The 138,336-nt window shown below is 32.4% G+C and overlaps 4 protein-coding genes and 2 long non-coding RNA genes across 8 annotated transcripts; 5 read left to right on the top strand and 1 right to left on the bottom strand.

Annotated features, from left to right (window-relative positions):
• Nucleotides 1-7,620: 7,620 nt before the first annotated feature.
• LOC143062989 (uncharacterized) lies at nt 7,621-25,184 on the top strand. Its single transcript, XM_076234869.1, has 12 exons — nt 7,621-10,789; nt 11,569-11,656; nt 13,325-13,520; nt 14,847-14,990; nt 15,542-15,736; nt 16,797-17,055; nt 18,058-18,190; nt 19,884-20,443; nt 21,678-21,871; nt 22,591-22,699; nt 24,119-24,361; nt 25,003-25,184. Exons 1-12 carry the CDS (start codon nt 7,627-7,629, stop codon nt 25,059-25,061), a joined length of 5,343 nt encoding a protein of 1,780 aa, XP_076090984.1. The 5' UTR covers nt 7,621-7,626; the 3' UTR covers nt 25,062-25,184.
• A 15,766-nt stretch (nt 25,185-40,950) lies between these two features.
• Nucleotides 40,951-43,391, top strand: LOC143062988 (uncharacterized). The gene is made up of 2 exons (XR_012974902.1): nt 40,951-41,373; nt 42,418-43,391. It is a non-coding gene; the product is annotated as an uncharacterized LOC143062988 (long non-coding RNA).
• An 11,662-nt stretch (nt 43,392-55,053) lies between these two features.
• LOC143062986 (uncharacterized) lies at nt 55,054-95,893 on the top strand. 2 transcript variants are annotated; one of them, XM_076234868.1, is made up of 9 exons: nt 55,054-55,069; nt 57,579-57,742; nt 77,932-78,019; nt 79,671-79,831; nt 80,626-80,935; nt 85,091-85,177; nt 85,497-85,618; nt 94,019-94,854; nt 95,567-95,893. In XM_076234868.1, exons 2-9 carry the CDS (start codon nt 57,613-57,615, stop codon nt 95,723-95,725), a joined length of 1,893 nt encoding a protein of 630 aa, XP_076090983.1. In that variant the 5' UTR covers nt 55,054-55,069; nt 57,579-57,612; the 3' UTR covers nt 95,726-95,893. The 2 variants fall into 2 exon arrangements, with proteins under 2 accessions (XP_076090983.1, XP_076090982.1); XM_076234867.1 differs by lacking the exon at nt 55,054-55,069 and having other exon boundaries at nt 57,262-57,742.
• A 2,385-nt stretch (nt 95,894-98,278) lies between these two features.
• LOC143062985 (ciliary microtubule inner protein 2B-like) lies at nt 98,279-107,568 on the bottom strand. The gene is made up of 6 exons (XM_076234866.1): nt 107,400-107,568; nt 105,271-105,518; nt 103,330-103,508; nt 102,513-102,651; nt 100,085-100,315; nt 98,279-99,133 (listed from the first exon to the last, which is right to left on the bottom strand). The coding sequence occupies exons 1-6, from the start codon at nt 107,459-107,461 to the stop codon at nt 99,048-99,050; spliced, it is 945 nt and encodes a 314-aa protein (XP_076090981.1). The 5' UTR covers nt 107,462-107,568; the 3' UTR covers nt 98,279-99,047.
• An 8,531-nt stretch (nt 107,569-116,099) lies between these two features.
• Nucleotides 116,100-118,606, top strand: LOC143062984 (uncharacterized). The gene is made up of 2 exons (XR_012974901.1): nt 116,100-116,377; nt 117,904-118,606. It is a non-coding gene; the product is annotated as an uncharacterized LOC143062984 (long non-coding RNA).
• Nucleotides 118,607-120,328: 1,722 nt separating this feature from the next.
• Nucleotides 120,329-129,110, top strand: LOC143062982 (failed axon connections homolog). 2 transcript variants are annotated; one of them, XM_076234865.1, is made up of 7 exons: nt 120,329-120,370; nt 121,139-121,251; nt 125,121-125,244; nt 125,858-126,054; nt 126,690-126,886; nt 128,099-128,215; nt 128,939-129,110. In XM_076234865.1, the coding sequence occupies exons 2-7, from the start codon at nt 121,139-121,141 to the stop codon at nt 129,040-129,042; spliced, it is 852 nt and encodes a 283-aa protein (XP_076090980.1). In that variant the 5' UTR covers nt 120,329-120,370; the 3' UTR covers nt 129,043-129,110. The 2 variants fall into 2 exon arrangements, with proteins under 2 accessions (XP_076090980.1, XP_076090979.1); XM_076234864.1 differs by lacking the exon at nt 120,329-120,370 and having other exon boundaries at nt 121,104-121,251.
• Nucleotides 129,111-138,336: the final 9,226 nt, after the last annotated feature.

Here is a 138,336-nt window from a genome sequence, read left to right as displayed (position 1 = left end):
TTCTTTTCAATTTTTCCAGCAAGATATCTTAAACATATCTGTGAAAATACAAAATGTTATTCAGAAAATTTCTTGCGTTAACAGTTTTAATTAACAACTAAAATTGAAAAAAAGGAATGTTGCAGTTCAACTCTAGTTTGATATTATGTTTTAGATGAAATGAATATCATAAAGTTTAAGAGGAGGATATAGTACTGCGGGTTCATTTATTTTCGTGGGTATCAATTTTCAAAGATTGAGATCAACTTGCATTTTCGTGGATATTTGATTTCGTGGTTTTGCAATCTCTACATACAAAGCCTATAATAAATGTACCAACGAAACCCATGGAAATTGGTATCCAACGAACAATAATGAATCCACAGTATAAAAAAACCACATAAGGTAGCCCATTTCTGCAAGCATGTATCAGTTACTTGTCATTGTATTATAATATAAAATTTAAAATTATTCCTACGTGTAAGATTAGTCGCACCAAAAGACTCCTGATCGTTCGACAAATGAAAAAGAATCCAAAAGTTCATTATTTACAATTTGAAGCGACAAAAATTAATATTCATATGTCATCATGCAGATTCCGTGCCGCGTCATTTAAGTTCTTGTGTACATTTTCACATGATACTTTTGTTGCCATATGACCTTTTCCTAGTTAATGTAAAGGAAGTACGTAAAATTTAATCAGGGAAAACAAAACAGAATAATGATATAGATCTAAAGGCTTATGTGTGAAAAATATGCAAAATAAAGACTAAATATAAAAGTAGAAAATAGGTGAACCAAAAATCTTAGTTTTGCTTTCTTCCGATTTCCTTTTGGGGGATGTAATTTTATTAATAGAATAATGATAGAATCCTTCAATTTGAATAAAAGAAAAAATGAATAGTTTGATTAACTTATAAATGCGTCAGATCGACCGAATGTCTGTTTTTTACATTCAAATGCACAGTGATTATAAAGCAGGCTATAATAAGCTTAGACACATTATGTTTTTAACTTGATTAGGTTAAATTTTCCTAATTGTCTTTGATGTTAGGTTTGTATGCAGTGTTGAAAATATTTCTTCTTGTATGGATCCCGATTTCACGCATACATCATGGGGGATACTTTATTAAGGTTGAACTGTTTGAATGGATGGATTTTTTTGTACGTAACTAGTACAAATCTATACCTGTTTTAAATTAGTTTGATATCAAATGGGAATATTTTAGTACTAAAAAAACTAGATAAACCCTGCACTATAACTATTTGCGTGTTCAACTTAATAATTGTCTTCTTTGGTTTGGCTCTTTATATGCCGTCTCCGTGGTATTAATTGTCAATTTATTAAAATTATGGACTAAAAAAACTGTACGTCTGTATGTCATACGTGTGTTGTTTTAGACTTGACGTGTTTTCTGTATGTTATTTGGCATTTGTTATCCGGAACGATGCGGTCATTTTAACCTGATTTATACTTAATAAGAATGAACAATAAATTAATAATGCATTTTCAGATCTAATCACTGGTAAATACAGTTCTGTTCCGACAATTTGATTTTAGTCAAAAGATCAAAATGACGGTTGAGTACTAAACGTAATGTTCAAGCGTATGCTGACCTCTACTCTTAGATCTGCTATAATGGTCTATATAACTGTTTCCTCCATCGGTTTAAAAACCGGTTAACACATACATTTATCAGATCAAAATAGTTATGAAGCCAAAGAAGTACAAAGTTCAAAAAGCGCTTTTCTAGATTTAAATTCACCAGGAACGCCTAAGGCCAAAGATGTGAAAACCAAGGATGTTAACGAAATGAAAAAAAAAATTGAGACAGTATTTGAACAAACAATGACAAATCATATATTTACACATGCTCGTATGGAATTGTAACAATATACCCAAGTCATGTATTCATATGCAGTATTAAATTTGAACAGAACAAATCATCCATTCTGAGTACAATAAACTTTGAAAATCAATACGGATTTTAGGGTATCATGATTGTCAAATCGTCATTGCAGATAGATATTTTATCTATTTCGTTTAAAGTATTTGCATGATTTAAAAGTTCGTTGTATGTTGTAAGTATAATGTTAAAGTACGTCCCGGTGTTCAGCTAATTTATAATTGAAATAATCAGCGAATCAATGTATCATCCTCCGACGCATGGTTCTCACCACAAAAGAAAATCGAACGTTTTCTGCAGATACCGGATGTATCAACCCTTTAAAACCAGGTTCAATCCACCATTTTCTACATTTGAAAATGCCTGTACCAAGTCAGGAATATGACAGTTCTTGTCCATTTTTTTTTATGCGTTTTGTTATTTGATTTTGCCATGTGATTATGGACTTTCCGAATTGATTTTCCTCTGAGTTCAGTATTTTTGTGATTTTACTTTTTTCATGGTAACTTTTATCTGGTATATACTGTAAGTATGGATTGTTGTTTGGTTTATCTACCTGGTATCTATGATGAGTTTATTTACAGATGTTTGAAAAATGTTAACCCTTGTTGTCGTACAATTTTAATTTAAAGCGATAAATTCAACTTTCGTACTTGTGTCACAATTACATTTCTATAACTTAATTTTTTACTAAAACATAGTTTTACCGAAAGCAAAAGAAGAACTAACTACATGTATATAAATCTATTTTTGTTAGGTGTTAAGACTGTAATTTCTAACTCATATATTATTTTGTGCCAAGGTTATTCTGTCCTTTCGAATACAATATCTGTTATGTTATAGTAAAAGACAGTGTAAATTTTACTTGTACAGTATAATAAAAAAAAAATATTATTGATGATAGTTTTAGTGCTTGACCCCGATAAAGGTATTGGAATATATTTCTTTCCATTAATAACAAATGCAATCTTTCTCGATAACTTGATTGCTGATAATTGCAATGACAATGTACATGCTGTTTCCTATTCAATTTTCCAAGCGTGATATCTAAAACATATCTAGATCTGTGGAAATACAAAATGTTACTTAGTAAAATTCTTGCGTTAACAGTTTTAATTAACAACTGAAATTGAAAATAAAAATAGAAATGTGGCAGTTCAGCTCGAGTTTTAGATTAAGTTTTTGATGAAATACATATGACATAGTTTAATAGGAGAATATAGTAGAGTCTGACGTTTAACCCTCACAATAACCATTGTCAACCTAGGAGAACACAATTTTATATTTCATCCTCCAAGTCATGATGTATCCAATCTAGGTTTTTGTTCTATTTAGATCTATAAAATCGTAACGTATATCCCTTTATACGCAAAACTATAATGCTTTGTTTGGTAGTACTTTACATAGGTTCTTAAATAAATGTTTTAGGTTTTAGTCTTTGTTCTGAATGTTCTGTGCTTCTTGTATATCAATTATTTATTTTTTGTTTTGAGATATTTTTGGTAAATACGGATGGTAATATAAAATTATGTAACATTACCATTAGGTTGAAGAAGTTTTAACAACATTTATTGATTAAAGATAATTATATTCAAAGATTTAATAAAATAAGTACCGTGCCTTTTAACAATAAAAACAAACATTGATTTAAATAAAATTAGTGTATTCAATTTTGACAAGAACTACTAGGGTAATGTCTACCTGTTGCAGTAAATCCATAGTTTTTCTAAAAAATCAAAGTTTTGTCAACAGTTGATTAATAATAATGATTTATTCAGGGATAATCATGTCATCACAGAGGTTGTGACTACTAGTCTGGTAATAAACACAGGGAGGAGATCGCCACGAGTAGTACGAAGTTGAAGATCAATAAAGATCCAACATTCCGAGAGTTTTTTTTCAAAAACACCTAAGATAACCCATTTATGCAGGCCTGTATCAATTGCTTGGCATTGTAATCTAATAAAAGATTTTAAATGATTCCTACGTGTAAGATTAGTCACACCGAATGACTTTCCTGATCGTTAGACAAATGAAAAAGAATCAACAAGTTCATTATTTACAATTTGAAGTTAAAAAAAATATTCATCATGTAGATTTCGTGCAGCGTCATTTAAGTTCTTTTGTAAATATTCACTTGATACTTCAAGTCATCTAACACTTTCCTAGTTAATGCAAAGGAAGTACGTAAAATTCAATCAGGGAAAAAAAGGCGGAAGAATGATTTTGACCTAAAAGGATATGTGTGTAAAATATGCAAAATAAAGACTAAAATATAAAAGTAGAAAATAAGTGAACTTAAAATCTTAGTTTTTTTTCTTCCCGTTTCCTTTTTGGGGATGTATTTTTTTAATAGAATAATGATAGAATCCTTGCATTTGAATAAAAGAAGAAATGAATAGTTTGATTAACTTACAAATGCGTCAGATCGACCGAATGTCTATTTTTTACATTCAAATGCACAGTGATTATAAACCAGGCTATAATAAGCTTAGACATATTATGTTTTTAACTTGATTAGGTTAAATTTTCCTTTTAAACAGTCTTTGATGAAAGATTTGTTTGCAGTGTTGAAAATCTTTCTTCTTGTATAGATCACTATTTCATGCACACAGCAACAGGGGATGGTTTTAATAAGGATAAACTGTTTGAATGGCTGGATTTCATTGTACGTAACTAGTACAAAACTATTGTGGTTCCTTAGTATGATATCAAATGGGAATATGTTAGAGTCCTTTGTAGACGAAACACGCGTCTGGTGTAAATATAAAAATTAATCCTGGTATCTATAATGAGTTTATTTATTACTAACAATACTAGATAAACCATGCAATATAAATATTTGCGTGTTCAACTTAAGAATTGTCTACTTTGGTTTGGCTCATTATATGCCGTCTCCGTTGTATTCATTGTTAATTTGTTAAAATTATGGACTAAAAAAAACTGTACGTCTTTATGTCATACGTGTGTTGTTTAAGACCTGATGTGTTTTCTGTATGTTATTTGGCATTTGTTATCCGAATCTATGCGGTCATTTTAACCTGATGTATACTTAATAAGACTAAACAATAAAGTCTTAATGCATTTTCAGATCTAATCACTGTGGTAAATTCAGTTCTGTTCCGACAATTCGCTTGTTGTCAAAAGATCAAAATGACGGTTGAGTACTAAATGTAGTTTTCAAATGACGTATGTTGACATCTACTCTAACATATGCTATAAACGGTCTCTACAACTGTTTCCTCTATCGGTTTTAAAATCAGTTAACACTTACATTCATATTAGTAACATAAACTTCAGGAATTTATAATACCCATTGCTGAAAATGCCAAATACCAGGATTATAATTTAATACGCCAGACTCACGTTTCGTCTACATGAGACTCATCAGTGACACTCAGATTAAAATTAGTTGTGAAGCCGAAGAAGTACAAAGTTCAAAAAGTGCTTTTCTAGATTCAAATTCACCAGGAACGCGAAAAGCCGAATATGTATAAGCCAAGGATGTTAACGATCCGAAACAGTTTGAGACAGCATTTGACCAAACAATGACAAAGAATATATATTTACACATGCTCATTTTGAATTATAACAATAAACCCAAGTCATGTATTCATAAGCATAATTAAAGTTTTACAGAATAAATCATCCATTCTGCGTACAATAAATTTCGAAAATTAATACGGATTTTTTGGTATCATGATTGTTAAATACTCATCTGCTCATTGCAGATAATGTTTTCATTTTTTTCGTTAAGGTATTTGCACGATTTAAGTTCTTCGTTCGTTGTAAGCATAATGGAAAAGTACGTCCCGGTGTTCAGCTAATTTAAAGTTGAAATAATCTTTGAATCAATGTGTCATCCTCCGACGCATGGTTCTCATCACAAAAGAAAATCGAACGTTTTATGAAGAACCCGGATGTAACAATCCTTTTCGTGGTAACTTTTATCTGGTTTGTTTTTAAATTTTATCTATATACTGTTAGTATTGATTGTTGTTTGGTTTATCTACCTGGTATCTATGATGATTTTTTTTTAACAGATGTTTTGAAAACGGTAACTCTTGTGGTCGTACAATTCTAAGTAAAAGAGATAAATGCAGATTTCGTACTTAAATCTCAATTACCAGTTGCTACATTTTTAAAACTTAATTTTTTATTAAAACGTAGGTTTATCAAAAGAAGGACTAACTGTATAAATCTATTTTGTTCAATATTAAGACTGTTGTTGCTAGCTCACCTCGAATTTTGTGCCAAGATTTGTTATTCTGTCCTCGCGAATATAATATCTGTTATGTTAAAGTAAAAAAGAGTGTAATCAATTTTACTAGTACAGTATTATATATATATAGAAAAATAATCTTATTAATAATAGTTTTACGTGCTTGACCACAATAGAGGTATTGGAACTTATGTCTTTACATTAATAACAAATGCAAACTTTGTCGATAACTTGATTGTTTATAATTGCAATGACAATGTACATGCTATTTCCTTTTCAATTTTCAAGCACGATATCTTAAACATATCTGTGGAACTACAAAATGTTACTTAGAAAATTTCTTGCGTTAACAGTGTTAATTAACAACAAAAATTGAGAGAAAAAGCTGAAGAACGGGGTATTTCAACACGAGTTTGAGCTTGAGTTTTTAGATGAAATAAATACTAGTATAACATAGTTTAGAGGAGGATAGAGTGTATGTTAAACCCTTGTAAAATGATAACAAAGCGAACAAACCTCATCTTCTCCTTTACCCTCTCAGATATGAGACATCCAATTTAGGGTGTTGTTCTAAAACAATCTACAAAATGATTATACATTAAACGATAAGCTCTTTATGCATAAGTATAATTCTTTGTTTGATTGTTGTGCTAATGCGGCGTAAAGCAACCAACAATCAATCAATCAATTGTTTGATTGTTGTTTTTCTTTGGTATTTTGTTGTTTTTGGACTTTGTACTGAATGTTCTGCTGTTATCTTATTTCAAATAATTTACTTTTGCTTTTAGAAGTTTTTGGTAAATACGAAAAATTAGTACGAAGGCGATTAAACATAACCATTAAGATAATGAAATTCTAGTACAAAACTATTCTTGTTCCACAACAGTTTGATATAAAATGGGAATATCTTAGTACTAACAATACAAGATAAACACTGCAATATAACTATTTGCGTGTTCAATTTAAGACTTGTCTCATTTGGTTTCACTCTTTATATGCCGTCTCCAATGAATTCATTGTCGATTTTTTAAAATTATAGAATAAATAAAACTGTACGTTTTCGGTCATACGTGAGTTGTTTGGGACTTGATGTGTTCTCTGTATGTTATTTTTTATTCGATATCTGAAACGATGCTGTCATTTTTAACTGATCAGCACTTAATAAGACTGAACAACAAATTATAAGATCTAATCACTGCGGAAAATACACTTCTGTTCAGACAATTCGCTTGTAGTCAACCAAAATATGTTCGGTGTATGATCAGTAGTTGTTCTTTGCTTGGTTATACCAACATCACACGGAATTGCATGACACGCTACTAAACAGTACTGTATTGACTACAACCTTTTTCAGATCAGACTTTTCAGTTTTTATTAAGATCAAATTAAAATAACGGGTGAGTATTAAACAATAACCATAAACAAAACATGCAATCAACAGATTCTTACAACGTTATCTTTTGTTTGTTTTGTTTATTTCATTATGTTTGAATGTTTGTTTTTTAGATACAAGTGACAATGAATGACGTCCAAAGACTAGCGTTAGAAATTTGCAAAAATAGGACGGACTTGAGCGATGAGAAAAAAGAAAGAATCCGGAAGATGCTACTGGAGCCTGAAAGTATTGACAATATATCTTTACCGTCTACTTCTACTTCGAAGAACATTTATCCAGTCAGTCCGCAACGAGAAATGACAATGGGAGACACGCAATTGTCTAATCTTTCTATAGAATTAGAACAATGTCGATTGTCGAGACGCTTTTCAAAAACAAGAAAGATATTCGGGTCCGACATGTGCCAAAATACAGGAGAGTTAAAACGTGAAAAACGTTGGCCATCAGCAGCTGCTATTCTAGCGTCCAGAAAAAGCACACCTAAACTTAAAAGACAACTTTCCACAATAGTTGCATCCAAAGTTTCAAAAGAAAGCATACATGGACATGTTTTACATTCAAGTGCAAATGGGAATGATGAACGGCATTTTAGTGAAACGGTATTTCAAAGACGTCGGCGTACTGTTCCAACGGAAAATGGAATAACGCATCATTTCGCTCAAAACGGTCAGACCCTGAGTCTTCCAAAACATCTACCATACGCTGGTGTAAATGTATTTTCACCTTTAAAATATAAAAAGAAATACACTTTACATGACGTTTATAGAGATTTGACCATGATGCGCAGAGCTGTTTCTTCTTGTTTAATACCTAAAACAGACGAAATTCACAGTTTAAATGGCAACACTGTTGAAATAAATAATCATGTGTCTATAGATGACAATTTCATAAAAAGTGATGGTGAACCGAAAGTTGAAAACAATACGATAGCTCCCAATGCAGCTGGAGAATGTCAATTTCACAAAAAAGAAGAAAACGTCCATCAACGAAGCAATCAAAAATTATCGGAAGACCATTCAAGTAAAAAAGTTGAAAAACCTCAACCTTTAAATAAAGCGGATATTAATCAAATAACTTTTGATGATGATGCCAATGTTAAAAATGATCATCAAGAACAGGGAGAAAAAGTATTATCAGAATTTACTTTCGACCGTACTGTTACTGAACAAATATCAGAATTTTCAGAAAATGGAAAAGAATCCAGTTTGCTTGATAATATGAGCGACACAATCAAACGTACTGATGAACAAACTTCACTTGCTAATCAATCGATATGCAACCACAGCATATTAAAACAGGGTGACAACGAAACAGTAAAAGTAGAAAGTACAGCAAAAACATTTCACCGAGAAAATGACTCCAAAATTAATTATTCAAAAACTGAAGATGTTGACAAGCCAAATGATGATGAGTTCAAAAATTGTGAATTTTATTCTAATGTGAAAACATCCGCTTGTGCACATAGCCTCTATGAAAAAAGTTCAGAAAATACCGAATATGCTACCGATCGAAATGAAATAGCAGATGATGTCGATAGTGTGACAAATACACATAATTCTTGTGAATTGGAAAACCATAATGACAGTAATCAAGGAAGTTTAGAACCTGATGCAAGAGAAGACCGATTGCGGAAACAATATTTTGATAGCAAATCTACAACTGATAACAATTTGACACATGAATCAAAACATAAAAGCACATGTAGCATAAACAATGATAAGTTGTTAAATGCAAAAGGAGAATTTAAAAGCAGCAACAATTATTCAAGTAATGTGCGTTTACAATATGATCGCATTACTGCGACTAAAGACTCAAGGAGAACATTATCAATGTTATATTCATATAAGCTTCCTTATGATAATATTTATGATGACAGCCAAAAACCAAGTGAATTCGGTTACAAAACCGTTGATTTGGTGCATGGCTGTAGCTTAGATTCTGAATCGAAAGAAATAAATAAAGACACAAGGTCATTCGGAAAAGGTAACGCGAACAATTCTCATATGTGCAGTCAGAGTGATCTTAGTCGAAGTGATAATACTAAAAAGTACGAAACTATGGAAATCTTAGACAAACTATCTCATTATTCCTCTTATAGACTTGGCAAGGATGACAAGTGTTTAAACGCTTATGAAATTTCTACAGGAAACCATGTTAATTCAAATATCATTGCAACAAACGAAAAGGATAAAAAATGTTTAAGGAAAAGTACTAACAGAGAATTAAAAGAAGATATAACGCCAGTTAAATGTAAAGTCCTCAGAAAGAAAAATGAAAAGCACCTAAATGGTAAAACACCTCACGGTACTGTTGGTTATATTGCATATAGGACGGTTGTCGCTGACCATCAAAACGTTAACAATGTCGAACAATCAATCAGAAAGACGAAAAGTGTGCAACCTCGAACGAATAGTGACCACAAATTGAAACAAAACGGAACTAAACAGCATGAATATTCTTTGAAAAGATCTAACATAAAATTTAACACTGATAATAGCAATTTTAAAGATAACCAACTGCAATTAAAACCCAAAAGTTTGGCAAAACTTCGTGATGAACTATACAGTAACTGTAGATGTCACAAGCATCGAGGTCAAGATCAGAATGGCACTAGTCATCTACGAACGCGTAAAGTAAAAGCTCATTCAAAATCACGTGATATTCGAAATAAAGTTTTGTCAAAACAGTTGAATAATGTTAGAAATAATGTTAGAAATATTCCAAACGTCAAATTTTCCCAAGCTTCCACTGATAATAAATTATGCACAATAAATAACACAATAACAGAGGAAATGTATCAAATTCACCAAAAGAATGATAGTTATAATTCCTTTAATACTTGTTTTAAGACAATAATTAATGAGAACACGCAATGTTTGACTTGGTCTAAAAACAACATATTGGATCAGCATGGTAACACCACACGAGATAAATTTGGTAAATATACGTCGGAATTTAGAAAGGATGGACAAGCAAAAATGTCTTTACAAAATGAAGGAGTTAAATTTATAGACAGTAGACAGGACAAAGATTTCAGAAATGTAAATGTAGAAGAATCTAAAGATGAATTCCAAATTCCCGATGTTGATGACGATAGTAATTCAGATGAAGCTGAAAGCGATGATGAAGTTTTCAACGATGAAAAAGGAGTTGACGAAGGAGATGATAAACCAAAACCACGTAAATCTGTAATGTTATCGGGAAATTCACGGAGGACTGACTTTACTTTATCGAGTACTTTAAGCAATAGAACACCATTTAGTGAATATGAGTACACAGAAAGAGGTAAATGCATTTACCATATAGCCAAATACCTTACGTTTGGGAAATCTAACCATTCTTCTAAAATGTTAACAGTTTGAAAATCAAATATGAAAATATGATTTACAAAAGTGTTTATGTAAAATGTGTCAATAGAAGATAATTAATGTTTTAAAGTATCATCAATTACACATTTATCGTATATTTTATTGTCCATGACGTCTGGTATTTAGAGAAATAAATGACTATTGCCGATCAAAATTGATATCTGTTGAATGTTTCAAAAATGTAAATGCAAAGTTAACAAAATAAGTCAATATGAATTAAAGAATATTTTTTTTAAGTTTAGATATGGAAACACAAATAAAGTGTCATTTATATTAAATGCACTATAGAGACTCATTTTTGTCGATATCAATTTATAGCAATTACATGTTTAAATTTAAATGCAAAGTTTACAACATATGTCAATTTTAATTACAAAAAAACATTTTAATTTAGATATCGAAATATTAATAAAGTTTGATCATCATTAAATACACGATAGTGACACATTTGGTAGACTTAATTTTTCATTACTTTTATTAATCATTTTAATAATGAGACTGATGACATTTCAATCGTGTGTTTTTTATATCAGCTCGATGGCAAAACTCATTAATAAAACAATGAATATTAAAGGTATGAAATTTAAAATCGTTAAGGAAAACAACTGCAGTTTGCATATTATCAAATCAATTGCTCAAATATTCATTATCTATATTCCGATATCAAATTATTGAGTTCTTCAAATATCTTTACAGAAATTGCAAATGATGTTATTTCTACCATTCTCGATGACGTCATAGATCTCGTATGGCAGGCAAATGTATCTCGATTTAAAAATCACGTGTAAGTTGTTTTGTTTTCGTTTATATAGTTTATAAATAATTTTTTTCATAGAATTATGCCTTTACCATTGACGTTTATTCTCAAATAATCCCATCATTTTCCATTATTTTCATATAATCCCATCATTTTCCATTATTCTCATATAATCCCATCATTTTCCAAAGGAGAAACATACATGTGTTGTCGTTTTATTTGTACATATTTCGTTATATCCTTTACAAATAGGGAAGTTAATTAGAATTATATTTTTCGTGACTGTCGAGTCTGACAGGATATTTTTAGTTACTAGTTATTAGTGATGAGTTTTAAATCGAAATTGGTATATCCTTTTCCTGTAAATGTCCCCTATTCTTGATATTTTTACCTACTATGTCAATTTGTTTTGTTCACACATTGCTGTCAATATAATGGACTGTCATACAAATGAGAGGTTTAGCTAACTATTGATTCACCATTTTCTACATAAGAAAATGCTTCAAACAAGACCACAATATGATAGTTGTTATCCATTCGTTTGATGTGTTTGAGCTTTTGTTATTTGAGTAAGGACTTTCTGTTTTGAGTTTTCCTCGGAATCCGGTATTTTTGTTGTATACTTTTTCATAGAACTATTGCCCTTGAACTTACATATAAAGAAACTGGATTAAGTGCACAGATATCGACCTGATCTGTATTTACTCCTAAGACGATGTCTTGAAACCACACAAACAAGGAAAAGTTTAGCCATCGATCTTAAACATATACTAATAAACAGAGTAAACAGACCACTAGGGTGCCAGTTTCCAGTTATGTGATTGCGTTATCAGTATGTTTGTATGAAATTGCACAATTGAAGCAATTATAACTGGAAATCATCCTAAAGCTAATAGTGAAACCTCTTAATTCAGTATCAGAGTAAAAGTTAAATGTCTAAAAGGCAAATATAAATATGTTTTTGCAATGTGTATTATGTTTATGAAAAGTATTAAAAACAATTCTGTGATTTTGTGATTTTTCATTGTTAAAATGTTAAGTTTATCCATGAGTTATGGTACTTAAACTACTACACCGTTTATATTTTGAATAACGTTTCAACGGCAGAATATAAGGTTTAATCCTTTAGTCATGTGTCAGCGACTTTGATATTTTTATCTTTTCAAACAGTGCACGGGTACGAAGAGCATTCCGTCGGGCTTAACAATACAGAGTTCAGTACATAAACTATTTACACATGCATGCATACAAACCACACCTCGAATTGACATTGGTTCTAAAAGCCTGGGGGTATCTTGTGTGTTCAACTATCCAATTAAATATAAATGGTAGAACCTTGTTTGTGTAACTAAAATGATACGAAATATGTTTAATATAGCATCTCCTAATTCAATACCTCGACGAATTCTATACTGTCTAGGTTTTTTTTCTTTTCATTCATCGTGATAATTTTTGTATTTAATTTTGTAAATTTATAAATTGGTGTACTGCTATCTTTTATTCGTTCCCCTCAACTAGTACTCACTCTATCGTTGGAATCTTTAGCACTAATGCAGTGCGTGAAGATATTTTGAATAGTCTAAGATATATAATACTAATATACACAACTATAATAATTGTTTGCAGTATTTCCTGATTTCATGTACATCGCAGATGAAACTGTTAAACATATGTAAACTGTTTATTTAATTTTAGTTGCAAAGCAAATGACATTTTCGGTGATGAGACAGTAGGGTGTATTGTTTTAGTCGACGAAGAGAAGCAACCGTCTATTTCATTCGATTGCGAAATTCAAAAACCATCATCTTTTCCAAACACAGTCGAAACATATGAGATATTGATTGGAAATATTGTAAAAATTAAAGTCCATGGTGGACAGGCAGTAAGGGAGGTAAGTCATGTTTACTGTTAGCAAACGTCCAGTTCATTTCTTTAAAAATAAATGAAGAAAAAAAAACACTTTTTAAAATAATTTCATGTGTCCGAAGGTCGGGTTAACCTTCGTCGGAAACGCTCACAGCTTATATTTTGAATTTTTACGATGTATAAGCGCCGATTGTCATGTATAACAGAGATCGGAAAGTAAATCATAAAATTGTGTTTCTTTATCAAATATTTCTTATTCGATTGATGCTTTTTCACATTGTCCTTGTGTAGGGGTTAAGTATCATTCATGTGCTCGATGTGATTTTGAATTATTTTAAAGTTATTTCATGAACGAGATACATGTCTAGTATTTAAAACTAGTTTCTAAATATATCAGCACATCTCTGAATGTCGTATGGTATTATATTAATAGCGAAAATTTAATGACTACTAGATAAGTTGAGCCATTATCACCGTGTAGAACGTAACATGCGGGTTCGTCGGCTATGTTTGACACGGGATGGTGGTTTGAAGCGGAGAACAACAATCCAAGTAAGTTCAAGTAACAAATTACTTTTTGAGAATTGTCAGTACCGAACTAAAGTATTGCCCGGAAGGAGCCGAAACATCTCTCGCTAGGTTTCCGTGTTGCAGATTTTCAAGATTTATATGCAAGTTTGAAGATAAAAACTACGTTTGACGATTTTCTCCTGTATAATTTATATAGAAATGAATTCTTATCAAGGAATTAAACCAAGTGCCAGTTTTTTAGTACAAATTCAGTTTACATCAAATTACAATGTGTCGCTCGGGTGTTATATTTTGTGTCTGTCCGCTTTTAGAAAACAGAGCACTGTAAATGTCTGTTTCTGCCGTGCAATACCTTATTTGGTACTAACATTTCTCAAAAAAGATAATTTGATACTTGAACTTACCTGATCGTTTTATTTGTTTCAGAACCGCCACCATGCGTCACACTTAGACGACACCTCGCATATGGTGCTCTACACGATGAGTATGAACTGGTGTAGATTTATTTTTCATTTGATATTATCTTGGGAATTATTATGTAAATAAAATTGTTTCGTCCGGTCATGTGATTGATATTCACGCCAATAATCCTATGTTTTTGATGTCAATAAACACATGACTAAAACAATGCAAGTAACGACAACGGCATATAGTGTAATTGAAGATTATGAATATTATTCTATGGCAAAAGGAATAAAGCAATATTTTATGACATGCATGTTTATTTGATATACAATCGTTGCCTTTTCCTTTTCTTTCTTTTTTAAATCTTTTTCCATATTAGTTTATTTAAGCATGTTAATACCAATTTATACTACAGGGATACGTAAAAGTAGCAGTCCCGTTTAATAAATCTAACATGAGATTTTTCCACGAGCCAGTTCTACGGATTTTCAATTCAAAAAGCAACTCATGGATAAGCATTGATTCGTTTGAGAATATTTATTTTGACGAGAATGATTTGGTAAGTTTTATTTATAGATCTATATATATTATAAGATTTGATTTGTTTAGATATAGATTGATACGTATATTACGATATTTTATCGAAACATCTCTATCAATTAGAATCTTATTAATTATAGAAAAAACAAAGGATATGGGGTATCGTCAACTTGGAGCAAAAAAACCCTCTCACTTCACTGCAAGTTTAAAACGGCCCAAGCACCGGCTTAAAGCGGAATTGTTCAAGTACTCAATATGCTGGCTTTAAATTGAACGAATCAATTTGAAAAAAATAATGTTCAAATTCCCCAAAAATTTTACTCTTCCATTTTTCTTTATTATGGTTATCTTATATATCATCATAATTGAAAACACGCCCTGGAAGTAATTCCATTTGAACACCCTTGTCGAAGAACAATAATGTTTCCAAGAATAATAAGGTGATGAATTGGCACTTTTTTTAATTTCTGTTCAGTATTATTATCAAAAGGAGTTATTTGGTCATGGTTTAGACAGATTAAATCTTATTACTTCCACAAAATAAACATTCAACAGTATTGTAACTTGTAGGATTTGTCTGTCTTGGAGGCTAACCTTAGTAATGAAGAGGAAAGTGTTTATGTAGTTGTTGCCAGACCTGCTGCTGAGTATATCACATTTGATAAAAACTTTCAAGACTACGATTCGAGAATAGATAGTGATGTTACAGTATCAAGTCCTTTTGGATCACGAATCAAAACTGACACAGTTTCCATCAAATTTACGGTATTAAACCATATATATTAAACAATTATAGAATAAATGGGTGCAAAAACTGTCATCTTCCTTACCTAGTGCATGCATTTACAGAGGAATACCACCAATTATAGAAAAAATGGTTGCAAAACTGTCATCTTCCTTACCTAGTGCATGCATTTACAGAGGAGTGCCACCAATTTGTATGACAGTTCTTTATATTATTTTTTCCGTTAAATTGGCAAAACTGTAGCATAAAATATATATATATGGTTTACGTAGTGGCATTGTTAATACCCAAACTCTTTTGGTTTTTAATTACATAAATAATAGAAACATAATTACAAACTATGGTATCTTTTATTGGGTTTTCACTTTTTAACACATAAGGTATATGTAATATTAAGACGAAAAATATATCCATTGATGAAAAGAGCACATAATTCAATAAGCAACGAAAGGATTACCCAGACCACACACAGACAAAATTGAAACAACTGATGCTTATCTATAGTATTAACATGTGAGGGACAATAGTCTGTTTGCTAATACCCGCGTAAATGATCCTGTAGCTAGAGATTCCTTTTATAGTTGTCTACTTTAGGAGAAACATAAATTTTTATCTACAATGGAGAGCTAGCGGAAAGAGCAAACTTATATGTGCATAATGTGTGTGATATTTAAATGTTTTGATTGCATTTAGTTTATTGTTAAGCGAAAAAAAATACTTTTGATACCAGAAGTAAGATTTCACCAAAAAATGATAAACATGTTTCGCAATCGCAAATCTTTTATAGTCACCATAATTATCGCCTAATCGGTAAATTTATACGATTCTTCTAATTTCTGAAGTGACTTCTTTAATTGAGTCTGTTTTGACGGCTTGTTCACCTCGACGCACCCGGCATCGCTCTGTTATGGAGATTTGCGAAAAAAAATGTCATGATGAATTACCGTTTACTCTTATTTTTTGACTAAATTTTGGAAACCTTTACAAATTATGAAGAATTCACACAATTTATTGATTTGATTTATACAGAACTTTCCAACACATACGAGTATCATTAGATTTTATCAAATTTATCTCCAGGTTCTGCCAATAAGCGTTGACATCGTAGCAGAAACTCGAGATTCTTCAGAAAATGATTGCCAGGCATTGGTTGGAGCAAGTCCAGTTGTTATAATAGAACAAAGCTATCGGAATCCGCAGCCACTGTTCATTTGTCTTCCATGTGAACGACCAAATCTCAATGCTCTGAAAAACCGGCTATCAGGTGCTCCTTGTCCTCAAGACTCTGGGATAGTGACTATGTCAAGACTTTCAAAATGTGCAATGCACGATTTTGTAGGTATGGAATTATTTCAATACTAAGTAAATAGTTAAATATATTCAAGAGACCGCTCATATTTGTCTTTAAAAAGATGTTTTATTATAAGGGCATTTTTATGGTTTAAAAACTCTACATAAAAAAATAAGGTTAAATACTTTTTTCAAAATATAAATGAATGCCATACCTATAAGGTGTATCCTATTTCAAAAACACGAGAAAAATAACAATCAAAGACATTTCACTTTATAAATTGTGTTTAAAGATTTATATAGTAGATATTTTATGATTTCAAAATTCCTGAAACTTGCATTATATGAAACCTTTAACTAAGATATTGTCTGTCAGTAACCTTTTTTTCTAAAAAAAAACAAGTTTTATTCAACAAGATGAATATATTATCAAACGTAGCTGAAATGAAACCTCTTATAGAAAAACAACTTTTTAATGTGAATCAAATTTGCTGGAAAAAAACATATTTTTCGTTTTGTGAAGATAATGGATTCTCGTTTCTGTCCTTGTCTGATGATTGTCTGCTATGTGTTTATGTCATTTATAATTTAAAGTACATGCACTTTGTTAAAAAAAAAACGAAAGGTCAAATGGTTCATAGATCATTTACTGTTTATAAATCCACCAGGAAACATTAATAATTACAATACATATTAGTGTACATATGGAAAGTACGTGAACGAACAATTTCATAATATATTCGTCCATATTTGTTTACCATAACTTCTATTTCCGGATTAACACAATTTTGACAATTTTTAGAAATAATGAGCGTTTACTCTATATTTAATGAAAATATACTTTAAGTAAGCCTTTCTGATATTTTAAGAATCATTTTAAAAATAATAGGTATACTTTCCCTTACTAGGCGTAAAATACCGAGGTATTCAGAAAAATGAAACCTCGGTAAACTCTGGAAATTTTTCCGGAAATCGTTATTATGGGTAGGATACCGAAAATGTTAACGTCAGACATTACACTTTACCATTTTAAAATATTTTTCTCTGGCAGAAACATGGTCTGAAACAGAGAGTCACCTAATACGAATTGGTGGATGTGAACGAATAAAGTGTGAACTCATGACCTACAATGATGTTACGGAGGAAAATAAAGTATCTTTTTGTATACATGAACAAAAAACAACGTAAGTCCAAATCATATATAATTAGTCAATTCTCCCCTCATTTTCAGTCAAATTTAGCCATTCAGCTAAAACATTTATACATATTCACACACTACTGGCTTTCAAAAGAGAGGCGAAGGAAACCAAAAGGGCATTAAAACTCATAAGTTGAAAAACAAAAGTGCAATGCAATTATCGAAAATGGAAACACCAGAACAGAAGACAAATAGCAGTAATTTAAACACAACATAGAAAACTAAAGATAGAGTAAAACGAACCCCATTACAAACCTAAGGTGACGTCATGGGTTCCTGAAAAGTAGGCAGATCTTGTTTGACACGAGGCACTCATCGTGTTGCGTTAAATGTTTAAGATATACTCATTTTAGATGCCAGAATTAAAAGTTTTGGACGCAAGACGGAAAAAATCTTCAGTGACTGTCGAAGAAAAAAAGTCAAATAGGTCAAATGAAGAACGAAGTTAAAGATCACTGATGACCAAAATCGTTAGGTTTTGCCAAATACAGCTTAGGAAATATCTTCCTGTAGTAGAGCATTTCTAATAAAGATATCCACAAAAATTCTTCGGAAACACCAAGATATTGAAGTAGTATATATTTGTCTTTTTTTAATATACCGTATTACGTCACTAGCACACTATGTAACGAATTTATCTTACCGACTGTCTTAACGTGTCAATTTTAGACTAGTGACCTATCAAAAGTCTTCAATACTGTAAGCATTAAGAAACTACTTCCATTGATCCTACAAAAACAGATGACAATAATAACAACGACAATAATAACAACTTGTTAGGTTTAAATGTGTTTTCTGAATTTATTTCAATTTTAATCATCATTTTTTCTTCTGTTGAAACCTTTCAGAGTTTTTCTCAGTACCGTTTTGTTTTTATAAAGGGACGTATCACCACTACTAACCGTGTATGAAATAAACCCCGCCTCCCTTTTAACCTAATATGGAATATAAAGGGACGTAACACCACTACTAACCGTGTATGAAATATACACGGTCTCCACGCGGACGCTTTTAACCATTCATATTCCTAGAAATGTACAGGAGGTAAGATAAAATTGCCTCTTTGTTACCATAATATCAATCAAATTGAATTTGTCTAAGTAACAAAAATCAAGCTGCACACAAAAATATAAATGTTAGCTGTATTATTGATACAATAATACAATACTAAATATCTAATGTGTTCAATAAACATAAATAAATTTACCTGCCTTCTGTAAATCCCCCCAAAAAAATGGTTCAAACGCATGAATTCTATGTAGTTGTTTTGATTTGTTTCAAGGTTTAGTTAGATATTAAAAACCAAAGGACAAAATGAAAGCCTAAACATATAAAAAGTACCATAACGGGATCATGTACAAAAAAAAGTAAAATCGCAAAAATACTGAACTTAGAGGAAAATCAATTCGTAAAGTCCATAATCACATGGCAAAATCAAATAACAAAACGCATCAAAAACGAATGGACAAGAACTGTCATATTCCTGACTTGGTACAGGCATTTTCAAATGTAGAAAATGGTGGATTAAACCTGGTTTTATTGCGCTAACCCTCTCAGTTTGACATATCTTGGTGTTTCCAAAGACTTTCAAACCAGTAAGATGCAAAGTAGTTTCGAATGCCATATTACAATATATTATTTAACTAAAGGTACGTTATAAGAATTATATTTTGTTACAGATGCCTCATTGTAGAAACAAAGAAGGAAGCGACTAGACCAAATATTAAGTCAATAGCATTAAACATTCTAAAAATAATCAAATACCAACGAGTTGTTATTTCAGTAATGCAGAATAAGAATATGATACAGGATTTGACAGTCACGTGTGACTTGAGGTCAAGATACGCTACAAGATGGCGTCGGCGACAAGAACAAGATTACGATATTTCTTCAAAAAATGCTAGTTTGAAAGAAGGTGATATAATTTCACTAAATTTGAGAGGGAATTTGACATCAATAGGAAAACGTTTTCATATATTTAGATTTCATGGAGCACAAGGTACTCGGGTTAACTGGAATTTGCAAGTTGTTGATGGTTATTCTCAAAGGAGTTTAGATTTTTATTACGGGTTTGTGCAATTGCTCAGTTTAAAGACTGCTCCTTCAAGTTTTGAAGAGGTAAAAACTATTGACGGACACGATTGGAATGTTGTTCTAGAAATTCCTGTACGATTACCAAAGCACCAGATTGGTTCAATTCCTCTTCCAGTTAGAACGAACTTAAATGTTATTGAAGAAGGTACGTACTTCTATTATTATTATTATATGACGATGCACTTGGTTAGGTGTTTTTGTTAGTTGAAAACATAAAAGATATGATAAATAATAATCTATCAATTTTTAAAACAAATTAAGGTCACATACGATGCTGCAAGTACCGTATTTAAACAACAATACAGGCACTTGAAAGCAGATGTTTTATGTAAAGTTAGTGGTTTGGGAAAAAAGAGAGACACAGATGAAACGAATGACTGACTTACCAAAATATTGATTTGATTAGTATATAACGTCACTTTAAACACTATTGTCATATTTCGTGGCGGTCAGTTATTATTGGTGAAGGAAGCCGTAGTGCTCGGAGAGTATTACCGATCTTCGGTAGGAAAACTTACAATCATGGTCAATTAAAATGATGACCGAGGGCACAGGCCCAGTGCAGGGTTCGAACTCACAAATACAGATTAATGTTGTATATTTAGATGTTCTGGCTGTAGATTTTTAATATAAAGCATGCACCTTCGTTGTCAGAATCATGTACATTTTAGGGGTTGTATTTATAAATAAATATTGAAGCTGTCAATAACAGCAATTCTAAGGTACCATGCATTAATTGCAAATGTAAAACGTATGCACGAATACGCGAAATGTCAAGTATTGACGATTATCACGTATGTAAAGTATGCACACACATGGCAAAATGAAAGTTATACGACTGATATTGATTATTGTTTTTATTGTTGTGCAAGTACAATGCGATTTCGTTATCTCAAGGGGCAACTATATAGATTTTTGTTATTTAGAATTTTCATCTTAACCTGTTGCTATGATGGTTTAGCTATTTCGGGTGACAAAACTGTGCAGAAAAAAATATTTCAATTTTGTGTAAACACAATTATTTACAGTGTTTTGTTTGGCAGACTATTCATTTTCATCCTGTTTAATGCAAGACTAATTCAACGTCCCTTAAAATGGTCGTCATAAAAATTAGCGAAAGCTTTAAAAAAATCAAACTTTAAGTAATTGTTGCGCCTTTTGAGAGTCAAAAACAACCAGTAAATGTTGTACCAAGCTGCTGAATAAATTAATAGTTGACCAAGTACTGTATATGCTGTGTAACTTAAATAACTAGTTTTAATGAATATGTACGAAATTTAATGCACTTATTGGTAGTAGAAACATGCGGCTTTCTTCTAAAAATAATTTCCTTTCAAAAATGAAATAATAATGAATGATATAACTGTTGATATCAACAGGTCCAGTAACACTTCAATTTTTATCGTCCATTGCCGATGGTTTAGCAGGACATTGGATGAAAGTTGCTTCTTCTTTGCGAATAACAAATGCTAGGCTGCAATCACTACGAAGACAAAACAGAAACAGCGATAAACAGCTAGTGAAAGATTTATTGTTTACGTGGTTTAAAAACATGCCTCATGCCAAGGAAAAAGTAAGAAGTAGGACGTATTCATAAATTGGCCTCGTTGGGGTTTACTCAATATGAAATAGTTGGTAAAACGTGCAGACAACAAAATAAAGAACAGCGAAAAGCAGGCAAAAAAATGAAAAATGTCCTAAAATATACAAAATACAGACTTGTATATTAGTCACGTGTTAACCCATGAAACTTGTGCAGCAATGTATCTTTTTTTGGTGAGCCTCAGAGGAATGTCGTTCGGATAAAAATACGAATGCTTAAATTGGAATAGTTGACAGTTTTTTTTTTCCAATTTGTTCTTAAGTGCACCACGAAACAATGAAATTATGGAAGGTTATAGGAGATGATTTTTAAATAAATTGTTTTCAATGTATATCCGGCACACACTAATGGTATCTTTTAATCGATATATGCCGGTTAAACCTAATACATTTATATCACTTTTAAATATCAAAGTGCCGAGATGTTTGATTGTTTATTTTATACGTATCACCAAGCTGAAAATATTTCATGCATTCCTTGTAAGGACGACAATAAACTACGAATTAGATACAATAGGTAGTTTTATAGAGTATATAAGTTTCGGTTGGTCGGTATGATGAGCGGGAAAATTTAAATTGCCACTGAAAAATTAGAGTAGATTGAATACAGATAGAAAGTGTGCCTGGAAATCGGACAATAAACAGACCCTTCAGATGAAATAAATACTTATTTTGTTATATGTGTTTTAGGCATCAATGTTGATCAATGTTTTGCAAAATTGTGGAAAGCATGATATAGCAGAAACTTTGCGACAAGAAAACGAAAAATTCAATACAGAAAAAACAAAGATAGCCACAGGTAAAATACGTTGCAGTATTTACGTATATATATACATTGTTTAAGACCGTACCTTGACCTATAATTGTTTACGTTGATAAATTGTGACTTGGATTGCGAGTTGTCTCATTGGCACTCATACCACATCTTCCTTTATCTATTTAAAAAATATTTTTGAAGGTATTTATGGGTGGATTTTTAAAAACAAGGCGTTAAAAGATGTGAAAATTGTCTTAAGAATATTTGTTTCTTTGGACATAGTTTTGTTTTTCAGTTGTTTTTGTTTTCTCTTGATGTAAACACATTGTCAATTTAATTTGGTTGCAAATATATAGCATATTTCTGAACAGAAAATATGTTTATCTTGTGAGAAAATGAAAATGATCCACAATAAAAATTACAAGCAAATAAATAAATAGATCTAAATCTGTTACAAGTCTTCTTCTATTGGTACCAAGTTTTTTAAAATAAAACCAGAAATGACCCTCAAATATTTTTTTTAAATGTAGCTTTATATGAAATATATAGGGAAACCTTAAAGTGACGAATACTCATGGCCATATTCTGTATGTGTTTTTTTTTTTCATTTGTTATCCGTTTGAAACAAGACAAATTTTAGAAATGTAAGCATCACAAGCACACAATGGGTCCCAAAAAAAAAACCTGACAGGAGTAAGAATTTCTATAAATATGTATACGAACTTAACTTTGATCGTATATACAACATTTTATTTTCATATGGAATACACCGATTTCACAAATACAGTTATTGCGCTTTGATAGTTCTGCAACATTAGAGTATTTAAATATTTTGGTGTCCGATCAAACAGTGTCTTCTTATCTTTCATAATGGTTGACTTCTCTATCAATTGTTTTCTTCATTTTCTCAGCTTAACAGTTTGGATCTCCAAGAAATGCTTTGAATAAACATTTTTTTTTAATTCTCTCTCAAAATATCGTTTTAATTCTTACATGTAACATGTATCTACAGAATTTATCGTATGAATCGCAAACCTTTCGTGAAAATAAGTAAATCAACAATTAACGAATTCCGAGGAAATTTCAAAACGGAAAGTCCGTATTCAAAAGGCAAAATCAACTGGTTGATTGTAGTACTTGTATATTATAATATAGGAGATCGTACAATAAACGACGAGAAGGTACATGTACTTTACAGGAAACAGTGACTGGCCTGGTCGAGTTATCTGAAAACATATTTATGGCATAAATTCAATTTTCTCAAAACATATTTTTGTATCTGTACGTGTACGTTATATGTTCCTAACGTTTAGTTGTCAACGTACACAGCTAGAACAATTGATTCTTGACAGACCATTTGCAGAATGTGTATCTACATTTATTTTGTATATCCACATTAGTAAAAAACATACAAACATTGTTCATTTTTCAATTAATGATTTCATTATATATTTCCACCAGTACACAGCGTAGAGAAAACATTGAGTACTGTCATAAAAAGTCCTCATATAATAGCGAAATGGAAGGAGCTTGCTACAGAATTAGGATTTTCTTTGGAAGATATCAACGATTTTCATAATTCCGGTAACACTGAAGGAGAACGGTGTTTAAATATGTTAAGTCGATGGATTGATACAGGAAAACAGAACTGGTTGAGAATACTGGCAAGATGTGTACGAAGAATAGGATGCAAATATGTTGCAGGTAAACAAACTGAAAATATTCATTTAAGATCTGCTTAAAATGCGTGCAATAATTCTTGTCGACCTTTCTTTGTCATTTATGTCTATGCAATATGTTTTTAGTTGTTTCTTTTAATATCTTTTTGGAAAGTTAAAAACATTGATCATTCAATATCTAGTTTTTCATATTTTGACAAGTACAATAAATTCATCATAAAATCCAGACCTAAAACTGTGTACGCCAGACTCGCGTTTCGTCAACTAAAAAGACACTAATGACGCTTGGATAAAAAAGGCTAAATAAAGTTCATGGCGGACTCAAAATTTTTGCAAAAAACATCTATAGTGTTATTTTTCCCTGAGGTGGACAATTTTTATTATTTCGAAAAATTAAAAGTTTTGTAAACAGTTCCTTTTTTATTATGGCCATATCAATGATAATCCGTGTCAACATAGACGTGCTGACTACTAGACAATATCATTATCGTTGCACATTTGCAATAATACAGTAAAAATACTGAGGAATTAATAAACACAAATTTACATTACGACAGTGCAATTGCTTTAAAATGCTATGAAATTTCAGTGATCAATGGAAAAAGATAGAATAATGGTAGACATCGATTTTGTATCCTCATACTGCAGGTGTCTTTTTCTTTTCAGATCATTTATTGTCAACATTAGTAAAACAGAATCAGCTAACCTATAAAATGGACACATAACTTTATAGATTACTATATCATATGCACCAATCATGTTCATTAAAATTGCAGCGTATAAAATGTAATTGAAGTACTTCCAATAATATTTAGTCAAAACAATTAAAATAAAACATTTGAAACATGTGTTTTTCTGTTAGTTGTACGATTAGATATTTCTTTAGGAACTTTCATTGTTGACATCCCAGCTCCTTTGTTCTACCAGGGTTGATAAGAGCCTAAGATATCTTATCGCACCGCGAGTAAATTATCACGTTGTGATTGGCTTAAAGACGTCACGTTGTGACCCCCTATGAAACCGTAGGGGGTTCATGACGCGTTAATGGTGACGTCATCTATTGATGTTGTTGTGTTATATATTTTATTTTTCAACAAGATGCAGCAAAAAAAGTACAGCGTGCGATAAATTCGTTATACGGTAAACTACTTACCCCTATGGATCCATAGAAGGTGAATAAAATTCATAGGGGATTCGGCCTCCGGCCTCACGGGCCTATGGATTTTACTAACCCTCTATGGATCCGTAGGGGGTCAGTAGAGAACCATATAACTTATAATATCGTTTCGTTTAAACGCGTTTTAAATACGTTAAGTAGATAATCTATATTCTCAACTCGCTAACCCATTCTGAATAATTATGTCGATCAAGAAAACAAACTGATTAAATCTCCAACACAGATAAGATTCCAATTATACTTGCATCACCGACATAAGCTTGCAAACATTCAAAATATGACAAGACGAGTATTAGGAAACAGTTTGTATTTTTTAAATCGAACGATCATTCTAAACAGTCACTCGTCGGGTTACGGACATTGTCGCATAGTTTGTACTCCACGAATGGAATTACAGTCTACTGGCTTGGGGCAGGTACAGATGAAATTTGCATGTTAAAATGTATTGTAGCTGTCCCTAGCCGGTAACTTATAGTTCAGCAGTAGTCCATCGCCAATTTTATTGTATTTTTTGTTTTTGTTTAAAAGTTGTTTGTTTCGTCATTTACATTGTTTTACGTTATGGTATCGCAAAACCTACTGGTTTAAAGCAACACAGTGGCTTGTTATTGTTTATATCCCTCTTTGTTGTTCGTGAAATAACTCTCATTGGCAATCATTCTTTACTAAGAGGGAAACGATACCAATGTGAGAATCAACGTAACATTACTTAAGATAAGGGAGACCGATAAAATCATAGCAAAAACGAAAAATAAAGAAAAGACAAACAGCTGTTACAGTCTACAAAACACTACGCAAAATTTAACGACTGAGCAACACGACTCCTACAAGAACCCGGCGGTGATCTCATGTGATACGACAGGATAAGCAAATCCATCCTTAGATAAAGTCGACGACAATTTGAACATGTCTGTATTCACCTGTGACACAACTATTCCATAATGGTCAATTTAACCAACTCTTTATGATGCATGTAAATCTTTCGAAAGGTGTATTCAAAGTTGGTTCAACAGCTTCCTATATTTTAAAACAAGTAGCTTTGGCTTATTTAGAATGTTTGAAGATTGCATCTTGTAAAGTCGAAGTTATTTAGGTTTGGAAAACTTTTTCCTGAAGTTGTACATGTACATAAGAAGAAATACTCTTAGTCAATATAATCAAATAAACAATCACTTATTACTTACTTTATCTAACTGGAATTATTTCAATTATTATTTTCAATATTGCTTAGTAATTCGAGATTAATTTACAAAAGCGATGACTTTGATGGAACTATTTAATTCATTTGAACCAACATCGATTCAGGATATTTTCGAAATTTTTACCTTTGACCATAATAATGATAAACTATCATGGTAACAGTGTGGGTGTTGAAACTCAGATTTATTCTCTGATTGGACGAAAGTTTCGTTATCGATGTTCATCGAGAACACGTTTGTTAATACTTTGTTTTCACTTATGCAAAATAATTTTCAAACTCGCGGATTTTAAGTTCATTGTCCTTGCAATCACCAATTATATATGCCTATTAATACCATCTATCTATCTAGTAGATATTATTACCAATCGTGAAATGTGTTATTTATAATTTTCATTCGGCGTCCGTCCGTCCGTCAGTCCGTTAAACGCACCGATAAGGTTTCTGTCTTTAATTGATTAATGTATGTCAGTTACTATTATCATTGACATGTCTTCCTTGATCTAACACGGTTCTGTTTTCAATTTGTTTTATATTTCTGTTTAATATGATTTTAATTACATTAGATATATATATATATATATAGGTCTAGTGAAATAGTCTGTTACTATTATCATTGACATCCTTGATCTAACACGGTTCTGTTTTCAATTTGTTTTATATTTCTGTTTAATATGATTTTAATTACATTAGATATATATATATATATATATATAGATTGCCTAACAATGTAATTTTAACACACTATTTAGTATGTAAATATAAGAATGTTTAAAATATTTACAAAATGATGAAAATAAACGCAATATTTCGCTAGACCAACTAGCTTTATCAAGCGTGCATCTATCCAGGTGAAATCGGATGTAGATGATAAGAAACTTTTGCAGCTCAACGTCTGTGTTGCACTGAACTGCCTTCAAAATAAGAAAATTTTGCAGCTCAATGTATATGACCTCTTGCATTTAGCTGCTTTGAAAATAAGAAAATTTTGCAGCTCAATGTACATGTTGCACTTGGATTTAGCTACCTTAAAAATACATAATTGGTAGTTGAAGTTAGCAACGTCCATTGGCCAATATTACGGGATAAAAAGGACGATGCTTTGTTTTAAATTATTCTTTATCTTTCCTGTATCTTTTTTCGTCTTTTTCGTTAAGACCATCAGGTTCTAAAGTGTGGAGTTGGTGGATCCAAAAGTTTTCTCTTCTCCTTCTCGCCGTGGTGTCCCATTCGGTGTTGACTTCTATAATTTGGAAAGTGACATTATCAAAAGGATGTTTCGTTGAACGAAGATGTCTTGTGAGAGGACAGTTTTTGTTGGTTTTGTACGATGAACGATGGTTATTGAGCCGAATATTAAATTTGTCCATTGTTTCTCCCACATACTGAATGCCACAAGTGTCACATGTTAATATATAAATTGAGTTCTCCGTTTTACAGTTGGAATTAGAGTAGATGGTATAATTTTGTTTAGTAACGGAGCTGATGAAAGAACTGCTTGTATTGGCAGCTTTACAACACAAACAATTCCTTCGACCACATTGTTTGTAGCAACCGGGCGATGGATTAGGCTGCTTGGTTAATACAGATGTCACTAATTTGTCACGGATGTTTTTAGGTCTTCTGAAGGCCATGACTGGTGGTGAAGAAAATACTTTTTTTAGATTTAAATCATTTTCTATAATTTTCCAATGCTTCTGAACAATGGATGACACATTTTTAAAATCAGGATGGTAAGTGAGTACAAGGGGTGTTCTGTTAGCTGCATTATTCTTATCTTTGTACTCAAGAAGTTCTTGGCGACTAGTTTTGTTTGCTCTTTCGAAAGCGCTATCAATAATGTTGTTATTGTATCCTCGAACAACTAGATGTTTACGAAGTTGTCCAAGTCTAACATTTTTCGTATTTTCAGTAGAGCATATTCTCTTGATTCGCAATGCCTGGCTGAATGGGATACCACGGGAGCAGTGTTTAGGATGGCAACTTTTAGGAGAAAGGAATTGATGTTTGTCCGTTTGTTTGGTATGAAGGTCCGTTATAATGGTTCCGTTCTTGATGTAACTCGTAGTATCGAGGAAGTTTATTTTCTCCATAGATGATTCATATGTAAATTTTATTGAATGGTGGAAAGAGTTGCAGTGTTCTAGAAATTCATTATGATGTTCTTGTGAATCTGTCCATTTGAAATCAATATCGTCAATGAATCGGAACCATGATAAGGGCTGATATGGAGCACTAGCCAAGAGGCGTTTTTCAAGTTGGCCCATAAATATGTTGGCATATGACGGGGCCATTTTTGTGCCCATACTAGTACCGTCTATCTGGAGATAGAGTTTTTCATTGAAAGAGAAGTTGTTATTCTCCAGTACTGACGATTTAAAATATTTCCATTGTATATGGTCAATCGTCAAAATGATTTTCTCCGGAGGAAGAAGGAAGAATTATTCATAAACATTCTCAACCCGGGATTAAATGATAAATGATATTCTAATTTTAACGTAACATTTTAAAGTCTTAAAATGACATTAGTAGTCTCCCTTGTATTTGTTAACGTCATACTATTGTTAAGAGCCAATCTGCCAGAAAACCATGCAAAACCGTCCGAATGCCAATTTTGCCAAATGAGTTCATACTTGGCACATTGGTGCACCTTATTGATGTAATTAACCACACAAAATTTTTTTTGGAAATTTTGAACCGATCTTGATTTTTTTTAGGCGCCATCTTTAAACAGCTGAAATTGCTCGAAAACGTCAAAAATAAGCCTTTTTTGGCATATTTTGATGGTTTAAATAAAAAAACATGGCAATATTTATAACTTTTTGATAGTTGTTCCTAGTAATACATTACTTTAAGTGTAAGAATGCATAGAAATAACAATCCTGTCTATAAAGTGTATGTATAATCTAACCATTTCAATATGTTCTATTTAGCTTCAAGTCCAAAATGGCTGATTTTGGTCATCTTTAAGAGCCAAAATACTCCAAGACCCGTTTATTATTGTAAAACAACATATCTACTTGCAAAGTATAACTATATATACTCAATCAAAAAAAATATAAAGCTCGGCAAATAATGTTGGTGTCTAGTATATGCCACAACAAAATGGGGTAGCCTGCATATTCAAATTTTCTCAATTTTGCCGTCTAATTTTTAAAATCTGACATATTATAAGATCTGGATTTATAAATAAGTATAACAACAAAAGGAAAAGATTAATTAATGTTTCATTTAATACATTAAGAAAAAAATCATATACAAATACAAATTATTCATTACAAATCTAGAGGCTCCCAGGAGCTGAAATAGCTTGAATTGACAAATTGTGCACCTCAAAACGATAAAAAACACATAATTCATTAGCAATAAATTTAAAACAATTCAGAATAAGTTCAGACTGTAAAAATAAGTTTTTCTGACCACTTTTGCAATATTTTCTTATATCATATTGATATAGCTGTCAGATATTAGCACAAAACTCTGAAAATTTGTAAAGGAGAAGGTCCGGTAAGGACTCATTTTGGCCTCAAATTTCAGTTTCATCTGACGAAAGATTTTGACCACTTTTTAAACACTTAAGTGTCTATTTCACTTGATTCAATTAGTAAATGTGAAAGATTTTAACTGATTTAGTCATTTAAGACAATCAGATTCATGCTCAAATATGCAAAATCTCTCAAATATGCCAAAAAACGTCACTTTTTAGATGGTTTTGTCAAAAATGAAAGTGGTCGCATCTGTGTTCATCCACAACCTTTATATATGTTATGTATTATCATAAAATACAACTTACATATCAATATTAAGAATGAACACGAATGTGGCCACTTTCGTTTAACACAGAAACCGTCTAAAATTTAACTAAAATGATAGAATATTGAAGATTTCAGTAATTTAGCATGACTTAATGGTGCTACAACCCGATATATGTCAATTGTATTGTCAAAAACAGCCCATTTTTATGTAGCAGAAGCATTCAACTATCCAATAAATAACTTAAAGTTTACATTTTAACAATTTTGTAAAACTGTTATATTTTGGGGCCAAAAAGGGGTCTTACCGGACCTACTCCTTTACACACTTCAGGGACAATAGCTCATAGATGTTACGTCCCAATTTTACAGAAAAATTTTGGGTAGTAAAAGATCTTGACATTTTGATAGTTTTACAATATATATATATGCTGCAGTGCAGGCGATTTGGTGTCACGATATCACAGTAGCATTGGTCGAATCCCGGCGAGGGAAGAACATGTATGATACTTCTTCTAAAGTTTTTAAAATAATGGTTTAAAAGAGAAAACTGTAAACAGTTGCAATAAAGAGATGATTTTAACAGACACTAAGAGATGGCCTTTTTTATGGCCCTTTGAGCCTAGTATGCTAACAAGGTAATATTTGCCAGGTACCTATATATCTACGTTGCTGCAATGTGGTCAATAAAAACATGAAAATCATAAATGCATCTACTGTAATGTAGTCAATACAAAAATGATAATCATAAATGTATCTTAAACTAGATGTGTGAAAGCAACACGAAAGGCTACGTCTCAAAAATTTGAAAATCTGCAATTTCAATAACACATGTGGATACAAACATGATGGTTGTCTCACATATAAAAAAATCAGCTCTAAATCTGGAGGCATATACAAAAATGTCCATATAAATGTGAATTTTGAACAATTTTCAAAGTTTAAAACCCTTAATTCTGGAAAAAAATTACACAGCGGAACAAAACTTAAACTTGATATGTAACTCATCATGGTTAGCTCACATATCAAAAATCAGCCCAATATCTGAAAGCATTTTAATAGAAGAAAGGTCCATATAACTTTGATTTTCCAAAATTTTTCAAAGTCCAAAGCCCGAAATTACAGCAAATATTAGGGTAGCATGACGAAACTTTAACTTGATCTGTAACTCACATACCAAAAATCAGCCCAATATCTGAAAGCTTTTAGGAAAAAAGTGCATATAACTGTGCTTTTCAACAATTTATCAAAGTCCATAGCGGGTAATTTCAACAGAAATTAGGGGAGTGGAACAAAACTTATACTTGATCTGTAACTCATCATAGTCAACTTACATACCAAAAATCAGGCCAATATCTATGGCGTTTAGAAAAAAACACTGTATAATGGTTTGTTTCGGAATGACTGAATTATGGAATTACGGAAAATCGGTATTTTAGTACAAGGGTAAAACTTAAGGCACCGACTACTTTGTTACTGGCCATAAAAATCCCATAACTAGACGAAAAACAAATTACTTCAGTTTATATTTACTAGTGCCAAATTTTCAAAGAATTTTGAATGAAATTGAATAGCTGTTTAGATTACTGTCATGACTGTACCTCTACATGACATCCTGAGAAATAACAAAATTAAAACAAGTCATATGAATCTTCAAATTTCAATAAAGTTAAATATTTTTTTGATACCTGAACAGCAAGGTTTTACTATAAAAACAAGTGTACATTAACTTTCTTTAAAAGAAAATCCATAACATAAAAATCTTCATTAATGATGAACTGTTATTTTTTGGAACATCATCCCATGGAAGATGTAAGTAGTGTTTTAAAGATGCAAAGTTTCTGTTACTTGTTTGGTTGGTTGAAATTGTTTCTGTCAGAAGCATTATCAGTCTTCCAATCTGATGTTGACTGCTGTAAAGTTCAGTTAGTTGTGAGTCTAGATCGGAAAATCACAAAACATACATGTACATATAGATCAGGCTGTTAGCTTTCATATTTTTTCATTTTCCAATTTTTTGGCCTTTTATGGCTGAATAGATATGCAGTATTGGTCTTGTGCATTGTTGAAGGACATATGGCATATGAAGACCTATAGCTTACATATAAGTTGTATGTCATTTATTCTAATTGGCAATCATACCACTTTTTTTCATATTTTTCATTTACATGTTTACCACTGACAGGAAATAAAGATGACGACTTTTTTTTTGCCATCCTTAGTGGCCATCTTGAAAATGTAATAGTTGTTGAATGCAAAACATAGGACCGCCCTATATATGTACGAATGTACTACATGTATTCCTACTACAAATTGAATTAGTATAAAAGTGATTTTTCAATGGGAAAACCAAGTTAACAAAGACCTGTTCAATAAAACTGATGTATAATTATTATAAAGGTGATGACGTATATACTTTGTATGTCATTATAACCATATTTTCCAAACAGTTAAATTAATATATAGGTTAATAATATCTTATCAGTATCTTGTTCTTTACATGTATTTAGTTTGACCTGGCTATTGTCACATTCACAAAAATCATCAGCATTGCCTGCATCTATTATCATGATAATAGTCCTACAAATGAAAAGTGTTAAACTATAAAATAATTCTTCAATTTTGTATCACAGGAATTGTAGGGTAGTGTAGCATCACTGTGCATGTTTTTTTTGTTTCTTTTAAAAAGGGCTCTATAAATATAATTCATACATTTATACATACATGTACATCAATGTACATGTAAGGTCCCAAAATTGAACTTTATAAAAGTTTGCAATGCTTTTGATATTTTAGTCGCCATGGCCTACATTCATTAACATTGTATAATAGATCATTAAACAAGATTATTCTTTAGATAAAGTTATCTAGTGTTTCATGTACAGAATGTTGTATGTAAAACATGTTTTGGAATGAGGCTTTACCACCAGGTAGAAGCTTTTTTAATAAACAAAGACCTGAACATGTACAACTTCCATTAAAAACTTAAAATTAAACTTAGGGTAAGAGAATAAAAACATATTGTCCTGCTTAATGTTGAACATGTTGAAATAAATTTTGATTACTATCATGCTTATCATGCTTATGGTCTATAAATTGTTTTTTTAAGCAAAAAATTAATATACATGTACATGATGTATATTGTACCCTTGTTAATAGCTTAACAATTTAAATTCTGTCCTTAGCTGACAAGGATATTTTGACCATTCTAATCCTCCCCCTTTCTTTTTGGTAATTAAATGGTCCCAAGACTCACGCCATATATACATTTAATATATAACTGTTGCATGGGTTTATTAATGCGATTTTATAATTCAAGACTGAAATGTGATTTACATTTTGAGATAATCAGAAATATCCTGTTTGATTCATATAAAAAATACTCAAAATGTGAGTTTTAATTAAATTGCAATTACAAAAAAAAAATGTTTTACATGATTACCCTTTCACATTCTAGCTATAATAAAAACATTACAATAATTTCTCAATTTACAGTATATTATTTGTTTGCACTTGGCTATGGGAAATAGATAAGATGTCCTAGAACAGGTCAGGTGTAAAAGAATATTCACATGCCCTTTCAACTCCCTCCGTTCTTTTTTCATCTGGCTATTGTATCAAATGTTGGTCCCCTAATTTCAGATTGACTATATAGTGGGTCTCATTAGGGGGCTAGGATGAAATTTGAAAAAAATAGGCAGGACAGGAGTTTTGAGTAAAAAAAAAAAGGCAGGATGAGACACTTGCAAAAAAATAAGTCAGGACGACAATTTAGGTAAAAAAAATCAAGATTAACTAAAAAAAAAAGGAAGGCAGGACCAAACAGAGTGAAAAATAAAAAGGCAGCACAGAAATTACAGCTAAAAAAAAATACAGGACAAAAATTTTCATCCTAGCCCCCCCCCCCCCCCCCCCCCATAAAAATCAAATGGAAGCTCCCTTAAGTTCATAGTATAAGCGGGATACTGGAATCTAACAAAACAATAAGTGGTGTTCCGGGATCAGAACCCCACACCCCCCAATGAGATCCCCTTAAACAGCCTTTATACATGTATAAAGAACTAATAAAAATTGATTGTTAAGAAGTTGTACTACTACTTATGAAAATTGATTGTTAAGAGTTGTACAATGTACCTGATCCTAGTGGAATGACTCGTCCTGTATACACCCTGTCAGGAAATGATGAAGATCCTTGGTCAGCTTTCAAATTGGCTTTGCTGGAAGACGGTTGGACGGGATGTTGACATCTTGCTTGACTATGATGTCAATGAATTCCATAAAAATCCCTGTACTTCAAGCATATTCTAACATGTCTAAGACGAGATGATATAACAACCATAGGAAAATAAACCACTCCTCGTCTTATATAAAACAAGGACTCCTGTTGGAAATTCTACACCATAGTTTGCATCATGTTTATTCACTAAGTTATGATTATTGTCTGGTAAATTATTGTCATGATTGGCAGATTCTTGCATTGGCAGTAATTATTCTTTTGTTCTTTAGTGCATTCAGATATCTTAAATAGTTTGTAATATATAGATGCATAATGCTGGGATAGCCCAAATAGTCCTCCTAGATTATTAAAGTTGCAAACTTCGCTGTAAACTTTGTCTGCCAAGTCCATCACTGGGAGCTGACATGTTGCCCAAGGGAGATAAGTCAATGGAAGAGCATAAAAGATGTACTCCCTGGTTTCAGCCAATTTATTGATTTTTGCACTTGCAGTACAAAAACGTCTTATTTAAATTTTTAGACACATTTATTTTACTTTTTTAAATGATTTTATTAGCTATTTTATTACAATTGTATTTAGAATTAAATTAAAATCAAAATCAAAATGTGCCAATTTGGGACTAAAATCACCATTCTTCCAAGGCAAAAATTAACATGTAATAGTCATTTGCCAAGCTTAATATTTTAATCTATTATAAAAAATACACCATAATTAAAACTAATATAAGTTGCAAACATATATGGAATGGGTCTTGCAAGTTAGAAGCAAGTAAAAGTCATGTAAATTCATGTATGAAAAATCTAGCCTTTGCGTCCGTGCTCCTGGCAATGTGCCAAATAGTTTAAATTTTCATTTGTATTGACCAGAACATAGTAAAATGAATGGGTTCCAGCTGACATTACTCTAAAAACTCAACTCCCCCATTTAATATGCTTCTGGGTAGTTCTTAAAAGGCATTAAAAGTTGGATTTTTCCTTGGTTTTCGAATGAATTTACATAATTATGCAAATGAGGCTGTTACTAAAAATAGATATGATTCTGGCGAAAATTAAGTAGCCATTCTTTTTTATTTTATGTGAAGGATTTGTCAAGTTGTGATTGTCGATTTGGACGATTTTCTGAATATTGCATGGTTTTCTGGCGGATTGGCTCTTAACGTCAATCAATTGTTTTATTTATATACAAGTCACATTACCTGAAGATCTGCGGAAGCAGTGAAAGTACTAGTAAAAAAGTGATGCATTGAAACCGTTTTTATCTTTTAATAATTTTCTTATATGTTACCAGCATACGGACTTTACTTAACTTTTTCTTATCTACTTACGTATGTATTGGCATGATAATATTCGGGATTCGAACAATTGAGGATCTTAATATGGAGACTACAGCATTTAAAGAATTATCAAGTAAGTTGATATTAATTCATGAAGATTTAAGAGAGCTGATAAATATTTCAAAGACTCAAAAAATTGATGAAACTAAAATCATTGAAACTCTTAAACGAGAACTGAAAATATCTTTCAATATTGTGGATGAGCAGCAAGCCGTCAACTCACAAGAACTTTTGATTAATTCTTCACAAGATATTAACAATGTTAGAAAATCCATTATCTCATTATGGAAACGAAAATTAAATGAGAGAAAACAAAATTTCTGGAACTTTCTTAAAAGTCAAAATACTGTAATTATTTACGAAACATGGTTGGGAAAAGAAATGCCAGTAATTCCAAGAAAGTTAAGACCAAAAACCATTCCCGGAGAACACACTGATGACATTAATATTCGCCGCGAGAATGCCATTCGTAATTTTGAGGTTGAAATTAAACTTTTGAAAAATAAAGCTAACAGATATGAACATAACTACAAAAAAATAGATGAAGAAATGTTCGAAACTTTTGTTGCAAAATTTAACGCCGAAATCACAGAAAGTATTAACAATTTATGGAGATCTGATTGTGAAAAAGAAGAAATTAAATCTGTACAAATCTGGGAAAGGAAACAGCTATGGCTTGAAGAATACGAAGACCATTTTGGTGATTTATTCGTTACTGAAGAAAACACACAGGTTGATAACGCATATAAAAAGAAAACCTTTCCACGTAAAGAAAGGAAAGTACAAAGAAATTATCCCGGAACTTCACACAATACAGATGATAACTTAACAAATCAAGCAGTAGTACATGTATCACATACTCCGCACACAAATATCCAGCCCCGGAATAAACCAAAGTGTCATCAAAATCAAAACCGTTATTCTAAACAAACAACAAATGCGAATCAGAATAACTATAATTTGAGATTACGAAGAAATCCTGAACCACATAGAAGACAACAAAATTTTGTAAATGATAATGGTACTACATACATAGGACAAAACGTACAGAACCATTTTTTAGGACAACGCAGGATGAACGACAAAGGGGGAGGGACAACAGACCGCAGTATACGGAACCAAATTCAATCATCAGTCAACACGAATTACGAGGAGACATTCCCGAAGGAAATAGCCTAACAAACACGGAAAAAATTCACCCTAGAATCATAAACTTGTCGCATAGAAAATTACAATTAAGGGAAATAAATCTTTTAAAAAGAGGATTAAAATTTACACCAACACCTAATGAGGATAAAACACAACTTGGAGCCGACATTGATGAATTTGGCAGAAGATTGAGGATAAATTATATTTTTTGTAATGATAATGAAGAAAACGAAGAAGAAGAAAATAAACCACTGGTAAGAAATAAATCAGACTGGATTCCAAGACCAACAAACGATAAAGATTTAGAAGAAACTATTAAAACATTAAAAACAAATTCACTTACAAGCAATAAAAATGTCAAGGACAATTTAACCCGAGAGGAGAAAACAGCTTTAAAAAATTTAAAATCAGATAAATCAATAATAATAAAAGAAGCGGATAAAGGTAATGCAGTTGTAATCATGGACCGTGAGTACTACAGAGATAGTATTTTAAATATGTTACAAGATGAAATGTCTTATGAGGTGACAGATAAAAAATTGGACCGACAAACAAGTACAATGATTAAGAAATTACTAAAGAAACATGAAACGGAATTGTTTAAAGAAGAGATAGATTACATTTCAAATTCTAAATTTTCAGAAAGCTATTTCTATGGTTTACCAAAAATTCACAAAAGTGAGGAAATTTCAAATGCGATATCAGAACAAAACAGTAAATACATCGAACTTTTAACACCAAATGATTTAAAATTTCGACCAATTGTGGGTGGACCCAACAGTGTTACACAGAATTTAAGCCATTTTATAGACATTGTGCTTAAACCTTTATGTCGTGAAGTTCCAAGTTTTATACGAGACGATTTGGAATTTTTAAATCATCTACCTAAAACTGTAAACCCGAATCAGAACTCATTACTTTTGATATTGTCAGCCTATACACAAATATTCCTCATGACTTAGGAATTACAGCCGTAAAGTATTGGTTAGAAAATACGGAAAACGTCATTGAAAACAGATTAACAAAAGAATTTATCCTTGCATCTTTGAAACTTATACTAGAAAGAAATATTTTTTACTTTAACGGAACATACTATCATCAGAAAAAAGGAACAGCTATGGGTACTAAAATGGCGCCTTCATATGCCACTTTGGTACTTGGATATTTGGAACAATTATTATACGAAAAAATGAGTCACAAGTACGGAAATGAATTTGCCATTTACATACGTCAAAAGTGGAAACGATTTCTTGACGACTGTTTTATAATTTGGAATTCGGATATATCTGTCTCAGATTTTCATTCTGATTTAAATTCTTTAAATCCATATATTCATTTCACTATTAACAGAAATGTCAGGGAAATGCCGTTTTTGGATATTTTGGTTATTATAACGGAAGACAATGAAATTGTCACAGATATCTTCTCTAAAGACACTGATACACATATGTATTTAAATTTTTACTCAAACCATCCAAAACATGTTAAATTAAATATACCTTTTAATCTAGCGTCAAGAATAATCACTATTACAAGTACAGACATATTACGCAATAAAAGACTGGAAGAATTAAAAGCGTATTTAAAGAAGCAACACTACCCGGAACAAGTAATAAATTATGGAATTCAAAAGGCACTGACAAAAGGACCAATTGTTACAGAATCACGGCGATCCGAAACTACCGAGGAATCATCGAACAATTTAAACAAAATTATTCCGTTTGTCACAACTTATAATCCGCGAGATTATGACATTTTTAGTTTCATGCGACAAATTGAAACAAATTTACACAAAAGTGAAAGAATGGACAAGGTCTTACAGAAAAAGAAGATTATCAACAGCAAAAGACAGTCGAAAAGTCTGAAACGATATTTAACATCTTCAAAATTTGACTTTAATGAAACTGTGCCAATTGTAAAAAAATGTACCGATAAACGATGTATGACTTGTCCAAATTTAATAGAAGAAAGTTCAATTTATTTCAAAAATGGAAGGCATTTTACTGTGAGGCAAAATATGTCTTGTAAAAGTTCAAACGTCATCTATTCTCTCATATGTTCAAATTGTGAGGAATTCTATGTTGGAGAGACAAAAAATGAACTGCGGACTAGAATGACTTTACATAGACAGCAAACCAACCATGAAGATTTAACACTCATCACGGCAAACGACCATTTCCATCGTTGTTCTAATGGACGATTTAAAATATTTCCATTGTATATGGTCAATCGTCAAAATGATTTTCTCCGGAGGAAGAAGGAAGAATTATTCATAAACATTCTCAACCCGGGATTAAATGATAAATGATATTCTAATTTTAACGTAACATTTTAAAGTCTTAAAATGACATTAGTAGTCTCCCTTGTATTTGTTAACGTCATACTATTGTTAACGTCAATCAATTGTTTTATTTATATACAAGTCACATTACCTGAAGATCTGCGGAAGCAGTGAAAGTACTAGTAAAAAAGTGATGCATTGAAACCGTTTTTATCTTTTAATAATTTTCTTATATGTTACCAGCATACGGACTTTACTTAACTTTTTCTTATCTACTTACGTATGTATTGGCATGATAATATTCGGGATTCGAACAATTGAGGATCATTATTAATATGGAGACTACAGCATTTAAAGAATTATCAAGTAAGTTGATATTAATTCATGAAGATTTAAGAGAGCTGATAAATATTTCAAAGACTCAAAAAATTGATGAAACTAAAATCATTGAAACTCTTAAACGAGAACTGAAAATATCTTTCAATATTGTGGATGAGCAGCAAGCCGTCAACTCACAAGAACTTTTGATTAATTCTTCACAAGATATTAACAATGTTAGAAAATCCATTATCTCATTATGGAAACGAAAATTAAATGAGAGAAAACAAAATTTCTGAAACTTTCTTAAAAGTCAAAATACTGTAATTATTTACGAAACATGGTTGGGAAAAGAAATGCCAGTAATTCCAAGAAAGTTAAGACCAAAAACCATTCCCGGAGAACACACTGATGACATTAATATTCGCCGCGAGAATGCCATTCGTAATTTTGAGGTTGAAATTAAACTTTTGAAAAATAAAGCTAACAGATATGAACATAACTACAAAAAAATAGATGAAGAAATGTTTGAAACTTTTGTTGCAAAATTTAACGCCGAAATCACAGAAAGTATTAACAATTTATGGAGATCTGATTGTGAAAAAGAAGAAATTAAATCTGTACAAATCTGGGAAAGGAAACAGCTATGGCTTGAAGAATACGAAGACCATTTTGGTGATTTATTCGTTACTGAAGAAAACACACAGGTTGATAACGCATATAAAAAGAAAACCTTTCCACGTAAAGAAAGGAAAGTACAAAGAAATTATCCCGGAACTTCACACAATACCGATGATAACTTAACAAATCAAGCAGTAGTACATGTATCACATACTCCGCACACAAATATCCAGCCCCGGAATAAACCAAAGTGTCATCAAAATCAAAACCGTTATTCTAAACAAACAACAAATGCGAATCAGAATAACTATAATTTGAGATTACGAAGAAATCCTGAACCACATAGAAGACAACAAAATTTTGTAAATGATAATGGTACTACATACATAGGACAAAACGTACAGAACCATTTTTTAGGACAACGCAGGATGAACGACAAAGGGGGAGGGACAACAGACCGCAGTATACGGAACCAAATTCAATCATCAGTCAACACGAATTACGAGGAGACATTCCCGAAGGAAATAGCCTAACAAATACGGAAAAAATTCACCCTAGAATCATAAACTTGTCGCATAGAAAATTACAATTAAGGGAAATAAATCTTTTAAAAAGAGGATTAAAATTTACACCAACACCTAATGAGGATAAAACACAACTTGGAGCCGACATTGATGAATTTGGCAGAAGATTGAGGATAAATTATATTTTTTGTAATGATAATGAAGAAAACGAAGAAGAAGAAAATAAACCACTGGTAAGAAATAAATCAGACTGGATTCCAAGACCAACAAACGATAAAGATTTAGAAGAAACTATTAAAACATTAAAAACAAATTCACTTACAAGCAATAAAAATGTCAAGGACAATTTAACCCGAGAGGAGAAAACAGCTTTAAAAAATTTAAAATCAGATAAATCAATAATAATAAAAGAAGCGGATAAAGGTAATGCAGTTGTAATCATGGACCGTGAGTATTACAGAGATAGTATTTTAAATATGTTACAAGATGAAATGTCTTATGAGGTGACAGATAAAAAATTGGACCGACAAACAAGTACAATGATTAAGAAATTACTAAAGAAACATGAAACGGAATTGTTTAAAGAAGAGATAGATTACATTTCAAATTCTAAATTTTCAGAAAGCTATTTCTATGGTTTACCAAAAATTCACAAAAGTGAGGAAATTTCAAATGCGATATCAGAACAAAACAGTGAATACATCGAACTTTTAACACCAAATGATTTAAAATTTCGACCAATTGTGGGTGGACCCAACAGTGTTACACAGAATTTAAGCCATTTTATAGACATTGTGCTTAAACCTTTATGTCGTGAAGTTCCAAGTTTTATACGAGACGATTTGGAATTTTTAAATCATCTACCTAAAACTGTAAACCCGAATTCAGAACTCATTACTTTTGATATTGTCAGCCTATACACAAATATTCCTCATGACTTAGGAATTACAGCCGTAAAGTATTGGTTAGAAAATACGGAAAACGTCATTGAAAACAGATTAACAAAAGAATTTATCCTTGCATCTTTGAAACTTATACTAGAAAGAAATATTTTTTACTTTAACGGAACATACTATCATCAGAAAAAAGGAACAGCTATGGGTACTAAAATGGCGCCTTCATATGTCACTTTGGTACTTGGATATTTGGAACAATTATTATACGAAAAAATGAGTCACAAGTACGGAAATGAATTTGCCATTTACATACGTCAAAAGTGGAAACGATTTCTTGACGACTGTTTTATAATTTGGAATTCGGATATATCTGTCTCAGATTTTCATTCTGATTTAAATTCTTTAAATCCATATATTCATTTCACTATTAACAGAAATGTCAGGGAAATGCCGTTTTTGGATATTTTGGTTATTATAACGGAAGACAATGAAATTGTCACAGATATCTTCTCTAAAGACACTGATACACATATGTATTTAAATTTTTACTCAAACCATCCAAAACATGTTAAATTAAATATACCTTTTAATCTAGCGTCAAGAATAATCACTATTACAAGTACAGACATATTACGCAATAAAAGACTGGAAGAATTAAAAGCGTATTTAAAGAAGCAACACTACCCGGAACAAGTAATAAATTATGGAATTCAAAAGGCACTGACAAAAGGACCAATTGTTACAGAATCACGGCGATCCGAAACTACCGAGGAATCATCGAACAATTTAAACAAAATTATTCCGTTTGTCACAACTTATAATCCGCGAGATTATGACATTTTTAGTTTCATGCGACAAATTGAAACAAATTTACACAAAAGTGAAAGAATGGACAAGGTCTTACAGAAAAAGAAGATTATCAACAGCAAAAGACAGTCGAAAAGTCTGAAACGATATTTAACATCTTCAAAATTTGACTTTAATGAAACTGTGCCAATTGTAAAAAAATGTACCGATAAACGATGTATGACTTGTCCAAATTTAATAGAAGAAAGTTCAATTTATTTCAAAAATGGAAGGCATTTTACTGTGAGGCAAAATATGTCTTGTAAAAGTTCAAACGTCATCTATTCTCTCATATGTTCAAATTGTGAGGAATTCTATGTTGGAGAGACAAAAAATGAACTGCGGACTAGAATGACTTTACATAGACAGCAAACCAACCATGAAGATTTAACACTCATCAGGGCAAACGACCATTTCCATCGTTGTTCTAATGGACGATTTAAAATATTTCCATTGTATATGGTCAATCGTCAAAATGATTTTCTCCGGAGGAAGAAGGAAGAATTATTCATAAACATTCTCAACCCGGGATTAAATGATAAATGATATTCTAATTTTAACGTAACATTTTAAAGTCTTAAAATGACATTAGTAGTCTCCCTTGTATTTGTTAACGTCATACTATTGTTAACGTCAATCAATTGTTTTATTTATATACAAGTCACATTACCTGAAGATCTGCGGAAGCAGTGAAAGTACTAGTAAAAAAGTGATGCATTGAAACCGTTTTTATCTTTTAATAATTTTCTTATATATATATATATATATATATATATATATATATATATATATATATATATATATATATATATATATGAGTCTGAAAGATTGTGTAACAATACCGATAAATAGATGGAAAACAAAACACTAAAAAGTGTTGAATATCATTGCACAAAGATGGAAAAACTGAACAGATGATATAAATTATATAATAATTGCAAATATTTCGGCGCAACAAATGGCCTTCTTCGGTGACAAAAGTTTTAACAATAATGAGATATAATGTATAAGGTGTAAACATAGATCACTAATAATACAGGTAAGTTTTGGTCGATTGATTTTAATCCAAAATCCTGAATATAATAATATAAACACTAGACTGTAAATTTCAAGGAGAACACTATTTACAGACAAATGGCACTGCTATGGGTACAAAAATGGCTCCATCTTATGCCAATATATTCATGGGTAAATTTGAAAAGCAACTGCTGGAGTGCTCCATCGAAAAACCGCTTTCCTGGTATCGATTTATTGATGACGTTGACATGAAATGGGACAAGGGAGACCAAAAATTACAAACTTTTATAACAAATGCTAACAATCAACACCCTACCATCAAATTCACCCATGAAACATCTAATTCCACCATAAACTTCCTTGATACATCTAGCACCCTCTCTGTAGGTATAATAAACACAGATATATACTCTAAACCTACAGATACTCATCAATACTTGTCGCCTGAAAGTTGCCATCCTCCACACTGCACGAAGAGCATTCCATACAGCCAAGCTCTAAGAATAAGGCGAATCTGCTCCTCTGAAGACACTGCAAAACAACGTCTGGGGCAGCTTAAAGGACATTTGAAAAGAAGGGGATATAAACACAAAAACATCAAAAATAGTTTTCGAAAAGCGGAATCCATCCCCAGAAGCAGTCTGCTAACTTACAAAGATAAACAGAAAAGTAAAAGAATCCCATGTGTGCTCACCTACCATCCATGCCTGAGAAATAGTTTCAAGACCATTCGTGATCATTGGACAGCAATCGAGAAACATTCGAAGTTATCCAAAATCTTTCCTGAGCCTCCCATGATTGCCTTCAAACAACCTAACAGCCTGAGAAATATACTTGTCCGTGCTGACCTTTCCAAACCTAACCATACTGTAGGTAATTGTCAGCCTTGTGGGGATAAGCGCTGCAAATGTTGCAACCAATTGCAGCATTCATCAACATTTCACAGTAAGACCACAGAAAAGACATACAAGATCTTCTGCAATGTCAACTGCAAAAGCTCAAACGTGATTTACGTTCTTGAGTGTCCTAGATGTGGTCTCCAATATGTTGGTGAATCTATGCAGCCATTTCACAAACGCCTGAATGGCCACAGGAGTGACCTCACAAAAAAACCGTATATTCCTGTCAGCCAACATTTCAGGTTACCAGATCACAATCTGAAAGATTTTGATTACATGAAGATCCTTGTGATCGAACAGGATTGTACATGGCAACATAGGCAAAGAGAAAATCGGGAGAGGTTTTGGATAAAAACACTGGGTGTCCTCCATCCAGATGGAATCAATAGAAAGACATAATTAAATTTACAGTCTAGTGTTTATATTATTATATTCAGGATTTTGGATTAAAATCAATCGACCAAAACTTACCTGTATTATTAGTGATCTATGTTTACACCTTATACATTATATCTCATTATTGTTAAAACTTTTGTCACCGAAGAAGGCCATTTGTTGCGCCGAAATATTTGCAATTATTATATAATTTATATCATCTGTTCAGTTTTTCCATCTTTGTGCAATGATATTCAACACTTTTTAGTGTTTTGTTTTCCATCTATTTATCGGTATTGTTACACAATCTTTCAGACTCATATAATTTTTCCTGTTTGTGTAGTATTGTCAATTTTGATGATCCAATACCTATTAAGTTTACTGGTTGGTAGATTCGTATAGACTCTATATATATATATATATATATATATATATATATATATATATATATATATATATATATATATATATATATATATAACGTCTGTATAGTAGTCAACGATTTTCCCCACGAGGGCGCTGGATCGTTACGAGTAACGATACATGTACACAATAAATAAATTATATAAACGCCTAAAAAAGTGTACACAACAACTCCAAATACAAAAAAAGGTAACTATAAATGTAATTATTTATAAATATTTCGGATAACAGATATCCTTCGTCAGTCAGATTCTATGTCATGTTAACATTTTTTTAGAATGGTGCAAGCGTCTTTACTGATGTTCGGTTTGACTTTTTTTATTGTATAAAATTCAAGATTTAGTAAAAGTTTAATCTAACGAGACTCAAAGATGATTCATTTCACATCAGAATCTGACTGACGAAGGATATCTGTTATCCGAAATATTTATAAATAATTACATTTATAGTTACCTTTTTTTGTATTTGGAGTTGTTGTGTACACTTTTTTAGGCGTTTATATATATATTTATATATATATATATATATATATATATATATATATATATATATATACATTTTAAAAAATCTTATTTCACAGGCACTTGTCTCGGAGAAAAAACACTACTTACCTTTACATGTCAAAGGTATATACTTATATATATATTATCAGAATTGTCAGTCTAGTATTGACGTCATATGCGTACTTTTTAAAAAAATTTAAAATCATCAAAAAGAGTTTTCTCCCATCCCTAGATGTCGAATATCTTTTTTTAAAGATAATAATTGTTACATGCACTTGTTAAGAAAGTACTTTTAATTCAATCTAGATCTTACATCATAGACATAACTTGAAACCTTTTATAAGCTAGGCTGAATATGTTTATATTTGATTTTATTTAATCTGAATATAACGAGTCTTGAAAGTTCAAACAGAAACAAGTATGTATTACACACTTCTTTAGGGCGTCAAACTGAATGGGTGTATCTAATTCACACCAAGATATTATTGTCAATGCAAAATGATTGTTTTTATTAATTTATGAGGGTCCTTTCAGCGATTTGATTATAAATGCTATTAGAAAGCACGATAAATGCATGATATCCAATTTTATTTAACGGCATCTTGCCATTTTTGGTGTAGGTAAGGATAGAATAACGAATACATAACATTAATAAAATCCCTTAAATAGGTCTCGTGAAATCTTAATTTTCCTTTTTCCTAAAAGAGGGACGAAAGATACCAGAGGGACAGTCAAACTCATAGATTGAAAATAAACTGACAACGCCATTGCTAAAAAATAAATAGACAAACAGACAAGTAAGAGTACAGAAGACACAACCTAGAAAAATAAAGACTTAAGTCGTTTACAGACATGTGAGCGTTTTAACACATTAACTCAGAAACTAACATTGGTATATAATAAGATGTTGTGGTATTATTTGCATTTTAGACAACTTTTCCTCAGAGACGAAATGACGGAAATGTTGACAGCTATATTGTATTGTCGTCGTACTGTTTTTAAAATTGAACAAAACACAAACAGTAAACTGAGCTATAAACTAACCGGCATAACAAACTGAGATAACAAACGGTCTTATTTGGTTCAGTTTTCAACAACCCTCAGTAAAAATATCTACGGGTACCACATGTGGAGCAGAATCTGCTTACTTATTCAGCTTATATCATTCCGTTTTTATTCCGTTTTTACGGTGGAAATCGTGGTGTATAGTTTTCAATGTTGTGTTTAGATTGTTGTTGTTTATCTTTTGGTCTTTTTCTTTTGTTTGCTATGACGTTGTCAGTTTATTTTCGACTTTTTGAATGTATCTTTGGTATATTTCGTCTTTCTTCCAGATACCGATCAGACTTAATTGAATCTTAGTTATCCCCTTTTCAAGATCGATGGAATATTCGTCGTACAACTTAATCGCTTTATTACATGCATTTCCCTTTAAACAAAACAGTTTATTTCGAAATATAATATAACTTTTTCGACGAAAACGTCAAATGAATAGTTGAAGGATTAATGTGCTTTAACCATTTTGAACTCGTCGCATGCTTCTTTGAGTAGGCTCTCGATCATGTAACTTTACTTAATACTCAGAGTACAAAACTCGTGCTCGAAATACCAAATCTATCATTTTGATTGGTTAAATTCTTAGTATCAGTACGATAATCGTACTCCAAAGTTTTATGACCACCAGGCTGGTCCGAATCCTACAATTTTCAGAAAGAGAAAGCCAATTTAGGATCAAAATCAGCATTAAATGTTAACTACATTATAAGGATTTTTTTCACAAAACTATACTTTTGGCAGAACGTATAGTATATGTAAATAAAAATAAAAACGAATTTGACCTTACCTTCACATTTGCTTTTTATGCTGTTTCGGTGGTGCCTATATCCGGTGTCTTTGCTACACAGTGGTTAAGGTTTGTGTTAAATAATCACATTTGTATTTTACTTGAGATCTAGTTAACCTTTATTTATATTTCGTTTGAATGAATAATTAATAGAAATATGAAACAATAAAATGTAATCATAAAATATATAATCATTATTGAAATTTAATAAATATTTTATGAAACTAAGGATTTTCTTACGCCCAGGAGTAGATGACCTTAGCCGTATTTGGCACAACTTTTAGGAATTTTTGGGTCCTCAATGCTCTTCAACTTTGTATTTGTTTGGCATTTTAACTGTTTTGATCTGAGCGTCACTGATGAGTCTTATGTAGACGAAACGCGCGTCTGGCGTATTAAATTATAATCCTGGTACCTTTGATAACTATTTACACCACTGGGTCGATGCCACTGCTGGTGGACGTTTCGTCCCCGAGGGTATCACCAGCCCAGTAGTCAGCACTTCGGTGTTGACATGAATATCAATTATATGGTCATTTCTATAAATTTTCTGTTTACAAAACTTTAAATTTTTCGAAAAACTAAGGATTTTCTTACGCCCAGGAGTAGATGACCTTAGCCGTATTTGGCACAACTTTTAGGAATTTTTGGGTCCTCAATGCTCTTCAACTTTGTATTTGTTTGGCATTTTAACTATTTTGATCTGAGCGTCACTGATGAGTCTTATGTAGACGAAACGCGCGTCTGGCGTATTAAATTATAATCCTGGTACCTTTGATAACTATTTACACCACTGGGTCGATGCCACTGCTGGTGGACGTTTCGTCCCCGAGGGTATCACCAGCCCAGTAGTCAGCACTTCGGTGTTGACATGAATATCAATTATATGGTCATTTCTATAAATTTTCTGTTTACAAAACTTTAAATTTTTCGAAAAACTAAGGATTTTCTTACGCCCAGGAGTAGATGACCTTAGCCGTATTTGGCACAACTTTTAGGAATTTTTGGGTCCTCAATGCTCTTCAACTTTGTATTTGTTTGGCATTTTAACTGTTTTGATCTGAGCGTCACTGATGAGTCTTATGTAGACGAAACGCGCGTCTGGCGTATTAAATTATAATCCTGGTACCTTTGATAACTATTTACACCACTGGGTCGATGCCACTGCTGGTGGACGTTTCGTCCCCGAGGGTATCACCAGCCCAGTAGTCAGCACTTCGGTGTTGACATGAATATCAATTATATGGTCATTTCTATAAATTTTCTGTTTACAAAACTTTAAATTTTTCGAAAAACTAAGGATTTTCTTACGCCCAGGAGTAGATGACCTTAGCCGTATTTGGCACAACTTTTAGGAATTTTTGGGTCCTCAATGCTCTTCAACTTTGTATTTGTTTGGCATTTTAACTGTTTTGATCTGAGCGTCACTGATGAGTCTTATGTAGACGAAACGCGCGTCTGGCGTATTAAATTATAATCCTGGTACCTTTGATAACTATTTACACCACTGGGTCGATGCCACTGCTGGTGGACGTTTCGTCCCCGAGGGTATCACCAGCCCAGTAGTCAGCACTTCGGTGTTGACATGAATATCAATTATATGGTCATTTCTATAAATTTTCTGTTTACAAAACTTTAAATTTTTCGAAAAACTAAGGATTTTCTTACGCCCAGGAGTAGATGACCTTAGCCGTATTTGGCACAACTTTTAGGAATTTTTGGGTCCTCAATGCTCTTCAACTTTGTATTTGTTTGGCATTTTAACTGTTTTGATCTGAGCGTCACTGATGAGTCTTATGTAGACGAAACGCGCGTCTGGCGTATTAAATTATAATCCTGGTACCTTTGATAACTATTTACACCACTGGGTCGATGCCACTGCTGGTGGACGTTTCGTCCCCGAGGGTATCACCAGCCCAGTAGTCAGCACTTCGGTGTTGACATGAATATCAATTATATGGTCATTTCTATAAATTTTCTGTTTACAAAACTTTAAATTTTTCGAAAAACTAAGGATTTTCTTACGCCCAGGAGTAGATGACCTTAGCCGTATTTGGCACAACTTTTAGGAATTTTTGGGTCCTCAATGCTCTTCAACTTTGTATTTGTTTGGCATTTTAACTGTTTTGATCTGAGCGTCACTGATGAGTCTTATGTAGACGAAACGCGCGTCTGGCGTATTAAATTATAATCCTGGTACCTTTGATAACTATTTACACCACTGGGTCGATGCCACTGCTGGTGGACGTTTCGTCCCCGAGGGTATCACCAGCCCAGTAGTCAGCACTTCGGTGTTGACATGAATATCAATTATATGGTCATTTCTATAAATTTTCTGTTTACAAAACTTTAAATTTTTCGAAAAACTAAGGATTTTCTTACGCCCAGGAGTAGATGACCTTAGCCGTATTTGGCACAACTTTTAGGAATTTTTGGGTCCTCAATGCTCTTCAACTTTGTATTTGTTTGGCATTTTAACTGTTTTGATCTGAGCGTCACTGATGAGTCTTATGTAGACGAAACGCGCGTCTGGCGTATTAAATTATAATCCTGGTACCTTTGATAACTATATTATGAGCTATCTACTATGGAATCGACATAAACTTTGAAAACATTATGCCATTTCACATTTTCCAATTGATTTCACTATACTTTCATATCAGATACATATGTTTGCTGATGTTTTGTGTTAAATGTCTGACTGATGCTATTGCTAGAGGAAAGAAACTTAGATTGTATATTCTCCAACAAATCTTTTTTAGGTATCCACATCAAATTCTCTATGCGTCTACAGAAGTAGTTTAACAATAAATTTGAAGGATAACTTTCAATTGATTGCTGATAAAATATGTTAAGAGTTTAGACAGCGGTTTCCTGGAGGACATGGTGGATCCAGCAATATAAAATGTTTGAAAGTAAACCTATATCAAAGAGGGACGAAAGATACCAGAGGGACAGTAAAACTTATAAAACTTATAAATTGAAAATAAACTGACAACGCCACGGCTAAAACTGAAAAAGACAAACAGACAAACAATAGTACACATGACACAACATAGAAAACTAAAGAATAAACAACACAAACCCGACCTATTATACGGGTGACCTCAGATAATTCAGGTATTCAATACAGACAATACAGTGACAGAAGATCCATTTTTTATTGAAATTTCAAAGGATCATATAACTGATCTAAGGTTAATCAGGATTTCATGTGAATGTTTTGTGGAAAAAATAAGTTAAGTTTCCAGATAAAACGCAAATGCCTAAGTATCATATAGAATCAATGTATGTAATGTGATCTACAAACATCATCGATGTTCTTTGGTCTTTATCTGCGGGACCGATAACACATTTGTCATGGTGTTAAGACATTTGAGTCTTTAAAGGTTGATGTGGCATGTGCATATATTCATATATAATTCAGTTTGTTTTTATCAACGACCTCACAGCCTATCCCATTCCGAAATAGTATTTATGTCTTCTTCTCCATGCAGTTATGTCCAAGGTCTGGTATGATAATCGACTGAATCCATCCGAATTCTAAAATTGAATTTACAAAATAGTAAAATCACAAAAATACTGAACTCCGAGGAAAATTCAAAAAGGAAAGTCCCTTATCAACATAATCAAATGGCAACACCAAACGCTCAAACACATCAAACGGATGGATAATAACTGTCATACTCCTTACTTGGTGTCGCTTTAGGCTTTATATATTTCGCACTTTTCGATAACACTGTCACAGAGAAGTGCTATTGATAATATGCAGGTCGTGTGTAATAACGTGACAAGACTGATCATATTTGAATGGTTGAACTAGAATTGGTGCCGTTAGGAGATTTAGGTTGGGAGTTGTTAATACAAAACGTGTTTGTTTGTATTTTAATCAAGTACAATTGTACTCTCCAAGAAATGGTGAGTTTGGAACATATCGAAAACATTTGGGTATGTGTTAGGCAAACTAAATTCAGTTCGCTTATCAAGCCCCTGTGCATACTAGTAATCTGTCTTAGTCACAGAAACCATTATAAAAATATATACAGCAAGTTGGCATATAGTCTTTATAATTGATGAAAAACACATCGTAATAGTTATCCATGAAAGTTACCGGGAAAATGTGCAACTGTAACAATTAAAATATGGAAACAAACGGCCTGATTAAGTTTAGTTTTCATCTACCATTGTAGTTTCTAGATGTAATAAACTTGAGAATGGAAATGGGGAATGTTTCAAAGAGACAACAACCCGACTAAAATGCAGATAACAGCCGAAGGCCACCAATGGACCTTTAATGCAACGTGAAAATCCTGCACCCGGAGGCGTGCTTTTCAGCTGGTCCCTAAACAAAAATGTATACTACATTTTGTAGTTCAGTGATAAAGGACGTCATACTAAACTCCGAAATATATAAAAGAAACTAAAATTAAAAATCTAACAAAACTAACTAAGGCCAGAGGCTCCTGACTTTGGAGAGGCGAAAAAAATTTATGATATGTAGCAGTCCTAACTGTATACACTTGAGGTATCCTTTGTGTCAGGTTCGATGGGACGGACGGGTGCGTTCATCAAATTTACCACACATTATATATATTAGTAAATTACTTAACCAAGACATATAATATGGCAATTCATTAGAAACAGTTGCATTACGAATCGTCATCGTCGTGTTGCTTGATCGTTCTTCGGGAAATACAAATGTAGCGGTGATCTTTCATTGTCTTGTCTGATATGGTCTACGTTTTGATAATGTTGAAAGTTTTCGCTTTTCGCTTATTAGCCTTTTTGATCTCGCATTCCTCTGTAAAGCAGACAACTTTTTGGTGCATGAATTAATTAATTCAATCTTGTAAATGCCATTGAATGGTTGTTATGATTTTGCTATGAATAGAAAAAAAATCAATCAGTATCAAATTCTTCAAAACAAATAATTTCCATTTCCGTATTTCCCGGAATTTGCATGTTAAAGGTTACTTGATTAAGCTGAATTTCAAAAAAAATCTAACAATGACGAATGTTTTTAAAAATAGATATCGGATTCTAGGTTGTCATTTATCCAGAATGAAACTGTATTGACTTGTCAACTGAACTCACTTGCTCTTTTCGTGTTAACTTCTGTTATATTGACATTTCAGATTTAAGGATATTGTATTACATCCTTTTTTTGTAAAGATTCCTAGTACAGATCATATGAATCATGATATTTATTCTCTTCCAAAGCACGAATGAAAAATCTATTTTCTATAATATAATTTAATCTGGTTCCAAAATATTAATATTTGTTTGAGTTTATGATATTTTTGTAATCGTATCATTATTGATAACCAGATTTGAAAGAATAAAAATTGAAAATACCGTTTGGATTACATTTATTATTCTATATTGGTTAGCCCACACGTATATATGTATATAATACTAAATCCCTTGAATGTGTTTTGGTTGATTTTAGTCTCTGATGCATGATTTTTGTATTATTAATTGTTTTTATCTAACAAGCTAACTGGCTTCCCGTAACTGCATTTTAATTATTAATTTGCCCAGTTGATACAATTTGTAATGTTTTTTTTTATAGTTTAATGTCTTTTTACTTAGTGTTATAGCTCTCTATTTTTAATATATACCATATGTTTGCTACTTTGATAAGTGTTTGGTAAGGCTATAAATTTTCACTTCTGTTCTCGTACCACGAATAGTTTTGTATAAAATATTTCCGTAGTCCGCTACTGTATCATACCTTAAAACAAAATTGTTTTCATTTGCCTGTGTACATTTCTTTTATTTTTGCGGCATTTTGTCAAAGGTTATAGTTGTCTTTCTGATATTGATTCCGACTGTGTAACATCTAGCCCCTTATTTTATTGATTTTGTATTTAAATTTTGTCATAGAATAAATTTGTTCGTTCAGTGAAAGGTCACTTGTTAATATGTCTTTTGATTGAGTTAAGCCATTTCATTTGATATTTTATAGTGTGTCTTTATACGGTGTGATGTTACACTATTGTTTCAGGTAAGGCTGGAAATTGGTACCTATTAAAACGTTAAAACCCGCTACATTGGGTTGCACGTGTTCTAAGTCAGGAACCTGATGGTCAGTAGTTGTCGATTGTTGATGCCACGGTGGTTCATAAGTGTTTCTCGTTACTCGTTTTTTTTTTTATACAGATTAGACCTTTGGTTTTAATGTTTAAATGGTTTAACACTAGTAGTTTTGGGGGTCCATTATAGTTTGCTGTTCGGTGTGAGCAAAGCCTCCCAGTTGAAGACCGTACTTGATTCTTTTACATGTTTTAGGTATCATAATTTCTATACAATCCATAGCTTAGGAAATGATTATAAGCTGCGACCACCCAAAGAGGTTATATAATCTCCTTGGTCCTGGTCCATCCAAATAACCAACACTATTTTCCAAATGTACGCGTACTTGTGGCAATCGGTCATTTTCTTTTGAATTTTTTTTTTTACTTTTTGCCTTGACATGTAGTTGAACTTTATTTATTTATTGTTTTGATGAGCTATTAATAGAGATACTACTAGGAAACAATAAAATATAATCTTTTAATATAACATAATTATGTAAATGTAATAAATATTTTATGAGCTTTGAAATTGACGTTTATTCTTGTACATTATGCCAGTTTCATCTTTTTCAACTGATATAACTTGCTTTGCTTGAATTGGATAAAACTGCTTTCATATAATGCAACAATGTTTTATAATGCTAGGTTCTTATTGATTATATTATTGGTTCATGCTTGATCAATTTCGATGTATATATAAGGCGCTGCGTGCAAAATGTGATGAGCCACTTTTTCATTTCGAAAATAATAAGAAAAAAAATCAACATTTAATTCTATAGTAAATTAACAAAATCCATAAGAATATTTTCCATTTTATGTAAAATTTCTGGACTAATATTTGTAGCAGATAAAATTTACCACTGTATAATCGAAGAAAAAGATACAAAACGAGTATTTAAACTCTTATGTTCACACTGACATTACCATTGCAAAAAAAAAAAAAAAAACAAACAAAAAACGAAAAACAATAGTACACACAACACAAAATAGTAAAATAAAAACGTATCAACACCAACCCCCCACTAAACAGGGTATGATGTCAGGTGACATGTAAATTTAGCAAGTCCTGCTCAACATGTCACATCCTTATTTATTTGTTCAAAGGTTTATATTTATATAGATGTTTGTGTATTCATGTATTTATTCATTATTGGCTTTCAATATTATTGTTTTTGAGCGTTCCTGATAAAGGTTTTTTTCTATAGACATTTGGAAACACATGTTGTACGATAGCCTTGACAAAAGAGAAGCCGAATGTACACAGGTATATTATTAATCGAATATTTTTTAAGGATTTGTGATTCGTTAAAACTTGATCACATGAACATTTGTATTCACTCAGTTTGCACGCCAATACTGTTGTGTTTAGTTTTTCGTAGGTCAAAAACAGCATATTGCACAGGCATACAGCATGTTACTCAAAATACATTCTAGAAATCCCCATATTTACATTGTTCATGCAATAGTTGTTGGTTAATAATGTAACAATGTAGCCTTTGGTTGAGGTCAATACGATGTTATATCGACCTAGAGAAGCATATCGACCTCGGACTTCGTCCCCAGTCAATATGCTTCTCTTAGGTAGATATAACCTCGTATCGACCTCATACAAAGGCTATAATTGTATAACGGTCAACTTACTTGTGATGGCGTTTGTTATTTCAACTTTTGGTTTAATAGCTTCCTTGCAAGCAGCAACCCTCGAACTTAGGATAACGTAGCACATTGGAGATGTATACTCCTTACGCATGCAATCGGTTGGAATGTTTCTACATACAATTCAAAATTGGGAAGAAGAAGAGAAAACATCTCTTTTCTCGTAAAATTTTGTTCCCAACCAACCCATATTGTCAATTTCTATGTTTTAGTGAAGATATAAGGCAGACTTATCTGTTTCTTTACATGTATATCTTTCAATAATATTAGTATGTTCAATGGCATAGATGCGTTCAACAGTCACAAACTTTGAATCATTTATTGAGAGGAAATCATCTAAATAGTGTGTTATGACGTTAAAGGATAATGCTATAGCTTCTTTTTATTATTTCTAAGAAGCTGCTGTCTAAAGTCTGCCTCAATAAATTAAAGAACAAGTCGTCAAGAAGAGAAGGTTGGCTAGTTTTCGTGAGAATGTTAACTGTTTGTTATAAAAATAAGTCTTCCAAGCTTAACATTTATGTTGTCAAAAAATACATCAAAAGTCGGGATGATGTCAGTTTCAGATAATTGTTTGTTTAAATCCGAGTGGTTTTTGTCTTGTTACAACGTATGCTATATCCTTCACTAAAACAAGATATTTGTATCTACGTATTCCAATTTTTTTATGAAACAAAGTAGACTCAATTCTTTCAATTTATCTTTGACATTAGATTGGAGATGAAACGGATAGAATAGTAGGAGCTTTTAAGTATTAATATCTGATTCACTACGCCTCCAGAGAAGGAACTTTCACAACACAAGAACGGTTTTGGTTGTTGGTAAAATTAATATGAGAAAATTTTCCCGGTATTATTACGGTTTTTTTTTTGTAAGGACACTTTGTGTGATTTAGGTATACAATACGGCGAAGGAAGTTCTTCGTTCGGTTGAAACTTCAAAAGAGCATAGAACAGATCTGTGGTTATTCATGATTTCTTCTCTGGTAAGTGTTATGTTAGTTAGTAAATTATAGCTGAAAAAAAAACGAGAAACAATAGTGTGTATGACCATGTACTAACAGCCACGTGCACCTAAATAAGCAATGAATAAGAATCGTATTGATCTCTATAGAATAATTGAATTCAACCGAAAACGATGTGTCTGAATTATTGCAATAGGAAAGAAAATTAATATTTACAGTGGCGGATCCAGGGGGGGGGGGGGTTCCGGGGGTGCGCACCCCCCCTTTATTTTTGCCGATCAATGCATTTGTATCGGGACATATGTTTTGCACCCCCCCCCCCTTTGCCCTGGGTGCCCTGGGTTAGCACCCCCCTTTCGAAAATTCCTGCATCCGCCCCTGATTTACAAGTTTTAACCTTTTTACTTTAACGTTTTTAAAAGTACCAATGAACCATCTTGTGTTTAAATACACTTAGTATTACAACTTGATAGCGATGTAAACCATTTCGTCAACATTTCTCCACATAAACCTATTCTCAACATGAAGAGGTTAGTAAACATTCATTTTAAATTATTCGTAAATACAAGTCAATTATGGGTGACACCCGCTTAATGGGGTAAAATAACACGTTTCGATGATGGTGAAATAAAGATATAATTCTGTACTTAAAACTTTCGTTTGCTTTGAACCTTGTGTTTGGGTATGTTTACTGTATGTAATTTTGATTTTATGATTGTATTGAATATTGTCCACACGTTGTTTTATTGGTTTATGAAATATTTACTTTCGCCAAACATTTATAATACGTTGTTAAACCACTGTTTGTATTATAACATAGATTTCTTTCCAATTAGCTAGCTAAAGGTATCGTCAAAATACCATCATCGAACTAGCTTATGATAATTGCCGTAAAAATTGAAATTGTCGTAAAATCATTATGGTGTCATGCGCCACGGAATATTTGGATGTAAATAACGAATGACAATAATTCTTATCATGTATGCGAAAACACTTATACAATAATTAAAGTGGCTACCAAATAATAGTTGCATTTTGACAACTCTAGTGAAGTAGGCGTTTCCAACCGTATAACGACCTTTAATAAAATAGCGATTTATATCTTCGGATTAAAGTATTTATATGTGAAAAGGTATTTTCATCTTAACTTCAGTGATACACATCTTTTGCTTGTGGAATAGTGAAGAATGCCCAATTCACTGGATAAAGTTATACAAGTAATTTCCAAACCACCAAAACAAAGGCAAGATTTTGAAATACAGACACTGCTACCATGGCTGCGGAAAAAATCTCAGTTATTTTCAAGATTAAAAACAGGTACGTGATAATTTAGTTCTTTTTGGAAGAACTTTGTGATTTAATTTTGATTAATTTAAAGTGTATTGTATTCTTCTGTATTTCAAATAAAAGAATCTTTACAAATGTAAGTACTGATTCTAAAGGAAAAAATCGAGTTTTCTCGAAAATTGGTGGTATGAAGGTTTTGTACAACAAATTTATTCAAAGGGCCGATACAATTTTGATTTTGCATTTTTCAATAGAAATAATAGCAAGCACCAGCAGAATTTTTAAAAGTACAACCAGTGAAAAAATATTTCGAGAACTATGACAAAGATGCCAGTGGGCAAATGGGCACATTTTTTAGAGGCTTAGTTTGTTGTTACAGTTAGAATTGGTCATGTTTGCATGTTGATGGAACATCCTTTTGATGGAGCCGGTAAAAAATAAATATAGGGGATGTTACAGTCATTCCATAAAGAGTAGATTCTAAAGACCGAAATCTTGTGTTCTAAGTAATAAAACGACTGTTCCTTTTCTCATTTGTTCCATTTCTATTTCCCACCGCCTATAAAAGACTGTATTGAGTCATCTTAACCTTAACTTTATTACATAAATGCAGACATATAAATTATTATATATTCTGTACATCTAATATATTTCTATCTATAAACGTTATCATGTTAAACATTAAATTTTGTTCTGTATATTCACAAAATATTTCGCATCAATTAAATATGTTGAACTGTTGAACATGTCGTTTAAGCTTTGCTTCGTTTAATAGCTAAATCACTTGATGTTCCCTTTGTGGATGTTTTAATGGCGAATTAATAACACCTAATGCCAACGTGACAAATTAAAGGGATATAAAATATTTCACTTGGAAAATCCAGATTTTAAATGAAAGTTATTTCACTTGAAATTTTTTTTAATACTTAGGTTTCTCATACTATCACTCGAGACACGTGTACTTGTTATTGTCAGATAAAATTCATTCAGTCTCAAAAAACTGAAAAAAGTAGTTGTCTAGCAAAGCGATCCAGCATCAAAAGCAAAAGAATTGACCATAACTTGAAAGTGCAAACAGAATGTAAAATTATGTTTGTTGTTGTCCAAATTGCATTTAAAACAAAAATGAACGTACAATCTAAAGCAGTACCAGGTTGAAATACGAATATATGTACCAATCCAAATTAAAAAAAAAAAAAAAAAAGTAAATGATTTCCTACGAATGTAAGTTGCCCTCAAGAAATAGTCTTTTAAGCTAAAAAAAAATGTACTACATGTATGAAAAATCGTAATGAGAATGATTACCAGTGAACTAAGCTAGATTCGTAGTCAGAATTGTTCTATAGAGTGCGATAATGTTTAGTATAAGTATTGAATATTATACTCATGATATATTAAGGTTAAAACTTATTTTGTCCAAACAAATCAGACGCGGATGAAAATAGTACTGTATTATTTATAGTAGAAATAATTAAATCTATATATTACATGTATAACAAAACTTCTTGAGAAAATGTTGTCGGTGGTTTCATTTCTGATAGGAGGGACAATAACTTCAGTAAAAGATACTTCAACAAAGTATACACCTTTAGGTTAACTTAACTTAGGTGAGGCATAGATGGGTTTTACATCTATGGGTGAGGTTTTGGCATTTGTGAAATGTTCGGACTCTTCGGTGTTTATCCCTACAATACAAGGTAAAATATGTTTTCCCACAATACCCATTTATCGTTTCATACGAGATTTAATAGCTCATAAAAGTTCATTTTCATAGCAGAATATTGACTTTCTTTCTTTTGATTTGAGACTCTAACCATATCAATGCAAATATAAGGTAAAAGTCCGAGTCAGCCTTTTCCCGCCATATTTTGAATATCAAATATCTCGAAAAGGAGCTCCATGACCTATCAATATTTTTAGCTTATTTTGATTCATAACCAATGCTCTTCCGGCTTATAGTGTCAATTTTAGATTCTTAAGTTTTTTAATTTCACCTAGGTACATCCTTAAGTCTTGATTGGAACTACTAACCTATGCATATTGTCAGTCTAATAAGCCGACTTAAGATTGACACAAACTTTATAAATTTTTTCAAGTTGGATTAAACTAAATTCCATTAATCACCCTCAGTTCGACAATATATTTTTCTCGGATCTGGAAGAAATAATCTTTTTACTAAAGACCGCCATGCATAATATTTTGTCAATTTTGTTCTTAATTGTAATTATTATTATAGTAGTTTCTTAGAAGAAAACTTGATTTCCATATAACAAACTATCTGGGGTCATTATCATCAGTTGCTAATCCATCAACATGAATTAGAGGCATTGAAAATCGTCTCCTATACATTAATAATTACATTAGATGTATGTTTCATTATAATACTTTATTCTGATTGGCTAACTGCACATCACGTGTTATTCCGTAAGCAGTTGCATTGCTCAATACAACTTTTCATTCATAATAACACGTGGTCTAACAATAAAGTGCACAGGTGAGTTAAATAAAAAAATATATAAAATTCGTGTTGTCATGATCATAGCTAAAAATGTAATTATAAGTATTGAATGCTTCTTTTTGTAACTTTATAGGGTTGTAAAAGCGTTGACCGTGCGCACATTTTTAGAATGAAACGCGGAATGAAGCGCTTCCGCGCTTCATACAAAATGTACTTCGGTCAACGCTTTTACACCCCAGTAAATTTACAAAAAGAAGCATTCAATTCTTAAGAACATTTATTTAGCATGTTAGTTTCAGAGAAGAAATTGTAAAATAAGCTCTAACTGCCATTTTGTTTCAATGAAATAGAATGGCTTTATTTTTTAATCTTATAATGTACGACTTTGAATTAAATTATGTTAAAGGCATATATATAATTTCGCTATTTTTTAAATTTTTACATGCACCTATGATTTATAATCATAGTTTTGGATTGCCGTCTCAACATCTTCTGCCACGTAGTATGAAGGGAATTAATATAGAGATTTCAGCTTATATTTAACCAGATCATGTTCATTATGTGTCATAAATACGATTGTTTGCTTATAATATTTATAAGGGTTTTTAAATAATATTTACTCTAACTTTTATTGATTTTAACCTTAATAGTGAATCAACATTTTCACAAAAGGTATTTAATTTACAAATAAGCTTTATTTGTTTTGAAACCAATTCATTTAAAGTGAAATGAACATAGTGATTTTACATAAATAGATTTGTATTACTTATAAACATTGATATAAATTCGAACCCAAATTGATATCATATACAGTACATGTAGATGGGGGAAATAAATCATATTTCGCGACTCAATTTCAAAAGTTGTCTAAATCATTTACAGAACTTGCAACCTTGGAGAAAACGTGTCTGCTATCAACTGTAATACACTCACCAGATAACGATTCATAATGGCGAGAAATGCATTGCTTCTCATAAACGGAAAATATACAATAAGGAAACGTAAACCTTCTCGTTTATCATATTTTGAATTCGAACGTCCTTTGTTGTCTACTGATAAAAATGAGTTCAGATAAACGCAGATCTGTTTACGGTGATGGAATGAGGTTATCTTATCAAATAAAAATTATCATTAATGAAGAGAAATTAAGGACAAGGTTATCATGTTTTTATTTTTGTAATCATGATTACTGGATAAACATGGAGCGGGACAAAAATTAGTACTTATCGTTTGTAAGTTAATTTATCCACTGAATTCAACGGACAGTATCGATAAAAAAAATCCAGCGTTCTGACTATCTTCTTTTGAGTATACATACATTGTATGTCATTTGATTTGTGTCATAACTATTTCTATTAAGTTGATCTTATCAAATGAATCCGTCTATTCAATAACTTAAAGATGATTGGAACTCATTATAAAAAAAAACTCATTATAAAAGGAACACTGAAAATTTCAAGAGTAAAACTTGACAATTGTAAAAAGTACATGTAACCCGATCAATGTCATTAGTGTAAACAATTATATTTTATTATGAAAAATACAAGTATAATTATAGACATATTCACAATAAGGATTCAGAAACAAGCAATAATGTCATTCGCTATATCCCGCCGATATCCAACTGATAGAGATTGCTAGAATAACTAGTCTTTAGGCTGCTCGAGAGCGCAAAATTATTTGGAATATTTTATAACATGATATATTAAAACGATATTGTATTTTCATATAAGTTGAAGTACCGTACAATACCATATGCATTCGTTTATCAGCTTTTAGACGCCATTCGATAAACAACCAATTTGATTAGAAGAGAAATTATTACATGCATTTTTTCTCTTTGTCAATTATAGAATTTTGCATTTAACATTCCAAATTTATTTCATCGTCTTTATTATTCAGTAGTTTCTTTTTATTGTATAGCAATATAATATTTCCCACAGAAAGTAACCAAAAGTTAGCGTGCAATAAATTCTAATATTGCACTAGTGCAATAAATCGTAAAAATTCATGACGTCATCAACGACAAAATCTTAGTTTAAACCAATTTTTACTTTCAAATATTATATTGCTATACAATAAAAGGGTTATTGCATGAATATTGGGGAATATTGTCCCTCGTAGAACATATATTGCACTCACAAGCTCGTGCAATATAAAATGCTACTCGGGACAATATTCCCCAATATTCATGCAATAACCCTATAATACTAAAACAAATAGAACTAATAAGTTCCATATTAGAAGAGATGTAGTATTTTTTTATCATATAGTTCTTCGACTGTTCTTATATACACACGTAGCTTTCACATATTCGGCTCTAAATATTCCAGATGAATGTAAATCCAAAAAAGCCCTTCAGAAGCACGAACCTATAATGGGTTGTTTTTGATTTTTTTTTAATCTAATCGGATAAATACTAACATATCAAAGTAGCTATTTATTAATATAGATCAGTGGGAAATAGTGAAATTTTAAATGTAATCCATTTTCAAAAGTTCAATAGTACATGCTCTTCATCAGTAATATAGATAATATTATTATGATTAAGGCATATGGCCATGAATATCAAATACGCGATTAAAAAGTAACAATTCAAATGTGACATCAATAAAACAAATTCACACACTTTGATTTGCATTTAATACATTTATCTATATTGAAAAGATTTCCGATACCAATACATAAAAAAAACTCTCAAGCCGGAAATAAAGAAACAAAGTGAAATAAGACGTTAGTACTTAACTTATAAAGGGTTAAAGTGATCTGAAGAACTGGAGACTTGTTAATTTAATTCAAAACAAAACAAAATATTTACTTTACACGCTGATAGTCAGAATTGTCCATATTTGAATGTTAAATTATCCAGTGCTTTGATCTTGATTTTTTTGACAGCAGATTTTGGTTAATATATTCAATATTTAATGTTCGAGGCTATCAAAATACTCACGGATAAAATATGATGATATCAATTATTTTTCTCTAAAAATTGACAAATAATCCTTACAGATCAAATGAATTATTTTCTATATAGTGGTTAGAGTGTAATCAATATCAGAAAAACATGATAAGTAACTTGTAGGGGTAGTAAATGAGATAACAGTAACTCAATGGCATAAAACACCACACATCTAGAGGTCAAAGTATGACAACCTAACTGTTAATTTAAGTTCATGTCGTAGAACTTCCTTTTCACATCAGGAAGTTTAAACGATGTCTTGACTGTTAAATATTGCGTTGAAACTACAATTTCTGAATTATGACAAACGAAAAATATTTTTAAAGGCGACCAGAGAGGTTGTATGTGTTTTCATGTAGAATACAGAGTACAAAAATCTAGTCATATTCAGTCTAAAAGCTGTTGTAACTAGCACTACTTTTAAATGTTTTATTTCTGTAATTCTAGCCGTTCACAAATATGATACAGATTGCATAAAGGCGCGTTAAGGTTGTTTTTAAGCCGAAAAACTTGGCAAATATTTGAAGTGAATTTAGTTCAAATAAGTCTTCTTAATTATTTTTGATTTCAAGTCAAGGGTCAAATATGTGTATTGGTTAAACAGTCTTACATATTCAAGAAACATACCTACTTTAGATGAGTAGATACTTGACCAACGTGTTATTGCTCCCGGGGAAACCCTGAAGGCTTTGATAAAGATTTAATTGTTGGTGTGTTAAGAAAGATTCCTATTTCAATAAAACTTACAAAATTTAACCATAAACGTTAACAAGTAATATGTCGTTAAAAAGGAAATAAAAGTTTTCGAAGTACAATATAAACCTACATAAGTAAGCTTATGATAAAACCGTTGACAAACATTTACAATTACATTGCCTATTATATTACTTTTTGCATAAGAACGTTATGTAGCAATATATTTCTGCATATATTTATTTCTATATAGGTTTTTTTCTCAAAAACAATTACTATGTGAACAACATGTAAATCGTTGCTATAAACTTCAAGACGTTTTATTGCTTTTTTCAAATGCGAACTAATTTCTAAAGTTTTATTATATTTGAAGTGGAATTTCGTTTTGACATTATGCGGAAGTGCACTCAATGATTGGATTTGAATTATTGTTTTTAAACTTATTGCACTGAAGCGACATGGAGATTTTTCTTTTATCAATAAAAAGAAAAAAGAAAGGAAATGGTGCACAACTTCATGACACAATGACACAAAATCACTATATGTAATTGACAAATACTGACGCAATGGAACAATACTTTAATTTATGGTCTTCGTCTCGAAAGTCACACTGAAGCCTTTGACATGGAGCAAAATTTAAGTCTAGCAACGCTTTGAGTGAAATTATATCGATAACGCTATATATAGTTACATATACATGGGAAATAAATTATTAATCGGTGTTTTAGTATCCGTTTTTAATCATTCTTGGCGAATTTATACTTTCCCAAACAGGTTAAACATTTTTATTATCAGCAACGAGTGTACTTTTTATAATCGCAGTTCATGTTCTATTATAACTTCAAACTTTCTTGCTTTCAATTAAGCATGTGTGACGTCACGAAAATGGATGTTCAAGTATTGTCGTTTGTTGATGTGGTTCATAATCAAACACATCAAACGAATGGGTAACAACTCATATATTCCTGACTTGGTTTAACAATGCAAGAGTATTCGGAGTACGTGTTGTGACAATTAGGTAAAACCCCATTGAAAACACTTCCAGGAATACATTTATCTCTTGAATGAGGATATTTACCTTCTAAATTCTCACCTTTTTCTTTATAGATATATGCTTTCTATATACAGTTGGAGATGTTATGGTTTACTTTAGTGTTGGAACACACGGAGCTCTATTTATTTTTGTAATTAGTGTCTTGATTTCCTTTCAACAACTTCGAGTACTGTTTGGTCGGTACTTATTATAGTCTTTTTAGTTTTATTACTCTGTTAAGTTTTAGTTTTTGTATAGTGCCGATCACCTGTTCCACTGGGTTTTAGTTTTTGTATAGTACCGATCACCTGTTCCACTAGGTTTAGTTTTTGTATAGTACCGATCACCTGTTCCACTGGGTTTTAGTATTTGTATAGTACCGATCACCTGTTCCCCTGGGTTTTAGTTTATGTATAGAACCGATCACCTGTTCCACTGGGTTTTAGTTTTTGTATAGTACCGATCACCTGTTCCACTGGGTTTTAGTTTTTGTATAGTACCGATCACCTGTTCCACTGGGTTTTAGTTTTTGTATAGTACCGATCACCTGTTCCACTGGGTTTTAGTTTTTGTATAGTACCGATCACCTGTTCCACTGGGTTTTAGTTTTTGTATAGTACCGATCACCTGTGTCCTTTTTTCTCTTGTGAAGAGTTGTCTCATTGGCAATTACAATACTAGTTCATCTTCTTTTTTATATTAACCCTGCCTGATTTTCTTAGTGTCTGTCCCAAAACCTAAAGTATGTACATGTATGTCAGTCGTTATAGTTGGTTTCCCTCTGTCATAATTTACTAGTTTAATCATGGATTTTTACTTAAATCAGTCAATCAGTTTTCTTTTTAAAATGTTTATAGCTTACATTATGGATTTTACTCAACGTTGAAGGCACGTGGTTGAAGGCTGTATAGTACCATGTAGTTGATTTGTTTTATGTCCTTTGGTCTTTGATTGATAGTTTACTTATCTCATTGAAAAGCATACCACATCTTCATATATGCATTATGGAAATATTTTATAAGTCTTTTCTTTGACATGTATTTGGATAAGTTTGATGTATTTATTAAAACTCGTGTTTCGATGTTGGAAGTGCCTAACAAAAAGGATTCTCTGACATGCAATTGAACAAATTTGATGAATTATTAAGATTCGTGTTCCGATGTACTATAAATTCCTTCCACATACAAAACCATTACCGTTAATGAAAGTGCATGAAATTATGGAAAGGAATAAATTTCCTTCCTTTCTATATTAATAACGCAATATAAACATTGTATATATTGATAATTTGAATATTTCATGTGATTTCTCACCAAGTCAATAAATTGTCTTCCAGAACTAATGTTATAAATACTTGATATCTAAATTTATTAAATTTAAAACCGCGGAAAAATGCTGAAACAGATGATAGACATCAGCTTTCAATAATCGATTTATAACAAATCAAATCAAATCAAATATTTTATTGTCATATAAACTTTACAGTTTGTGACCAACATATATTAATACAATAAACACAATAAACATATATACATACATATTAAACATACAAAATATCAACAGCATTAAAATGTATAACAACAAACAAGTTGTTAAGAGTCCCCTGCCCTCAGTTCTAATGACTTTTTCAAGAAGGATCCTAACTTATTTGTTTGTAAAGGCGATGATGGATTTAGTAAATAATGAATTTTTTCTTCTTCATTTAAATTATTAAAGTTATTATTTTCTGTACATATGTGATGAAAAAATTCATTTCTTAGAGTTTTATTATACTCACAATATAGTAAAAAATGTTTCTCATCCTCTAGTATTTTACATTTATGGCAAAGACGTTCCTCTCTTGGGATTTTAAAATATCTCCCCTTTTCAATCAAGAGGGAGTGATCACTTATTCTAAATTTAGTGATTAATCTCCTTATCTGAAAATTAGATGTATTTAGATAATATTCTAGTTTGTAATCTTTTTAAGTTTTTTATAGAGAAAAAATTTACTTTTATCATCAATGTTTTCAAATTTAGTTTCAATTAAATCTTCATATCTATTTTTCATTTTTAACTTTATATCGTTTTTTATTTTATTTACATCTTTTATGTCCTTACAAGTAGAAAGAATATTAAGGTCAACGTTAGTCTCTTTGACAATATTTTTAGCATATGTATACCATGAGTAAGTTCCTGTCAAATCTAGAGACTGTGCTAGAGAAAAAGCTTCCTTTAATAATGGATTAATATTATTATTATATAGTCTAGCTAAATATAAAAGGGTTTGTGTTTTAATAAAACATTCTATAGGCAATCTCCCTAATTCAACTCTTGCTCCTAAATTGGATGCATTTTTTCTTATCCCTAGAGTAGATTTACAAAATTTAAGATGCATATTTTCTATGGGGGTTTTGTCTATAAAATCAAGTTGATTAATTTCTTTTCCTGAAGTTAAGGCTCTGCTTTTGGCTCGATGAAAAGAAATATATGTATCCAAATATGTTACTTCTGAATTATAGGTCATAATTGGTTTTACTAAAGAATCAAAAAGATTATTTGTTACTTTTATAGGTAGATTATTCAATGATTTAGTATATGATTTTATTGCAAAAAATACTTTTTTTGCTTTTTTTGTCAGCTCTATAACAAGTGGCTTTGAATAATCAGTCTTTATGGTAATATTATTTAGAAAGCTAACAAAGTGAGGAATTCTCATGTCAGTATTTCACCGAGAAAGGTCATAACTATACTGTAGTTGTTTAATCATTGATTTGTTTCAAGTATTTTTTCGGATGAAAAACAGTTTGAAAATTTATAGTTTGGCGCAGACTTAAATTGTTGCTTTTTAGTGCACTGACATTCTGTACGTCAAGTTTTTCTAAAGCATTGTACACGATCGTATCTTTTGAAGAACCTAACTTTTTTTTAATTTTTTTTTTTTGTTAATTATAGACAATATAATGAATTGAATATGCATTAAAAATAGACGTAAGCAAACACAAACCAAACAATTGATAATCAAGTACTTCGAAAATACATGTATTTGGTACCGGTTGTATCTATTTTCATGTTTTTCTCTGTTCAAATTTTAGTTGGTGACATATTAGACTAGTGATCGTCTCTGTTTACAATGTAATTTGTTTAAAAAAATTACTAGCCTTTCGCAAATTTTCGGTGGAGCTTTTGTCAGTTGTAAGCGCATTGTAAAAACTATTTGGAGATTTGAGTTTTTCTCCGGTTAATCAACCTGTCGTATATTACTTTTTTTACAGTAAAATAAACATGGTCCCAAAAATAACTTCTTCATTCTTTCAAGGAGCAAACGTCAGTACAACAACAACCAACACCTGTTTTATCAGGTTTTTCGGCAGTTTAGGAAGCTAATAGGTTACTAGTGAAAGGCTTTCTAGGATCTGAATGACTTTCCATAGATTGATGAAATTGGGGTGGGGGCGGGGCGAAAGTTTAAGCGGTTGTTTGATTTAAAAGCTGGGTTTTTTTGTAAATAAAAAGTTCATTCCAAAGCAGGTGGTGATGTTTTATTCTACTGTGTCCTCGAAACACTGCATACTCCAAGGTGGGAAAAATTACTACGCATAAACCGTAAAGAAAGGTGGAAAGTTCGTGTAGTTGTTGTTTTCTGTTTGCACTAGCTGTATTAAATTAACTCAAACGAACAATGGTCAAAATAACATTTCACATAAAGATTGGCATACTGATCTTTTTATGAGTAAAATGAAAACCACATATCTAACTTTTACAATAAAATTTGATGAAAGGATTACTTGTCTATATAGCAACAGGGTGTCTTAAACAACGATCTTCAATTTAAAGGAGAAAAAATCTCATCTTAAATCTTTTAGCAGCGTAAGCTTATGTATCAATATTCTTTTTAATCTGTCATCAATTTTGCTTGACATCTCAACATGAATCTTGACAATTTACAAGACGTTTATTATACAACTTGACAACCAATTTTCCTCTTCAGTGTAACTATAGTACACATCATCATCATAACATTACAACTTATCATGGTTTGAATTTAATTTCAAATATTGTTATTTTTAAAAGTGTCAAGATTTCATAAATAATATCTGTAATGCAACCAAAACTGTTTAGTATCAGGGTATCTACTTTCTATATAATATGTATAATGTGTAAATGTGCATGTGTTTACAAGAGTTTGAAATAAATTCTAATAACACTCAAGTAAGACCAATTGTGTTAATTTAAAATATCATAGTTAATATAATTGATTATACAAATTTGTAGAAACTGTTAGCAAATATAAAAATGCTATTTCTGATTAATTAATCAGAATATGACTTTTCGCGGCACTCAAAGTAAATACACAAAAAGTCCGTTTTAATCAAAATTTACGGAAACTCAACTTGACGTGTACCATGAAAACTACGTAAAATTATAATTTAATTAGAAAATCCATAACTAAGGCTAAATTATTTAACAGAAAAATATTTATTTATCCAAAGGTACATTAGGTGTTGATTACAATGCTTTGTAACATTCAATTCGCATCATTTTGTCCTACTAGTATTTCTTTCTACTAATATATTTTTATCTCCTTAAATCGATTAAACACTTCGTTAAGTTGATGTTTAATTGAGAAAGGTCAATCAATGATGGACCATGTTACGGATATCTAGGATGGAATGGGGTTTTTTATTATGCTGAATATACAAAACAAATATAGGTGTGGGTGGTTTGGACTTGGAGTGCACGTCAGTAAGACAGGAGACGTGGAGTGAACTTCAGTATGACAGGAGACGTAGAGTGAACTTCAGTAAGACAGGAGACATGGAGTGAACGTCGGTAAGATAGGAGACATGGAGTGAACGTCGGTAAGACAGGAGACGTGGAGTGCACGTCAGTAAGACAGGAGACGTGGAGTGAACTTCAGTATGACAGGAGACGTAGAGTGAACTTCAGTAAGACAGGAGACATGGAGTGAATGTCGGTAAGACAGGACACATGGAGTGAACATCGGTAAGATAGGAGACGTGGAGTGAACGTCAGTAAGACAGGAGACATGGAGTGAACGTCGGTAAGACATGAGACGTGGAGTGAACTTCAGTAAGACAGGAGACATGGAGTGAACGTCGGTAAGACAGGAGACGTGGAGTGAACTTCGGTAAGACAGGAGACGTGGAGTGAACTTCGGTAAGACAGGGGACATGGAGTGAACGTCAGTGAGACGGGAGACATAGAGTGAACGTCGGTAAGACAGGAGACGTGGAGTGAACGTCAGTAAGACAGGAGAAACTGAGTGAATGTCAGTAAGATGAAATAAGTTATATGGTTCGCTAATGACCCCTTACGGACATAGAGGGTAAGTAAAATCCATATATGGATTTAATTCACCCTCTATAACGAATTTATCGCACGCTCGACATTTTCTGCTGCGTTTTAATAAAATGACCAAATAAGCAATGAGACACAACAACACAACAACATTAATATATGACGTCACCATTAACGCGTCATGAACTCCCTACGGTCTCATAGGGGGTCACCACGTGACGGCGTTAAACCAATAATAACGTGATAATTTACCCGCGATGCGCTAAGTGGCGTGAAGTGAACGTCAGTAGGATAAGAGACTTGGAGTGACCGTCGGTAAGACAGGAGACATGGAGTGGACGTCGGTAAGACAGGAGACGTGTCTCGTCAGTAAGTCAGGAGACGTGGAGTGAACGTCATTAAGACAGGAGACGTGGAGTGAACGGCAGTAAGACAGGAGACGCGGAGTGAACGGCAGTAAGACAGGAGACGTGAAGTAAACGTCAGTAAGACAGGAGACGTGGAGTGAACGTCAGTAAGATAGGAGACGTGGAGTGCACGTCGGGAAGACAGGAGACGTGGAGTAAAAGTCAGTAAGACAGGGAACGTGAAGTAAACGTCGGTAAGACAGGAGACGTGGAGTGAACGTCAGTAAGACAGGAGACATCGAGTGAACGTCAGTAAGACAGGAGACGTGGAGTGAACGTCAGTTAGACAGGAGACGTGGAGTGAACGTCAGTTAGACAGGAGACGTGAAGTAAACGTCAGTGACAGCAGACGTGGAGGGAACGTCAGTAAGATAGGAGACGTGGAGTGCACGTCAGTAAGACAGGAGACGGGGAGTATACATTAGTAAGACAGGAGACGTGAAGTAAACGTCAGTAAGACAGGAGACGTGAAGTAAACGTCAGTAAGAATTGAGACTTGTTGAAATTTCATAAGGAGAGAGAAGACGAGTGAAGTCAGCAAGAAAGAAGAAGTGTACTGAACTTAGTGAGAAAGACGACGGGGAGGTAACGTTAACCAAAATGGAGACGTAGAGTGAACGTCAGTGAGCCTGGAAAGACACAAAGAGTGAACCTCAGTAAGAACAGCTATATACTAAATCTTTCTTCCACAGGCTAAATTGCTGAATAACAATAAAAATAAACATTCAATCAGTTGAACAAAATCATACAATATTTCAATATATACCACATCCTAAGACAACGAATTCGATCTGTTACATATCATTTCCGAATGGACAAATGAAACCTCGGTATTATAGGTCTTTTTAACTTTTAACGTCATAAATTAATTGAGTTTCATATTTTATCAAGATCTGTTGATTCTAGCATCAAGGTGGCTCTGATTAATGATACTATAATAAAAAACAAATGAGATTTAAATTTAAAGATCTATGAATTCATAAAACTAATAGTCCGAGGATTTAAGTACACCGAAGGCTAGAAAAATTAAATTTACTAAAGATAATCAAACAATTTTCAACTGCAATAACGTTGAAAAAAAATTATTCCAGAGATTTAATTTTGAATATGTTTCAAAACTGATTTATACATAATAATTATTATTATGAATGACAAAACTTAATATACAATATATCTATGAAAATTTAAATCATTTTTTTTAATCATCATTTAGTACATCTATAATAACTAAATTGTATGTATCTTTCGTCCTCGTTTTCGAATTATACCAAAATTCCTAGAAACTCAGTTTTAAGATCATAACAGAAAACAACACCAGGCTAAGAGATGACTGCAAGAGGAATTAAAGTCATAAATCGCGTACAACTGCATGTTGAATTGTTTTTAATTGTTTTCATAAATATTTGTGTGCAGTCATGGTTATGATAATTAGCAATAGATCTTCCGTGTCTCTCCCTTGTTCGTAATAGAAAACACTTAATGAGTACTCTTTGAGACATCTTCAGTGAATTTATTAGGCTTCACGTGTTTATTTTGACGTGACCTTTAACGCTTTAATATGCCAAATTCTGAAAGTTCAAAATATGTTCTCTCTAATTCGTAATAAATACCCAAACAAACCTCTTTACTACTCTAAAATTTTTAAACATTAAATTTTCGAGTACCAATAATTTAATAAAATCATTTTATTATTTATCTAAATTGGTTTATTGAAAACATTAAACGATTATTCCCGATCACGCTGACATAAAAACTGTATAAAGTGGTATGCAAGAGTTGTTGAAAAAAGAGGTCATATTCCTATGAAGTTGAAATTTTTAAAACAAATATTTGGGAACAAGTTATTAAGATATTTGTTATATTATCTAACTCTAGTCCAAACATGTACATGTAATAAAGATTAAGAACATAATGTTTGTCAACATCTTTATATCAAGAATAAGATTAAAGAAAACATTAAACATTATGGTTGTTAAGAAAACGCAACACTTAGGCATATAGACTAGACTCAAGCTGCTGCTGGAACAAAGTGGCTGCTATCTTGATTGGCTGCTAAAAGTGACTGCCAGCTTGAGTCTACTGACATATAAACATGAAATAACTTATTCTATCAGCACAATATATAACAAAAATAAAAATAAAATATATGAATGTTGCATCAGAAATAAGAATGGCATTTGGGCATGCGTCAAAGAGACAACAATCCGACAACAGAACAGCAAACAGCCATTAGTTTGGTGATTGTAGATGGTTAAATCATATCATGATTTAGAAGATGACAAAAATGAATATAGTACGTTTTGCAATAATATACCAATATTTTTTTCATTATCAAAAAGATACACAATGAACAAAATTCTATTTTCATAATCACCTATATTGACACCGGTTATATTGACTCCGGAGTGTAAAATTTTTCGACATTTAAGATGCTTTGTGGCGGGACACTACACACATCACTGTAGAATAAACACTTATAGCTGCTGAAAAAAAGACCAAGCATCCCTAATCCCATTAAGATGGACTCGGTTATCACAGATGGCTATGAGTGTTTTGCTGTACTGGGACCAGTTGTTCAAAAGTGTCGTTAAATTTTAAACTTTTGAACAACTGGGCCTTGGTGTCAAACATCATGATGTAAAAAACATCCAATTCTAAATAAATAATGAATCCGGAGTTGTCCAAAACATTCCATGATCATCCATAATACATGTTGATGGTCAAGCAATGAGGACTGTAAAAGGGCTACTAGTGGCATGTTAGCTTGTTGATGGTCAAGCAATGAGGACTGTAAAAGGGCTACTAGTGGCATGTTAGCTTGTTGATGGTCAAGCAATGAGGACTGTAAAAGGGCTACTAGTGGCATGTTAGCTTGTTGATGGTCAAGCAATGAGGACTGTAAAAGGGCTACTAGTGGCATGTTAGCTTGTTGATGGTCAAGCAACGAGGACTGTAAAAGGGCTACTAGTGGCATGTTAGCTTGTTGATGGTCAAGCAATGAGGACTGTAAAAGGGCTACTAGTGGCATGTTAGCTTGTTGATGGTCAAGCAATGAGGACTGTAAAAGGGCTACTAGTGGCATGTTAGCTTGTTGAAGATTGAAATACTGACAAATGTAATCAAGTTTACAAAACTCTGTGAATAAAGACTGTTGTCAAACTACTATAATATTATTCTCAGAACTTCTCGTATGTCGTGTGTTTATTTTTTTCTACATTTGCTACATTGTGTAGATGTATAATGGAGGGATGATATATGAAAAAACAAGTTAAACCCCGACGCATTTTTGCGAAGTTCCGACTGTCCCAAGTCAGGAGCCTCTGGTCCTTTTTTAGTCTTGTGTGATTTTTGATTATAATTTCTTTTATATATTTCGGACGTTCATTATCATTTTTAAAATTAGTAATGATTACTATACATATTTTTGTTGAGGGGCTATCTTCGGATGCGGGATTTGTCGCTGTATTGAAGGCCCATTTGTGGCATTCGGTTGTGTGTTCTGTTCTATGGTAGGGTTGTTGTATCTTTGACTCATTCCATATTTTCATTCTCAATTTTATTTGGTATTTATTTCGAATTGACCTTAAACTGTAATGGCGGCACCAGCTGAAAGTAAACAACGAGTGTGTTTGGTAGGAAGTAACTAAATCTTTGTATAGAGGTAGAAATGATAAGACTGCACTAAACCCCGTTTAATTGCATCAATAACTGTACTTGAAGTGAGATTTAATTTCAATTTCAAACGTAAGAAATGATGTTGTATTGACTTATTGATATTTAGTCTTTCATCTTTTAGGATCTTATACTATAAACCAATAATATTTTATGTATGAATGAATTATTTATCTTGAAAGTTCGGTAAAACCCTTTAAATTACGAATGTTTTTATTTTGTTATATCTAAAAACAGTCGATATCTAGATTTAATAATGGGAAGACATTGTTATAAGGATTACATGTGATAGATTCCTAATACGAAATTCAAATGTAAGACACGTCCCGATACCTATTGCACAATTTCATTAACGATTCATAGAAACAACAACAAACAGTGTCTCATCCGTTGACTGAAACTTGAATATTTGCAAAGATTTGTCTCTCGCTTCGACTCGGAAGAAAATTTAAGACGAATCTCTACAGTTTTGCATTTTATTATTACAGAAACTCCAGAAGTACTTTTAAATCAGTGCCATTGAATATATTTCGTCAGTGAGACTCTTCTGTGTTGAGACTGCAATCGGTTTTGTTTGTCGATTTATAGTTCTAAATCAGGGAATCTTTCTTGTTGACTTCGTACTCATTATAGATATTTTACTTTAGAAAATGGCCAAATGTGCAAAAAAAAAATGGAAGGCATTGTCATTTGGGGGCAACTATGATTACAACTCCAACAAGGAGTCAAGTGACGATTTTGCAACTATAATACATTTGTTTTATATCTTGTCTTACTCCACATTGTTTCGCTCTCTCTCTCTCTATTATAGTTTTAAAGATGAATATTTTGCAAAGCTTGAATTATTTAATAGATTAATTATAAGCACTTCTTTAAAAATCACGGAACTCTATGGGTAAAAATGCATTGAAGACCTATTGGTGACCTTCTGTTGTCTGTTCTGTGGTCGGGTTGTTGTCTCTTTGACACATTCCCCATTTCCATTCTCAATTTTATTATCTAATACTGATGCATAATATGAATAAGAAGATGTGATTCGAGTGCCAATGAGACAACTCTGCAACCAAGTCACAATGTATAAAAAGTTAACAATTATAGGTCAAAAGTACGGCCTTCAACCCAATCTTTGCCTCACACCGAAACGCGAACAGGAAAACTAACAGTCTAATCTGTATAAAAAAAAAACGAGAAACAAGAAACAATAATGAACCATATCAACAAACGGCAACCACTAAACAAGGGGCTCCTGACTTAGGACATGTTTTAAACAAATGCAGCAAGTTTAAACTTTTAAGGCGCCAACCTTCACCCTAACCTGAAACATAAGTTGAAACATTTCAAATTAAAAAGACACACTATAAATAACTGAAATGGCTTAACTCGATCAAAAAGTTGATGTATAGATTTTCAAGTTAAACCAATGTAGCAGTACAATCAATAGTGTTCAAAGGAAAACAATGGGAAAATGATAATTATAACTATCTGTTTTACGACTGCTTAAACACAGTCAAATTATATAAATCTAGTTAAAAATTCACTAGCAAAACGTGCATTAAGAATGTACTGAGGTGAAATAAAACAAAATCTAGAATACAAAATTGATACAGACTGAGTACTATAACTAAGAAGAACATTAGTTAAGCTAATAAATTGACACCATGTTATACGGCACAATATTTTACCCTGTATCGTAAGAACAAAACAAAGGAGTCCGTACATTTGGGAAAACATACTAAACGTCCTTGAATACAACCATTCGACAAAGTACGTGTTTTTGTCACAATTAACTTTGTTTGACGACAAAAACAGCTTAACGTGTATAGCACTTACTAATATTGAACACCATGTAACCGTTAAGGTAGACAGTTTGTTGACAAATCTATTAGAGATTTATGAGTACAAATACATTATAATGATGATATTTTGAAAATGTTTACATATTGATTTATAAGATGTATATTTAATGATACAACTGAAGAAAAGTTAGCTGAGGGTCTAATTTGATTAATTCTTGTTCATTAACGATGTATTCTTGTTTATTTGATAAATCCAATTAACTTGGGGGTGGTCTCTTTTCATTTATAAATATGGTATTAAAATGTGATTTGATTCATTTGAATTTCAAAATTTTTCTGTTATTTTACTGTGAAAGTCTACAGTTAGAATAACTTAATTCAAATATATCACATTTCACAATTATGACATTTTTAACAGAAGCTCGTATTTGATTAGACTCAGCCATACAAACATGTCAAAAATCTGTATAATGTAACAGTGATGTATAGTACTATATACGCATGACTTGGGTGGTGGCTTTTTTGGGGGTAAGTGTGTTGACTTTTCCTCCCTTCTCCTTTAATTAAAAAAAAATCGACGAAGAAGAACAATACAAGGGTCAAAGTTGTAACAATTTCTACTATAGTGGAAATGTTTGCTATACCATTTTCATTTAATTTGTTACTACTACTTTTTCTGTAAAATTCAATGTTTGAAAAATGGTCACCTAAATATTGTGAGTCCTATGGTATTTTGAACAAATGTTGACTTGCACTCATTTGAATGCGCTGTGTGTCAGAATACGCATTTACGCTTTACGCACCCATGACATTCAATCATATACCTTGTGTAAAAAGGGTGCCGCGCTCTACACGTTAAAGAACGCTTGTGTCAACTCTTTGATTGTGTTCATGTTGCAAGGTAAAATGAAAAGTGTGACAATAGATTAAAAAAAATCGCACTCATAACTTAAGCGTGTTTTGTTCTAGTAAAGGGTTGTTTTTCTGTGGTATAAGGGAGATTTGCTGATTGCATCGCAAAGTAAGAGGTGTTGACATTCATAATGAAATTCATTAATTGATATGGGCTCAATGTACCATACATCAATATTATTGATACGAGTAAATCAATGTACTTTAACGCCAAAATAAACTTAATTTACAATAGCGCCTACATATTGATATCTATTTAATTACCCGGTCTGTTTGCATACTTTTTTCAATGAGACAATTTTCCCATAAATTGTCATTATTGAAATGTTAAAAAGATGATTATTTGCGAATGTCATGATTTGGTATTCAATTCACCATACAATTCACTGTTTACTAATTATTTAACTGAAAAAAAAGAAAAATCAACACCAACTGCCATGTTGCTTCAAAAAAATCTCAATAGGATTAAACAATCACTGGCTAAAAACAAGACAAAAAATGAGGTTGCACAAGTCCTCAAAATGTTCTTCCAATTAAGTAGAATCAGATGTTTAAATCTTCATTAAAGGTTTTTATCTTGACTATAGTGCGCTTATGTTGTCCATTATTTTCTACACTTTGTAATTAAGCACCCAATTGTTATCCTTTTTTTTTTTTTTTTGTGAAAGTTTTGCTCATTCTCTTTTTTGTTAACCCCATTAAGATCCTTATTATAGGAATGTTATCATTGTAAGTCTTAGAGATTAATCGAGTGTCTAGAACAATGATTTTTTTTTTGTAATAAATTTAGGATTATAGGAACTAAAGGAACATACGATGGGAACGACTTGTGCAATATAATAAGATAATATATTTCAATGCTATTTTCAATCGCAATGTAGGACATAAAAGTAATCCGACATATGCAACTAGTTTATATGTATTTCTTTCTAGGCACATGTAATTTAAAATAATTGATCGTTAAAAATTATGCATTGTTTTTCTTCAGACTACCTCAAAGATATTGTGAGAAATTGTGGTCACGTGACGTATGACAAAGACGAAGTAATTATAAAACAAGGAGAGTTTGGAGACTGGTAAGTACACACCAACACTCTCATTCAAGTTATAATGAAAATAGCTCTTTATGTACGAGTCCGAAACACTTTTATTAATTTACCTTCACCGGGAACGTTCTAAGCCAAATATAGACTATTATAAAATTAAATCTAGTGCTTCAAGAGCAAAAGTTTAATAGAATTAGAATCAGAATAATAAGATAACTCTCCTTCTAAGTCCAAATGTGTAAAACGTAAAAATTAAAAAGTCAAAGTATGGCCTACAACACGGAGCCTTGGATCACACCGAACAGCAAGCTATAAAGATCCCCAAAGGACTAGCGTAAAACACTTCAAACAGGAAAACCAATAGTCCTATCTTTATTATAAAAAAAACCAGAAACACAAGTTTATGAACCACATCAACAAACGACAACCACTGAACAACAGGTTCTTAACTTAGGATAGGTGCATGCAAATGCAGCGGATATATAGACAATAACTGTTTAGTGTCTTTAAATATCAGCCGTATTTGTATGAGGCTAGGAAACAAAGGTGTATGCGAGCTTTTAGCGGGCTACTACACCTGTTTCGAGCCGAGTACAAATACAGCTGGTATTTTAAAGACACTAAACAGTTATTGTCTTTATCGTCAGTTAACTCTATATTATTTGTGTTTTGAAAGACACAAAAACACATGTTTTGCATTTATTTTCGATTTGAAATCCCTTGAGGCCCGTGTAGTAGTACGATACAGTAATCACACATTCAGCTGAAGACGGGTTCGCAAACAAAAAGAATCTCGAATGGGAAACAATAATACATCGCTCTAGGTGAATAATTACAAATAATTTCAACAGTAAAAACAAATAACAAAACATTGTCCAATTTGAAACAGGAGTGTATGAGTTGTCCTACGCTCAAGACTCGACATTCACTAAACATGCCGCTGCTGAAATTGACATGGTTGTTTTTGTTACACAGTCATACACATTCAAGTTTTGATAGTTGCCATCGTAGAAAAGACTGCTGTTCATGTGTGTATGTTATCAGAAAATTGGTGTGATTCTTATTGCTCTAAAACAATGTTTGAAAACAAATAGAACGTATAAAAGAAATCGTTAATTTGCAATTAATACGTATTGGAATGCGACTGCAATACACATTCTGAGGTCACGCAGGTTCATGCAATACTCAGCCCGGCAGTGTGCAGAGCTTTAAAGCGATATCGGTATAGTATACAGATACAGCATAGCGATATCTGTAGGGCTGTATCTGTACAGTAGAACACCCAATTGCAGGATAAAAGAATGTTACAGTATCTTTTTTCTTCATCAAATATCTACCAGTAATTAATCAATCAATCAACCTTTATTAATCTATCTATCAATTTATCAAAAGCAAACAAGATAGATTTTACACCAGCATTGTAAGTCCTTTGGATAAGACAGTATATTGAAGAATGTCTTGAATAATGTCTTGATCTATAATATATATGTCATATATAGATTGCCTAACAATGTGCATTGTTAGGCAATGTACATTGTTAGGCAATCTATAATTTTATTTGTGTAATTGAATTAATCTCTGTACTGATTAATCCACACTCCCATAGATTTGTATGTCATGTGCTGCTATTTATAGGCACTTATGTATGTCATATATATATATATTTTTTTTTAAATTTCAGCTTCTATATAATACTCTGTGGAAAAATTGGTATCTACATCATTAACAAGGATAAAATTGATGACGACAGCGATGATACCAATGCCCTTGCCCTTGTTGGCAGTAGAACAGCAGACGGTGCTCTCGACAGGTCCAAGTTGGGAAACTATGTTTGTCCTCTTGGTTAGTACTGTGGATTCATTACTATTCATTGTATAACAATTTTCTTCTATGTCCTGGGAAGACAAGAATCAAGAATTCAAACGACAAACGAATTTCCTATAGGAAAATATGCAGACTTTTGCAAAACCACGAAATTTATTTTCCCCCTTTTTTTTTCTCTATCTCACGAAAATAAACGAATCCACATTATACATGGTATGACCGAAATTAAGTCTATCGAATGACAAAGCAAATCTTATAGGGTTTTATGTTTGAATGTCATGCTGTATAATACTAAAAATCTTTAAAATTCTTAATTTAGTGGAATTAAAAACGCTAACAAACAATCTCGTTGAATAAATAAGTACAGTTATTTGTGTTTCTGTGATTTTGTACCGATTATAGTGAAAGATAATTAGCAATAAAATCCCGAGTACCAATTTCGATAATAAAGCATCTGCTCGTTGCTAAGGTGATAGAGCGTTTTAACTACAAACACGACTAATTTCCACATACGTATGCATATTTGTTACACGGATATATATATATATGTTTACACAAATATATACATTGAGAAATAATTAAAAACATGTATGAATGAACACTGAGAAGTTGTGGGACAATGCACATTTTCGTGTGAGTTCTATATCTTTAAGTTTGGTTTTATCTTCGTTAGTATGTACTTTTCCTTACATTGATTATGGATGAATTCATCAAACATTAATTATCACATCTTTTACAGCTTCTTACATGTAACTGTACAAACGCGATGACATTATCGGGTATGTAATCTGTTTTAATTATTTCTTAAACAGGACCTGGAGTTCCATTCGGAGAGGTTGCTCTCATGTCAGATGACTGCATCCGAACAGCCTCAATTATTTCCGAAGAGAAAACAGATTTACTAATGGTAGACAGGGCACTTTACAATCGGGCAGTAAAGGATGTTCTTGCCCGAGAGTTTGAAGAGAAGGCTGCATTCATTAAAGACAGTCCTCTTTTTTCCACCTGGGCTCCGAGATATAAGAAACAACTAGCTATGGCTTTGTACAAAGAATCGTTCCCTTATGAAAGCGCCCTCGTGCGACAGGGAGATCCTTTGACTAATATTTATTTCATAATAAGGTAAGTGGATCTGTCGATTTTATATCAAAGCAAATTAACACGTTCTGATTGTTTAGCGGACTATTTTAGGATAAAACGTATGCATTTACTTTAATGTACTTGAAGAACACATGTCGTTTTTTACAAATGCTAAGTATCTATACCTATATGATAAGATAAGATAAGATATACAGGGGCGTAGCTGCCGTTAGGTACTTAAGGCACGTGCCTACACATATTTTTTTTACAAATATTTTTTTTTGTTAAAAAAATAATAAACAACTTTATCTGTAGATGAAAGCCGGTGAAGTTGTCAAAACTCTTTAATTATCGAATGTCATGTGTACACTAGTCTCTCGTCCTTATAGTGAATGGAATATTGGATAGAATTGAATGTTATTACGATTTTACCTTATATTGAAACTATAAACTAGAACTTTGGTTCAGATCATTTCACTTCTACCAAGAAAAACTTGAATGAACCTAAACTTAGACACATGAGTTTTTAATTAGTTGTTGTTAGTTTTCAACCATCTTTCCACTTTGTCTTCACCCGACTTGCAAATATTGGTCGTCCGTTTGGCTGTGCAGGATGTATAAGTACGCAGTCACGTCTGGTCAGAATGGGGACTAAATCCGATGCTTAGTTGTAGAGAGAATGCAACTCTTTGAGGTCGTAGTTGGTCTACTGAAAGGCAAATTTTCTGCTCCTATCCAATAATCCCTCATTTTCCAATGCATGGCATTTTTAAATTTCCTGACCTTCGTCCTGGACGACACCTATTATAGGACCTAGCTCCAAATTGTATTTATTGGCAAAAAAAAATTCAACGGTCCTGAACTTGCATATATATTTGACGCTGGTTGTAAAAAAATCAATCAATCAACTGGCTTCCAGTAATTTTGAGGACTCTCAAATCTGCGTTTAATGGTCACAATCAGTGGCTGATCCAGAAATTTTCATAAGTGGGGCCCACTGACTGACCTAAGAGGGGGCCTTCTCCAGTCACGCTTCAGTGATTCCCTATATAAGTAACCAAATTTTTTCCCAAAAAGGGGGGGCCGGGCCCCCTGCCCTCCCCCCTAAATCCGCCTCTGACAATTATTCAAAATTCCTAAGCAGGTAGGGATTTTACAGTAGAGGATATAAAGAAATACGAATTTCTTGAATTTTGTTAGGCATCGACTATGTCTGTATGTGTTTGTGTGGCTAGGATGAAGGTTAAAGATTCAAAAGATTGGTGATTGATGTCTAGCCAAAAGGATAGTTCTATTATACAGTAGTATCATTGTTCACGTGCCTATTTTTTTTTTAAAGAAGGATCATCAATATTTACTACTAGTATTAAATAAGTTAAACGTATATATCAATCAGAACGGAATAGATATGAAAATAGCAAACAGAGTGCACTGCTTAGTTTAAGGGATATGCTGATCTACGCTGGGCAATCAGGGGCGGATCCAGCCAATTTAAAAAGGGAGGTTCCCAACCCAGGACAAAGGGGGGGGGGGGGGTCCAACCAAATGTCCCCATTCAAATGCATTGATCGGCCAAAAAAAGGGGGGTTCCAACCCCCGGAACCCCCCTCCCCCTGGATCTGCCAATGGCAATGCATATTGTATATTTTTATTATATATATATATTACGGATTGTACTGCGTTATTCAATTCACCAGTCAGATGAACATGGTACATTATTCATAATTCTTCGAGCTTTTCATCATGTATATTATAATTATTATGATTGAATAACCAGTAAATTTAATATTTTTGTACATAAAATTTTGCAGCTAAAACGCTGAAAACCGTTTTCCGTCGAGGGCTTCGACCCCTGAACCCCCTTCAAGGGCTCTGCCCTGGACCTGGTGGGGGCCTTCATCGGCCCCCAGACCCCCTGCCGATTGGTGCCTACAGTTGACTGAATACCTAGCTACGCCCCTGATATATTTCAGCTCCACTAATTTATGCCGAAATTACTGGCATTGGACTTTGAGAATTTGTTGAAAATCACAGTTATAGACTTTTTTTCTAAACGCCTTCAGATATTGCGCTGATTTTTGGTATGTGAGTTAACCATGATGAGTTACGGGTCAAGTTAAAGTTTAATTCTGCTCCGCTAATTTTTGCTGAAATTACGAGCTTTGGACTTTGATAAATTATTGAAAATCACAGTTATACAGATTTTTTTTCTGTACGCCTCCAGATTTTGAGCTGATGTTTGATATGTGAGACTACTATCATGTTTGTGTTCACATGTGTTTATATTGAAATTGCAGATTTTTTTTTGGGACGGGGCCATTCGTGTCTCTTTGACACATCTAGTTTTTTTCTGGAACCAGCATGACTCAGACAAGTCATTATCACATTTGTTTATTTTTTTGTAACAGGGTAGACTTTTTCACGTTTATTTTCAAATGCACTTTCTATGCACTTTTGAAATATTCTCGTACAAATTCTGCGACACTAGATACTTATAACTGGATTCAATTTCCAATTTCTGTGGTTACTTTCAGAAAATAGTCAAAGCAAACTTGAATTCAAAGAAGTATTCAGTTTAAACTTTGTTTGTCCTTATGGATTTTCAACAAATGCTGACTTCATTTCGGTTTTTATGCTATATCAGTTGCCTCCATAAATGCATTAATACACGAAGCGGAAAAAGCGACATAAGTGACGTAAAGATTATCGGCTTTTCTACTCTTTTTTAAAATCGTAAATGTTTAACTGCGTGACAATGTGAACTTTTTGGCAAGCGAGAGCAGCCAACGAGCTAAAATGTCTTACATTAGGTTCGGCTTATATTTTACGATATCCTTACATAGAAATTCCTATAAAATTTCTATCGTGCATTTTCTGGTTATTGTCGCCTTCCTTTGAGAGTTTTGCGTTTTATGATATTAAAAAGAAGACCTATGATGCTAAGGTTTCAACTCCCTCGTGCAAATTTATCTTAGAACGATTTGGCTATTATTTTAGGTTATTTTTCATTATATTGCTCGATCTTCAACTGATTCGGTTTTATTCATCTTAAGCTTTAAAATATTCGGCTTTGAGATTTTCTGATGAAGGTACATTTTTTCTACTCAGAGTTTTTCTATAACGTCTCCTACATCATTATGACGTCGTCGATAGTTGCTCCTAATTCATTGTGACGTCGCAAATAAGTTGTGCTCTTTGTATCAACGCAGTTACACGGAATCTACAAAACGACTCCGAGCAGCATGATAAACACATAGGAAAAAACGTAATTTATACGTTACGTACTTCGAATTTACTGATCCGACTTTTTTGAGGCACAGGTTTAGATTCCAATTCGTGTTATCTTCCTTTTAATTTAAAAATCTCAACAAAGAAATATATACATTTGTTTAATCAAATACAGTAATAATTCCGAATTTCATTGAAAAATAAATGTTTTGACTCGGAACTCTGTACATCGCTATTTTATAACATTTTATAAACCGGCTATTTTAATACGAAATTATCGGAACATGTATTTGTCTGACATATCATGATTCAAAATATTTGAATACCAATAAATATATATATTTATATTGCCTCATATACATTTCTAGGAAGGTGATTGGTTAAAAGCGCCCTCGTGGAGACCGTGTATATTTGATATTAGGTTAGTAGGGAGGCGGGGCTTATCTCATACACGGTTAGTAGTGGCGTTACGTCCCTTTATATTCCATATAAGGTAGTAGGGAGGCGGGGCTTATTTCACACGTAAACGTTTCAACAGACCAAGAAATTGATGATTAAGATTGAAATAAATTCATAAAACACATTTAAACCTAACAATTTAGTTGTTATTGTTGGTATCTGTTTTTGTAAGATCAATGGTACAAATGTAGTAGTTCCTTAATGCTAACAGTATTGAAGATTGTTCATTTTGATAGGTCTAAATTCCACACGTTGAGATAGTCGGTGTAAGATAAATTCGTTACATAGTGTGCTAGTAACCTAATACTTCGCTCTCACCCCATATGGAATTTACTGACCCCATATATACCGTATTAGGTCACTAGCACACTATGTAAGTAATAATATTATATATGAACAAGGATTTGCAAATCCTTGATATGAATAACAAAAAAAAATGGATATATGTTTTGTTTAATATTCTCTTTAGTGTTAAAATATGTGTTTTATGCGTGGCTTTTGTTTTTTAAGTGGTCAAGTAGAGATGTTAACAGATACATCACAACATGTATTCCAATACCCTAAAGTTTTTATGGATGCTTTGGATGAAAATGAAAAGTAAGTAGTCACTAAGATTTTTTCTATTTCAATTTATAGCAGTGTTTTGACTGAAACAAGATTATTAAAACAGTTATCTGAAGGTTTTGTTAATTAATATTCTATTCGGAAATAACATTTTTGATCATAATGTGATGATATATATAAATTTGATAGACAATTTAACAATTTAATTGCATTTGTTTGACTGGATGCTTGTAAGCTTAGTTTATTTCAATTCATAGTTTACGGTTCATCATTAGTTTAATGATGTTAACTTGAATAAAAGGTATTTTATTCACAAAGCAAGGACAAAATAAAATATGTTTTGCTTTTAAAGGTTTTTGAAGAAACTGGATAGAAGTAGACCTCCAACAGATCCTCAATATACAGCTTGTGTGAAAAAGAAAGATCATACTAAAAATACAAAAATGTGTTACCTTGCCAAAAATGAGAGCATTGGTAAGTAATACAAAGCAATTTTAGAAACATATGACATTTTAAAGCTATAACCTAACCGCTAATCGACTGGGTCATTGACAATTGGCGAAAGATACCAGAGAGACATCCAAACTCATAGATCAAAAAAAAAAACTGACAACGCCATGCCTACAAAAGAAAAAGACAAACAATAGTTACTGTACATGAACACAACATAGAAAAATAAAACTAAGCTACACAAACCCCACCAAAAACTGTGGGTGATACCAGGTTTACCCTTAAGATCCTTTACATTGAGGTTTATCCTTGTCCGACTGTCTGTCTGTCCGAACGTTCGTACGTTCGTCCTGAAATAGTTTCTGTTTTCCAACTTTTGTTTGTCTCAACTAATTGTTATGAATCTTACACCTTATATTACGTAGTATCCACAAACACAGATCTAGATCGAATTCACCAAATTAATTGCCTCGGTTGATAACGATTCCAGGGTACCGTTTCACAAAGCCTTCGTAAGTCTACGTGTCATCGTAAGTCCATCGTAAATAAATCGTAGGATTTACAGCCGTTTCACAAAGCCGTCGTAAGTTAAGATGATCGTAAATAAAGCGTAAATCCTGGCGTAACTTACTACAGCTATACCCAGTCGTAACTCCATCGTAGTTTTTCTACGAAAATAAATTAATCCATCTAACATGGCTGCAGCGTTCTTTATTCTTTTTCAAGATGCCTCAAATGTTAGAAGACGAAGAAGAATCTTCAATATTATAGAACTACACTTGAAGTCTTTCTTCGTTTGATTATTTGTATATTCAAGCAACTAACTTAATGCAAATCTAAGGTATTAATCATTGTTTACTAATCTTATTTCCTACCGGCGTACGTCTTCACAATTTAATAAATAGGCTTTCTATCACGTCCGCGTTCTGAAATCTATTTATAATTATATCACTACAGGCACAGTGGTAATCGATAAAACGTTTAAAGAAGGATGTTTTATTCCCATTTTTAAAGTTATGTGTACAATATAAATCTGAAATCAGTGTTTCACAGTCAAACCAGATAAAAATTATTTTTTTTGTAATTTCGGCCAAAAAAGAAATGTATTTTAATAAGAATATCGAAATAAATATCTGACTGTAATTAGTTTCGTGGTTAATGGAACTTATTGCAACTATTTAGATATATATGCCTTTCGAGTGACTATTTTTGAATCGAATTTAATGTAGATCACATATACCAAAACTAATAGGGGTAAGCTGCAGATCAATAAGACAGGCTTTGTGTAGATGCGACATGTCTTCAAAAATTAATACAGTAGAAACAAATTTGGAAGCGGGAGGGGAAGTTAAAGATTGAAAAGTGAAGCATTTTTTTCTGTTTACTTTATTTTTTATTTAGGGACATCGCCACATGCACCTGTTTCTATCAATGGGAAGGTCGACTATCAATATGTAATATATATGGATAGTCGACCTTCCTATTAATAGATCCAGGGCCGTAACTAGCCTCTTTTAATAGTGAGGCAAAATATATTTGCCGAGCGTAGCGATGCTGAAAAATTTTGGCGAGGGGTCTGAAGCTCTGAGAAAAATAACGCAAAATCGTGCATTCTGAGCGTTTCCCGGACCTTTTTTTTTACATTGAAACGCAATTAATTTTTAGCTATTTTTTCGACAATATTCTGGTCTCAAAGCTAAAACAATGATTAATTGTAATTTAAGACTTTCAGGTTACACAGGGACAACATTAAAAGTAGACCAATATGTAGGATAAAGCAAAAATCGTAAATCTCATAATCTCATAATCATTAAAACCGGATCTGCCTGTCCATCTGTTGTTGTCTTGTATAGTGCTTAGACTTTTTTTTTTTTTTTTACTAGATTTAAATATAGTGACAGTGCAGTATTATAATTATACTAGTACTGAAAAGTCTTCACTAAGGACCATCTTGACCTTGTTTTACGATATTAATGATTCTTTTATTGTTGAAGACCCTCCAGTAACTATCAAGATGAAGAACAAGAATAAAAACTTTGACCATTGATCATTGTATTTGTTTCTATATGCATTGACTTTGTGTGAGATTAGGTTCCGTGCACGTTTACTCCATGTTCCTTTATTTTCTGTTAAAGGGTCTGAACTTAATGCAAGTTTAACCCTTCAATGTAAAAGGTCATATTGCAATGCATTGATGTTTTTATGATTTTTATAGATGACTTGATACGGGGAAATTAGAGATCTTACTTTAATTTAATCCATGTCAGCTATCTTTCTGCAAAAAAGAGCCAGTTTTCTTTGATATCAAGTTCAATTCTCCATGCGGAAACGACATTGTTTTTGCTGTGTCCAGTATAGCATCGTATATTCTTAAAATATTTTCTCACACAATGTCTGGACATCGGTGGACATGCACTATTGCAAAACCAAACGCTTACAAATGAAAATCAACACTCAGACTATAGTCATAAAGTAGGACAATAAATGACCAAAGGAGAAACCCGGGACACAGAAGTACAAACAAAAGACTATCTACTCTGAAAACTAAAAGTAAAATAGAAACATGGATCACGAAAATAATGCAGGGGCAACAACAGATAGTAAAGAAAACGTGCTTTTTGCAAGAGACTTTCAGTAAAAACAATTTGATATGAAGACAATGTTTTGTTTCCGTTTTTTTTTTTTTTTTTTTTTGAAATTTCCAACATGAGGCATTTGCCTCATTTGCCTCAATGTAGTTACGGCCCTGAGATCGAAACAAGTGCCTGTGCACATCTCTCCTCGGTCCTTCTTCTTTTAGGCATATTATTTAGGGAAGAAAGACAATTATTCTATACACATTAGCCGTTTTAGCTATACAAAACTGTTGGAAATGTAGTTTATACGTTAATAAGACAGCAACCAAATGACAAAGACAAACAAAGGCGGGACATCCAGAAGGCAACATAGTATAGTATAGTTTTCAACAATATAGATAGATGTCTATGTTCCAGACCATATGAGTATTTGTATTTTTCAAAATACGCGGCATACGTCGGACTGTTCGCGTACGGTCCGTCAGATTTTAAGAAGTTGGTCAAGTTTTAATACAAATAAATATATAATTACAGATCAACATTACATAAATCTCGAATTGATATAAAAAGTTCAATTGTAATTGGAATAAAAACTTATTGTTTTGACTGTTTTAATAGGTCGCGTTAATTTAATCTGGTAAGTTTCTGTATTTAGCATGAAATTCAATATTACTCACTGAATTGAAGCCGACAAAATGTGGGTGAAAAGTTTTTAGAATATTTAGGATTTTTTTCTAGAAAAATACGTCAAAACAGCTGTTTCCTTGTGAGACAACAGATCAATTTCTAGTTTTAATATAAAAATAAAATTTGATAGAAATGATACAAAAAAATAACATTAAATCGCAATTCTCCAAATAATGTAAAAAATTTGGAAAAAAAGGAAGAAGCCTAAATGTAAAAAAAGTTATTAATTTAAAATTACCAATTTTTAACTACATAAACGCGTATTTCCCGCTTTACGTTACACTACAAGAAACTTTCCTAGGAGCCGTGGATTGCGAAATATCGTCTGTATATTTCCAAAGTATTTACGTAAATTGATGGCGTCGTGTGTTAAAACATTTATTGGCCAATCAAATCGGTATATATTATTTAATATTCACGGTTGGGATTCCCTTTAACCCGAACTCCTGCGTCGTAAAAATCACATGCTTTGCATATTCTTTAGCTTTTATATACTTAGTAGGCAACCCTTTTTGTTGGTTGGTTGTAGCATAATATTCTCATGCACCGACTTTTAAAAGAGACCATTGAAACTCTACTTGTGGATACTCTTATAGTATTAAGCATCCTATCCCATTAATGATCATTAATAGGCGCTTGAATACCAGATATTTATTTGAAATAACTCAAGATATATGAGGTTGTGAATGAGGTTTACAGAATAGAGAATAATGCCCCCCCCCCCCCCCAAAAAAAAAAGAGAAAAAAGAGAGAGAATATAATGTAAAGATGACAAAATAACTAAACTCTGCGTTTTCTGCATACCAAATTAAATATTGATATACGTATATCATTTGGAATGAAATGTTGAACTGGTCCTTATCAGAACTGGTTCAATGATTTTAGCCATGCAAATTATGTTCATTAATAAGCATCGGTATTTTCGTCCACTATTGCAGACTTAGTTAACCTAACATCCTTCTCCTACATAGTGTCAATAATAGTTACAACAAGTTATATATATATATATAGCACGCCTTTTACGAATTAACTTATGATTAAATATGTTTAAGGCGTGTCTATATATGATTTGTAACATTAATGGGCTACAGGGTTAGGGTTTAACCTTTAACACATGTTAAAGGTTAAACCCTAACCAATTAAACATTTCTGCATTTTTAGATACGTCAATATATAACTGATTTCATGTTAGTTGGATTTGTTTGTACGATACTAAAAGGTACGTTTAAAATTCAAAGAATTGTTGCCGTTTGATTCTTACTCGATAGTCATTTATTTTTTCCTCCCAAAAATTCTTGAAAAAGGGTGTGTGGAGAGAAAAAAAAGGAGGGGGAGGGGGGGGGGGGGGTGGGTAATGCAAAAATTTATTCTATGATTATTTGCCATCAAAACATAAAAAAAGACTTGTAGTTTCAAAGGACGTTGTGATAAAAAGGAAACATATCCCTAATACCAATTATAAAGGTAAATCAAAATGTTCTTTCGTTCCCCAAAACTGGGGAAGATCGGTTAATTGATTGCGTGTCGAATTCATGTAAGGTCCAGGGACAAATGTTTGAAGCTTGTCCAATACACGAAAATAGAACTTTATGTGGGGGCCCTGGAAGGGGGGGGGGGTATGTTTCCTATTCTTCTAAAAAGATATTCTTATCCCAGATTTTATAAACAGTTTTTTTTATTCTGGTCAAGCAGATGACAAAAAATAAATTCTGAATCCAGATTTTCCCCATACCTTATAGTGTTAAATATTGGGAAAAAAAATTTGAAAGCGTTGAAAAACTAAAAAAGATTGATCTTTTTGCGAAAACAAATTTCCGACTGAGACAAAAAAACATAGCCCCCATGAAGTTCAAATGGTTGCTCCCTAATTACTACCCCAAGGAGGCGGAGCTAGACTGTGCATTAACAAATTTTGAGATGGTAGTTACTGCACTGGTTTAAGCTTCTCCCATTCTTTGCTTTTCAAACGAGAAGTTCTCTACGGCGGGATTGGAGAGTGAAATAACTAAAAAATCATTCAGTTAACGCACTCTGCTAAAAATAACCGAGTTAAGTCACCAGAAGATCAAAGGAAAATTTACCATCCATGTTACAATGAAATTTCGTGAAAGAGTTCCGACAAAAATAACCATTGACAACAAAAAGCTCTGTACAGCTGGAAAAAAAACATACAACAACTAGTCATACAATCAAAGAGCTATAATTCTCGATTTTTGGAACGAAACATGTACAAAAAACAGAAACAGTTGAAGAGCTATCAGACCAAAAAGAACCGAATAAATAGCCAAATGATGCAGACGAAGATCAACTTTGTCTAATGGAGTTGAAACCTTAGTTTCTTTATAATTTCAAAATTTATGGATAATTTTAAGGGAGTTGCAGAATACAAACGTCTCTTTCGCCGGAATGATTCCTACGTCCTCAGTTTCATATTTGAGAGAAAAAAAAAAACAAAAAAAAAACAATATATTTTTTATATAGGTCTGGAAGACGAATGCTCGAAGACGGATGACATTGTTTTTGATTTTTTGGGGGTTGGGGAAAACCTATTTTCTCTCACTACGAATAAAAGTAAAAAAAAAAATAAAATCCTCCAAAACGATTATATTGATAAGCATTTTTTTTATATTGGGCTATCAATAATAAATCTAACCTGTTCTGGTGATAAAATTTTTACTTTGTAAGATTCCAGATAACTCTTAATGTCGGATAACTAATTATGCTGTATATGTTATAAAACTTTATGCTCAGCGCTAGCTTCTCATTACTATTTCCTCATATATTACAAACTAGATAAGATCAAATATAACTAATTTCATCTAATCTACTGCTTAAATTGTTATCCCATATATCCAAATTATTACAAATAAGTTAAGTTACAATATTTATACTTTTCTGTGTTTCGTTTCAATCAGACATTTAACAAAATTGATAAATGGTTTCATTTGTGTAGTGCAAATTCTAAAGGGGCACATAATTTAAAGTATAAGCATATTTTAATGCTGAAAAGATAAGAATGGCTAAAAGAATTACAGAACAAAGAAAGAAATGCACCCCCCCCCCCCCTACCCCTCGTTGCCCCTAATTTAGACCCTCACTGTGTCGGATAGTTTCGTTGAATATATTTGACTGTTTTTGTCTCCAAAAAGAATATTGGTACAAAGTGTTGTTAATATATGTATTTTAAATTACTGACGAGGTGAACACAAAGAAAAATATTGCTTGACTCACGGCAAAGTTTGCTATGTATTCTAACCAAATAAAAATCGTAAAAAATTCATTTGTGTTTAACCCATTCAATAATGAAAAAAAAAAACCTCACTAAAAATATAGCCAAATAAACAATTAAACTTCAGACATTTCTGCATCTTATGGTATCTATTTTATAAAAATCACTCATAGACTTACTTGGTAATATTTTTTTGAAAAATACCGATTTTAGTTGAAATGATCGGACAATTTTTCAGTGGGAACTCACTTTTGTTCTATGACTGTAAGCGTCATATATCTTGAATTAATATTGAAAACGGACTAAAATTCTTTAGTTGTATTAATTTTGATATAAAACTATCTCCATAATTCGCCTTCCATAATAATTATTTTTAAAAATGTTTATTTGGCATGCCATACTCGATAAAAGTGCGGACGTGAAAGAAAGCACTCTTCTCGGTTTACGATACACTTACGATGATACACACGACGTAACTTGCGATCAACTTAGTAGTTCTTTACGATGCCTTTGTGAAACACGTGTAACGGGAACGTAGAACCATACGTAAACCGATCGTAAACTGATACGATCATCGTAAGTTAAGAAGGCTTTGTGAAACGGTGGCCTGGCCACACTGCTATAGATAAGCTGCGTATTTGCGTGATCACGCAATACAAATGATAAAAAACCCAATGCAATTGCCCATTGCAGGGTTCAAGAACCCAATTAGTTCAAAGGAAAACCCAATCATATGCCAAAACCATGAGTGCTCAACCCTTTTATTGGCTACCATTTTCGTTATTTACCCTTATCTGTTTAGTCGTCACGTAAATCTATTTGTATAATATTTATAATTGGAAATGTCCTTTTGTTCTAAAAATAGATCCCTCCATCAAGTAGCTGAAATGGGTCCCTGCTGGAATTTTCCGTTGCCCAAAGGTACACATGTTTTTGAAAACATTTCGATCTTCTCGGCGTTTATCCAATTAGCGTGTGTCATTTTGACATATTTTTTTCGAATTGCTCGGGATTTATCATAACATACATTGAATTAAAACGAAAGTGAATGTCCGGTAAAAATATTGAATAGAAGCATGTTTTCAGCTTCTTTTGAATAGCTTAGGGAAAGTTATGATGATAACAAGACTCAGCCAGTGATTTTAGGAAGCGTCCATCTAACGCACGGGCGTGTTTGCGTAACTTAACGAGAACATTGCTAATAAACACGGGGTTTCGTCAAAAACAAACTCAGTTGGAAAAAGTGAAAGGCCAAATCATGATATGAAGTTGGAAAGCATCGGAAACCAAAAGTTCTAATAAGGGATCACTTAACCCAGATTTATGTAAATTGAATAAAACAAAAACATTCAAGTATAGTTAGAGTTTATATACTATTTTTTTTTCATTTTACGGTTAATGAGTGATAAAAAATTCTGAGATGAGTGCCTGTGAAAACACATATCCATTTTTTACAGTTTATATAAGTTGTGAGAAAATACAAAACTAGCAGAAGGTTTGAAACTGGACACAAATTAAACCTACAAGTGCTCTTCAGTGAATAAACCAAATAAAATAGCTAGCACGTATACAAAGAAAGAAACATATTTAAGATGGAAAAACATCTGGGGTTGATATTGCCTAAATATTCAATATTGTGTTGATGTAAAAACCCAATACATTAAGGAGCTTGGTGGTGAAAAACCCAATTTGATATTAACTTGAGGGGTGAATTTGAATTGATAATGCAATAAAAAACTTAATCACCCAATTACATAAGAAAATGGTGGGTAAAAACCCCAATTTGTGAATTCTTATCTGGAGCTCTGCCGATTCTGCTCTATCTCCCTCTCAGCTACATGTATATGTAATTTAAGAGTTATTTTGTAGTTTTTGTATCTTGACGAAAATGTGTGATTAACAAATGTTTCCAGTTGTATTTTATATTTACAGGTGAAATGGAGGTGCTTCTTGATTTGGATACTTATGTACAGACAGCTATTTGTACTGAAAAGACTGATGTGCTTGTACTAGAGATGAAACATTATGAGAGACTTTTTACTAAAAAACACCAGAGGACTATAGATGCGATGAAGCAAATGTTGGAAATTAAAATAAATACCCGGATTACACTATTAGGAAGTGGCGAAGAAGTACCTTTGCTCCATCATTTAAAGAATAAAGTTAACCTCATAAATAACCCCAAAGCTCCCCCTGAAAAATCCACGCGAGATGAAGATTCTGTTTTAGCAGCCGAAAGACAATTCTTTAATCATACGGGTCCTTTAGTTGACATTGATGGACCCGGAAGTGTGTTTTATATGATTCGAGTGAGAGAAAAGTCTAAACAAAAATCACAGAACAAAAACAAAAGAAAACAAAATGGCCGAAACGAGCATATGCATGCAATAAGTTTACCTCAGTCTTTAATCATGGCTGCTCAAATGGCGGGTGCTACTAAAGATATAGAACTTATAATGGAAAACGCCGAAGAGGATACAAGACATGACAATTCAAAAATATCAGCAGCAGGGAAAAGTGCCAGATCGTTCAGACACATTCAGAGTGCAGTGAAACCATCAAACGATAACGAGACAGAAGAAGACGTTTTCGATGATGAGAAAGAGATGACTAAGTCATTACCCGAAAGAAATGCAATGGTTTCATTCGATGATGAGGACGAAGATGCCTCACTTTCATTTCTTGAATCACGAGTTCGAGACTGGTTATGCAAAGATAATCCAAGAAAAGGACCTCAAGTGGCTCAATTGCGGCGACTTCCTGTACAGGTAATAATACAATTCAGTTCAATGTTGTACAATATATTAACAAATGTAAATTGATATATACGGGTAATCGTAGAGGTTTTAGTGTGCATTTTTGTACTCAATATTTGAATACAACATTTGGTATGCTATACTTCAAGGTTATAAAAAGGAAAATAATTGTTGCCCCAGTTTGTTGTCAATCATTTGTATGATAGGAAGAATGGATGGATAGTTGACAAGTGAAATGCATATTCAGGTCAAGAACAGCATTATGCGAAATGAATATAAACCCTGCTCGGTTTTGGACCTACACGCTGAGCCGGATATTTAATGTGATACTTCTCAAGGTAAAAGTCAGCAAGAAGATATATCAACTTATTCTGACACCGAGCTTACTAATCTTTGCTCTTACTCCTACATGCCACGTGCTTAGTGCAAAAAAAGCAAATACAAATTGGCAGGTCATATGTTTCACGGGCATGTGTTCCAACCTACGACCTCTAGCACTCATGGCAAACTCGCTACCACGATATACAACCGAGACGGTTAGCATCACATAACATAGACACTGACAGTGTTATTGGTTTTCAGTAAATTGTATTATGATATATAAGATAAATTCTATTATAATTTTAAGTAAATTTAACTGTCATTCTAAGTAAATTCTATTAAGATATTAATTTAATCTTTTATATTGAAAGACATTAATTTATAATTTACTGATACTTTACAGGAACTTGATCCTCAGCCAAAACCGGGAAAGAAAATTGTTATACGCAAACGCAACAGATCAACAACAAGTCATGAAAGTGCTAGAACTGAAATGCGTTCCGTCATGTCAAAAGACGAAGACGACCTACAACATTATAATATTTTAATAGCAAGGTCATGATTGTTCCATGCATGTTGAGTAGTAAGAAATGAATACACTCAGCTTTTAATGTTTATATGTTCAATTTCATGCACTACCAATTATGTCATATTTTTGGTGCAATAAATGGAAATAATTAAAGACAATAAATGCCTAACTAGGATAAAATGTCCTTCATTTCAATTTTGACGAATTGTTTTTTTTTAAGAAGATATTTCCTCTAAATATTTATTTGCTGCAGCAGACAAACGTATATTTGTATGACCCCACCGTATGTGACAGAGGCATCTAATATTACCCTTTCCGTCTTTTCGTTCTTCAGAATCCTTCCGTCCAATTGTCATGTGTTCGAAGCTTGAGCGGGTGCATTCGTGTCCTCAGACACTTTTTTCTTTCATTTTATTTCTTCTTCGGAGGAGGAGGGGAGGGGGGGGAGGTTATGATAGTGTTTATAATTATGGTGACAGACTAATCTTACGTTTGTTCCTACTCTAATACAATATTAATTGTAAAAGGAACAAAGAGGGAGAAGCTATGCTCACCAAACAAAACCTATCCTGTTGGTTTTTTTTGCAGGAAATAGTAAACTGTATGTGCAACTGATAGTCTCACGAGGTTTAGCGCTATAAAACCAGGTTCAATCCACCATTTTCTACATTTGAAAATGCCTGTACCAAATCAGGAATATGACAGTTTTCCATTCGTATGATGTGTTTTATTTTGCCATTTGATTAAGGACTTTCCGTTTTGAATTTTCCTCTGAGTTCTGTACTTTTGTGATTTTAATTTTTTTCTAAACTTCCAATTTTCCAAAATGACAAAAACATAACGAGATATGACAAAAGACAACCAGTGACTGTTTCTGATTTGAGACAGGCACTTGTCGTGGCCATTCATAGCCGACTACAATGTATACGGTAAGGAATTATTACGGTGTTTTATTTTTGCTTATATCCATTTCATTTGAACATTGGAGGATAGTTGTCCCATTGACAATCATTTCATATCTACCTATTTTTATACTCGAACTCGTGACTTTGATAGATTTTTTTAAGATCTAGTAAGTTCAGGAAAATGTTTATACATGTATCAAAACGGTAAAATAGATTTTCGAGTTGATTGATTGGTATTTAACGTCATTTTCCAGCATTAATATGCTATTTCGAGGCGGTCAGGATTGTTAGCGGAGGAAGCCGGAATACTCAGAGAAAACCACAAACCTTCGGTATGAAAACTGTCAATCCGGTAAAATATTATATAACAAGAAAGAAAAGAGTGCAAAAATAAAACCCACCAATAATACACAAAACCATATCATAGAGTGATCACAGTTACTGAAAACAAGCCACAATGAATTAAATTCCTGCAGGTCCTGGAATTTAAGTTATAACTAAATCTAAAATGAGTCCTTCCTTTATTTTATTTTCATACAGTAGGAGAAGAAGCAATTTAGAGCAACGAGCCGAACAAACCTTTCGTAATTTAGTGGTTTTTGTTGGTTAGTGCTTATCGGTTTTGTTCTTTTGTTTTTGTACACGGATAAGGCTGTAGGTTCTCCGCTAAGGCGGATTTAGGGGGGGCAGGGGGCCCCCCCCCTTTTTGGGAAAAAATTTGGTTGCTCATATAGGGAATCACTGAAGCGTGACTGGAGCGGGCCCTCTCTTAGGTCAGTCAGTGGGCCCCACTTATGAAAATTTCTGGATCCGCCACTGCTCCGTTTGAATTGTTTTTCACTTTGAGTTGGTTTTTATAGCTTACTATATGATATGAGTTTTGCTCATTGTTGTAGCCATTACGATATCCTATAGTCTCTTACATCCATATACGACATATGCTCTCCGGTGGGTAGTTGTTGCATACCAAATCGTTTAAATTACTATACTGTATAAAATCACCATGCAACAAAACGAGAAATAACATTAAAATTCTTAGCTTCAAATCATAAAATATCACAAAACAAATTGATGCTCATGGTAAGGGATTTTTTCATAAATGGAGAATAACGGGGGGGGGGGGGGGCGAACTGTAAAGTAATGATTGTAGAAAACGGGTCAACCTTCCTGCATTCTGATAATATTAAATTAACTATTGTTCACACGAATGACACCTCAATATCTATATGATTGTTTTTATGTTTCAAATGAAACCGTCTTTTTTTTGGTTGAAGTTTTATGATAGTGCATTTTCTTTCAGGAGAAAACTATGAGTTTGAATATGATCCCTTTGTTAATATTTTTCACCTCTGTTTTATTTTTAATACATCATATTTCAAACTTCTAATAATATAAGTTAGAAGATGTGGTATGAGTGCCAGTGAGACAACTCTCCATCCAAGTCACAATTTATAAAACGTAAACAACTATAGATCAAAGTACGACCTTAAACTAGGAACCTTTATACAAGCTGCAAAGAGCCCCAGAATGGCTATTGTTAACAAATTCAAACAGTAACATCCAACGGTCTAATATATAACGAAATAAGAGAAACACTTATCAACCACGACAGTAAACGACAATCTCAAAACAGTATACATATACAATGTAATTCAATGGCTGATTCAAGAATGTGCACACACGAGTTTAGGTTATTTTATTTTTAAGCATGAAAAATTCGAAATATCATACTTGTATAATATATACCGACATAGCTATATAATGCCAACATTTATATAGTCACAGTTGAGGGGAAGTAGGCAAGGGAACACAATTTGGAAGGAAGAACACAAATTATGATGTGTCATATGTTTTCTTGTAAGCTGCTCTGCAAAGATTAAACTGAACATTTATAAAAAAAAATATTGTTTTATCGTCTTGACAGTGTTCCAAATTTGTTATACATACAATGTTTTAACAGATAAAAAAACAAACATGGATTTAAAAAAAAATATTTGGAGTTTGGTGTACTTTCATGTGTGTGTTTATACTTGATTTATCAAATTCGACTTAAAGCGTAAAACATTATCGCAGCTTACATAAGCACAATAACAATACAAACTTATAAAAAAATGAGCAAATTCTGAACACTAGCAATGCCGATTGTAATAAACGTATTAATTAAAATATATCAATGTTGCTTTGATTTATCAAAAACAACGGGTATAATACTTTATGATAGCACTTAAGTGTTTTCGTCCGAATTTATTCAACGAAATGCATGTAGTTCATGTTCGTCTTGGTTGACTTAGGAAACACAAATGATAAATACAGATGACTCAATAACACAATTGAAATAAGCCAAAAAATAATGTACATAATACTGCTGGGTATCACAGATATTTGAATAAGGGTTTTCTTGTTTATTCTTATCTCCTTCACAGTCTTTCACTCTCATGATTGCTCCATATTCAAGCTGACATCGTCAATTCTTTGGGGACTTTCAATGCATTTTCAGTACTGTGTCCGAAAGTTCCACCATACCTGAATTTTTGACCTGTAAACAAACACAAAGGTTATAATTTAATCATGTTTAAAGAAGAACAAGAACAAAGGTTACACGTTACCATGTTTAAAGCATAACAAGCACGAAGGTTACAATTAGGAGATAACTGTATTGTATTTTAAGCTCCGACGGCATCAATTGGAGATAACTGGCGACGCGTTAGCGTTATTGTTATCTCCATTCTAATGGACAGACAAAAAAACAACGTTTAAACATGTATTTAAAATCTGTCATATGATGTCTGCAACAAAGGTTACAATTTACCATGTTTAAAGAAGAACAATCACTAGTTACAATTTACCATGTTTAAAAAAGAACAAGCACTAGGTTAGAATTAACCATGTTTAAAGAAGAACAAGAACAAAGTTAAAGTTACAATTAACCATGTTTAAAGAAGAACGAGAACAAAACAGGAAATTTATTGTATAGTTATAAATTAAAGATTATTTATGTTTAAATCGCTTTATAGGTGGGATAAAATATAATAGGATTTTCACACTTTATAGCGCCTACAGTGAATGAGGGACCATATATTAGAGCATACTCAGGCTAAAAAGTGACATGTGAAAAATTGTCATTAAACTGAAAGTTAAATAAAAGTGCCATTACTCCGAAATTGCAGTTCGAAAAAGTTTCAAACTTAGAAGGGAACTTTATACCAATCCTATAAACAATTATAAACTGCCGTATAATAAATAAAACAAGATAAACAAGTGTTCAGGAAGCCATAGTTTTTAAAAATCAAAGACAGTTGGTGGTGTTTAGTCCCTGATTCCATATGAAAGCTTAATTTCAAATAAATATGCTCTAAAGTCTTCGACTAAAATTTAATTTCCATTTCAAAGTTCTTGCCACGACAGTGTTTTATCATAATGTTATATCTAATTATTTCATGTCAATGGCCCAACTTTTTTTGTATTAAATTTTGATGTATATGTATACCTGGTATATGTCCAGTGTAGTGTGGTACTAGTCCTGTTTCGATAGGGTATATTGGTTTGCCATCTGATTTAGGTCTTGTCGTCTCTTTAAAAGTAACCATTCTCGTTTCTGAACCATCTAATGATTTGGCTCGTACTATATCGTCTGTAAATTCGTTCAATGCAAGATTGGTTATGATTGGATAACCCATTCCAAGTTGACCTCTGCTACGTGGAACAAACCCGGTATATCCTTTGAAATTATAAATTGAACTATATTGTATCTCATTTCATTAATATCATTATATACTATTGTTTTGAGTATTTGTAATTCTAATTCCATATTTGAATGGATATCATTTTTATAAAAGCTGCAATCAATCAGACACACCTATCTTTACCTATGTAAGTATTAACCTACTTACAGAGGCTCCTTATAGAAACATTAGTCGTTGTCACTTATTTCAGTATTTTTCCACTGGTACATTGTACTGGTCATTTGCAATAGTCAACTATGACATAATTGGCTTTATTTTTCTAAAGTTTTAAATTTCCATACACCTAAATTACCAAAATTACGTGGTGTGTGTACTTAATATTTTCATACTTGCTCTTACTAGAATGTATGTGTCTGTCCCAAGTCAGGTGCATGTAACTCAGTGCTTGTCGTTTGTTAATGAGTTATATTTGTTTTGTTCATTTTTTTGTACATAAATTAGGCCGTTAGTTTTCTCGTTTGAATTGTTTTACATTTGTCAATTCGGGGCCTTTTATAGCTAAGTGACTATGCGGTATGGAATTTGCTCAGTGTTGAAGGCTGAACGGTGACCTATACTTGTTAATTTCTGTGTCATTTTGGTCTCTTGTGGAGAGTTGTCTCAGTGGTAATCATATCACATCTTCTTTCTTTATATCTAGGTTGCACAAACATAGACACACTCTCTCCTACAAGCATACTAACATTCGGTTTTTCTATTATTCCAATTTCCCAGCCAAAAAGGATGATTGCATAGTTATTATTTCACCGGTTATTATTTACCATAACTAACTTTTCTTACATGGAAAATACTATATGTCTTATTACATTTTTGGCCAGAGGAAAGTTGTTTAAATTGTAGTTGGTACTAATAAGTTGTTAAAATGGCATTCGATTAAAAATAATAATATAATAAGTACGTTGCTTAACTTGTCGTTAATTTAAACACTGTGTTAAAAATGCTATAGCTGTCGTTAAATGTAATCCACTTATGAAGGTGTATTAAATTTTTAATCATACAATCATAATATAAAATATGGCTGCTGTAAAAATGTTAAATAGTTTATGTTAACAAAATCAGAAGTTTAGAGGTACATTGTATTTATCCTCTGGAAAGGGGTCTCATCAATGTATGAAAGCGCTATATATTATAATTAGAAGAAACACAAAAAAATTGTAGGGTTTGAAATTTGATTAATTTTGAGTAATAAAACCAGAAAATCCAAAGGATCAATGGCTATATACAATGGCCATCTGATAATGAAAAGAAATTACGCATTGATCTCGTTACGTTTCACATGATTGTTTTCTAAAAAAAAAAGCAAATGGCCAAAAACATTGCATCAAGGGGACGATATGAAAAAGGTCAAGTTATAATCTATAAAGATATTCCAGTGCAGTATTTATGATGTTACTATGACAGCTGGCATATTTTCCCCAAAAAAAGCATTTGAAAGCTGATTTTGGTTCTCTGTAAATGAAAACAAGAATTATCGAATAAACCAAACTTATTTTGTACGTCAGACATGCGTTTCGTCTACAAAATACTCATCAGAAACGCTCGAATAAAAAAAGGGAAATACGATATAAAGTCCGAAGTTGAAAAGCAAGACACGGGGGCAAAAAGTCTTAATAGATGAGGTTGTTTCTCGTATCTAAACATGAATTAAAAGATAAGAAATTCAAGTGGTATTTTTTTTACAGTTTTTGATTTTCTAAAAACAAGAATTTTGAAGAGCTAATATAATGCAAATACGCATTACAGACAAACTTTTAAAATGTCATTACTGATTTCTGACTTGTCGTTAAATTTGGTCATATTCGCTTATAAATGTTATTTGCTAGTTTTATAAGCTGTTCTTTTCAATTCAAATGAGACGATTTTTTCCTTAATATAGATCTATACACCTTCTTTTTGGTCAGTTCCTGGTTGTAAAATTCGTATTCATAACGCATTCACGGTGCAATGATGAAAATGTAATTCGCCGTTTCATAATTCAATGGGTACTATTTCACAGGACTACAAAATGTACGAAAAAAAATTGTGATTGGCTTACAACATCCTAAACAATGGAAATTCAACCAATGACAGACGTGACGTTATTTTCATTTTTGAGAGCGAACAATGAAATTTCCCATAATCCTTTAGATTCTGAAATGGCGTGTTGCTTTCATTAAGATTCCCAGTACTTACCAGACATGAAACACTTCTGTGGGTTGCCATTTGCCATATAAAAAGGTGATTTTGAATGTTGAAGTTTTGATTTGGAAATATATGGTTTGGCTTCTGATGCTACTGGTTTCAGTGGTGTGAAATATCGGCTACGAATTGCCTGTAATTTAAAATCAAACAATAATTTCTATGTATTTATAAAAAGATTTTTTTTATACCAAAATGTGGTGTTTTTTGGAGTCGATTTTTTCTTCTCTGTTTTCTCTTAGAAAAATGTTATAGGAATCTCAACACAATTGAAGACTTTGGATATATAAAAGCGAAATGAATACGCAACTCAAAATAGTCGTATTGTTCAGATGCAGCCGCTATACAATTTTTAACTAGTACGCTAATAACTTTAACTGTTGAATTTACCAAAATTGAAGTACAATGTATACATGTATCGTTTGAAATATTTCCAAAATGGTCACAGATAGAAATATTTTCGTTACTTGATATCTTTAATGTAGTCTAAGAGATGTCTTCGCTCATTCGGGAAATCTTCAACCTCTTCTAACCATATTGGCGAAATCAGTTTTACCCGTTTGAATTTTGATTTAAGTACCTTTGATAAAAGGGTACTGTTTGCTACTATTAGTTGTACTCCAATCCATTTAAAATCTTATTATTTGAAAAATCTATATTTATGATATTTGTTCCTGCGGAGTTTTACAGTACATATTTAAGTGTAAAAAAAATCCATCTGCAAACACTTATATCCATATAAAACTTCTGTGGTGATCCCAGAATTCCAAAATTTCCAAGCAACATTGGCTGTAAAATAAAATCTACTTACCGGCATTGATTTTCCATCTTGACCTTTGACTTCTTTCCCTTGTTGCATCACTTCCGTTATTTTTAAATCCTTTAATTTTGAATCATAATCTTTTTGGTCGACTTCAAAATCTGCTATTGCACGTTTGCATGTCTCTGCATATCTTTTTCCAAAGTGATGTTCGCTACGTGGTATGAATCCTGAAAAAAAATGAACATTCGATATAATGCAAAATTTAATTGAAAAAATATCATTAAGTGTTGTAGATTTCATTTGAATTGTTTTGTTATCAACATGAATATTGTTAAACATTACATGATTATGCTGCTCGTATTTGTTTCCTGTTAGTATGAGGTTGTCTGTATTTTTTCGTACAACTTACTCATTGTTCGGGAAAAATTTTCAATGCTGAAATATTAGTAGCAGGATTTAGGAGCAAAAGTGTTCATTACTGTAAAGCCATACATATTAGTTACTGGTATGTAGTTTTATGAATTAAACAGAATCATCTATCAACCTAAATATTACTTCACTGCATGTTAAATTGATAACCTTTCAAAATAAGCATATTCAAAATAGGATCAATAATTTTAAACGTTGGTTTAATAAATATTCTAACATTACATATTGTAACTTAATACTTAATCATTTTTATTTTTTCTAAATATTTGTGTATATGTTTTGGATTAATATTAAATCCGTCTACTAGATTGATTTTATCCAGATGTGTCGGGTAGATATCTATACATAACACTCGAACTTCTAACTTAATCCATATATGAAAAGTAATGCAGAAACAAAAAGCTGCAGTTTAAGTGTACATTTTTGCTGATTTAAAATACAAAGCTGTAATATAAAAATGTAGAGAAGTTATAGTTGCCAAGATGACAATTATTCACTAAATACCAACACGATATTAAGAATAAAATTATGAACAACTTCAGGTCACCGTATGGTGTTCAGCAATGAGCAGAACCAATAACGGTTCGTAAGTCCGGGAAATAGAAAATGAAAAAAAATAGCAACGGTCTTGATTACAGTAAAAGAAAAAAAAAACTATTGCAAACAGCTAAACACGACAAACACTGAACTACATATTATACTCTTGTCTTGGGACTGCACATACAAAAAAATGCATCTGATCAGAAGTCACAACCTTGAACTATTGAAATGGAATACTAATTTGTTGCTGAAGCTAATATATGATAGGCAAACAGTTCTTCTTCATTCGGAAACCAAAAAGGTTATATATTTTGACAATCGAAGTCGATACTACAATGACCTTGAAACATGAAAGAAGTTTTACTTCTGACATTTTCAAATTGTCATGTCTCTGTAAAAAAAGGTTAATGGCAATTATTACACCTGGACAAAATGGAAGGGTCATTGTTAAGAGAAAACAAGTGCATACAGAACATGTAATAAGCTTAAAGCTATATAGTAAAATCGATAAAAATCAAACTAATTCAGAACAGTGAAATTAACTAAAATGAAATCGGATTTAATCTATATTAAATAATTTTAAACTATTTGGCTGCGGGGCTCACAATCACCAGGACACCTTACAATAAATTTTTAGAAGTCAACAAAAACGAAAAAGAAACTGTCTGCAAATAATCAATATACATACACACCAAATATCCCTGAAAATATGTACTAGAATAACCCAAAAAGATTTTTTTTTCAAATAATGACCCACTTGGGTATATAATGCACGTTATTTGCCATGGAGATACTAAAATATCCGAATATAAGACTTTGCTAGAAATTGGAAGAAAAGGATGAACCCCATTTTCGAAAAGAAAAATAACAAAAGCAGTATCATCTTACAAATATAAATGTCTTCATTTTGTTTTGTGTACATGTCGCAAAGACAATCATGTGCCGGTTATTAAATTATCTAAGTGATTTTGTAATTATGGTTCCTTTATTTTATCTGTAGATTATCTTCATAACTTATACCTGTATAACCTGGAATCATTTTTTCAACTAGCTTCTGGTCACCCCAGCTTTGAGTCCTGGAACGAAGCAATTGTGACCGGAAGTCAGCTTTGCTACCAGAGAATAAAGCGGCTGGTGCGCTTGCTCGAATGTCTGCCAAAACCAATTTTCCGGAACTAGCAACATTTGTATTCCCTAATAATCGACATGTTGTTTTTCCAAATGTGTTTCCAATCTGGTATTTAAACTGAGGACAAAATCCACCATACCTAGAAAATAAAACAACTAATAGTAATATGTATATTTTGGCAAATTTTTCCTATGTGAACAATAGGAAAGAGGTATCGCCAATTTCTCCTGAATATATTGTACCAGAATGATTTCCAAAAAAACAACAACATCTCTTTACTTCAATTCAGGGTAAGACAGTTTCGTCTGTTTACAATCGCCTAGGCGGTTTCTCAGTAGCGTGCTCGCTCGACTAGAGTGTGTAAGGCTGTAGGCTGATCGATCCCCAGTCAGACCAAAAGAAAGTAAAACAAAAATGCGTCATTCAGTAGCAGTTAAAACAGACTGGTAGGTATAATTTGCAGTCAGAAAAATGTGTTCGATAAGTTTCCTAAAAATTAACTATATCTTGCAAGAAACCCAACAATTAGTTGTCCTATTGGTCTGAAGATTGTTTGTCATGCTGGTACATGCAAACCTGTTTAACACTTTCACCTATATCAGTCTTGCTATTACTGCAGTAACTTTAGTTTTTGAGATGAAACCCAAAAACTTCATTTGATCCCTATGTTCTATTTTATAAATGGATTAAATCCCTCAAAACAATCTATAAACTAGATGCCCTAATGAACATTCCGTTAAGTTTGAAGGTATTTGAGGGGCTCGTACAATGTATGTGACCCAGTAGTTTCAGATGATAAAATTCTTGAAATAGTTGACGACGGACGACAAATGATAGTATAAGCTCACACGCAAAAACTACATCATATAATCAATTCATCAAATTTTCAACAGGTACAAACCGTACTTTTGGTTCCGTTTTAAAACAGTCAATGGAACTGAGGACAGGGGACTTTTTAATTTTCCGACGGTTTTATGTTTTGTGATATAATATTTTATAATTTGAATTTTGATTTGTCACTATATTGTATACTTTACAACAACTAATAGATATAATATAATATTTTTGGTTTTGTGTTTGGTTTTTAAAATTTGTCACAAACATGTTTTAATTATTTTATTTTATCATATTATAAAGATTACTATAAATTTCAGAAATAAACAATTTATTCCATTTAGTATAGCAGATCCTAAATTCTAATCGACCCAAAATTTTACCAAAAATATAGAAAGTTGGAGATATTGCATTTGTATCAAAGGTGGTAGCTCTGAAGAAGGATCCTTGACATACATAAGATAAAGAGTTAATATAGAAAAGAGTTATGATTTTGACCCCAGTATTATGCTAATGTGTGCGTTCTATTGTGTGCGAAAATAATCTTCTTAAGTAAAGTTAGAGATTTGCTACCCAAAGGTCAAAATCCTACCCGCTTTTCTTTGCTTGTCTGTGTCAAGGAAAGATGGTATCTTTATGGCAAAAGGAAAGTTATAATTTCGTTTGAATTTTTCCTTAGCATCTGCTTAATCCTTGCATAAGCCCTTACCCTTAAACTTAACCCTTAACTAGTAGAATATCCCCTTACCTAACCATAACCATACATGAACCCTAACCCTATATTATATAAACCCCTAGAGTTAAACAAACTATCAAAACTTTAATAATTATATCCGGAGAAAAAAATATTTTGTCATATTATTTGACCAAAATGGAAGTTTAGTTGTAACACACGTGTTCATATCCGACATGTCTGTTTTTTTGTACTTTCTTTCATAAAATAAATTCTTTAAACGAAATAAATCGTTTATCATTACCATTTATCAGGTTTTTATCAATTGATTTTGTTAAGTCTGTCTTTGTTATCTTAATTAAGTGGGAAAAGGTGTATTGAAGATCAAGTCCGTCTAGCTGTAAATAATTTATGGAAACATGCAACCCGGACTCAAAAACAGAAATGCGCATTCCTTATTGTATACTGTTATAAACACTGCAAATATCTTAAAATGAATTAAAAAAGACTTACCCGGGTGTGTGATAAGGGTCCGGTGTCATTAAGACACTCTTTCCATCAGATGGTAGCGGCATTTCCCCCTTTTTAACAAAAATATATCAATGAAAACAAAAAATGAAACGAATTAGTTAATCTATTTCCCTTTTACGCCGGGTCGATTTTCGTATCTATGAAACGAACCCATTACGTCACGGCATTGTTCCGAAAGGGGAGATCGGTAGAGATTTTCTTTCTGTGTCGCTTGACTTTAATAGGATTAAGGTGACTGTTTTAGACGTTCTGTTAGTGAAATTAAATCTACCATTAGTTTCAAAATATTAAAATCGACATTTAAAAATATTCGTAATTTAATTATTGAATGCATTGTTCTCAAGCTGTTTGTTTCACCTATGTATCATACTGGCATCGTTAATTAACAGAGTTACGCATATTCACCTGTCATTTTAATAGTGTCATATATTTCATAACTTGGTTTCATTGAAATTTATTACAATAATATGCTTTAGATATTAACCATGTCATTCTTTTATCTGAGATTTGTATATATTTGAAGAGTACAATATGTCATTTGATAAGTTAAAATATATTTAAGACGTACCGCTAGGTAGCACTAGAATTGTATAATTTCAGATACATATGTGGCTACTTAATTACATGACTACACATTTTTTTATTTAAACATACTTCTCTGTCCTTTTATTTTTGACAAATGTGTTAGGTTATATTGTTTGTGATTGCTTATTGCATGCACCCTATAGAAGTTTACATCACGTTAGTTCATTACTGAAGGCTGTAATGAGAGTTATCTTTTTTATTACTGTTGTTAACCTTTATGTCAGTTGGTCTCTGGTGGAGAGTTGCGTCATTGGCGCTTATGCCACATCTTCTTCTTTTTAAAAGTTATATGTACCACAGTCGGGATGGGGTTTACAGAAAACAGAATAATGAGCCAAATGTACAGAAAAATCGACCCAAAAAGTAAATAAAGGAGAAAAATACGGTAAAATAGAAAGATTAGAGAACAATGAAGTGCTACGATAACAAAAAATAGAGAATAATGAAAACCAATATAAAGAATAGAGAAATATGAATTATGGGATTAAAGAATACAGAATTGAAGGACCCACCCTCATGTAAAATTATATTAGAGACATGAAAATAAGCATCAAGATTGCATAATTCCATACACATGCGTGGTTAGTTATTATTAAGCATTTAATATGCAATATTTTTTACACGATACCTTATATTTTATAGTACCAATACATTTTCTTCATTATTTGTTAAATGGTTAGTTGGCTGTATAGTGATATTTTAGTACGTGAACCTTATGTCATATAAGTTACGATTTCTAAGTCTTTCACACCTATTTTTAAGAAATGGAATAATCCTCAATTCTGTATGCATACTTTTTCTTTAAATCAAAACATTAACATTATAAAAGAGCCGATTAAAAGAATTAATAACGAGATCTATATCACGGGACAATACATTGAAATGAATACACACAGCGATATTGATTTGACAACTGCCATTTAAACCAGAGAAATATTTGTGAAAGTTTATTGTCTACGAAAGTATATTAAATACTTAATTGTAGGCTAAAAGCAATTTAAATCCAATTGTTGTCCAACATGATAAAACATTAAGTGGCATGTTTGAAAAATTCAAGTTGAAATCAATAATTTGTAATTTACTTGAGAACAAATTTTATTAACGGTCGGAATTAAATTAATTGTATTTTCTGATCAAGCGACTGAAACTTTTGTAACAAATGCGAGAATAAATATCCGATACATTCGTTTGACCGCAGCCATTTAGAAGGGGGCAGGGGTTTCCCAACCCATGATAAAAAAGAACCCATGATTAAAAAGGGGGTTAAAAAAATATTAAAATGCATTGGTCGTCTAAAGAAAAGCCAACCCCCGGACCGGAAATCCCCCCCGGTCTTACCTAGATCCGCCATTGGACCGTAGTTTTTCTTTAGTTAGTTTCTTAATAGAATTATCTAAAAATTAAGATAAATACATTTTGTTTTTACCATTTTTGGTTCTCATATATACAAATAACAAATATGATCCTAACAGCATACGATGTGGTTACCTAACATTCGTATAATAAAAATAAACCAAAGACATATACAATTGAATTGTTATTTTATTTAGGTGCCAGCTGAGTATATAAGTATAAGTTTTGCTACCGCTAGAGATGTGGCGAATGTCATTTCACTTGATTTTATCTGCGTTTTTTTTTTCTCATTATAATAGTGTAACGATAACCGAGCGGTCAGGCTTTAGTGTTAACTATAAATATTGGAACCCTTAGTGTGTTGCTATAAGACTGGAATATATGAACTAAAGTTATAACTGGCGACTCTTCTTTGGTAACGAGGTTCTCTGGTATCGTGGTATTCGGGTAGATCTACAGTTGGTTCTGTATAGGTTTTGTGGTACGTTGTTGTATTCTGATAGATCTTAGTTTGGTTCCGTTTAGGTTTTTGTAAGAATAACAGACTCGTCGAATAAAGATCAACTTGTATTTTATACGTGCAATAAATATCAGCAATTCGTAGTCATAATAAATAACTTAAGTAACAGGATTCTAGTTTAACAAATAAATACCTTACTTTATTAAAATATCGTAACGAAAATGGATAGCGGAACTATAATACATAAATACCTAGAAAGTTTACGAACAAGATAGTTTGGTAATCGGCAAATGGCAACGGAAATTCAATGTCAAAACTGATAACGTTTCTCTCGAGAAGTAATTCTCTAAATACAACTTGTTATGGAACTAACTAGTCCAGCCCTGGTCTCAGTGACTCATTTTATTTTATTTTTTTTTTTTGTTGTTGTCACTGACAACAAAAAAAAAAATAAAAAAATAAAATGAGTCACTGAGTCCAGGGCTGGACTATGGAACAATAGTATATGGAATACTGTTCGTCGTCTGTACATGTACCAGGCATCAATGGACAATGTTCTAGGATTGCGAACTATAATTACGATACAAAGATGAATCAATTATAGAACAATTCTTCTCGTTTTACTTTGGGATTCCCTTATCTTTTGTAAGGTCTCAGTAAACGTGTTAATTTGTTTGCGCGTAAATTTTCCAATTGGCTTGCCAAAGATATTTTTGTATTGGTGATATGTTTGTTTCTCCGTTTATTGTATTCACGATACAGTTTGTAAAAAATAGAACAAATCGGTCTTTTAGATACTTTTAATATATTCCATAATTTAACACTTTGTTCTCAACTTTTCCGAATTAAAGCTCTTATTGTGCTTTCTATGATTGTAACTTTAAAAGTTTCAAAGATACAATTAATAGATATAAGAAGATGTGGTATAAGTAGCAATGAGACAACTCTAGATCCAAATCACAATTAGTAAAAAGTAAACCCTTATACGTCAAAGTACAGGCCTTCGACACGGAACCTAGGCTCACACCGAACAGCAATCTATAAAGGGCCACAAAACGACAGTGTAAAACCACGCCATCATGAAACCAACGGATTATCTATATATAAAACAAGAAACACTTATGAACCACATCAACAAACATATTATTAACTTTATTTCATTCCTATAGTGTTCTAAAAGAGGGGCGAAATATACCAGAGGGACATTTAAACTCATAGATCGAAAATCCACGGACAACGCCATGGCTACAAAAGAAAGAGACAAACAGACAAATAATAGTACACAAGTCACAATATATAAAACTAAAGACTAAGCAACACGAACACCGCCAAAAACTGCGGGTGATTTCAGGAAGAGTAGGCAGATCCTACTCCACATGTGGCACCAGTCGTGTTGCTCATGTTATAAATGTCTAACACTCCATGTCTATGCTGAATGGAACTAATATGATTAAATTGGTTTCGGAGAAAAAAATTGTTCTGTTTTTTTTTCTGATTTCAGTCGATTTTTTTTAAAGAATAGTTGTTACCTTCATGTAGCTTCATTTTTGTTCTAAAGTCTCTCACTTCTGTAGGGTGAAAAGACTCAACACAACTATCAGTTTTAATTGTTACAGTATACAAATATGAAATTGCGGTATATTCTCGTATGATTTCCCAGTCTTCAATTGCTTTTAACATTTTCTCAGTATTATTGCTACTCTCATTTTTAGATACAGTTTCTGTTAACCCTAGTGGAAGCTTTATAATGTTGATTTCTAAAACTTTATTTCTTTCTTTCTTGATTATCTGCATGTTAACTATGCGATCTTTTAGGATCAGCATTTGTACCTTTTAATGTGGATACTGTAATTTCTTAACTAATTCTAGGAAGTTGTGTAACATCTTTTTTCAAAATGTTATGATTGTCTACTACTGTTTCTTTTTCGAACAGGCAATATTTAAAAACTTTTCCCTTTCTGTTGTTTTAGGTGGGTGCGAAGGTAAGAAAATCGCTTTAGATTAATTTTCTTACAGTGGGGTATTCAAAGTTTATAATGTACGAGAATGCATTTTTTGTTTGTCATGGGACTGATGATTTCCAATAATCACGATTACTATATATACATATATACCAACTGCAATCTTGGTCCGTTTAAAGACCGAACAAATCAGAAACTGATGTTTGATGTTCAATAAGACAACTATCCAACAGAGATCGAAGGACGAAAATGTTAAAACAACTAATGTATCACTGTTGCATTAAACATTAATTTAATTTCCTGTACATAATATTTGAAATATTTGTCGCTGAATGCAAATCAATCAATCTTTTCCAACATTTGAAATGGAGGACCGAAAAAACAATTTTGTTTGAAAATAAGTTATCGCTACTTTTTTCTAAGATACTCATTCTACGAACAGAAGAGAAAACATTGTACCTGAAAGACTTGAACATAATTGTAAACATAAAAAAGAATAAAGGTAATTATACTGATTGATTGTTGGTTGCTTAACATCCAGTGACAAATATTTCATGCATGTTCAGGACGATAAGGGAAAAATTATACCAAACATGCTTGATCTAAAACGAACAACATGAACTGTTAGAATCCTGCTACCTATTCTTTGAATAAACAATATATAATTCACGCTAAAACATTTTAGATTTACAAAAAAAATATAATGTAATTACAGGATTTTACACAATAAGAACAGATAAATTTGCTTTTTTCCGCTAGCTCTTCGTTGCCAACAAAAATATATGTCCCTCCTAAGGCTTACAACTCGTACAAATTGATCCAGAATTACAGGGCTAGTTACGAATTTGTCAATTAATCTAGTGGCCTATGTGGGAATAAACACGTTTTTTGAAATATTTAAAAAAAAAAAAACAAACAAACAAAAAACAAACAAAAAACACAACAGTTTGGGTCTAGGGCGAGGGTTCATTGTTGGTATTTAATTAGTTTCAACCTATTTAATGGTCAGAAACAAAAAACACAGGATGAAATACAAGTTTTACTACTTAGTAAAGTGTACTCCAGAATATGACGTGTAACTATTAATGGCAATTTAGTCTAGCTGCATTAAATTGAGTTTTGAGAAAAAAATAGCATTCCCATCGGCCATCGAAGCCACGGTATTTACTACGTAACTTGCACTTAATAATAAAGTGTTGGCAATTATCTATTTATTTGTGCGTAACTTTGTTACAATTTGCCTATCTGTTGTCTCGATTAGCTTGTCCTTTTCCCCTCAACATGTTGACCGAAGTATGAAGTAAGGGAAATAACTCTGGTTATTTAAGAGATAACTGTATTGTATTTGAAGCTTTGCGGACGTCCATCGGTAGTTTTACTGTCGCAAATTGAGTTTACCTGGCGACGCAACTAATTCAAGTTCTCCTAACCTAGCTTAACCTAGAGCGTGTTTTATTGGTCTCTTCTGTACATCTCCAGAATGTCTTCTGGTGAAGAGTTCAAAAAAATGAATCTGGACCTCTTCTGGAGATATTCTACGGAAGATCAATAAAATAAAAAAATAAATTGCCGTCGAATACAGCAGGTTCTTGTTATTTTGGATGAATTAAATTAAGTTTACGATTTTTTTTTTTAGAAAATTAAGATACGTCCCGTAGACATGACTGTAAAATTGTGCTCTGTTCGTTACAATTTTCTTTATGCTTTTCTTCAATTCAATGTTGCTAAACAAATCAGGCTTTATCCCCCACTATTTGATTTTTAAGAATAATCTTATCCTGCACAAGAATTCGTTAATATTTGACTGGAATATGACTCGGATCAATTTACAAAAAGGACATCTTAGTCTATCTATTTATTTTTTAAAGTAACCGAACTGGATTATTTTTGTATAAAGCACTTGAAAGCTTTCAGAAAGTTCTCAAAATCATTTTTTTCTGGTGGTCCTTGAAGAAAATCTTCCCAGGTCCTAACTATTATTTCTAATGCAAAATTTCGATGGTCAAAACCTTCGGACTTCCACTTTTCAAATGCTTTCATTATATATCGATCCATATGTTAGTATGCAACGTAAACCAGACGTTTCCTATACTTTTCTTTTTAATAAATTTTATCAGTTGGTTGTGTACTGATTGATACTTCAGTCTGGGAAAACAAGATTTATTTCAGAACTAGTTGCAACTAGCTTTGAACAAACTTCCAGTAATTTCAAATACTCTTAGTTCGATGTTTTGAGTCTATGGTCTTAATGTTAGTTGGCTGGTTTCTTTTGAGTATCTCGTACCGATCTTTTCAGTTAATCAAATTGCAACTGATTTGCACAGGTTGTTCTTATATTGTACTGCTACACTACAATTTCAGCTTCGAGGAGGATCGAGCGCTCACAAACTAGTTGTTGTACTGTTAAACCACTGTCCATGGTTGGGATCCCGCTACAATGTTTAATCCCGCCACATTCTGTATGTATGTGCCTCACCCTGTCACAAGTCAGTAGACTGTAAGTCAGTGACTTACAGGCTTACATGCTACTGACTTGGGTCAGGAACTCGGTGGTTGCCGTTTGTTGCTGTGTTACTTCTTTGTTTTTCGTTCACTTTATTTTATACATTAATTAGGCCGTTAGTTTGCTCCTTTGAATTGTTTTACATTTGTGATTTCGGGGCCTTTTATAGCTCACTATGTGGTATTGGCTTTGCTTATTGTTAAAAGCCGTATGGTCAGGTGACCTATGGCTGTTAAGTTTTGTATCATTTGGTCTCTTGTGAAGAGTTGTCTCATTGGCAATCATACCACCGATCTTCGTTTTAATTTATATGATCAACTTCTGCCATATTCTTTATGAACCTGTCCCAAGTCAGGAGCATGTAGTTTAGTGTTTGTCGTTGGTTCATGTCTCAACTCATATTTGGTATTTTTCAAATTGTTTTGTTTTGTATAATTAGGCCGTATTAGTTTTATCGTTTGAATTGTTTCACACTTTCATGGCGTTTTAAAAACGGCTTTACAGTATCAGGCGGGTTTTTTTTTATTATTGTTGAAGGCTTTACGGTTTCCTATTATTGCTTCCATCCACTACTTCATATTATGACAGTTGCGTCATCAGTAATCATATAACATCTCTTCGTTTTAATATTATATACTTTTTCTCTCGTGTTTTCCTGAACATGCATGAAATATTTGTCACTGGGCGGTAAAAATTAGCATCAATTTAAACTTGTGTTAGATAAGAAAAAAACATCTGATATTTATTTATTTGTTGGGATGGGGGACAGGAGATTTTCGTTTATGAATATGGTTGCCTGGTAAGAGCAAAACAAAAATAGGCATGATTAGCGACAAATTAAAATGAATAATGAAATCCTCTTTCCTTCTTCACTCCTCATCTATTGATTTAAACTGACTACTAGCCCAATCATGAGTATAGAAATTAGCGTTAATCACTAATGAAAATATAATAAAAAAAATGTAAAAAATTAAAAGTTCAATAAAATTGTAAAGTTTAATAAATAAAAGAAAAATTGAAATCAACTAGCAACCTCAATCAGACATGCGCCGGAAAGTAAACTTCAAAATGTTGATGGTTTTCTGTACCTAAAGATGAACCAAAATCCCGTTTCTAGAATTTCAAATAGTTGTCCCTTAACTGTTACTGTCCGTGTAGTTCTTATATTCATCCAGCTTATCGTCCTACAGATATGTCCTACTAAGGCAGCAACCATTTGATTTTCTGGGGGGGGCTATGGTTTTTTTTTCTGTGCAAACTTTTTTTTTCGCCTGCGGCGAAAAACAATCTATTTTTTTCGCGACAAGTCGAAAACAATTTTTTTCTTTCAATTTTAGCATTACATATAGTGGCAGCTGAGGGTGAAACAAACAATTTTTTTTTCTCAGAATCAAAAACAAATTATTTTTTTCTCCAAAAACTGGAAACAAACTTTTTTTTCCAAAAAAAACCATAGCCCCCCCAAGAAAATCAAATGGTTGCTGCCTAAGGCTGTCATACCATAAAAACGTTTATAACAAAGCTCACATTCTAGTATATCTTCATTAATTAATTTATGAATGTCATTTAGACTAAACGACGCCATGTTTGTTATGTGCCTCTGCTGTCTAAACCACCTATTTAAAAAGAAGAGGTGGAAGAGAGCCAGAAGATCTTCCCAATGCAAAAAAATGGAAATGGACCTCTTCTGGCTCACTACCGAAGAACAAAAAAACACGCCCCTAGTTTTATTGATCCAATTTGAATGTTTACAATGTACGTTTCATGGCTATTTACGTTATCCATCCGCCAAGAAATAGTCCTTTACCTGAAGTCAAAATTAAGCTTGTGTGAATATTTTTTTAATATCATAGTAATAAGAGGTGGAAAACTATACTTTTAAGAAAATTCACAATTTATTAAACAAGAAATAATAACGTTAATTTCAAGTCCTCTCGTCGAGTTTTAACGAACATTGTCAACTGTCATGGCCGATCACGCAGTGGTGCGATGAAGATAAACAACAAAATCTACGGCTGTGCAGCGTTCCCTGTTATATTGTAGTTAAAGACTTGGACAGTTGAATTATGGACTTCAAACTGTTTGTTATACAAAACAGGTAATGACATTTGATTGTTAATTTGTGTGGTGTTTGTCAAATTCAAACAGTGCGTGTTGAAGGAAGTAGCTGGATTTGGCGGCAAGGGCATTGCATTTGACTGTGTACAAATTGGCACTGGTGCGGTTGAACCCGATTTATCACTTCCATTTTCTGTATTGCCAAGTAGAATAGCAGAATACTGCCTCTTCTGTTTCTCAGAGGAGTCCTGATAGTAGGATTCCAAACTGGCCTCTGACTTGTGTCTGTTTTTGGCACACCTGATTGTGCCAACACAGTTACAGTTGTTGCCCTCACACAATGGTTTGTGTATATCTGACTAAGTCCAGCACTTTTAGATATGTCGACCATCATGTTGTTTAACAGTCTTTCCCCTACAGGCCTTGATGTGTACCACATCTCATCCTCATAATTTACTTTGGCTCTGGGTTGTTGAAAGAATATATTGGATGTAGGGTTCCTTTTAGAAAGATATTTCGTCAAGGCAGCAACGGGACAGTCTGGCTTTTTTGTTTCGTACATTCTAGGTTTTATAATATTTTGATTGTCATCGAGTCCCCCTTTATGATTCTTTGTCGTCTCACTCACTGCCATCTCTACGTAACGACGGCCACAATCATCTGATTTAACAACAAATGTTTTGTCAGTGAAAAACCTTTGGTTTTCCCGGCCCCTCCTTCCAAAACTCAAAACTAGGTCAAACCAAATTTTTCTTTGAAGAGTCTTAGGGTTTTGAGTTGATAAGGCATCTGATGACCTCAGTTTGTGCAAATCACCTTCTGAAATGGATGAATGACGTTTGGTCCTGTCCATTCCTTCCCTCTGAACCTTCTTAATCATGGCCAAAAACATTTTATTTGATTTAAGAAAAGCTGAATCATCAGACATGATGGAATACGTCTTACTAAAAGGTGGTGCCCTAAGGTGACTATTTATAGATGCCCGGATCCCAACTAAAGTACTCTTGGCATAATATTCTCCGTCTGTATTTCGGACCTCAGCATAGAATTCAGTCAAGGCATCATTCAATTGTTCAATTGTATAATTTTCAAATGTTGCATCTTTCTCTCTATAGGTTAACCACTCTGAAATTTAGAATTATGATACATGTATTGAAATAATTATACTTTATTTTATGCAATATAAAATTGAGAATGGATATGGGGAATGAATCAAAGAGACAATGTTCAACCCGACCATAGAATGCATGCATGTGGCAAAAAATCAACAGTAAAACTACAGATGGATGTCCAAAATCTTCAAATACACTTGCATGTATCTCATCAATTTATTTTTCAATACTCCTCTAAAAACTTTCACTTTTTACGAAAAATTGTTCTATTTGTAGTGTTTTTCATGCGTTATTAATGCAAGAAAACACTTAGCTTATGTACGTGTAGTCATAAACAATGGAAATTTACCTATGACATTTATTTGACATTGTATGATATAGCGTGTAAATTGTCTAATTTGCCTTTCTTTTTTTTTCAATTTAGCATTAAAAAACTTCTTTATATATTTTGCAGGTGCTACATGTAGATAAAAATGGAAGTCTCGTAAACTGTGTAAAACTAAGCAGCATGCGAATGATGTACATATAACATACAAGTGCAACGCATGATTAAATTTGATATGAAAAATTCATATAAAAGGCAATATGATTAAATTGGATATGAAAAATTCATATAAAAGGCAATATTGGAAGACGAGACAAAAGAAAACATTAAAGTCTATAAAAAGAAAGGACCAGTTGATCAAGATATAGTGTTGTGAAACATATGCATGATATATATGTATGCTAATTGCCTCGAAGAAATTGAGGAAGTTTTATAATTGCTTGTTGAATTGATTGTGGATTTCAAGGTATCTTGTGTAATACCATTAATAGGAAGATACGTGTGCAAACAAGATGTTGGGATGTATAACAGTATTTTAAATTTAGCAAATTTCATGAAATAATAAGTGAACAGAAATTTCAATCTTATGCATGCAGAAATATAAGACGAAACATATTGTAAAATTGTACAATGAACACTTGCAATTGCACGAATTTAGCGTTTGCAATGTATAAAGTTTAGTTTTATGGACAGTTAGCAGTGATTGCGGAAACTAATATAAGCTACATGTAGATCTATTTTGTTAATGATTACAATTATATTTTTTATGTTGTTTTTTTAAACATGTTAAAAGGAAAAGGAATTTCGAATACATACAAATCTTTATTATATACATCAATTTATTTTTATTTTAACACGTACGCCTAAATATCTTTACTCCATATTTGGTTTGCTTCTTGGTAGATTTGCTCAGTGCCTCGTCTAGTATATTTTCTTTCTCATTTGATGATAGTATCGGGAACCTCCCCCCAGTTGTCTTCTCTTTGTTTTCTTCTGCCATACCGTCAACCACCTCCATCATGTCGATTAAATCTTGGTCTTTTTCCGGATCATTCACCAGTTCCACTGTAATATATATATATATATATATATGACTATGGTCAAATTATGAACTGGCTTACTGTATATTTAGAAATAATAAATTAGTGCGATCTTGTAATTTTATACCTGGTTTGTTTTAAATTTTTGCAATATTAAGAAAAATCCTGATTAATTTGATTCATTTAAAAAAAAGAAGTTTTAATTTTTTTTTGTGATTATTTTCTCGTTTGAATTGTTTTACATTGTCTTATTGGGGCCTTTTATAGCTGACTATGCGGTATGGGCTTTGCTCATTGTTGAAGGCCGTGCAGTGACCTATAGTTGCTAATGTTTGTGTCATTTTGGTCTTTTGTGGATAGTTGTCTCATTGGCAATCATACTACATCTTCTTTTTTATATGACCAGTGCTGTCACTGTTTTTCGCAATAATTTTACACAGAAATGTTTTACACATCAGTAGTTTTACTGTCGCATATATCTGCGCTCCGTGTCACTAGGTAAACTGAATTTGCAACAGTAAAACTACCGATGGATGTCCGTCTACAAAGCTTCAAATAAAATAACAGTAATCTCTCAATTAGAAACTTTGGGTTATTTCCTCAATAGCCACTTTCATAGCACCTCCAGCATTTTTTCCCTGAATTTGATTTGACAGAGAACCCCCCTTTCCCCAAAGCCAAACACAGAGAAAGGAATAAAAAGTTTGAAACAACTACAGTTATCAATATTAGAACCTGAATTTTAAAAGGAAAGTGAATTATGAAGTTTTAAATTAAAGAAAGCCTGAATATTTCCCGTTTATTGTTACGGGATGTACATGTAGCGTGTTAAAATGTTTGACATGCTCTATCCTAGGAAGAAATGATGGTATAAAAGTATAAAAGGGTCAAGGTATAAGCTGTGCAGATTAAAATCTGCTTAGAAATTGTTCATTTGAAACCTACAAGCAACTCCATCAGTAGGGTTATCGCCCAAAACACCACTTGTGTCCGCGTCGTCTGCTGTTTCCACTGCCGGCACTGCTGTAGGTTCATGTTGATCGGCTTCTGACCCTTCTCCTGTTGTTTCTTGGGGTATAGTTAGATCAGCTGATTCTAAATCATCCAAAACATCTGTTTCCAAGAGGAAATTTGGTATCAACGGGCCCAAAAGATCTAGTTCTGTCATGTCAAAATCGTCGTCTGACGTAGCCATTGTTATTGTTTTGCGAAGTATTTATGTCACAAGATTCATACGCGAGGAATTTTGTGAAGCGGCTCCGACAGGTACATTGTAATTGTACGCTTGACAAGAGCCAATGAGAAAGCGTGTTTACATAAAGATTGCATTAGAATTCGGTATAAACCCACTCGAATGCAACGCCAATTTCATTCTGTACGATTTAATGTGATACCTGTTCAAATAAGTCAGAAATATATGAATTATTCATCTGATCAAAAAACACAAAAATAGGTTAAGTTAACTATACATTTAAATGCACACTATTATATGTGTACTCTAACTGTGTGCAAAAGTTGTGTACACAAATTGATGATCAATAGTGCAAGACAGTAACGGTATCCGGTCCGTTCGCGCCCAATACACTTTCGCACCCTACACGTTCGCACCTCGCACGTTCGCACCCAAGGTCCGTTCGCACTCTACACGTTCGCGCCCAATTTTAATTCAAATTTCAGTTGAATAATTGGAAAATCATGATTGTTGTTTTAAATCGCTTTGGTGTAAATACTGAATGTATTTATAGCTTGGTATGAGTAAAACATTGAATATTTTAAATGAAAAACACACAGCTTGGTCCCTTTGATCTGAAACAATGAAACAATAAAATATAGCAATACACTATTATAACCAAAACATTATAAAATTTATTCAACACACAAAAAAAAACGTAGTCAGAATCTCACTTTATTTTGAAACAAGTCAATGAAACAAAGTAATAGTTATAGCAATACACTAACCAAAGCATGATTAAGAGTACTGTTATTTAACACAAAATAACACTTTGACAGAATCCCACTTAATTAAGAAAGGATTATCATTTTTTTTTAACAATAAACACTATCCAAAACATCATGATTCAACACAAAAAAAAATGCTGTCTCACTTTATTTTGAGACAATGACAACAATTATACTTTTAAGAATACACTTGCCAAAACTTAATTACAAAGTTACTAAACACAAAACCAATTAAAATTTGGCGCGAACATGTAGGGTGCGAACGGACTTTGGGTGCGAACATATAGGGTGCGAACGTGAAAGGGGGCGAACATGAGTGGGTGCGAACGTGAATGGGCGCGAACGGACCCGGATTCGACAGTAACATGGCCATGGAGAGTGATGAAGTATTGTTTTTAGCAAAAGCAAGTGGGACGGTACTGATTTCGTCTGTCGTGCTTTATGTCGCATGGAAAAAAATCAGAAGCAAAGCTCCCAAGTAAGTCACATTCATTATATTCACATTATTTCATCAGCACTACAATTAATATAATAATTTCTGTACATATATACATAAAATTGAGAAAGGAAATGAGGAATGTGTCAAAGCGACAACAACCCGACCATAGATAGGGTCAACAGCCGAAGGCCACCAACGGGTATTTAATGTAGCGAGAAACTCCCGCACCCGGAGGCGTCCTTCAGCTGACCCCTTATAATATGTATAAGAGTACTAGTCAAAATAATAATTATGACGTCTTGAAAGGCTATTATAATTTTTTTCTTTGACGGGACTAGTATAGTACTAGTTCAGTGATAATAATAATTCTTTATTTGCAAATCAGACAAAAACCAATTTTGGTTATGGCAAATACATTGACAAAACAAACATGATCAAACATAATGAAAACTCGACAATATTATATGAGATATAATGATAAAAACAGTTATTATTCTCCTTTCCTCAGTTCAAACGATAATGGACGTCATACTAAACTCTGAATTCTAATATGACGTTCTTCTTTAGCTTTGGGTACAAAGCCATGTTCTAATTCGAATAGAACATGGGCTGCACGTGATTGACGTCACAATTGAAATTGCAACGTCAGACGAATTTTGAACAACACCAGAGATTAAAATGGACATTTTTGTTGGTGTTGTTCGCTAGGAAATTAAAAAAAAACATTCTAAAAGTAAGTTTAAATGTTTCTGTTCTTTTTTTATTGACAAACTGTTGATTTTTCTATAACGTTTTTGTTCATCAAATCAAAATGGCGACATTTCGAGCGTCTACTATAGGTCCGCTTCGAAGTACAAAAGTTCAAAATATTCCTATTAAAATCGAAATAATTCTATCATGCCATGCTCTATGCTCATTTTAACATGGGTAGGCATTATATTTGTAAACATTTAATACCTCGCTAACGCTTGGTATTAAGATATTAACAAATATAATGCCTACCCATGTTAAAATGAGCATAGAGCATGGCATGAAAGAATTATTTCTTAATTATACACAAGAAACTAAACAAAGGCTAGAGGCTCCTGACTTGGGAAAGACGAAAAATTGCGGCGGGGTTAAACATGTTTGTGAGATCTCAACCCTCCCCTATACCCCATGAATAGAGAGCAAAATACCATAAACATTAGAAATATATCATATTTGTGATTTCTATCATAAATCACTTGAGAGGTTTGTCACGCTTTTGTTGTGTAGTGTATAAGGGTAAACAATTGGGTGGTGGGATATAGGAGTAAATAAGTGAGGATGTAGGATATAAATGTATATAGAGCCACACCAATTTAATTTCTTGTTCTACGGATTTTTGGACTCCAAAATTTGGGGCGAGCGAGCGAGTTAAAAATTTTAATAAAAAAATATTTAATTTGCAAATTCTTGAGGCGAAGCTTGAAAAGTAAAGGCGAGCGATTATATTTTTTTTTGTAAACATAAAATAGTAGGTTTTGACAATATTAAAGCTTGATTTATCACTTGTACTTTGACATTTCTTTAATTTCTGAAGTATTTTTTCCCTGTTCACCAAGAAATAATTAAATCTGGTCTATGTATGTGTGACGGACAATGAGACAATTCTCCATCCAAGTCATAATCAGTTTGGGGGTAACCCCTTAATGTTATAAATATCCCTTTTACATGTTTTATGAGGGATCAATATAAGTTATAATATATTTTTTTGTACAAAAGGGCTGATATTTTCTCAAAGAACTATATATCTATCTAGTATTAAATGGTCAAAACATGTCCAAGAATTTTGTAATATTCCTGGACTTCAACCATGTTAAATTAACACATTTACTTTAACAGTTTAATATTATTCAAAATAAGTGGACCCCTCTTTTAGAAAAAGTTTAAAATATGATGTAACTCTCCTCTTTTTGAGTACAAAATTCTAAGTTTTCAAAGGTTTTGTATAGAAGAACCATACAAATCCTTGGTATTTCTATTTTCTTTTCTACATCAGTAAAATGACCCCTTGTCTGAGGGGTTGGTCTCAACCTGACAATAACAAATGCAGGTCAAAGTACGGCCTTTTACACAGGGCTTTGATACAGACCAAACAGCAAGATATAAAGGATCCAAAAAATTATTAGCGTACACAATTCGAACAGGAAAACCAATGATCTAATTTATATATCCAAACGGGAAAATACCAATGAATCACCTTTTTTTTTTTATTTTTTTAAAAAAGTTAAATTACGCACCTCAAATTTATTTCCAAATATTTTTTGTCTTATTTGTCTTTGTAAATATATATATAGGCCACGCTGCGCGCGCAAACAGTAAATAATCTTCAGATCATTGAAGGACTACTGAAAACCTAAAGAAGAAGAAGAACAACAACATCAACAAACGATAACTGCTGAACGACAGGCCCCTGAATCAATCAGGACAGGTGCATAAACATGCAGCGGCTATAGATAGTTTTGTTTTGCCAGCATACAATAAAATTGCAGTTGAAGGCAAATCCTTCAGAAGTTCTTTGTACTTTATTCTAACAACGAACATTTTTTGATAGGGAATATAAGTAAGGGGGAAGGAAACCAATGTTGATATCTCTTTATAATATTTACAACAACAAAAAAACGGTGCGGGAAATAGACATGATTACATTTCCGGATGCGGGAAGCGGGAATATAAAAAAAATAAAAAAATTCTGTTTTGAAAAAAATAGGTGCGGGCGGGTCCGTCGAACAAGGAATCAAATTGGTGTGGCCTAGTAATAAAAAATTGAATATGGGAAAATAAGAATAAAAAGAAACGTGAAGTTTGAAGCCTTTCAAAAAAAAGCGGGAAATTTTGCAGCTTCACTGTATTGGGAACTGGGATTTCATAAGTGTCCACACAATAACGTTATATCGCTACATCATACCTTTTTCAAAAGTATTCACATCAATTCAATATATTTGTAATTCATAGTAACGGTGGAACCTCTTGGGAAATTTGAGTCAGATGTGGATACCAAAATATTACAAATATCTATTTGATCTAAGTCTCTTTCCTCTTGCAACAGTATAATAGCATTTGACTTCTCTGTCCTTTAGTGATACTCATTCTAAATGTAACAACAAATTGAAAGAAATACATCCTCTTTGTTTCAATAAAAAAAAATGCCAACATAGATACCAATATTTTGTTTCAGGAAACGGATTAATCATAGTACCCCAAACAAGTATCTGATTCTAGATCTAAGACTGACACCATAAGGTGTTTGATTTGTTATTGACACTACATTTGTTATGTTCTGAGGACATATTTTTCATCAAACAATCGGCATTCTCATGGGAAACAATTGTGCTTTTTATCTTGTCGATTGTTTCTTATTCATACGAAATAGATTTCATTCGGGTGTTTCTCAGAAAAAATAAAAAGAAGTTGGCATTGCAATTTAAATTCATGCTTCGCTATAAAAAAAGATGTTCCTTCACTAAATATTTATAGTTGAATGACTATGAACGCATCTATCCAATCGAAATTATATAGTTAAGTCTGCCTGAAATCTTAAATAGACATGGACAATTGGGGTCGGTAGATTAAACAAAGACCAAACGGGGGAATTCAGTTTTCCAATTGTGAATTATGAAGCACCATTCCAGCAGCACCTCACATGGATTTTATATTAAGGCATATATCATATTTAGTAAGGTCTCCTTTTATCAGTATTGTTCGCTTTGTGCTACCTATTTTTTTGTATTATTTGGTTTTTTTTTTGGTTTTTTTTTGTTGTATTTTTAGAATTATGAGCTACATGTGTTATTTTCGGATTAGGTTAAGGAATTTGACCCGTGATAGGATTTATTACCACCGTACTTCATCACTTCAATGACCGTATATTCTTCTAATTTTAGGAAGGATCATCCTCGAGATACAGTAGTACTTCATCAGTTTGATCGAGGTCCATATGCACCCAGTATGACACCATATGCTATTAAAGTAGAAACTTACCTCCGTATGGCAAAGATTCCATATAAAGTAGGTATACATGTATGATCTATTATGTATATATTAAAGATAAATATGATTGTTTTAATCTGATTATTTACAGTAAACCCATACTTGATCTATATCATAATTATGGTAAACAGGAATACCTTCTCTTTTATTAAAATTTTCAAAACAACATGATCAAACAAAGAAAATGATATTATTTCATAAATTCTAACGATATTACCAAATTCAGAAACTCAGCAGTATTTCCTATTCATTTTATTGAGAGGTAGTTGATCATATTAAAATATACATGAGGAAATAGGTACACTGCACGCAAGCTTTACCTAATACCGTTTAAAAAGTAGGAGATTTGTTTTCTTTGACGATACTTGAAGAGATTTGATAGGCAAATTGACAAAGTGACTGCGCTTGATTCACGTCTATTAGTGCCTTATGCAGACTCCGTCAAAAGGCACCAACCGTGTGCTGTTGAGTCAAACTCAATTTAAATGGGAAAAAAAACAGCAAAAGAATTTATACTACACTCACTTTAGTATATTATATGTCTAGTGAATATATATACATATGCAAGTAATTTATTTCTGAATAAAAGTATATTTTTATATTTCTTATATATAACTGCCGCTTGTTTCAGAATGAACACGGTTTCACTCCCAGCAAAAAAGGAAAATGGCCATGGATTGAATACAATGGAGAGGAAATTGCTGACTCTGAATTTTGTATAGAATATTTAAATGATAAACTAGGAATCGATCTAGATAAACACTTTACAGCAAAGGACAGGGGAATAGCAAGAGCTTTCCAGAAAATGTTAGAAGAAAACACTTATTGGTATGTCAATTATTCAATCATATTTGATTTGTGACATATACACGTACATGTATGTCAGAATAACAAAACATACTTTTGATATAGAAAGTGACCATTATTTTTGTACTCAATGGCTTGAGAATACACTTTTGATACACGTACAGTAAAAAACAACATGTGGTATTTTTTTTCATTTTCCCTTTGTGCAAACTTTATAGGCAAAAACTATACATTAATTATAGGGATGTCAAGGAGTACTAGATGCCAAGGAGTACTAGAGTATCGCTCGGTGGAACCAAGTACCAAAATCATCAGCAGGACTGTTAATTACCAAACAAAGTTGAAAAATCGCATCGTCCCCGAAAAAGTTCACAAGATAATATTTTAAAATAAAAACAAAATTCGTTGCACCGTCTGTAGACCCTCAGAAAATGATTAAAGGCATCATCACCCTTTTGTGGACTATTAAATATGTTTTTAAGCTTCCAAATTACTGTTGTTTGAGTAATACTTTTTTTATAGATATTAATTATTTACTTGGTCTTGAATTACCTTGACAATTTCTTTTTGACTTTTCTTCTTTGGTAATGATTTGAGAATTGACCGATGTAATTAAAACAACCGATCTTTTGACTGCGATCTGTCATTCATTACAGGGCATGCGTACTGGATAGATGGGTATATGATGAAAACTGGACATCTTGTAAATTCATGAAAATTCCATCACTAACTGGTTATTTTATCAGACGACAAATGAAGCAAATGGCGTATGCCCATGGAATGGGACGACATAGTCCTAATGAGGTGTACCATATTATGGAGCTTGATTTCAAGGCTTTATCTAATTTCTTAGGTAAAGTGTTAATCATAGTGTAATATTTATTGCATTGCTCATGTGATAAGGAAACTAAGATTTCAGCTCCCTCAGACAAAATTGATCTTACAATGTAAAAGAATTTGGCTATTGTATATTCAGGACCATTTTGTTCACATAGCACTTCAATCTTTTCGGTTCTTTTACATCATGAGAAGCGCTTCAGATGCATGACATTTGTAACTTTAGGTGTTGTTTTCATTTTTATGCCGTTTTGATGGCGCGTCACTATTACCAGTCAGGTCCATGATGGAAAATGTCTTGAGTTCAGATGGTTTTCCATCATGGACCTGACTGATTACCAATCTAGAGTTTTTCCCCTTTACAAATCGAAAAAATGCTGCATTTCTATTTTTTCTCTCAAACTTTAGTTCGCCTCAACAAAATGTTATGAAACTAATACACAATGCTTATTACTACAAAAACAGATCCAGACTGAGTATTCTGTTGGTGTCACTTTTATCGTTCTAGAGTTATGCCCCTTTATAACGTTATATGCAAGAGGGGGCATCATCTGTATCCCATGGAAACGTTCCCAATTTTTTTCTGACATGCTGTATATACTATCAATAATCGAAATAATATAACAATGAATCTATGGAAATTTCCCTTGTAGAAAAATCTCCCGAAGTCCTTTATAATATTTGAATTGGTTAAAACAGGGTTTTCCCGCTAGGATGTAAAAAGATCTGTAGGTGGTTTGGGGGGAGGGTAGTCAATAAAACTCTATTATAGTGGTTCAGAAAAAATCAAATATTTGCCATTTGCAACTGTGAAATTCGTATTCTAAAGCGACTCTCGTTTTTTTTTTTCTCCGACTTCCTCGATCATGCACGTGAATACGTATGATGAAAGAAATATGACAGAAAAGCTATACATCAATTTCATTTTGATATGCCATATTAGGGTGATTGTGGTGAAAAGACGCTGTATAAAAGTCACTTTGTGGAGCACCTGGGATCACCCCTGGTATGCATTACTCAGTCTTCAGTTTTCCATGTTGTATTTTGTGTACTGTGTTGCCTCTTTTTGGTCGTTTTTTGGTGTGTTTGTCATGGCATTTTCAGTATATTTTCAACTTATGAGTTTGAATGTTCCTTTGGTATCTTTCGCCTATCTTTTAACTGGCATTGTAGTGTAGAAATTGGAGCGTGTAACATTATTTTAACTTTACTTGTACTTCTGTTTTAGGTAATAAAAAATTCCTGCTAGGAGACAAGCCATGCCAAGCAGACTGTAGTGTATTTGGTCTGATGAGTAACGCTTACTGGCAATCGTTCGGAACTCAAGTAGAATCAACAATCAAAAGTAAGTATCATATTTCCCAAATGTCCTGATCATTCTTGTATGTGTGGCTTCCGAATGAAAATTTTAGATTCAATAAATTCTAAAAAGTATAAAATACTATTTATGAACTGTTTAACACTTTCATTATTATTTGAAGTGTACGAAATTTATACCAGCACGTAGTTTAAAAAATAATCTATTTATGAATACGACGACAGGAACATTTCTGTTCTTACATTGGACCTCTCTGTTGATTGAAATTTAATAGTGTTACTAGTACTTTAAAATGGATTCTGGTTAGGTAATGTGTATTGTAACAGAAAACATTTTCATGAATGATTGACTTGGTATTATTATTTCAAACTACCCAGTAAAAACCTTAAAGTTCTGTTTCTTATAGCCCTTTAGATTTTCTATAAAGGAATTATAAAAATATATGCATACTGGCGTAAATATATTGACACTGTCAAAAAGCTTCCAGCTAAAACAAATATGCTGCAGAAAATCTAGTTTTTTTTTTTCTTCACTTTTGCTACAAGTATAAATGAACAATATGAAAAAATGAAGAAAAAAAACCAATGCAAACCGTTTACTGATTCTCTATCAAAATATGCATTTTCCTCAAATACACAAATATTGCTGACATATAAAATGATCTTGTCAATAAAGTACTTTGATAACTATAGAAAAACTGAACTCAGCTGAAACAATTTAGAAATCTGTTTTTTTTTTTTTTAATTTCAGAGTATAAAAACTTATGTGACTATTGTGAACGGATGAAGGAGACATTCTGGCCTGACTGGGACGAATGTATTACTCATGGAAATACAAAAGAGGCAACTAAATGATTAGTGTTTTTATAATGAGATTTTTTTGTACATACATGTATATTAATAAAACATTGGGATAAATAAAATTCTTGCTTTCATATTACTCTGATGTTAATTAAATTGGTGCAGATGTTCATGAAGTGAATGGATTAGATTAAGTTAAATAAATACTTAAAATCCTGCATCGGGTTCATATTGATAAAAAAAAATATCGTTAAGTGTGTCAATAGGAATCGGACGTATCTGTTTATTTTGACCGAAATTTTAAAAGGCTTTTGTGTCAGATTTCGAGTGGGATCTTTCTTGATATTTTTTACATTAAAATGTATACTTCATATACATTTTGGTTCAGTATTTTCTTATAATTTTTAGCAGTAGTGCAGAAAAGTTGTTTGATCTCTGTAGATCTATTATGCTTATATGTATTTTAACCCGATGAAAAGCATTTAGTTTTTCTTCTTTATTTAACCGAGGGTTTGATTTTTATTAAGTTGGCCTGCTAGTAGACCTCATATTTTTTTTATCACTAAAATGTCATCTTTGCTAGCCAAAGGTTACGATCCACTCCCCTCCTCTCCAGTCACATTTGTGATCAGACAGATGTGGAGATGAGGGGAGTGGGTCGTAATCATTGGCTAGCGAAGATGGGGTTATACACCTGACCATTGCTGTATAGTTTGTCACGAACAAGTCTCACTTGTTTGCCTAAATTTTTTATTCATTTCATAGTTATAAGTTTGACGAAAAACTGGAAAAAACATTCCATGGAAAAAAACACCAAAAAAATCAATTTGCAATTTTCATGTTTTGCATTGACTTTGTAAGTTTCATAACGTCTATTTATATAGTTGATATTGCATCATTTTTGGCATTTTGTCAAATGGGGGTCATCTGATATATCAAATTGAAGGTCTTAATAAACTCTTCTTGAAATGAAAATTTTAAACCTCTTTTTCATCCCAGGGGGTAGGGTGGGGTCATTTAATGCAAAAATTCAAATTTCTCGGATGGTAAGGTTGTCGCATATCAAATGAAAGAACATAAAGCGTACAATTCAAATTTCAAATTGACGTCCCCAAAAAATTGGTTAGATGGGGTCATTGAGTGCAAAAAATACATTTTCTTTTAAGATAAGGTTGTTGTATATCAAATGAAAGGTCATGATGTGTATATTTGAAATATCAAATTCCTGACCTCCAAAAATTAGTTGGATTGGGTTATAAGTGCAAAAATTAAATTTTCGAGAACATGGCGTTGTCACATATCGAATGAAAGATCATCAAATCTATGTTACATATATCATACTTCCGAACTCAAAAATGTAGGCGGATGTGGTCATTAAGTGTAAAAAGCGAAAAGTTTCAGAAGGTATGCTTGTCGTATATCAAACAAAAGGTCGTACAAGGTACATTACGAAAACATAACTTTTACAGGAAAGACCTTTTCAGTTGGTGTAATCAGGGGTGTACATAATTTTACACCGTTGTTGAAAATTCAAACACCCTGAGGCGCAGCCGAATGGGTGTATGAATTTTCAACAACGGTGTAAAATTGTGTTCACCCCTGATTACACCAAGATAACGAATTTATTTCTTATGAACAATTCCTTTACTCATTTTGAAACCAGGATGTAAAATTGTAAAAATGGTAATGAAAAATTTCCAACGTGATATTTTTTCAATGTCCGTGTTGCTGCACATTGTCAAATACTTTTTTACTTTATCTTTGGAAAAAATTCTGAAAATTGTGATCTTTTGAGTTTTCAAAAAAAAAAAAAAAAAAAATTAAGTTTAATTTATATTTTTTTTTTTTTTTTTTTTTAAAATTATCTTCTTATTTTTTATTTAGCCCCGGGTGAACAAGAGTGGGGTGTTATTTACACCGGGGTAGTCAACCAATCAGATTGCAGTATTTTTGCTGCATAAGAAATAAACTAGTTTATTCTTTTTTTTTTTTTTTTACTTCCAGCATTTTTTTTACATGGCCTCCCCCGTTTCTATTGGAGTTATCAAGACCAAGTATGGACCATCGGTAGATCTCATCATGAAGTACTACTATCAGATGAGGCGGTGTAGGATTTCATCATCCCCTTTGAGAGTTATGTCCCCTTGAAGCAATTTCTTTTATTTGCATTTTTCTTTAAAAGTATTAGAGATAGAATCGATTTGAAAATGGCAGCATGTACAAGAACAGATGGCAATGTTTATAAACATAATCAATTAATTTGTTACTAAGCCTTATAAGGAGTTATTTCCCTTTAGAAATTATAAATAATTTTTGAAAAATTATATTTCGAGAACCAGAAGTCATAGAGACTTTGAACCTTCACCAATAATATTTAATTCGTGTGACCTTTAATATACACCCACGGTCAAAGGTCACAGAGTGCAAAAGAAATTACGCTGCAATTTCAAGCTTACATATTAGGAAAACGATAAGACTTTGCTGCATACATACAGCGTATAAATTGTTCCTCTCGACGAGCTCTACATTTTATAAAATAAGCCCAAAAATGGTCGACCGTCTGTTCAAAAGTTACAATGGGATGATTCTTAAAAGTATAGTATTTTGTGTATATCTTTTTAAAGGTCACATATATCAATGTACTATAAACCGCAAAGATTATCAGTAAGTCAAGACCTTCAATTTGAGGTCAATGACAAGTCATGATGAAATTTCACCTTGACCTTCACAGTATACTATGACATTGTGATATTTGAAAGGTCAAGTGGTCTTGACTTAAATGGTGGTAGTCCCATGTCTCTACGACTTCCGGTTCTCAAGTTTGGTATTGCATCATATATTTGATGATTTATTGTGACCTTGATGAACTTTGAAATTGTTCCAATTTTTTTTCTATAATGTTGTCCCTCAACTGTAGATCATTTATCATTTATCAGATTTGAGATATCTATTGTCGTTTTAGAGATAATGCAGTTTGAAATTTTGCGAGCGGAGGCATGTATTTCTGAATCAACAACAGCTTACCACTTAAAATGTTTAAGAAACTGAAGAGGTTAACATGGTTATATGTTTGACCTAATACCAAAAACATTCCATGGAAAAAAATACCAAAAAATTGCATTGAAATTTTCATGTTTTGCATTGACTTTGTAAGTTTCATAAGTTCTATTTATATAATTGATATTGCGTCATTTCGGGCTCTTTGCCGAATGGGCTCATTTGATATATCAAATTGAAGGTCTTAATGAGCTCTACTCAAAAATGAAAATAACAAACCCCCTTTTTTTTTATCCTACTGAGACGGGTGGGGTCATTTAGTGCCAAAAAATCAAATTTTTAATATGGTTAGGTTGTCGCAAATTAAATGAAAGCCATGAAGCGTACATTTCAAATATCAAATTGACGTCCCAAAAAAATGGGTTGGGTAAGGTCATTGAGTGCAAAAAATAATTTTTCTTTTAAGATAAGGTTGTTGTATATCAAATGAAAGGTCACAACGTGTGCATTTCAAATATCGAATTTCTGTCCTCCAAAAATGAGTTGGATGGGGTTATTAAGTGCAAAAATCAAACTTTCGAGAACATGGTGTTGTTGCATATCAAATGCAAGATCATCAAGTCTACGTTACATTTATTATACTGCCGATCTCGTAAATGTAGGCGGATCGGGTCATTAAGGTTAAAAAGCGAAAAGTTTCAGAAGGTATGCTTGTCGTATATCAAACGAAAGGTCATACCAAGTACATTACGAAAACATCACTTTTACAGGAAAGACCTTTCAATTATTTTACAAACAATTGAGATACTAGTTTCTTTCTTTTTTTTCTTCCAACAAATTTTTGGCATGGCCTCACATTTCCTTTGACCTGAGGTATAATACCAGATGACCCTGTTAAGGATTTTATCACCCCCTTTATAAGTAATCTCCCTTTTATTGTTTGTTTTTCAACATGGCCCCTCTCGTTGTTTTTGAAGATATCATTACCTTATTTGGACGATAGGTAGATTTCATCATGATGTATTACCGTATGAGGCTGGGTAGGATTTTATCATCAATTCTGAGAGTTATATCCCCTTGAAAAAATTCTTTTATTTACATTTTTCTTAAAAAGTTTTTGAGATAGAATCGATTTCAAAATGGCAGCATGTACAAGAACAGATGGCCATGTTAATAAACATAAACCATTATTTTGTTATTTTATAAGAAGTAAAACTGTTATTTCCCTTGAAAAATTATACACAATTTTGAAAATTTGTATTTTGAGAACCGGAAGTTGTAGAGACTTGGGACATTCACCAATAATTTTTAGTTCATGTGACCTTTAATTTGCATCCAAGGTCAAAGGAAGCTTGAAAATTAGTACATGGAAATTTGTATGTCTAAATGAAATTTGGATAAGTTATCAGTCTATGGAAGAAGCGTATCGATAAAAACTTTTCTTATATCACATAGCGATATTGTCTAATATCAATTGTAAATATGCAGACATTCCATGCGGAAAATGTTGTTTTCGGCAACGAAAAATTAAGAAAATACTTACTTTAAAACTTATTGTTCAAATATAAACAACAATTGAGTCTAAATATACATTCAGAAGTTAGAAGCTAAAGTTTATGTCCGTGTAAAATTTGAAGTGCTGTGTTTTTCTTATATACATAATAAACAATGCGATACTTTTAAAATATCAATGCGATACTTTTAAAATACCATAGCGGTGTTTTTGTTATATCAATATTAGTACCGATTAGTATTAATATTAGACTGTTGTACCCATATTTTGACAATTTTACCTATTATGTCTGTTTTGTTCACGCATCGTTGTAAATATGACAGAATTTGACGAGACTGTCATACACGTAAGAGGTTAAGCGCTATAAAACCAGGTTCAATCCACCATTTTCAAAACTTGAAAATGCCAGTACTGAGTCAGAAATATGACAGTTGTTATCTATTCGTTTGGTGTGTTTTATCATTTGATTTTACCATTTAATAAGGGACTTTCTGTTTTGAATTTTCCTCGGAGTTCAGTATTTTTGTGATTTTACTTCTTAGTATAGTATTGTATGTAAATAAGCAGTTTTAATACCATTGCTTAAATACAAATTGTTTTTGGTAAAATCTTACAAATTTCTCAACTAGTTTTGGAAGCAAAACTAATCAAAGAAGGGTTTAATAAACAATGCCGTAATCAAATAGCTAAGTATCAAAATGATTGTTCACATATATAACATTTAGCAAATTTCATAATGAACGCACCGAAATAATATATATCCGATATGCTCGCAACGCACGCATGGAAGACTTTCATTGGATAACAATGAAACTAACTTGTGACAAAGATGAATCATACTGTCCTCGTACTGATTGATTCGACAAAATCTGACTTTGTACTTTTGAATCTCTTTTTTTTTTTTTTACAAATTAGACCGTTGGCTTTCCTGTTTGAATGGTTTAACACTAGCAATGTTCTTGTTCCTATATAGCGTGGTGTTCGCTGTGAGCCAATGCTCCGGGTTTAAGGACCTACTTTGATCTATAATGGTTTACTTTAAACAAATTATTACTTTGATGGAAAGTTGTCTCATTCGAACTCATGCACCATCTTCTTATATCTATAAATCTTTAAAATTTCCCCTTATAAATAACTGCTTTCCAGTCCTCCAACTGAACGATCTAAATTTATCAATATAGAAAAGATATATACACATTTCTAACGTCAAAAGACATTTACATCTTTTTTGTTTGTGTTCTAAACATTTTCTTTAGAACTCATTGAAGAAATGAATTTATAAAAAGCGATACGGATTGTTATTTTGCACTAAGAAAAGTTCGCGTATTTATACGGTCGGTAACTAGCCAAAAACGAAAGTCAAATCTCTGTGGCAACAATACATCGGAATACCCTCACGGTCATAGCGATGTAAAAGAGCGTCCACGCGGCGAGCTGAATATGTTCATAGAGATATCGATTTACCAACGGGAAAAGTCTTTGATATCCAAAAAGAACTGGTTTCCTTCTCAATATCTTTTTCTATGTTAATAATAAATACATTTTCTATCTGACAAGATTTTTGATTTTCGTTGTATCTGAAGTTGTCCAATTAATAGTCTGAGGCTACTCAGTTGATATCTTCAAAGTTCGGGACATCAGCATTTGTACATTTTAGTTTGTTTGGATTATTGATTTTACCATTTGACTATTTATTGTAATTTGGAGCTGTATTGGATTGGATTGTTAAATGAATGTTTCTTTTAAGTAATGATATTTTTTGACTATTTCGATATTACCAAGGTGGATAGGCTATAGCAGTGTGACCAGTATATTATAATCTAATAGGTCGGTACACCACATTTAAATTCCGCCATTGCATCATCACTTCAAATAAAATTATAAAAAATAAGATGTGGTATGATTGCCAATGAGACAACTGTCCACAAGAGACCAAAATAACACAGACAATAACAACTATAGGTCACCCTACGGCCTAGAACAATAAGCAAAACCCATACCGCTTAGTCAGCTATAAAAGGCCCCGATAAGACAATGTAAAACAATTCAAACGAGAAAACTAACGGCCTTATTTATATAAAAAAATGAACGAAAAACAAATATGTAACACATAAACAAACGAATTACAGGCTCCTGACTTCGGACAGGCACATACATAAATAATGTGGTGGGGTTAAATATGTTAGTTAGTCGGTTAAACCATGTATTTGAAAACAATAGACTGAACAGATTATTAACACTTTCAACTATCAATAAGCGTTAATTTTGTTACAGTTACGAAATTCCAGTGATATTGATCCTAAAACATTAAACCGGTCATGATCTAAGTTTGTGAATTATGTTTGCAGTTTTCTTGACATGCATTGTGACGTGTCATCGTATTCATTTTATATTAGAAAACTATAGCAGTTATATTAGAAAAGTATCGCATTCATAAATTTTTGATATTAAAAAATCATCGCTATGATATAAGACAAATATCGCATTGATATTTTAAAATATAGCAGTATCTTTGACTTATGGGTGATTTTGGCTTAGCAAACAATTGAATTCATCTCAATTGCATTCCACTGAATTTACTACATGATATTTATAGAATGTGTACATCTACAAATGATAAATCATGCATTTTTGTTTCATTTATTCAACAATTCAATTTTCTCGTTTAAATACATTTTGCTTGTTATTACATAAAATAATTCATGGAAATTACACACCAGACGTATGTCGTGTTAAATGTCACCCTGTTTTAAGAAACGAGTGATTACTTTATACCGAGAAATCTGCCTTTCTTCGTACAAATGCTAAAATTCGTCTGAAATTTTCCACAATGCAACTCGTTGATATAAGACAATATCGCTCGTTGATATGAGAAACGTTTTTATCGAATCGCTTCTTCCATAGACTGGTTATGATCAGCTTGGTAAATTGTTTGTACCATTTTGTTATGAAGAAATCACAGATGTTTTTATTTAGATTAGATAAATTATACAAAACAAACAATCAAAAGTCAAGAACATTTAGTGAATATAAATTATTTCTAAATAATTGTTAAATACATTAAGAGCAAACTGATGTACAGAAGGTTGCAAAATTTTTTTTTGTTTTTTTTTCAATTTTTGTGTCATTCTGAAAAACACCCAAAAAAAATATGTATCTGACCAAATAATACAAACAACAAACAAATCAAGTTTCCAAATGATTCAAACGCAAATCAAATCAAATTTTGAGTATAGGTATATTATAAAATTCGACCCAACCTGCATGTAACTGTAAAAAGTATGACATCACATTAAAGTGTAGTTTTATTACATACTTATAATTTTAACAATAGTGTGTATCTAAAATGTCTTCAAAAATCCTCATGTGACCAAAACTGACTTTAAATTGAGACAAACATTAAGAATTCCATATTTGAAGGTTGTCAATAGAACAGATTTTAACAAGTGAGGTCAATTAAAGTATTTTAATAATTGTTCCTACATTGCATGTTTAGGTTGTAAATTAAAGTCATAAGAAACCTCAAATTAAAAAAAAAATATACATTCATTGGTTCAAGAATTGGATAAACATTATTTTTCACCACTCACTCCTTTCATATGACTTTAATTAAACGTTCATCGCATACTTATGACGGCGTGCACAAAGCTGAGTCCACAACGTAACGTCTTCAAATTACTTAATTTCTCCCAGAAAACAAGCGCGTAACAAAAATACTGGACACTTAGTTTATCAAATAACTTTAAATATTTACGTTCAACATATTTCTTTTTTCTTTCGAACAAAAAAGTGCAGCAAATGCACATTCTGTAAATATAAATGAATATATGCTGAGAGCAGTGAAATGGAAATGATTAGCGACTATGTCGTGGACCCTTTTCAGAAAATAGCGTTAAAACGTCATTTCTTTAGATTGTAACATAATAGCTGGACATTAAAAAAATTCAGGTGTTCAGTCTGATCGTTTTTGATTGTTTTTGCGATGAATTTCGTGTGATGTGCGAGTCCAAATCCGAAAAAATTTATTATACGAAAATGCAGGAAAGTACGGAAGCCGATAAGGGCCATTCAAAAAAAATATTTTATGTCGTAATTACGACATAGCATGTCGTAATTTCGACATAACATGTCGTTATTACGACATCGCTATGTCGTAATTTCGACATAACATGTCGTTATAACGACATGGCTATGTCGTAATTTCGACATATCATGTCGTAATAACGACATCACTATGTCGTTAAAACGACATAGCTATGTCGTAATAACGACATCGCTATATATAAAAGAATATGTATTATGATTGCCAAGAGACTAAATGACACAGAAATTAACAACTATAGGTCATCATAATGCCCCCAATAATTAGAAAAGCCCCCGATTAGTCAGCTATAAAAGAGGGAGGAAAGATACCAAAGGGAGAGTCCCCCGAAATGCTGTGTGGCAGACAGTGTTATTAATTAATTATTAGCTCCCTTGGTAAAACTCCAAATTTCATATTTAATGTATTTCATTGTTAAATAATTTACATGAAGCTTAATAAGTATATATTTGTTAATTGCATAGCTTTTGCTATTTGAATTCATTGGTTAAAGATTTTTTATTTATATTGTAAAGTTTAATATTTGCATCGTCGCAAAATCTTTGGTTACCTTCTTTGGATACCTTCAGTGAGAAACTTATATATTTTTAAAATCCCGTGTAAGTTTAATAAGTTACCTGCCGTGGAAGGGCTGTACAGCCAGACAAGTTTGAAATAAACAAATAAGACGTGGAAATATATGAGGACTGACTTTGCATGCCAAGCACACCATCTCCCTGTACATAGGCGCAAACTA

This window comes from Mytilus galloprovincialis, chromosome 2 (assembly GCF_965363235.1).
Source record: "Mytilus galloprovincialis chromosome 2, xbMytGall1.hap1.1, whole genome shotgun sequence".
In the NCBI taxonomy this organism is placed as follows: Eukaryota; Metazoa; Mollusca; class Bivalvia; order Mytilida; family Mytilidae; genus Mytilus; species Mytilus galloprovincialis.
Note: the sequence above shows the minus strand (reverse complement) of the source record. Positions and strands in the feature narration are given on the sequence as shown.

Excerpts from the sequence above, each read along its gene's own strand:
- LOC143062989 (XM_076234869.1), top strand. The coding sequence starts at position 7,627 with ATGAATGACGTCCAAAGACTAGCGTTAGAAATTTGCAAAAATAGGACG. Across the intron at positions 21,872-22,590 it reads TGCCTCATGCCAAGGAAAAA|GCATCAATGTTGATCAATGT; the intron begins GTAAGAAGTAGG and ends TATGTGTTTTAG. Across the intron at positions 22,700-24,118 it reads AAAAACAAAGATAGCCACAG|TACACAGCGTAGAGAAAACA; the intron begins GTAAAATACGTT and ends TATTTCCACCAG.
- LOC143062985 (XM_076234866.1), bottom strand. The coding sequence starts at position 107,461 with ATGCCGCTACCATCTGATGGAAAGAGTGTCTTAATGACACCGGACCCT. Across the intron at positions 105,519-107,399 it reads GACCCTTATCACACACCCGG|GTATGGTGGATTTTGTCCTC; the intron begins GTAAGTCTTTTT and ends TTTATTTTCTAG. Across the intron at positions 102,652-103,329 it reads AAGATGGAAAATCAATGCCG|GCAATTCGTAGCCGATATTT; the intron begins GTAAGTAGATTT and ends TTTAAATTACAG.
- LOC143062982 (XM_076234864.1), top strand. The coding sequence starts at position 121,106 with ATGGGCGCGAACGGACCCGGATTCGACAGTAACATGGCCATGGAGAGT. Across the intron at positions 126,055-126,689 it reads TTAGAAGAAAACACTTATTG|GGCATGCGTACTGGATAGAT; the intron begins GTATGTCAATTA and ends CATTCATTACAG. Across the intron at positions 126,887-128,098 it reads GGCTTTATCTAATTTCTTAG|GTAATAAAAAATTCCTGCTA; the intron begins GTAAAGTGTTAA and ends CTTCTGTTTTAG.
- LOC143062986 (XM_076234868.1), top strand. The coding sequence starts at position 57,613 with ATGCCCAATTCACTGGATAAAGTTATACAAGTAATTTCCAAACCACCA. Across the intron at positions 57,743-77,931 it reads ATTTTCAAGATTAAAAACAG|ACTACCTCAAAGATATTGTG; the intron begins GTACGTGATAAT and ends GTTTTTCTTCAG. Across the intron at positions 79,832-80,625 it reads AAACTATGTTTGTCCTCTTG|GACCTGGAGTTCCATTCGGA; the intron begins GTTAGTACTGTG and ends TTTCTTAAACAG.